We start from the raw sequence: 142,999 nt of genomic DNA, 5'->3' as shown, positions 1-142,999 counted from the left end.
TTTAGGAAGATCAATTCAGATATAATTTTATCCTAATTTGGTTTATGAGACTTATCACTGAAAATAAATGGAAGCAGGATTGTGGGGCTAGAAGGTATAATTTGGGTCTTAGGAGAAGATCTTACAGGCTTTTGTTCAGAGTGATAGGTGAGAGGGATGCCCAAAGATACCTCACCTGGCAGGGGGATGAGCTATTTGGCATCACAGGAATGTGACAGGAGTTTTGCACCATCATCAGCAGATGGAGGTGTCCAGACTGCCTGCATTAGCCTTGTTTTCTCGGAAAATCAGGCTGTGGATAGCATCAGCACAGGAGAGACATTTGTCCAGGAGTGCCCTGTCATGTGCCAAATGGCTCCGTGATCCCCCAAGGAGCAGTGCCAAAGCTCATCAAGGAGTTGTGGTGCCCTGGTACCCATGGGCTGCCTCCTTCCTCCCTACAGAGAATCAAGCCATAAAGAGAGGAAAGGCAGCTTTTTAATAGCTTCTTAAAAAATAATAAATAAATCACTCTATTTCAGGACCAAATTGTCTTAATATCAGTAATATTTGTCCCTTTTTTTAAAGAAAAAAAGAAAGTTTTGGAAAAGCTTGAGCAGAAGCCTTCTTCCCCCACATTTCCAATGGAAGAACAAAAATAACCTTTCTTACTCTTCTTTTTCTCTTATTTGTAGAGCAGATGAGGGAGGGGAATTATTGAAATGCCATTCCTATTGTTGATGCCTTTTCTCTTTGAATGAAGTAAACAGAAATATTCAGGGGGGTTGGGGATTTTTTAATTTTATTTTTTTTTTGAGAGGAGGGCAGGTCTGAAAAGCATTTTCCAGTCCCTCATGAGTGGGGTAGGACATGTGTCTGATTTATTTCACATTTCTTTTGTTAATCATTTCAATGGTTGCAAGCAGCCTGGCATTACACTCTGTGTAACCCATTTCTTTTTGACATCTGCCTGTTAAAACAGGCTGTGACTTGTCTTCATCTCCAAAGGCAGTGACGTGTCGTGCTGCACAAGATCAGAGAGTGGTCCAAACAGAAAGCCAACATTGTACAGCTGTAAACCTCCTATAAATAAATAAATTGTGTATATTTTATTCAGACTCCTTGCTTTTGAATTGCTGTGTTCTTCCAGAATGCTTTTGATGGGCACAAGGTGGCTCTGCAGGGCCTTTTGAATTTGCTCGACTCACCAAATTCCATTCAAATTCTTTTCTCTGTAGACTTTGAGACTGAGGCAAGGTGATCTGCATGAGTCTTTCACACAAGATTATACTCACATTCACTAGGAAAATCCACGGTGGGAATGAGTAACCTCCTCTGACCATAAACCTTTGTATCCTATGCCCCAGACTCACCACAGTGCAGGGAGCTTGTTTTTGTGAGCTTCACTTGACTTGGAAAAGAGCTCTGTAGATTGCTGAAAAAAGGAGTGAGAGTGGGGGGGAAGAGTTTATGGGCAAAGTAGAAGTAGGAATTGGATTTTGGGTGGCTTTCCCTCAGAAAACAAACCTGCACAATGGACATGGGGAGCTTTTGAAGAGCCTGGCTCTGCCCTTGGGAATCTCTAGTCTTGCTGCTGTAGCACACAGACCCAAAGCTTTGGCACTGGGATCTTGCTTTCATCTCAGCTTCCCTCCACCAGCTGCCTGTGCTCAAAGGCTTCGCAGCATGGAGAATCTGTGTGCTCCTGCAGGCCACCTTTAAGAGCCTGGAGCACACACCTGGAAAAAGCCCCTTTATTGTGGAGTGGAGGTGTCTTCCCAGACTCTTCAGCTTCTGGGATCATCCTCTGGGACAAGATGTGTTTCCAAATAATACCTAGAGAATGAGCATCCTACTCCTCTGCCTCCACCCCTGAAACAGCTTGCAGGGACCTTTCTTAGGGGAAAACCTCACAAACACCTCAGTCCCCCAAACATCCTGATCCTCTCCTGGAGGATATCCTGAGCAGTAGACCTGGCTGGGCACTTATGGGGCTGTGATGCTTGATGCTGGCCACAGCACAGGAGCTCTGGTGTAGATCAGGGGGCTTTACTGAGGCTGGCTTTGTGCACATTCTGAAAAAAAAGTCTATGCAAGCCTGGGTAAGCCGCAGACCATCATGTAGGCACGGAGGTTGTGCTTTCCCACCAACATCCACACCTCGATTTTGCTGGTACTGGGGCAGTGGGATTAAAAGTGTAGCATGCTTTGCAGCTCTGTCTGTGTCTGCTGGTGGTGCAGCACACCAGCATGGAGTTAGGCATGCTGGAATTGGTGTGGCACCTCAGCATGTCAGTGGGGACATGTGCATGTTTGGAAACCAGCAGCGAGTAATAAGAGTAGCGCACAGCTCCAGGCACAATCCAGCCCAGGTTCACCAAGGGTCCTGCAGTATCTCCTCATCCCTCCAGCATGGTCATTTGCCAGGCATTTCTGCTCAGAACATTAGTTTCATATTAGTTTCCATAGGGGACTTTTTTAAAGGGCTTTTTGTAAGGGCATGTTTTGATAGAACAAGCAGGGAATGGCTTTAAAGTGAATGAGGATGAGGTTAGATTATCTGGAAGAAATTCTTTACTGAGAGCCTGGTGAGGCACTGGCACAGGTTGCCCAGAGAAGCTGTGAATGATGTCGCAGCCCTGGCAGTGTTCAAGGCCAGGTTGGATGGAGCTCTGAACAACCTGGTCTAGTGGAAGGTGTCCCTGCCCATGGCAGGGGGCTGGAACTGGATGATCTTTAAGGTCCCTTCCAACCCAGATCAGTCTGTGATTCTATAGTTCTATGATTCTATGATAAATTGGCAGCTCAGGGTCTACCTTTGACCTGAAAGAGCATCTTCATGGAGGAACAGACATCCATCCTACTGAAAGTTAGTGCTGAAGTATTTCTTCTTGCACTTGTATCCCTTATAGCCATGATCTTCCCACCTTAACCCTGTATACATTCCCCACCATATGAGCCTCCTGCCATTCAAAAGAATGAGGGATTTCCAGCAGGAAGGGCTGCAGAGCTGGAAGGGCCTTCAGCAATGAGATGAGTTCATTGCTTGGCCCTCAGAACAGTTCAGGTGCTGCCACGCACTGATAGCCCGGGTTCATTCCCAGGGATTGGCCATGGGAGTCTGGAGTCTGCTCTGTCTGAAAGCTCCTTGCACTCTCCAAATCCCCCCTCCAAACCCAGTGGTGCACTCAGGAAATATGTCCAGCCCTGTGTTCCTGGCAGAGCCCCACTGCTGCCTTTCCACACATGTATATGGGTCCTTTTGGGCACAAGGCAAGGCTGCCCAAGCTTTTCCAAGCACATTGGATACAGCCCAGAGTAAAGCTCAGACACAGCCAGAATCTGCCCTCAAATCCACACCAACTACATTGACACAGTGAGGAAGGGTTCAGTGATGCTGGGCTGTGGACTGTGCTGTGACTTCTACATTTTGAGCAGAGTTCCTGGTTAGCTTTGAAGCAAGGAGGCTCCCTTTTGGTGCTCCTTACTTCTGCAGTATCACCAAAAAAACACATTCAGTCGGGTCCCCAGGAGGTTTTCCAGCACTGTCATTCCAAAGTGAAGCTTAGAAACAACTTTCATGATAACACTGCAAATATAAAGGTGTATTTTGCACCTTTCACTAGCTAAAATGACAAGCTTTATACCTAAGTTAGGAACTTCAGTGGTGCTTTGTAGCAAAATTAAAATCCAACCCCACCTTTCTCAGCAGGAAGGAAAAAAGACACTAGCCCAGATTTGGGCAGGGAGTCACCAGGTCAGAGTTAAGCTTCTAGGCAAAACCTCAGCTCTGAGTTTCCTGGTCCTCAAGTGTTTTCCTGTCCCAGTTTTCACATTTAAAAGTGCACAAGGCTGGTTCATTCAAACAAGGATGCCTGTCAGCTCCTGAGCTCACCCCACAGGACCTCAGTACTGTCCTTTGCACAGCCCAGAGACCTGTTTGCATGGGGCACCTTTCCAGCTACACTTTTTGCTAGGCATCCATCAGGGCTCTGCTCAATGAGGACCTGAAACTGCAGCAAAACTCATAGCATGGGTGCCATGAAAACATTTTACATGAGCAGATAGTGATAGGAAAAGGGGGAATGGTTTTAAACTTAAAGAAGGGAGATTAAGATATTAAGAATAACTTTTTTGCTGTGAGCATGGTGAAGCACTGGAACAGGTTGGTTGCCCAAAGAAGCTGTGGATGACCATCCCTGGAATTGTTAAAGGGCAGGTTGGATGGGGCTTTGAGCAACCTGGTCTAGTGTAAGGTGTCCCTGCCCACGTCAGGGGGGTTGAACCTAGGTGATATTTCAGGTCCCTGCCAACCCAGGCCATTCTATGATTTTATGATACCACACTGATTTAATGTGATTTAATTTAACCACATACGATTTAATGATATCCGTGGCGGACTCCAGGGCTGCCGGAGGACGTCTCTTTGGAGAGCGGGGATGCTGCGGGAGCGCGGCGCTTGCGGCTCCCGCGATGGAGGTACCCCCACACCCCCAGCCGCACTGACACCCCCACACCACACCCACACCCACAGCGGGGGCAGGCTGTAGCCCGGCTCCTCCCCCGCTAAGAGGCTCAGCCGGGGCAGGCGCTGCCCTCGCTCGGTGCTGGAGGCAGCGCGGCTCCGCTCCGGGCGCCGCTGCCCCGTCCCCGCCGCCGTCCCTGGCCATGCCCCGCTAAGGTAAGGCGGAGCGGGGGGCAGGCGGCACCCGGGGGAGCCAGGCGGGGGCTGGGGATGCTGCGGGTGGGGTGCAGCGGGGATGCGGTGGGATGCGGAGGGGCGCGGTGAGGTGCGATGGGTGGGATGGATAGATGGATGGATAGATGGATGAATGAATGGGGGTGCCCCCGCCGGGGCTGCGGGCAGCGAGTCGGATCAAATCTGGGCAAGAGGCTGGGCTCGATGGGAGGGGGGAGGCGACACGACCGCAGACCTGCCAGCAGTGCCCAGCAGCCCCGAGCCAGCTCGGCTCCTGCAGCATGGATTAGCCGTTCTGTAATTTCTAGCTGCTGCTTAATTTGGCTGGGGTCACCTAGCAGTGAGCTGGAGCGAAGGGTGGAGGGCATTGCCCACCTGTGCTGTGGTGTGCAGCCCTCCACGCCTTTTCTCCCAGCCCTTTCACATTCAAGGGATACCTCCGGACGTGCTTAAACGTGGGGAGAGGCTTTGGGGGATGTCCCTGCAACATGGATCCACTGGCAGTGCCACGAGACCCCAAGTGTCCTCCCACTCCACTTCACCCTCTCCCTGCTTTCACGCACTTCCAAACACATATTTAGGTGGATAAAGCACAACCTGTGCTCAGGCAGGTGCTGCTCTTCACAAGTTTTCCCCGGCTGCAGCACAGCACGGATTGTGCCCAGGCTGGTTTTGGGGGATGTCTCCTGGCTCACACTGATGCTGGTAAGCAGCACCCAGGATCTCCCAGGCTATTTAAATTATTAGGACCGTCCCTGGGAAGGGACTGAGGCTTGATATGGGATATTCCCACAAAGCAGTTTGCATTTTGCTGCCTGGTTTGGGAGTATGATGTTTTGTACATGGGCTGTGCTGGACCAGCTGAGCACAGCACCAAAATAAAATCCCAGGATTTCCTAGGATATTTACAATTATATTATCATAAGGAAAATGGGACAGTGGAACTGACATATCTTGGTCTCTCTGGAAAGACTGGGGTGTGTGGTGCAGGACCTGTCATGTAGACAAAATGGAGGGGGAGTTTGAAAGGCAACACACCGGTGGGTCTGAGATTGCCTGGTTGCCCCTTGCTGTTAAGTCTCCCCTGCAGAAGGAGGTGGCAGAAGCTAGAGATGATTTTCTCATGGCTGTGGTGTTGGTGTGAGTGCCTCTCTCCATACTCTGGGCAAAAGGATGTCCAAGAACCAACCCTGTGGGGGTAACCTATGCCTTACATAAAGATGGAAAACACATGATAGTTGCAAGCTGACTCCTCACCCATCCTCCACTATCGGATGTTATGAGTCTTACTCTTCCCATGAGGTGAGGGACTGCTAGGTCCCAAGACTGGTAGTGTGAAGGTATGGAATGAATTTGCAGCTTTGACTGAGCTTTGCCAAAGCTTTAGTCAAAACCTTCCTCCCTGTGAGACCCTGTGAAGTCCCCTCCCTACCCTGTGCCTAAACTGTCCCAGGAAAACCAGAGACGGACAAAAAAGAGCAAAAAAAATCCAGGACAGCACTTCTGTTCATTGATAGTGAAAATTTTTTCACCTGTGGCTTTGTAATCTCTGAGCCCTTACAATTCCCAAATATGTGTATCTAAATTGTGTTTAACTTTGTGGTGGTGGCCTGGTGACAAACTGTCCTTCTCTCCTGACCTGTTTGAAAGAGCTGATGTTCTGTAAAACTAAGAGGTAGGGCCAAAGTCTCCTTCTGGGCTTTTTGGGGTGAGACTGGAATAACTTCATGCAGCTACAGGATCTCCCTACAGACAGTGGCATTAATGAGATCTGAATCCTGGCCAGGGATGACCATCTTTTCAAGGCAATATTATTTCTAACTCATTTCCCCTCCTCAGAGCAGCCAATTCATCTCACTAGCTATGAAGTTTCCCCGGGCCAAGGGCTGCTGTACAGTGTTTCTGTCTTACGCTTGCTAACTTGTGACTTCGCAATCCTTGGGTTGCCATGGAAAGGATTATGCTGTGATTAATGAAGGCATTGTCAGCTAATAGTTTTTTTCAAAGCCTTTCCTGGAGCTGCAGAGAACAGCTTCCAAGCCGGCAGAAAGGGGCTGACAGGATAGGTGGCTGCAGGCACTCAGTCCTGGACACATTTTTGGTTGTCCACATCAAGACCTTGCTGGCTCCAATCATAGTCACATCAGCTCTGCTTTTGAAGGTGAGAGGAAAGCCAGGGGGGTTTATTGTGTTCTTGGAGCAGAGCCAGTGCTTTTTTCTCCCAAAGCAGAGTGGGACAAGTGTCACTGTACCAAGGGTTTGGCAGGATGTGGAGACCGCGTGTAAGACAGTTTTGCGCTGTGAAACCCTCCTCTCTGCTAGGCACTGTCCAAGGAGAACTGATATGGGATGAACCTATGTGTTTGTGACTTTCTGGTCCCCCAGTAAAGTGCTAGGTACAGCCAGAGAGCTTATCAGGACAGCACTGCCCCAGCAGTGTCCGTGTTTATTCTGTCTGTCCAACTCCAGGTAGACCCTCCCAATCCCTGCTGTGCCTGGAGCTGTGCACAGAGCCCCTGCTCTGAACTGTAGGAGCACAATGGTTGGAAAAGCACTCTAAGATCATAAAGTCCAGCCCTCAAGCCAGCACTGCCAAGCCCACCACTAAACTGTGTCTCCAAGTGCCACATCTACACATCTTTTAAATACCTCTGGGGATGATGACTCCACTACTTCCCTGGGCAGCCTGCTCCAGTGCTTGACCACCCTTTCTGCAAAGAAAGTTGTCCAATATGCAGCTCTCGTAGTCAGACACTAGTGGAGAGCAGTGTGTAGTTGTGCCCAGCTGTACAAAGGGAGTGCAAAATGTGAAAATCCATTGAAAAACAGGCATTTGAATGAAAATAGAAAAGTCAGGAATCCCTAGCCATAAATCTCTGGGGACCCCTCCATTTCTTGGCATTGTTAGACAAGTTCCTCCCCCAGACCTGTCCAGCCTGAGCAGCTAGGTAGCAGCTACTACCTCAGGCCAGCTGGCATTAAAAACCAGTGCTTGGTCCCATTGTCAGTCTCAGAGCAGTCACAGAAAATCATTGAGCTCTTCTTAGACTGCAGTCCCAGCAAATGCCTTTCCCAGGCTGTTGGTTCAGCTGCTGCCATCCCCTTTCCTGCATTTAACCTGGTGTAAGGACACAGCATTTACCCGGGGTGCAGATGACCTGAACACAGTTTCACACGCATGAAAGGAGTTAAAACTGACACTGTAAGGCTGGCTGTAGACTGACAGGTGCCTAGGGGGGAGGTTGGCACTGCTGTTGTTGCTGCACAACTAGTCTGATCTCCACCTTTATGAGTGTGGCGGAAGGAGGACTTGCAAGAGGATATGCCTGATGTTGCATGCAGTGTTGGGAGAACTGAGCCTCTGTGAATCCTGGTCTTGTCCTCTCTCCCCATCTGACACTGGCTTGTACAGTGGGAGCTGTGCTTGGAAGGGGCTTCGCCCCGTCAGACAAAGCCACTCTCTTAAGCTGTTCCTAATTTTGGAAATCGGAAGATAAATCGGGGATCATGGTAGCTGTTAACATCTCCATGTAAATGTAAAGACTTTTAGGAGTATTACAGAATCATGGAATGGTTTGGGCTGAAAGGGACTTTAAGGATTAACTCATTCATAGAGCCCACCTTGCTGTGGGAAGGGATACCTTCTACTAGGCCAGGTTGCTCAAAGTCCCATCCAACCTGGCCTTGATCATGAGATGTAATCTTGTAAGGCTTGCGGGTTGCAGCTGGGAAACTCCTTCCACCTGAGCAGGACTCACCTGCACAAAACATCAGGGTACAAGGAAAAGGTGCTGTGGGCTGTGCTAGATTGGTACCAGGACCCACATATTGGGACCAAGTCCTTCTGTTTCTTCTCATATCTGCCGTTGTCCAGAGAGCACATTCCCCTCCTCTGATGATTCGTCTCATTTCAAGTCATCTAAAACAAAAAGTGGCTGCACTGGGGAGAATTCTGAGAAAGAAATAATGGTCAGAGATCTGGATCACCTTCCTCAGGAAGAATGATTGTTTAGACCAAGGCTCCAGGCTGAGAAAAGATGGGAAGAAGGTATCTTATAGATCCTGGAAGATCATGTTTGCATGATGATTGCAAAAGAAAGATTTTCCTTAATTTTCCTTTGAAATACAAAAAATTAGGGAGCATCACATAAAGCTTATAGAGACCAGGCTCAAATATAAAAAGAGTTTTCACAATCTGGCATCTTGGGTGCTCCTTATGGCAGAACCCTGTGGATTCTCAAAGGATGGGGTTAAAAAAAACATTTGGATGAGTTTAATTTTAAAAAAGCCTCTAAGAACTATAAAGCATAAATATGAAAGGAAAAAGAAAACTACCCCTTTTGGTTCTAGGGGTTCTTGAGCTGCAAATGATAAGTTTCTGGACGAATATCACAGAGAATTACCACTACATCTGCTTTTATACTGCTTCTTAGGCATCCTTTGTCAGGGAAATATAGTATCTGGGGAGCCCACAGGCTGGATCCAGTGTGGGCTATTTTATGAGGAGCTCAACTCACTAAAAAGTTGTTCATGCCCAGAGATCCTCCTTCAAAGAGTTCTTCTGAGATACCAGCCTCACTGCACTTCTTAGTTGTCCTGGAGTAGATAAAGTGTCAGCACATCATTCTAGTGCAAATGCCATGTGTCATGTGGGTCGAGGGAAATCAACAAAACCTGTTCTTTTTTCATTGAAAATATTTTTATTGCAGCAGGTACAAGGAGGAGCTTCATGGGATTTCTTGCAGATTCTGTATCAGACTTCCTGAAAGCCATTAGGGAATTGCCACAAAGATATTGATCATCTGGATCTCTGCTAGAAGAGCTGGGGTTTGTGTGTGGATTCCTGTGATTTCCAGAGTTAACACATGCTTTTGTTGGGGTGAGGTTTGCTTCATAAGTCAGTTGTCCATGTGCCTGGTGTGTATTGGTGCACAGGAGTTTGAATTCATGCCAACAGGAGAGGCTGGGAGAAGAAAATGCTTTGCCTCTTGGTGGCATTAAGTTGCCAGCCAAGGCAAAGCTCCTGCTGAGCTCAGTGGTCTCAAACAGCTTCACAGTAGCAGTGGGGCTGGAAGGGAAATGGGAGCACCCACAAACCACACCACCTCTCATCACCAGAGGTAGGGTCCTCTTCCCTGGCTGAGGCTGGGGGGACAGGCAGACCCCCTGCACTGGGACAGAGGGGCCCAGCACGTGTGTGCTGTGGTGAGGAGGAAGGAGCCCTGCAAGCCCAGCTAGAGCACATCAGAGTGCTGCCTCCCACGTCTGAGCCTTTGGGTGTTTTCCAGCATCAGTGGAGGTTGCTGTTACGTTATGATACCCCAGCTATTTCTGTCCTGCTTCCTCTCATCCCTCAGATTTGCTGGATCACTGCCATCAAGGCCAGCAGATTTACTCTGGGCTGACATGAACTCCAGAAACCACACACACACACTGGGTTTGTCTCTACAGCCCACACAAGGTTTTGGTGTGGAGAAACAAAGGAGTGGCCATTTCATCTGTCATTTCTGTGTAAGAGCCTTCATCAAGTCAAGTCTACTGAAAGTCTGCATGAGCTCTCCATGGCTGGAAAAAGACTTCTAAGATCTTTGCTAAGTGATGAAGTAAATCAGGACTGCAGTTGATTCAGGTTAATTGTACCAATACAAATTAGGGCGGTGGGTAACAGAAAGGGAAAGCTGTTAGGGCAGCCTTACTGCCCTTAGAAAAAACCCTCCAGATGTCCCCCAATGCCCTGTTATGTCTGTTTTAGTCCCAGGGCAGACTACTCTCCAGAGCAGCAAACCAGGTCCTGTCCTCCCAGCCCTGAGCTCAGCAGTCAGGGAAGATATTAAGCAAGCAGGGCTGGAACTAAAGTCAAGCTTTACAGATGCAGCTGTGATATTGACCTCAGCCAGGGAAAATGAGAGTTGTCTCCAGAAACCACTGATTTCTTAAGTGTAGCTAAGAGCAAATGACAACCATCAACAGCCACCTCTTTCTTTGTGTGTGGGTATCTCAAAGTACTGCAGAGAAGGGCAGGAACAGAGCATCTTGTTAATGCTGGAATAATTTAAGGACCTGATTAAAGCTAGCTTTCTCATCTAGGCTGATTTCCATAGGAAACAAGGCTTGTGTGGCCACTCTGCCTGTCCCTTTAGGTGTGTCACCTAATCACGGTAGTTTGATGGTCAAGTTCACTTCAAATTTGAGCTGTAACAAGGAAACAAAGTTCCTAGACATTTCACGAAAAGACACAGTGAGCATGGGAGAAATCTGGTGCCTTGCAGCATGATGCCAGTGCCTGTTGGACACCTGAGGTGGGGTGAGAAAGCTATTATGGATGCCTCACCTGCAGGAAAGTCTTCTTAGGAGGGTCTATGCCCTACTGACCATCTAGAAATCTTATTATTTGTAATTTTGTCGTTGTAAATGAGGGTTTTGTTGGCACTGCTCCTCACAGATGAAATTCTATTTCTGGCTCTGCTGTTTGCCAGGTGGGAACTTGGCATGGAGCAAAGCCACTTTACTTCCTGGAGACTGCAGTCCTTTTGTCCATCCAGGCTGTTTCAGGATGCAATGACTTTTATGCCTATGCAACACCTAGCATATAAAATTATAGAATGGTTTGGGTTGAAAAAGACATTGTAGATTATCTCATTCCAACCCCCATACCATGGGGACAAGACACCTTCCACTAAACCAGGTTGCTCAGACCCCCATCCAACCTGGCCTTGAACACTCCCAGGGATGGGGCATCCACAGCTTCTCTGGGCAGCCTGTGCCAGTGTCTCACCACCCTCACAGTATAATGATTCCTCCTAATATCTAATCCAAACCTACCTATCTGTGTGCCCTTTAGTCTAACTCTGCTTTGACCTGTACAAGTGACTTTAGCTCAGCCAGATGATGCCCTTTAGAGCAGAGTATCCCATGCCCTGAATAACATCCAGCAAGGAGAGCAGCAGATCAGCAGCAAACAGCCCCTGTGACTCAGAATCCCCAGCTGAAAAATTAATACAACTTTTTGCATGTGCAGCCAATGAGTCAGGGAGTGTCTGTCCCCCCCTCTCATCCGGACTATTACAGGGCTGATGTCTCCCAGCACTGCCTGATTCTGCCCTGAGGGGTGTGATGGTGATTGCACAAAAGCCACCCTGAAAGGGCAGAGCAGAGTCTCCACTTAATTTTACAGTCCCTGTCCAAGCAAAACAACCTCATGAGTCAGCAGGAATCTCAGCAAAATAAACAGGGTTGGTATCTTATGATTTGAACCCACTTAATCCTAAGATTTGGAGGCTGACCCCAGCCTCTTGAAGGGCCACCCTGAATTTCCCTAGGACCGTGAAAAATAAGAGGATAGTGTTAGGGCAGGCAGAAGGAGGATTTCAGTAAAAATCCCAGCAAAGGGGTTACTGCTGAGACAAAAGCCCTCACAGGATTACAACAGCTTGCAGAAGTCCTGCTCCAGCCAGCATTAGTAGCACCAAAAGGAGAGTGCCAAGGCCAGATCATTAGGGACCAACAAGAGTAGAGGTGAGACAGCTGCTTATTATGCCAATTTAAGGATAGAGTAGAGGAGCTGCCTTTATTAAAGACATTCTGTTCTGAAGTCATAGGCACAGACCTGGGTGCCCTGGTTCTACTGCACAGCCTTGGGGAAAGTGACATCCTCCCTCCATGCCTCAGTTTCCCTCTGTGTGAAATGAGGATAGTGTTAGCCCCTTCTCCCTAAATAGGCTGGGATTCAAGAAGGAATAACACAGGATAATATCTTGTTAGAGTTGTAACTAAAACAGTGACTGCAGTGACTTTTAGAGAACATTTCTATAGGAAAAAAACAGAAGTGGGTTAGTAATTAATTTACTGAGCTGAGCTAAATTCAGTGAATTACCTCTGCCATACACTATCTGGGTGGTGGAGGGTCATCTAGAGACTGTTGTAAAATGGAGCACCTTTCCTTAGATTTCTGGTTCCCAAGCCTTTGCAACAGGCTGCCCTGTTATCTGCCCACAGATGAGCTGTGGATGCCCTATCCCTGTTGGATGGCTCTTTGAGCAACCTGATCTAGTGGAAATTCTCCCTGCCCATAGCAGAGGTGCTGGAACAAGATAATGTTTAAGATTCTTCACAATCCAAGTCTTTCTAGGATTCTATGACCTTTACAGAGTTGTTTTCAGATAACAGAGTTTTTGTAGGTGCCTGAGCAATAGAGCCAAAGGGTTGCTACACCTGTATCTAATCTCTGTGGTTCCACTGCAGGGCTGGCAGAGCATGGGTGCCTCAGAAGGTTGCAGCCTCCCAAACCTGGCCCAAAACAGGATGCACCACGGATCCTGTGGTACATTCCTCCCAAATCCAAGCATTCAGGGTAAAACACGTCAGGCTGAAGTCAACCACCACATGTGTGTGTATCGTTTGCTCTATAAACAGCAGGGATTTACCAGCCCATGAAGGGGCAGACCCATGGTGACCCCACTGGCACTTGCTGGCCCGCTCAGTCCAGGCTAGTTGGGCTTCTCTGAATCACAGATAGGCAGGTCCTGAGCTCTGGTCTTGGCACAGTGCTGTCCAGACATGCCAGTTTGCTCAGGACAAGCAAGAGGGCTTCCAGTACAGCCCAGCCCTACTGCAAGGAGAATCTTGAGAGCATGTTCAAGTCTCAGATCGCCCTCAGTTTTAAACAAAGGCTTTACTCCTAACTAGTTCCTGTCATGTGCTGGGCGCTGTGTGTAGGGGCAAGACTTGGGAGTTCATGTACAGGTAGAGAGGAGATGAAAACAGTTGCAAGCACCATTCAGCCAACCTGCAAGTGCAGCATTTTTCCTAGATCAGCTCAGCCTGCTGCGTCTGGATTATGCTGAAATTACACCTGACCTCCTTGCAAAATGATACTTTATTTGATTAATTACTGTGGTGGTTGAAAAACGCTCAATCGCCGGCAGAGGTTGGTGCACAAAAGGAAATTGCCCTCCTCGGGAGGCTGTGCTGAGTGCTCTGCGGAGAGTCGGGATCAGATGCCACCGTGGTCCATTGTTCTGCTTGGGCTATGTGAAAGCACAGTGAGGGAGAAAAGGTCAGGTCTTTTGTTCGGCTCCTCTGCCTGCTGGACTTTTCGAGGAGATTGAATGCAGGGCAAATCTATTGAACTTCCTGCTGAAGGCTTAAAAAATTGATGCCTGTTTCCTGACCACTCTCAGATGAACAGAGGCTACTACATATCGATTCTCTGACTTTCCAGAGGGGGGAGTTTTCTGTGATTTCTTGCTTTAATGAAACATTTTGGCTTGGACTCATGCAGTTGAGGTGTCTCTTTCCATGGCACTACTACCAAAACCCTCCAAATAGAGGTTTGGGGATCAAACCCTCAGAGTCAGCTAAGTGGTCTTTTTTTCATATTCACAGCTGCTCAGGGATGGGAGAAAGGAGGTGACATAAAGATGAAACCAGTCACCTCAGGTTTCTTCTGTAGTCTGTGAGATAAATAATCCTGATGGATGGAATGAATTTGACCTTGGAAGCACTGGCGTGTCCCCATAGTCATGGAGGTGATCTTAGAGAATCATAGAAATGTTCATGTTGGAAAAGATGTCTAAGATCATCAGTTCCAAAGATTAACCCAGCACTGCCAGGTTCACCACTAAGCCATGTCCCTAACTGCTCTATCCACATGCCTTCTGAACACTTCTAGGGATGGCAATTCCACACTACCCTGGGCAGCCTGTTCCAATGCTTGAAAACCCTTTCAATGAAAAAAAAATTTCCTAATATTCAATTTAAACCTCCCCTGGCACAACTCGAGGCCATTTCCTCTTGTCCCGTTGCTTGTTACTAGGAAGAAGTGACCGACCCCACACCTGGCTGCAACCTCCTTTCAGGGAGCTGTTGGGGGGAGAGAAGGTCACCCCTGAGCCTCCTTTTCTTCAGGCTAAATAGCCCCAGCTCCTTTGGCTGCTCCTTATCAGACTTGTGCTCCAGACCCTTCACCCTTCTAATCTTTGTTGGCTTGATCAAACCCAGTGTCTGCATATAAACAGCTCAATTCCATTCTGGGTGTCAGATGGGACTTGGAGCATGAAAAGGTTGAGAACCACAGAGACACCCAAACGACAGCGCTGTCACGGGAGAGGGAATGATGGATGCTGATGTGAGGCATAAAGCCACAACAGAGATACACTAATGGGCTCCCATTCTAGGATTTGCATGCTTCTGTCTTACTCCATGGTCCTCAGGCTTGTGTGGATAAACACAGTGACAGGTATTTGCTCCCAGCTCTCCTGTGATGTGTGGCATGGCCAGGAGGAGGCAAAGAAATGTTCAGGCATCGCTTTGCACCATCCCTAGGTGGTGAGTGCATCACAAAGCGGGCTCTTGGCTTTGTGGAAACCTGTGCTTCTGTCTTGAGCTCTGCTTAAAATCACATCCTGAGGTCCACAGTGTTTTGGGGTTAGTTTTTTGAGTTAGCTAGTATATCACCTTTTGAGACATGGTGTCAACTCAGACTGTTGCATTCTTGCACAGAGTAACAGAATCAGTTCAGTTGGAAAAACCTGTGAGATAATCGAGTTCAACCTGTGACCGAACACCACCATGGCAATAGACCATGGCACTGAGTGCCACATCCAGTCTTTTCTTAAACACCTTTGGGGATGGTGACTCCACCACCTCCCAGCCCATTCCAATGTCTAATCACCCTTTCTGTGAAGAAATTCTTCCTGATATCCAACTTGAACCTTCCCTGACACAGCTTAAGACTATGTCCCCTTGTCCTGTCGCTGGTTGCCTGAGAGAAGAAACCGACGCCCACCTGGCTACATCTGAGGTAGTCCTAGAGGATAGCTCAGAATGCACCCCCAACATAGCTAAACACACAGGGGGTGTCAGCCTCTTTGGGGAACTGTCTATATTGTCCTCACCTGAAATATGGAAGGGTTTGAGTAACTCTGTTAGAAGATTGGAAGTGGCAAAGCAGAGGATCAAATGGACTGCAGACGTCCATGAAGACACTCCAAGGACTGGAGCACCTCTCCTATGAAGACAGGCTGAGAGGAGAGATTTGTGTTTGTTCAGTCTGGAGAACAGAAGGTTCTTGGGAGATGTTAGAGCCCTTTCCAGTAATGAAAGGGGCTCCCAGAGAGCTGGAGAGGGACTTTGGACAAGGGAATGTAGTGCTAGGACAAGGGGGAATGGCTTTAAGCTGAAGGAGACTTGATTTAGAATAGATATAAGAGAGAAATTTCTTATGATGAGAATGGTAAGGCACTGGAACAGGCTGCCCAGAGAAGGGATCAGTGCCCCATTGCTGGAAGTATTAGAGGTCAAGTTGGATGGAGCTTTTAGCAACCTGATCTACTGGAAGGTGTCTCTGCCTGCGGCAAGGGTTTTGGACCAGATGACCTTTAGAGATCCCTTCCAACTCAAACTATTTAATGATTCTAAAAAAGCTCTGAGACCTTGCATCTGGAGAGCAGTCTCCATCTTCCTTTTACTGACCAGTGCAGTGCTTTGCAAAAGCAAACAGTATGGCACAGCCTGGAGCTGTCATCACAGGTTGTGATTAGTGCTGCAGCTCTGGGTGGAGGAAGGCACAGAGGACCACATTCCTTTCCTTTGCTGCCTTTTCAAACCCTTCACAGTCTCAGCAGAGATCACCACCTCAGCTTTTCATGGCGCCACATCTCACGGCTTGTGGAAATCAGCAGTTTCAAACAAAGTCATTTTATCTCAATCATCTGATACTGCTGGGGAGCTGGTTGTTGAGATTTTTTTAGCTCAATCAAAAGAAACAACATTGTTTGCATTTTAACTGGTTCACAGTCAGCCTGACCAATGAGGAGAGCTCAGCACATGGTTTATAAGTGCTTGGTTTTCAGATAGAAGCAATATTTTTCATATTGTTCATATCTACCCAAGGTCTGTTGAAAATCATACCCTATTTTTGGGTACTGAAATCTTTGGCTGGAAACTCTACCTTCTGCACAGCCCCTGACATTCATTTGTCGCTCGTGTTGTGTAGATGACACCCTGTTTATTGGTGGTTTCAGTTACGAGCATCATTTCCCCGGGTTTCAGTTGCACTTGCAGAATGACAGACCGCAGTCTGCATTAGCACTGCACTTTCTTCCTGGAGCTACTTTTATGGGAAAGAAAAAACAAACCCTAACGTACAGAAATGCAAAGTATCTGTGTATGTAATGCAGCAATGCTCCTCCTGTGCTGGGCTGCTTGATTACAGAAAGCCACCTTGGTACCTGTGTTCTTTTCATCCTGTAGTTATTTGCTACTTGATTAGCAGGTTCTCTGTGTTCTTTTGTGTGGGAAAAGGTTGTTTTTACTCCAGGTAGCTGGGATTTTATGGGTTTGGAGATTCCAGATCTTTAGGATGACCGTAGCATCACATTTTTGTGAAACACAAAAAAACCAACCAAACAAAACCCCACCACAATAACAAACTACCAGGTCTTCCCTGCAAACAGCATCCACCCACGAGAAGGAGAAGCCTGACAGGAGTACCCTCAAATCTAATTAGCACCTAATCCTGTGCCTTTCATCACTGTAAGGCTGACTGTTGCAGAAATAGCGAGAGAAAAGGCTGCACATTTCCTGAAAGAGCCCTGTCAGGCTGTTGTTTAGTTGCACAGTTTTGCACACCAAGGAGCCCTTCTGAGGATCCAGGGCTTCCCAATGGCTCTTTACCCACCCTGCTATCAGGTTTACCTTTACATGTCAGCTTGCAGCTCTGCTTGAAGTTGTCTTTTTACCTCACTTGTCTGGAAAGCTGGATCTGCAGCTGACAGGGAGGTAATTCTTTATGCCAAAATACACCTCTTGTTCAAGTAGATGTTCCTCTCCTGAGACCAGCATTCACTGGATATCTGGTAATCACTCAAGTTCTGATCCAAAAGCTGTAGGAAAGGCTTTTCTTGACCTTCAGTGAATTTGGGTCAGAGCTTTTCCAGGAAGACGGGCTCTGTGCTGATGATGGTGCAGGCAAAGCCCGCAGGCAGGCTGTGTCATGGATGCACCGCTCACATGAGCAATGGTAATTCCAATGTTTTCTGCAGCTTATTGCTATTGTGACCTGCCTTGCTGAGGTGAGAGCTTCCTCGCATTCCTCACGTCATTTGTCAGCATGACCTCAAGCTGATCCGTCTGTGCGGAGGCGGCAATTAAGGCATAAATAAGGGAACTTTCTCAGCACCGGTGGCAGGCAACATATGGCCAGGTGGTGCTTCCCGTGTCCCCACATCCCCGCCACGAGAGACTTGTACTGTTTGCTTACTTGCACAAGCTCAGGGTATGCTGTCCTGTGTGTAAAACAAACAGTGAACACTCTGGGTGAATTCCCATTGCTATTTATTGCACTCCAGGCAATACCATTTTTTCCTGTGGGAATGTGTCTTTTCTCCACATTAAAGGAGATATTGGGTAACAAAACCAGAAGGCTGGACTTTTCTTTTCTGGAAGAGGTAGAAATGACCATTTCTTCTTGCAAGGATGAAGATATTTGCACCACGGGAAGGGAAGGTGTAAGTGAATGGCTACTACTGTAACACTTCAACCCAAAGTTTAGATGGGAGAAATGTGGGAGATCATAGAGTCACGGAATGGGTTGGGTTGTAAAGGACCTTAAAGATCATATATATTCAACCCCTTTGCCATGGGAAGGGACACCTTCCACTGGACCAGGCAAAATCCTCCATGTGGGCCCACCTATGATCTATGTGCTCGGTTGTAGTTGGTCAGTTGTGACTGCCTCAAGTGAGAAGCTGAAGGCAAATACAGAGGATGAGAAGATACTTAAATATTTTTTAACATTAAGAATTGTTTGAGCTGGAGCACATTACCTAGAGAAGTAGTAGATTGTCTCTGTTGAGAGCTTGTTTGTTGATCAAGCTCGCAGGAAAGATTCCTGTTAAGAAGATGGATGGCTGCCATATTAAGACTGATACCTTCAGACCTGAAAGCCCTTCTTCCCATTCAGGGCTCTAGGAAGAGTGCAGAAATACAAACTGTTGTGCCAGCTTCCAAATGGACAGAGACTAGGAGGAACAGTGTGTAGTGACATTGCCTTCCTCCTTTCTGCTCGCTGTCACCCACAGCCAGTGGTCAGAGATTCCCAAAGACTGGCGGGGTTTGTCAGCTTAACTGCATTCAAGAGCCATTGTTTTCCTTCCTGATTGTAATCCTGGTTTTGCTAAGGACAAAGGTGCTTGTCTCTGAGTGTGTAGGTCTGACCTTTTTATTCACCATTTCTCAGATGAACAGTAAAATACACTGGAAAATCCTTAATCCTTCTCAGATCCCTTGCAGGAGGGCAGGAGGTGAAAGCGGTAGTGTGCAGAGAGCACTGCCGTGTTAAATCTCTTTGCTCAGACAAGGTGACACATGTTTCTGCCAGGCAAGTGAAGTGGACACAAGCTGAATGAAATTTTTTACCGTTTGGAGTGCACAAGGTATTCTCCAAAAGACGGGTTCTACACCAAGATGGGTATGGTTGGGGACAGACATTGAATTTGATGGCACACACCCCATAAATTACTTTTTTTTTTTTTTCACTTCATTTGCATTCAGGAAAATAATTTAGTGTGCAGGACTTGAGGAGAAAGGAATAGATTTTACATTTAGAGTGAAATACCTGAATTTCTTCTGACCAATGCTTAATGAGCATGTGCTCTGGAGGATTAGCACTGCAGAGTGATCCCCCAGGAAGTATGGCCAGTCATGTGGTTGGACTCCGGTCCTGAAGTGCCAACAAGGGGCACAGAAGTGCCAGTTAAAGAGATTAGAGTAGCAACCCCCTTCTTTGCAATTGCAGGATAATGGCTTTGTCCAGGTTCCTCAGACTTTCTTCCTCCAGAGTCGAGCTCCATCGGGTTCCTTTTGTATGAGGATCTCTTCAGAAACAGTAAATCCATGGTGGAGATCACGGTGGTGCAGACCTCATACTGAAGTACTCCTTGGCTTCTGTTGACCACAGCTTGCAAGCAAATGGCATGTATAGCTCTGTGTCACACATCACTCTGCATCCAGATGTAGTTTGAGCCCCTTTCTCCTCACCCCACTGCCTCCCCCAGGTGCTGAGTTCAGATGATGCTCAACCAGTGATGGCCAAAGAGCTGCAAAATGAACCGTATTTACCAAAAATACACTTTCCAGAGGGTTGTCTCTGTGCCCTTGTGTTACATATGAGTGATTTGGGAGAGGTGCTGGCTATGTTTTGCTTAGCCCAGCTCATTTCCCAGACCATCTGTAGAGCTCCTCACAGGATTGGGATTGAAGTGCCCTACACTCACCTGCCAGCAAGGGTCAGAGGGTCCAGATGGCTGTTTTGTTCCACCAGGGCCCTCATGAATTAGTAGGCAGCTGATCTCTCTGGTGCTCAGACAAGCCAAATCCTTCTTACTGATCCCTGTGGGAAGAGCAGGCATGGGGGTCTGCTGCCTCCCCTTTGGGGTGTTCCCTGCTGAGCAAGCCGTGGGGAAAGCTGTTGTTTGAGCTCTCTGTTGTGTACGACCTCTCTTGCCAAGACATCACGAAGGGACTGTCAGCGCACTGAACAAAATGAAGCGTGGTGGCTTGGACTGATGCTAAACCTTGAGAAAATAAAAATAAAAATAACCCACAAAAGATTCTGGGCACCAAAGTCCTGTTTAAAACCAGTCTGGATTGGGCACGTAAATATTCTTCCAAACCTGGCACAAGTTTTGGAAGAGTATTCAGCATCACCACAAGCCAGGCTGAGCAGGATGCCCACACACCAGGTAGTTCTATTGCTGGGAACCCAGATAACCAAGGAAAAGTGCTTTGCTTCGGCAGCCGCAGGACAAAAACTGAAGGAGCAGTTCTGAGACATGGACTTGTGCCTTTAGCCCAGCCTGTTGGAATAGATGTCCCATGCAGGGTTTTTGCAATGTGGACACCCAATGGGGCCAGCTCACCCAGGTCACTTGGCTAATTAGCATAAAATTTATGCCTGGGATACTTAGGAGCCCCCTTATTAGGGCGAGGTCTCTGTCAGAGTGGAAAAGGGAGGAAAGGAATTACTGGATGACTTGTCCACAGCAGATGTCCTTCAGCCAGGGAACTCCTATCCAGCTGTCCACCCTGGTGTCCAACACTGACCCCATGATCATCACATACAGACCTCTGAAGAACCTCCCCCAGAGACCTGCTCTGAGCCAGGCTAAGATTTCATTTGCTGTTCCCAGTGGAACACTCTTCAGCATCCCTAGGCTGTCTGCCTCAGGGCTTGCTACTTGGCAGGGTTTGAAAGTTATTTTCAATCTGTGTGAATTAAAGAGAAGAGTAATAATTCAATGTGCTACAGAGAAGGTTCAATCTTAGAATTAGGAAAAGTGCCTGACAGCCTTTCAGATCCTGAGTGTGCATGTGATTTTCCACCACTCATCTACCTTCTAGGAAAAGCAAAATTAATTCATTAAATATGGCCTGTGGCCAAAGTTTGCCTAGTGAGCATTTCCTAATGAACGGTGATGCCCTGGCTACTCTTGGGACACCAGTTCCTTTCCTAGGCAATGCAGGGGGTTTGTGAATCATGTAGATGGTTTTAGCAGATGGATGTTTTCATTAAGGTGGTTGAAGGCACTTGGATGGAAGAAGCCTACAAATTTCAGTGGGGTAGTTTCCTACTTCATATATGCGGTCTGTGAAAATGTCGAGGTGGTGCAGGCAGCCTGGTGAGGTAAAGGGATTCTGTTGAGCCTTTACAGTCTCTGGAGAGAGATAAATCCTTTCTAGCTAGGACAGGAGCACCTCTGTTTCCCACTGCACCTGAGAGGCTACCGAAATTTCAGCCAGCAGGATCAGCACCAAAGGCCAAATCCTACCTTGCTGAATGGGATGCAAGCAGTTGCTGCTGGTGGGGAAGAGACATCACTTTCCTGGCCATGAGGAAAGTGTGTGGGAACACTGGCATGGGATATTATTGTACCTTTTTTTGCGAGACTGAGTCTGTCTCTTTGGGACATCCCACCTGGAGAGGATTGTGGGGAGGGTAGAAAGACTTCTCTTGCCCATTCCTCTAAGAAATGTTTGCTTTTTAGTGGGGGGAGCATAAAAATGAAAATGATGGCTAAAACTTGAAACACAATATTTAGGTTTTTATGATGAGTCCAGATTATTTTGCCACTGTGAAAGGAAATATCTTGTGTCCTGCAAGATTATCCTTCATCAGTCTTCAATGTCCAGTGTCCTGTGGGAATCATGTCTCTGAGACTGAGTGTCTTTTCCCCTGCTTCTTAAGGCTTGAGTACTTTTACTATGCTGGAAAATGTTCCACACCATAAATACAACTACTATTGATTGCCATGTAGCAAGGATGACTCTGAGATTAAAAGCTGCAGAAATTCAATTCTTTGAAAGCACTTTTCATTCATAGAAACCCAGCATATTTAATTTTGGGAGCCATGAAATGGCAGCAGAGCAGCAAGAACATGGGACTTTCCCATGCAAATCCCACAAAGATACCATTTGCACAAAAGCTGGAGAAGAGAGTGGAACTATGCCATCCAGTCCGGGTCTTAGTTTCAGGATGTGCTAGGGGACTTGGTATTTTCTTTCCTCTCTTGAAAGCAGTTTGGGTAAAAAGATGAAAATCCATCCAGCCTTGTGATGCATTAAGGACCTCACTCCCCATCTCCTTCTGCTTTAGTTCATGCCACGGGATCCAAAGACACATGTAATAAATCAGTATCAGTGTGTTTGCTGGGCTAATCCTTGGATAACTTTCTAGGACTCAGTTTACAAAATATTACTTGCATAAGTGACCTCCAGTCCCAGTCTCATTCACCACGGTGCCAGCATTAATCTGGATGTATTTAGAGGATTGTCTCTCACTGTCTGGAATTAATATTATGAAAGCATTGGGAGTTTCAGTGATAATAGCTCTCTTCCACACCTGGGGCAGTGGAAATGCTGTAGGGTTGGGACAGTCCCCGAGCTGGGTCTCTTGAGTCAGAGGGAGAGTCATTAATTGCTGACTTATTTTGATTTAGGTCCATTCCTGGTGATTGCTGATGTGTTTATACAGGAACCATGGTCATTCTACGACAGGTAAGTGAATCATTCCTGTCCTCAGCTTCTCTAGTTTTACTCCACTACCACAGGCACTACTTAAAATATTTTTTTGGAGGGGAAGGGTCAAGTCAGGTTATTTTTGTCCTGTCTTATTTCTCTAAAAGGAGTGTTACAAGATGCAGAGATACTCATTAGCCTTAATCCTTGATTGGCTTAGAGGAAATCATTGCTCTATGTGTGTAGTCCAGATTAACCTCACACCATGTTCCACTTCTATTTTCTCATCTGGGATGGCCCAAAAGCTGCACATGAATCCTGGGCATGCAGAAGAGTAAAACAACTTACTGCCTGACTTAAAATAGGATCTGGTCAAAAATTGATTTTCAATTTCCAGCAACAATTCTGCTTAGGTTGTGTAAAAATGAAATCTTTTTGCACATTTAAAAGAAGTTGAGGGATGGAGCACCTCAGATATGAAGACAGCCTGAGAGAGTTGGGATTGAGAAGAAGGAGAAGGCTCCAGAGAGACCTTATATCACCTTGAAGTACCTAAAGGGAGCTTGTAAAAAATGAGAGCAACTTTTACATTGGCCTGTAGTGATTGGGACCAGGGAAGTGCTTTTAAACTAAAAGAGGACAGGTTTAGATGGGATATTAGGAAGAAATTCTTTCTTGTGAGAGTGGAGAGGTACTGGCACAGGTTTCCCAGAGAAGCTGCCCCATCCCTTGGAGTGTTCAAGTCCAGGTTGGATGGGGCTTTGAGCAATCTGGTGTAGTGGAAGGTGTCCCTGCCCACAGCAGGGGATTTGGAACAAGAAGATCCTTAAAGTCCCTTCAGATCCATTCTAAGATTCTATCAGTTGAAGAATTAAGTTGTGTAGCAGGTCTCATGTAGATTCTGCAATAATTTAAGGCTTCATATTTAGTGTTTACCCTCTGTCTAGGTATAACATGTCTCACTCTCAGCTTCTCATTGCCATGTCTCACCTGGGGAGGACTGCCAGTCCCACCAGGGGACTGCAGAGACTCAAGTGTATTTGTCAACACAGTCAAGCATTGATGCAATGGAGCACATCTACCCAACAATTCTGATTGAATTCTGTGTCTTGCTTGGTAAATCTGCTTTTGTCCAGCAGAAAGCACTGGAGCTTTGAAGACACTCACATAGTTTCAATTTACAGCAGTAACACAAACAGCTGAGGATAGCTTTGAGTGGAAGGAATGCCAGAGTTCTTGTGGAGCAACTGAGACGCTGTTTATAGCGTTTCCCCAACCTGCCGGAACCTAAGCCCAACAAAAAGAGGCTGCACTTTGGTAGGGGTGTGTGGAAGCTCAGTCCTCCTTCCAAAGGCTCCAAGATATCAACCCTGTGCACAAATTGCCTGATGCAGTTTGTGATGCTGAGGAAAATGGGCGTGGAAATTAAAATGAATTAGGCTATAAAAATAGCAGTTGAGAAATACCTAGTAAAAACTCTGTCTAGGATGGTATCACTCCAGGCTGCCTGTCATGTCTCTCTCTGGGTGTTACCCCTCTGTGGTTCAGCTACTGGATTATAGTCTTCTGTACCAGTCTGAATTCATCTTTGTAGAGCCTTAATCAAATTGAGCACCTTCCTAGTTATCTAAAAACAGAGTGTCCTGTCTAGGTAAGGCTGCAGCGTGCTCCTGAATAATTCTGGGCACTCTCCCTGTGGGTTCAGATGCCAAGCAGGTGCTCACAAATATCAGAGAAATGGGTTTGTGTTGAATTTGTTTCTTACTGCAAACATCTCTGCAGCATGGATAAGATGAGGAAATTATGAATAATACTGAATAATTCATTAACAATGAATTAAGGTTACCCAGATGTTAGCAGGGATCATCCCTTTCTGTAGTCACTTTATACCAGTTTGTCCCGTCTAAAGGCCCTTTCTGAGTCACATAAGAAACACTTTGCCCTCTGTTACCCTGAAGACTGCTGTTCACGTGATGCTTAATTGCATATAGCAGCAATATTCCTATTTTGCTTCCTTCAGTTTTGGTGTAAGATTTTGGAAATGCATCTGTGTTGTTCAGGACCTGTATTACTTTCCAAGGAGCTTTCTCTCTGTCTTTTTATTTTGGTTTTTTTTTTTTTTTTGCTCATTCTTGAATGTGCACAGCATGCTTACAGTCCTGCCATCCTACCCCTTTTTCCCTGAAAACTTTCTCCAACAAGGTCAAATAAAACCCCAAATCATGACCTGGGATAGATAAGCACAGAACATTTGGCCCTTACTGCTTGGTTTCCACCCAGCTATTAATCCAGGAATTTTGAAGATGAGTCTGTGACATTGCTTTCCTTCCATTCTCCCATCAGAGCAATTCATACCAGTGTCTCCCTTGGGGAGAACTGAGCACCGAGGCCAGCACACAGCTCCAACGAGGAGGAGAGAGCACACAGAGCTTTCTGCCTGCCCTGTGTCTTCCACCCAGCAGCCCAAAAGAAAAGCCAATATTGTTCCCCAGCAGGGGCCTGCAGGGAGCCAAACTTATCAGCTTTAGTTGCTAGCAAATTACTAGTGGCAAGTAATGCACAAAGAAAGGGAGGGAATGCACAAAGAAAGGGAAGATGGAAAACGAGGGCTTCCTGAATTCCTGCCTTGGCAGCCTGACAAGTTTGTTTGGCTCCACAGCACAGCAGCAGCTCGTTCATGCACGTTCTGTCTGCGGCTTAAAGTAGAGACATTTTTGGAGCTGGAGTGGAGACAGGGAGGGTGTGGTGGTTCTCCCCACAGCCTGGCCAGGCAGAGGGCTTTCCTGGTGGAAAATGGCTACAGATTGCTGCTTGCTGCATGGCTCTTTTTGTCAGATCCACCTTCTCGCTCTTGTAGTCAACCCTCAGATAACCCTGTCTTAAATCCAGAGTGCTACAAATTTTCTGTTGCTGAGCCAGCCCAATAGAAATCAAATCCACTTATCTTCTGGGGAATAAAACATGCTGCAAAATCTAAGTGTTTCGTGGAGGACCGAGTTCAGCATCAGGAGTTAGACTAGATGATCCTTATGCATCCCTTCCAACCCAGGATATTCTGTGATCCTGCAAATCTCATCCATTAAGCTAGACTTTTCAGATTATTGTATCTGTGTTACCATAGTCGCCTGACCATGTCCAGACCACATGAAGAGCATCGCTGCTGCTGCTGCAGGTTTTTCCCATTCTCAGTGTCCCCCTAATCTGTTCCTGCAGTTATAGAGAGAAAAGTGGAAATAAGAGCTAAAAAAAACAGTGGAGACCTAATCCAAGAAGATAAAGGAAAACAAAGTTCAGCCAGATATTAAGGTCCTGAGGGGTCAAGCACAGTGGATGCCTCACACTATAAAGTTCTTTTTAGTTCAACAGCAAAACAAGAAAGTTGTTCCAACAATTTTGAAATTTTGCAGGAGCCAAGGCTTGGTCAGAGACTTCAGCTCTGCTCTCCTGGCTTGGCAGACCTGCTGGGGAGGTGACTCTTGGGGGCAATGCCAAAATCTCAGTTTTCTTGCTCCTATCTATTCTGCAATTCCTGTGACACCTCTGGCATTTATTTGAATGTAAAGTCTGCAGCTTCAGCCTTAAACTCCACAAGGCCCACATTAACTAGACGATCCTTGATATCTTTGTGTTTCTGGTTTTTGAGGATATTTGTGGCTTCCTGCTCTCATGTCAGGAATGGCCTTTAGATAAAATTGTCCTTTCTCCTTCTTGTCATTTCTCAGTGTTTGTATACAGAGCTATAGTTTACCTCCATTCCCTTGGAATTGACCAAAATCCTACAGAACCTTCTTCCCCCCACCTTTTAAAACAAGCTCTGCAGTCCTCCTGTGATGGCAGCAGCCCTTTCTCCACTATTCCAGCTTAATTTCTTCTTGTTAAGACCAGAATTGCACATTGCAATGCAAGTGAAGGGGATTTGTGCAGTTTGTAAATGAGCAGAAATAAATGTTGTGACTGCCAGTGTTTACAGAGTCTCTGTTTGATGCTCCAGGAGATCTTTTTCTGTGCTGTGGGTAAGAATAGCAGACACCAGGTTTTGAAGTCTTTCACAGACATCTTTCACTTGGGCTCTGTGAGCACCAGCTTTACCTGGAGCTGACATAAACTGTTTTGAGCACACATTCAGCTTTGCCCAGTGATTCATTGTGCTGTATATTTTACTAGCAAGGAGGAAGAGGCAGGGGGGAAAAACAAGAGTATTGTAGGTCTGCTTGGGGCTCATCTGTAATCATGTTATTATAAAAAGCAAAGTGTAACTCTGCTGTTTGGATTCTCTTTCTCATAAACACTGAATAATTTAAGCCTTCTCCCATTTATGCCTTGTATCTGTCTGATCTATGACTCTGAGGCTTCCCTGGATAGCTGTAACGCAGCAGTGAAAAGTCCAGCACAAGCCAACCAAAGGGCACATTTGCATATAGATTGAAACATGAATCGTTGGGAGCCATTCATTAGTTGCAGTGCTCAAGACATTTGGCATTTTAACAGCTCTTTGCATCAAATCCTTTCCATCACGTTTATGGGACAATTAAAGTGCTGGTGTTGCTGCGTGCAGAAAATGAAGCTGCAGGCGAGGGAGATGTTCTTGCAGGGCTATGGCTGTGGAATATAAATTGTGTGATGTCAAATAAAGGTAGAGCAAGCAATCTCAGCCCTGGTGTGGAGATACCTTCTGAGAGAGCCTGTCTGAAATGTACTCATTCCTGCTTCTTGATACCTCAGGCTAACCCCCAGGATCCATCTTCCCTGAAATGTATGCACTGAAACCTTCACCTGTTTGAATTCAAGACACAGAAGGCTTGGAGTGAGGGTTGCTGTATGTGTAGCTGAGTTTAGTATTGCTTTTTTAAGAGGCAGTAACAAAATACCCAGCCAACAGGACATTCATTTGAGAGTATAGGAAACTTTAAAGGATTCAGTGACAAATTTTACCTCCATCTTGGGGCCACATGTTTCACCAGGGAGAGCTCTTGCAGAACAGCTTATATATCATCTTGTCTTGCTTGATGGTAGCTTCTCCATGAGTGTTAGAGCCCTTAAAGATGTGTTTAACTTGCTGAAACCTGTCATCTGGAGCAAGAAGAGAGGAATTCAGCTCCTCAAACTGCCTCTTAAACCTTCCAATTCAACATAGCCTCAAGTTGTGCCGGGGAGTTGAGATTGGATATTAGGAAAAATTTCCTCACCATAAGGATGGTCAGGTATTGGAACAGGCTACACACAGGGCAGTGCTGGAGTCATCATCCCTGGAGGGATTTAAAAGATGTGGCACCTGGGGACGTGGTTTAGAGTGTTAGGGTAATGGTTGGAGATGATGATCTTAAGGGTCCTGTCCAACATAAATGCAGCTTAGGATCATCCTATGATTCTGTAACGTGATCCTGAAGAAGTCTCACTTTATTTACATGATTTTCGTAAAAAAAACCATAAAATCCTGTCATCAATCTTGGACCTCACCTGGCCACTCTGCACCAGCTGGTGGAGCTGAGGGCTGCCAGCCCATCTATCAACCCCTTTTTCAGGAGTGAGGTTTGGGGAGGGAGATCAGAAATCTTTCACTCTCATCCACCCCACATCTTATCCTGCTGCTAGGGATCAACACAAGTGTTGATTTCCCTTAGTCAACCAGCTGTGGAGCCTCTGATTACTGTTTGTATTGGGAGGAAGCATCTTCATCCTAGCTGTGCAAGCAGCAGAGCAAAGGAGCTCCCATCCCCATCCCCATCCCCATCCCCATCCCCATCCCCATCCCCATCCCATCATACCTACCTGTCTGCCATCCAGTCTGTCCCAGATGTGTGAGACAGCTGTTATCTGGACCACCTTGTCCACATTTTCACCAAAATCATATGATTCACATGTACTTTTAAGAATCTTTTACATAAGTTATGATTTTTTTTTTCCTGTTATTTTTACTCAGGCCAGTTCTCAGGTCTGGGATAGATAGGGACTGAGTTTGCTGTCTTCTCCTTGTACAAAAGGCTGTGCAGCAGGCTGGTGCCTCTCCCTGTCAGAGGTGACCTTCCTCGTCATCAAATTCCTCTTGCAAGATTGGAAAACATTTGACAGCAAGGCATTAAAAAGGGAACCCTCAACATTTCATGGATTTGGGGTTACAGACACTTCTGTGGAATGACTCTGATGTACATCAGTGAAAGATTTGGCTTTTATGGTGTAAAATTCATTCCCTTTTCAAGACACAGCATCATTTGCTAGCACAGAGTAGACTTGACAGCAATTTTCCTAAAGAAACTCACTTAGCTCTGGCTTTTGCAATCAGGTTCAAGAGGCTGAGAACATCTCCTGGGATCCTGGGGAAGAAAAGTAATAACAGACCTTTTCAAAAAGCACAAATTGAAAAATGTCATTTATTTCTAGGGAGAAAGTTGTGGTGGGGGTATAGAGAATATCTGTCAGGATGAAATTTCCTGGTCAATAAATACAATAGTTCCATTGAAATTAAAAGCTGAATTTGGAGATAGAATTCCAGTAAGAACATCAAAATTATACTCTCCATGTCAGACTTCAGAAAAATGTGTTTTCCCCTAAAAGCTTTGTTTATATGTTTTTCCTGTTGCATTACAGGTTTTGGTGAAATGGAAATCTCTATGGAAAATTTATAATGAGAATTTTTGAAGAGCAAATATATTTTTAGTTGTTTCATAAATGTAGCCAACATAGTCAGATAATTTAAATGTTTGTTTGAGTATAAGGAGACTTCTGAAAAAGAATTCAAGATCTATTTAAGAACAAAGAAAATTCAGTAGTGGGAGTGAAATAACGTGAGAGGCCAGTGAGCCAGCTGCCACTTTAGATACTTGTACTGGAGATTTTGACAGTGGGAGAATGAGATGAGTAAGTGTGGACTGAGACTTGGGAATTTGTATTCTGATACTTTAGCATTTCCATTTCGCAACTCCTGGATATATTTACAGATACTGCTCCACTGGTCAGCTCGTGCAGGGGTTGTGCATCAGTGTTGCAGGGTAAGGGAATTGCCCTTTCCCTGTTGGCCACACCCATATAGATAAGTTTTACAAACATGGGAAGGTGATATGATGGTGGATCGGTCCTCTTCTTCTCTGCCTCACAAATCAGCCCTGTCTGGGAGGTGGCACAAGGGAGGTGGCATTGGCAAAGGAAACATCCTCCTTTCTTGCACTGGGCGAAAGTCAATCTTAAAAGTTGACAAGGATTTCATCCTCTGTAAGGCAATTTTTGTGAAAGGAGAAAACTTCACCAGTTTTTACATTTCAAACTTCACTTTACATTACAAACTTCACCAGTAATTTACATTTACCAGTGTAAGTTATAAGGACTTCTGTTCCTGAACAGAAACTGTTACAAAATTCTTAAGATAGTTACAGTGGGCTGAAGTTGGCAATGTATATCAAATGTTCAGATTTGTTCAGACTCAGGTCTGTCCCACTTGGCATTCTGTATCCAAAATGACTGTTGCTGAAAAGCGAGGGACTAGTAAGCATACACTGTTATTTCCCCAAAATATTTTCCTATCCTTCAGCTAATTTCCTGACTTTCACCTCTGACTTTTCAGCTTGGTTATTTCCCAAGCCAGATGCGACTTATTTAGTTAGCAGTCCCTAATGCATATCCCTTCCAAGCACTTGTACAATGCCCTTACTTCTCATCTACTTCCATGGCTATTTTCTGGATCTACCCACCACTGATTTTGATATCCCCTTAATTTTGGACCAGAGGAGTATTTTAAAGAAGTATCTCATCCATCCTGTCCTGCTCTGCCCTAGGCAAAGTCATGGGCCACTGGAGAAAGCAAGATGCTACCTGCCATAGATGGTCCTTTGGTGTGCCTTGCCCTTGCACACCCATTTGCATGTCCCGCCTGAGGCAGTGCCATGCACATCCTGATAGTATTGCTCCCTCCAATTCTTCTACCAAGAAGCAGATGTCCTCCATCCTTTCCTCAGAGACACTTTAGCAGAGCCCAGAAGAAGAAGTGGTTGGTTTGTCCTGAGTGCTGAAGAAAGAACCAAATTATGCTTGGTTTTAAGGTTAGGAAAAGCACCTGTCTGGGACAGTGATTTGCCCACCGTGACTCAGAGACCTTTTGTGCAGCCTGCACAATTTATGTGCATCCCCTACCGCCCAGCCAGGCGTTTTATTGCCAGCACCATTGCTGGCAAATGACTCTTAAGGTCACACACCACATTTTCATGATCTACAAATCACTTTGAGAGGGCATTTTACTGCCCCTTTACCCCATAAAATTGCTAGGTTCGGTGTGAGACAAACAGACAGTCTTTCCAATTACATAGACGCTGGAAGTTAAACAACATTTGCATCCAGCAAAATGCAGTGGGGGCATTAACTATATTTCCATGCTGATACTGTCAGCTAATTCCTGAAACATAGGCTTAATTAATATATCTATTTGATAATACTCTTGGCAGTCTCAAAATTAAAGCGGTATGACAATTACTGAGTTTCTCAAAGCAAGTATAAAATTGATGAGTATTACTCACATGAATTAATTTCCCTTCACATGATTTGGGTTTGGACATGAGTACCCATTAGCTGCCAGTTTCTGAACAATCTCCATGCCATGCTAGGCTCCCTGAAAACCCCCAACCAAACCAAAATTTTCGTACCAGGAATAACATTTAACGAAACTTATTTGTAATTCAGCCCTTCTCAAAATGGGTTTTGGTGGCCATATTCCCCTTTTGCAGCATATGCAGAATGGATTGTCCATGTAATGAAATATCCATGAGAAATATAAGAAGTACAAAAACTACAGGAATTATTTGCTGTGTCGAAATGCTGAGCTTATTTCTTTTATGGTTTTGTTCTTCTAGCTACTAGAGTTCAGGATGTCCATGTGAAAGTCTTAGCCCACTGGCAATCTAACCAGCCACCATTCCTTAAAAATTTCTTGTAAGAAATAGGTCCAACTTCCTTTTCCAAGCTGTGACTATTGCTTTGTTTGCAGTGGCTGGGGATTATTTGGTGGGATTTGGATTTTGAAACATGTTTCTGGATTCATGTGTGTAAAAAGGACTGATGACTGGTTCATGGTCACTTTCTGAAGGCTAGGTCTCTTCAGTGTGTGCCCAACAAGCTCTAAATCATTAGTGGTAAAGCTGTCCCAAGCTCACAGTTTGAAGGCATCCACAGTGCACATCTGTGCGTGTCCTGATCCAACAAATCAACTGTCTTAGCTGAGTCTTGCAACTGCAGGTGTGATTTGAACAGTGATGGTTGTTCCAATCTCTGTCATCTTGTTTGCAGCTTAAAAGCTCCATCTCTGTTTGGAGCCTCTAGGGTTTGTCTTCCTGAACTTGGCAACTGATCCCTTCAGACCCTTAACAACTAGGTTGTCCTCTGCGGTCTCTGCATTATTCCAGAGCCTTCTGGAATTTCATATACTATTAGCATCAAAGTTTAATTAAAACCCATGGAGAAATTATCAGAAACAAGTCTCCTGATGCATTTGGTAGTTCCAAAGAGTTACAGCAGATGGGGCTGGTATTGTGCTGCGCAGCTCTGCGGCTGGTCCACCTCCTCCCTCAGAGGGACCCACCACCAGCACCTGGGTAAGATTTTCCAACACTGTAGGCAGAGGGATTGAAGAATCCAGGCAAGTGGTTGCAATTAGCAGCCTGCTGTGAGTTTCCTTTCCAAGGTGATCTTGTATGGAGGCAACTCGAGTCTTCAAAACAAAGCAAGTAGTGAAATATGGATACTTATTCTGGGTTTTGATAAGTACTCACAGGGTTCTTTTGGTTTCTATTTCATTATGAAAAAAGAGCCATGTGCTTCACATTCTCAAGGCTTGTTTCATAGAATCACAGTATAGATTGGTTCAGCTTGGAAGGGACCCCAAAGATGATCTCATTACACTCCCCTGCCATGGACAGGGACACCTTCCACTGGATCAAGTTGCTCAAAGCCCCACCCAACCAGGCCTTCAACACTTCTGGGTTTGGGACTGCCACACCTTCACTGGGCAACCTCTTCCAGTGCCTCACCACCCTCATTGTCAAGAATGTTTTCCTGATACCTCATCTAAACCTAATCTAAACCCAGGTTTTTTACATGTTGGAGTGTCTTTTCTCCTTTTGGAGGGATGCTACTTGTATTGCAGCATTTCTGCACCTTTGTTGCTGGCACCAAAGGAGCAAAAACCAGTATTGAAATGTTTTGAATTGCTTCAAAAGCATTGCCAGCACGGTTTGGTTGTTTTCAGCTATGCTTTCTCCTGCCATCCTTTCCTCTCAGGGAATGGCTTTCAGGGGCTGGCTTTGCAAACACACCCCTGAAATAGTCAGCTTCTCCCTTCAGCAGTCATCTCATAAATTCCCTCGGGATGCTACTGTCTGAGGTGCAAACTAACCTCCCACCAGAACCCATCACAACCCCCAGTGGGTAAGCATAGATGGTGTGCAAAAAGGACAGACCTGCTCAGACCTGGTGTAGCAATGAAGGAAAAGTGGCATTACTCCCCTTTCATTCAATATTTCCAAAGATTAGATATTCTGTTTAAGTAGTAGAGTTTGTCTAGACAGATCAGTGTGACTTTGGCTAATGCAGAACCTTAGTGCAGACACGTTTCTGCTGGGAAAATTGCATTTACACAAGTATAGACTACTACTGTGTAGGAAAATAATATATTTGCAGTATGATTAAGCGCTTCTTTGTACTAAGTCTACATCTTTGTTTATGTAAGAATTGCTGTGCAGATTACAATAGTCCCACCTCTATTTGGTACACAGGAACTAATTGCAGACTGGGTCTCAGTGAGGTGGTGAAAAGGCAGGGAGGAGAAAAGGAGAGTGTGAACTAAAGAAATTCAGCAGAAAGCATCTTCCCACAGCATGGAAGATAAAGCTAAAACTCTGAAAGACAATTTGATAGGTTGCATGTGAAAAGTAAAATGTATTTTATCGCAGAAGATGGAAAAACATTATTTTTTTCCAATGAAATGAAATCAGCCAAAACAGTGAAATTCATGTGGTTGTTTTTAGGCTTCTTTGAACAGCCTGCATGAGCCAGGATTAGAAACATCCCTTCCAATTTACATTTCTCTGTATCATCATCTTTTTTTATTATTTTTCCCCTTAATCAGTACTGTACAATGTAATTCTAACTGTCCATTCTGTGAATCATTATGATCTTGAAAAGGCTGTATGCCTCAGAGGCAGAACAGCGTTTTGTAGACATACCTATTTACCTCCATCTGTTACATAGTTCTGTAGCTCTCGTGCTCATCCGCTGGGATTCTGTTTTTGTGAATCATATCAAACCTTTCTCCTCCTTCATCCAGGGAATAAAGCTCATCCATGAGTGTGGTGGAGCCCCCATCAGCTCTGCTCAGTGATGCCACAGAAGGTACCTCACAGGCAGCAGCTCCACTCCCCCGGCCATCCCACCAGCTCTGTGTTCTTGCTCTCCCTGCTCCTGCACTGGGGCTTTGCTTTTTGCCTGGGGAGTCAGTTCAGGGACTAAACCAGCAAAACACTTTGCAGAAACACATGAAAATCTTGCTGCTGGGTTAATGCCCTGAGCTGGTCCACTGGGGGTCAAATCAAATGAAAAAAAAAAATCACAGATTATTTAAAGACATCTAGTCCAGAGTCCCTGCAATGAGCACAGACATCTTAAACTGGATCAGGTTGCACAGAGCCCTCTCCAACCTGATCTTCTTCCAAATATCTAATCTAAATCTCTTTTCTTTTAGTTTAAAACCGTTACCCCCTTTTCCTGCTAAAAAGTTTGTCCCCAGCTTTCTTATAGCCTAAATCAACCCTACTTCAACTTGAAGCCATTCCCCCTTGTCATATCACTACGTACCCTTGTAAAAAGTCAGTTTCCAGCTTTCTCCTGGATATTCTTTAGGTACTGTAGAGGCTCTAAGGTCTTCCTGGAACCTTCTCTTCTCCAGACTAGACACCCCAGCTCTTTAAGTTTGTCTCCATAGCAGAAGTTCTCCAGCCTTCTGAGCATTGTCATGGCCCCCTTATGCTTAGAGAAGGAGATGGCATTCTCTTAGTACCATCTTCCTAAAACTTGATTAATTTATATAAAAATACCCTAAGTATTTAATTCTTGACGGGTAAGGACATAGAGTTTCCATCATGCCTACTATTGGAAAGTAAGAAAGATTTAGCTGCACCCTTGGTTCTCTGGGAGCTTGGGTTTGACTGTTCATGGCAGATTTAGAGTGGATCTGAAAGTTCCCAGAGTGGTACCCAGCAACCTCTTACTCCTAGGACATGAAGAAATATGTCTTGGTCAAACAGTACCGAATTATGTGCTCCCATCCTAAAGTGCTTCCCTTCTGATTCCTCCTGTTTTTGTTTTCCCTCAATTCAGTTTTCCAGATTTGTACTTATTATGATTGCTCTGTTGCTTTCATTTGGATTTCTTCCATTTGCATTTAGGACAGGACCCGGCCATGGGGCCAAAAGGCTCAGTCTTCATTTCCTGTTCCACTTCTGCATCTTAGCAGATTTTTCAATCACATCCCAAGCAGCATCCATCAGCTTTTTGTGTGAGACCTGATAGGCAGGGCTCTGTCACGGCTTTTGGGTGGGTGACACCCGAGGACAGCCTAATCTGCTTGTAGCATCAAGGGATTGCCGGATTCTCCACCCGTGACAGTAATGCCACAGGAGTCACGGATTAAATCTTCTATCTCTGTGTTTGTCTGCATACTTAAACTCCTCTCCTGAGCCAAGAGGTCCCAAACAGTCAACAACAAGCTCCTTGCCAAAAGCCAGGGAAGAGGTCAAGCATCACTGGGAGCTGAGCCTCATTACACCACCCTGCTAAATCCAACTAAATCCATCATTTTTGCTCCCAGAGCCTTTGACTGTCCCTCAGCACCAAATGGGAAAATGTTGGGATGAGTGCCACATTTGTGAGAGGTTTTTTTTCAGTCCTGTCAGTATCGGAGTTACAGGGTGAGTAAGCAGTGCATCAATTATTGAATTATTTAACAACTCCTCTAGTATCTCTCCCCTTGCTTCAGGAAGCCTTTGTGAGTAGCTCATTACCTGGGCTGACAGCTGGTGCCTGATGTGCTACAAGAAATTGTGAATGGAATCTTCTTTGAAACAGGAAAATTATTAGTGTTACCAGCTTCCAACATGCACACTTCTTCTCTACGTTATCTTTTGTTATCAAGCGGAAATGCAAGCTTTTTCTTCCTTTTCTACCTCTTCCTGATGATAGTGGCAAATGCACAACTAGAGATGAGTGCAAAGCATAGCAATGAGCAGTCCTGATTCTCCCTTGGGCTGCACAGCTGTGAATCCAGGAGGAGCTCCATTAAACTGAGCAGGGTACACCTGTGTAATTGAGAGCTGAACTGAAACAGACAGGTGAAATCTAGAGGTGATGATGTGTGTTTTTAGTAAAGTACAGACACGCTACTGCCTGAAGGATGCAGGTAGCTGCTGCAAGTCCTAACTGGCATAATCAGCTGCAGTGCACCAGTACATTTGGATTTCAGTCTGCTCTCTAAATCATACTGAAATTTGGAGCTGGGGGAATACCCTATGTTTGCACTGGTCTTATGTTCACTAGTGATTTTCTTTCTTCAAAGATGAGCAGGAAGGGAGTAAAGGATTCAGCTCTGGAAACCTGGATATATGATTGTGTCTGTTTCAATAAGAAAAAACAACAAACAACTGCACAAACACACAAACAGGTTGGTTTGACAACATCGCTTGTCAGAGGTATGACCCACAGATAACATCTGGCCCACACAGTCATTCTGCAGGGTGTCATCTTTCTTATTTTAGAAAAGCAAGTTTTGGAGCTGTGGGGAGTAACTGCTGGCCTGAGTCCTTAGAAAGCCTCTGCTAACCACTGATTTTTCCATATCCTTCAGCAATTTATCTGAGTATCAGCCCTTAGGGATTTTCAGTATCCATGCAATGGGTACCGGCTACCTTAGCTAGCCTTGCACACATGTACTGTAGTTTTGTAGCTCCCAACTGTCCTCTTCACACTCTCCTTTAGGTCAGCAGCATCTCACCTAATTTAACTACCAGCTTTGGTGACCATAGAAGTGCCTTTTTTTTTCCCCCCTTGAATGTAGAATAGGCTAAGCTAGGATATTTCGTTTGAAAGGGATGATATCTAGCAAAGGTCTGGATGTCTTGCTGAGAGGTGAACGCTGGGTTAGTTGAGCTGTACCTGACCTTTTGTCACTGAGTAACTTAGCTTTTCAGAGCTAGCTCCAAAATAATTGATTCAAGAACACTTCTTCAGCCCTGGTAGTGTCTGATGCATTTTCTTAGGGACTGAAAAGCAGTCTGGGACAAAGAAACCCAAGGTTTCATTAAATTAGGTGTTTTGCCTGCTCTGAGGGTGCTTCCTGCAGGTGGAATTTCCCTTCTTGATCCAGCAGTAAAGTCCATGCCACTGCAATAGCACTTAATGGGAGCTCAGGCCTCAGCAGCAGCATAAACATATTGCCCATGTCACGTCAGTTCTTTAGGATAAACATTTACCCCTTACTATGAATATACACAAAGCCTGTCACAGCAGGACCTTGATCTCAGCTGTGCCTGCTGCTGCAGAGGTGCAGTAAATCATCAGATGAGGGTCCAGCATGGCTCTTCTGGCTCATACTTCTGTCTCTGCAGGGAAGGATCTAATGTTACCCCAGGGAGCTGTAATCTAAACCGGATGGCATTGCTGACAGGCTGCCAGCCAGCTAAAGGTTTCTTTTCCTCAACTGTAGCCGTCCCCTTATTGTACTAAGTGTGTTTATTTGTTCCCCACATAAGGCATAGCACATTCCCTCAGAAGAAGCAGGCTGATAGGAGGCTTAGTGCTGTTGCTCTGCCTCTTGATGAATAGAGAAGGGAGGCTGGTTTCCAAGCTGGGTCATCCCTTCCAAGGAATGGGGTTTCCTGTTTCCAGGAGGCAGCACGCTCAGGTCATTTAGGCAGACCTCACTGCAAATGCCAGGTGTCTCTGGCTGACACGTGTGACTCTGCCTAAGTGTCTCCAGAAAATCTGCAGCTAGCAGAGGAGCAATGCAAAAAATAATGTGTGAAATTACAGATCTTCAGCAGCCCCAGTGCCAGGACAAAAATAAGCATACTCATATAATTGGACTGGAGAGGCAGGATTCAGCCCACTAGAGTCACATCTGTCCTTTGGATCCCATTCCAAGGACAGCCTAGGGCATATCATTGCAGTCCTCTGCTCCTTAGCTTACTCTTGGGCAGCACACCGGGACACACAGCCTCAGAAATTTGGTACAGGGTATGGCTGAGCAAGGATGGTATTGTCTGCTTCAGTGCAAGGTGAGATAAATGCTCCAGCTGCTCTCTTGGATCTGCTGCTCCTGCCCTGCTCTAGTTTCTGTGGCACAGCAGTGAAGAGAGGTGTGCTGGTGAATAAGGAGCCTCTGTAGGACTCCACTCAAACCCAAAGAGCCCCTTCTGTGGGTCCCTTTATATACATTTAATCAGTCTTCCCTTCCACGTGGATCCTCTCTGTTTTTTAGCTTTGATTTGACATCTATCTTCTGCTTTTTAGGGGAGAAAAACTTCAGTCATTTACAGTGCTGTGTGTTCAGGGCACGCTGGAGGTAGACATCTCCCTTGGGATTGCTACATTCACTCTGTCCCCTTCTCCCTGCATTACTATCACGCCTCATGTACATTTTTACTTGCTCCATTGGTGGACGTACATCTAATTAATCTTCACCTGGCTTCTTATCCATGAGACATGATCTCTTTCCTGCACAACTACAAGAGCTGTACACCTTATTGTTCCTGGGCTTTAAACTTTCAAGGTTCCAGCTTAAACCTTCAATGTTTGTTGCCTGCCCATTGGGCAAGGGTTGCCTCGCTGTTGTCACTGCTGCTCACAGATGAGAAGAACTAGCTCATTCTGAGTTTATTGTACCCATCATCTGCTATTGACCTTGGAGAATGTGCCCCATGAAGGGTGCCTTCGAAGCCTTCCTTTGTCTAGAAAGTTTACCTTCAAGCATATAAAATCACAGAATCATTAAGGTTGGAAAAGACCTCTAAGATCATCAAATCCAACCATTAACCTAATGCTGCCAGGCCTACCAATAAACCACGTCCCTGTGCCCTGTTCTTCATGGACAAATGGATTTGAAATCCCATGGAATCAAGGCATCAGTAGAGCTTTTCATTAAAAGTGATAAATGAGAATGTCTTAGCAGCTGCACTCTTATCTAGTTGTGCATTGCTCTGGTCTCTATAAACAGCACTGCTTTAGATTCAAAATTTTAATGGATGAAATTTGGGCTGAGCTATAGTGGTCTGAAATTCTCCAAAGGACCAGAAAAGCCTTTCTTAGATGAAAGTGAGAAATTTCAACTGTACCTAGCATAGGACAAGAAAAAACCAAATCTGAGGTGACAGTAAAATGCCTTGTGCTCTTCTGGTTTGGCCAGTGGTCCTGATTAGTCTCTACTGGAACAGACCTCCCTATAGAGAAGGAGTGATTGCAGAAATGTGTCCATGGAGCTGGCAGGTGTAGAGTCAGTGCGACCTCATTGTCTCGGTGGGCCTTGTATTGAGCCCATTTCCATCCACAGCACAGGTTCTCCTCTCACCTATAGGCAGGGAGGCCGTGCTGTGCTGAACACCTTCCACTCAATTATTTAAAATTCAGTTGCTATGGATCTACTCAAGGTGATCAGTTTAAAGAAAATGCAGATGGCCTCTGGTTTTGAGTTCCCACTGCGCTTTGGTTAATTTGGTATGTAAAGGTATTAGGTTAATTAAATGCCATGTGTTGCATGGGGACTGACTGCATTTGTGGATTAATAAGTATCCCAGAGTGTTCTGTGCTGAAAGTCCTCAAGCTGGCAGAATGGTTATTTCACAAAGAAAAGAAGGTAACAGAGAGAAGTCCTGGGGAAATGAAGAGGTTTCCTGTTAATCCTGCAGTTGTTTTTCCAGACTGGGTAGTTGCAGTGTCCTTCAAGTCCTTGACTGAGTAGAAGCCCTTGCTGGAGAGACTGGAAGAATTTAAGTGAAGAGAAGCAAATTGTACATTTTGCTTTGAGATTCTCACAGGGCTGGTCATATACAGTGAGCGTGTCAGCTGGCCAGGGGAGGACCATGGCTGGTGCGTGGAAATTTTCCTGCTAGGAGAAGATCTTTACCAAGAGCTATATTGTGAATCAGGTCAGAGGGTGTCCTGTGAGCAGCAGGCATGGTCACGCCGCAGGTCTAGAGCAAACCAGCCACCGTGTTCAGGCATTCATGGTGGAATACAGGTAGAAAGCAGGAGACAGGGGCAAATACCACCGCAAAGTTTCGGAGATGTTGAAGAAGAAGAAAGTCGTTTTCATGCAGCCATGCCCTGAGGTGGTGGAAGATCAGGAGAGAGACCAGGGCAGATGGACACTACTTCGCAATGTCAACCAGGTCCTGAAGCCCACGACCATGTTAGCGGTAAGATAGGGGGTCCCAAGCCCTGAGCATGGCTGGAAGCTTTCAGGCTGCTTTGAAATCTCTCTTGCTGTTGATGGGATCCTTGCACTGCTTACACCAGCTTTTCTCACCTTCCTCCTTTGTCCCCCCACCAAGCACTGTAGCTCCCCTGCGGAGCAACCTTCTTGCTCTTCGCATTTGGAAGCTCCTCCTAAAGATCCTCTTTGTGAATTGTGTGGATCTGTGTGTGGTGTGTCCTTCTCTTGCACCACTGTTTGGTTGTCACTGCCCCCAGGTTGTGAGGGTCTGCCCCAGAGCAGTTTGGAAGATTTTTCTCATTTGGGAGGGTACTAAAACCCACTGGCTGCATTGAAGAGGAAGAGGTGGACCGTGTTAAAACTGTAAAGGGTCTGGTGGTATTCTCACTTCTCCAGTACTCTGTCATGTATTTTGGGAAATAAACTGCACCAGTGTAGGCATGAGGCAGGTTATGCAACTCACAAGCCACAGCTGGTAAATGCATGAATCATCCCGATTTGCCCTGAAATCTCCAATATATCTGCTGGGTTTGGGGCTGATTTGAAGGTGATTGCTTCAGCAGAAGGAATGTAACAGACTTCCATGGGGTTTATATGGAATTGATTAAAGTCAGAAAAGGAAATAGGTCGGCACTCTTAATAAGTGATGTTATTTTATACCCCCACGACCTTCCTGAGCTTACCAGCTTAGCCCATCCCATAAGACTTTTTTCACCAGTATTAAGAACTGCACTTTAAGGAGTTTAAAAAGAGCAGTTTGAGGGGACAAGCATTCTGTGCATTAGGCAGACAAAGCACAGAAGCTGTCTTAGTGGTAGCAGAATATCAATTTACCTTGGGGAGGGCAGACTTCCTTTTATCTCAGCTGTGAGGTAACACACCATATGAAGCAGACTGCTTTTACCACTATTCAATATTAGAGTGTGTTTTTTTTTAAAAAAAGCAGCATTACAATTCTTGGATTTTTGATCAAAAGCAATTTTTACAGAGCTACTAAGGTGTTGGAAAGGTTTTCTGCTGAGCAGGAGCTGAGCAACTCGGCTCATCTCTTGCTGACACCTTGATCAGGTTACCCACCGTGTGCATGAATTTACCCAGTGATGCAGAGAGGATAGCAGTGCTGAACATTCTGAAATGCTTTGAGAGTCTTGGATCAAAGGAGCTAGAAAATAAATATTAATATAAATGGATTTATAACGTATCTGCTCCTGACACTGCCTTCATTAGCTGTGATTTTTTTTGCCTTTTCAGCTAATTTATGAGATGTGAGGATAAGACAGTTAATGAGAAAAATACATTATTATATTTTTATGAGCTGGATAAAGATACTTAGAGCTGTAGCTCAGTCCTCCGAGGAAATTAAAACCTAAACTAAGGACTGGATCCTGAGTTGCATGAAAGCAGAATGACTTTGTTGATATCCTAGTGTAAGCCTGGCAAGCAGCTGCCAAGGGTAGAGTCTGCCACAAAATGGTTGGGAATTCCTGGTGTGTAGTTTCTCCATGTGTGGATCCCTGAGTAACCTTACATTCTGCTGGTACTTATAGACTTGTGTCTCTTGGAAGTCTTAGTGAATGATGACTTGGATGGTGATGGCTCCAGCTTATACACCCCAGCATGGAGATGAATATTGTTTAGCAGCTTATTGGGCCAAAGCAAATCTACAAATATGCTCTGTCCACAGAAATGGTTGATAGTGGATACTCAGGAAAGGGGTGATATCAGAGCACATGCAAAGTGATACATCCTGGTTTTCCCTTCTCCCTCTCCCAGCAGTTTTTCAGGACTTCAAAAGGGAGATAACTGCATTTGCATCATGCTTAATAGGTACAAGTGGAGCTGGTCCCCGAGAATGTGGTGTTAGGTGGGGCTACAAGTCTACAGCATTAATCTCAGCTGCATGAATGAAAGCACAGCTGACAACTAGATTGCTCCCAATTTTATTATCTTTTCACCTTGAGAATTGGGGTGGGACACAAATCTGCTTTGTTCCAGTTTGGGTCCTGCTTGGGGCTTTAGTTTGTGGTTATTTTGGAGTTTGCTTTTGTATTGAGGAAAAAAGCTTCTTTAAAAGCTTCTTTGCATTTGAGTAATTTAATATCCACAGAGCTGATGAGAGCAGATAGTCCCTGCACAGCAGGACTGACAAAGGTGTATAGGATCAGTAGTGACATGAAGTGAGTGGATAGGGGTCAACTGCTTTCTGTGTCTTTCAAAATGAAAACACAGAGGTCTGAAATGAAACAGGTAAAACACTAGAAACATGTGAAAGGACACAGCCTTTTGGGATTATGGATGCTAAAACTTTGCACAGCTTCAGGTCTCAAATGAAAGTGCTCACAGCAGATAAAATCTACTGAAAAGTATTAAATACAAACAGGCCACCTACACATTGCTGTAGCTAGAAGAACTCCTGAAGAAGAACATATATCTGCCTCTCTGTTTATGTTCATAACCCATCTTTAGTTATTCCCTTTTCAGCAGTCCCCAATGAATATTTGATAGTGGTTATCTGCAAGTAAGAAAGGTACCACAAGCCCCCAGATAAGGCTTAGCAGAGCTCAAAACAATCTACTAAATGTCACTTCTTAGGTTTTTATATTACACAGGGAAAAACCTCCAACTGGGTGGGTTTTTCTGCCTCTGTCACTGTTCTGTGACCACTCTGTTGCCAACAACCACTCATGAGCTTGAGAAGAAGAGGGTTAGGGCAGTGGGACAGCAGAGAGTTAGGTCCATATGCTGTATGGACCATGCCTTGCTTCTGGCACCTTGCAGGGGATTTCATAGAGTCATGGAATCACAAAGGTTGGAAAAGACTTCTGAGATCTTCAAGTCTAGCCATTAACCCAGCACCAGCGTGTTCACCACTAAACCACATCCCCAAGCACCACATGCAAAGCATCTGCTTTCCTGAGCCTCTGTGAAAAGGTGTGGTTTGTGGTTTGCAAGGGAAGTCATTTGACTTGTGTTAATGACTTGGGTATAAAACATCAACAGCTCATATCCCAAGGGATGCTGAACTCCCTGCAGCACTGAGTGTAACTATGCTGTCTTTGCTTCCAGGGGGATTATGTGTGGATGGACCTCAAAACTGGGCGGGAATTCGACGTCCCCATTGGAGCGGTGGTTAAACTGTGTGATTCTGGACAGATCCAGGTCGTGGATGATGAAGGCAATGTATGTACAAAGGCTTGTGATGTCCCTTCTTCAACTCTATGGCTTTGCTAGGCCAGGGATCCCAGGGACATGAAAATCAACTTTGTTATGGACTTCCCATATGTCCTTGGGAATTAACTGTACCATAGTTTTCTGTTTGTAAAGGCAAGAGAATATTGTGTCCCTGTTTTTGTGGCTGTACTGGGAGTGCAAAATTGAAAACCTTCTTGAGAACAATGATAGCAGAAGTCCCCAAAAGACATTTAGGTAGCTATTTGAGCAAACCCTCCTCAACCTGAAGTTCCAGTTGTTATCCAGTCCTTCCTGACCTCCTACCAATACCTGATGTGCCCAAACACTGGTTCTCCTTCAATTTCCCTCCCATATATTCGTTCAGTGGTGGCTATTTTAGAGTAAGGTCTGTATCAAGGTGCTTCTCTATGTTGCTTTTTTTTTTCCTTGCTGAGGTAATTGTAAATGCTCTCACTCCCCTCAAGGGTAATAGAGATTTGGGTTGGCAGGGTTCTTGTGGGCAATTTGTAGTGGCTTTTGAAGCCCTTAGAAGTGGTGAGTCTAAATAACACTGCCAATAAAATTATGACTTTGCCACCCCTGTCCATACATTTCTCTTTTTCTAAATCTACTTCTCTCTGCTCAAGAGTATTTTGTGGCAGAGGGTTAAGCAGTGATGTGAAAATGCAGTTGTGAAGGGGGAGACAAATTTGCTATTTGTTATAAACTCCCCTGATGTGCTAGGTGACCATATTGCCCTGGAGAAGGTTCCTGCCAGGATGGCTTGTGTCTCCTGTCTCTTGTTGCTCCAATAAAACTCCAGTAAAAAGATGTTTTCCTTCTTCTGTTACAAATCTTTCAAATTCATCACTGCCTTGCCCCAGGAATAGAAGCTGTGGCAGATGTGCTGATGGTCTCTTGTGTATGTTCTTCTGTCTGGTCCTTATCTTTGGGGTGGGCTGTTTGTATCTTCCATCCTAGTGGTCTCTCATTTGACTTACTTTTCTGTGCCCTTGCTCTTTTCCCAGGAGCACTGGATTTCCCCACAGAATGCCAGCCACATCAAACCCATGCACCCCACCTCCATCCACGGAGTGGAGGACATGATCCGCCTAGGGGACCTGAACGAGGCGGGAATTCTCAGGAACCTGCTGATTCGCTATCGGGAGCACCTCATCTATGTGAGTGTCCACCTCACCTCCACCCCCTGCTCTCCTTAGCCCTGGGGATCCCCTGTGGGTGGGAACCCTTATTCAACTGAGCTGTCACTGTTGGACACAAATTGAGTCACACAGACGCAGTTCAAGGTGTGGCAAAGGAAAGAGTGAACTTTATTTTTCTTTTCAGTATTTATAAGTTTCTGACCACAACCAGGGATTGGATAGTCAGGTTAACACTTTCCCAACGACACTGGCCGTGAGAGACATCCATCAAAAGGCACATCTTTAATGGAATGTATAAACACCTGTGTTTATAGTTACTTTCCTGGGAAAGTGGCTAGAACATGTACAAAAACAGTATCGATGGCCTGATTCTCAGGGCGACACTGAGCATCTGGGTTTCTACCTTCACCTTGTCCCAGGTGGTGAAGGGCTTCTGACTTTGGAGGATATTGCAGAGCTTCTAGATACCCCAGTGAAAGACCCCATGAGTTAGGTGATGGGAAAAGTCCACACCACCTTGCTGCCCCACCCCTGTAGAAGTTTTGGGCATGTGCGTTAGCTTTCTGCACACAGAATAACCAGTTCAGCCCAGGCCGTGAGCATGATATCGTCATCCTAAAGCAAAAACTTCTGTAGAGGTGTAAGCTACATGCTGAATGTGACCCTTCTGCTCTCTCCCTCTGAACTATTAACTTGTTTAACCCAGAGGGGTGAAGACAACCACTGCTGGAGGAGGAGGGGGTGGAGAAAGGATAGAGAGGGGCATGCATGAAATAAGTGGGAACGAAGAAGTGAGTAACTCCCAGAACACCTCTAAAAAACCTTCCCAGTCTGTGTTCATGACTTATTAGTCCTGGGTTTCCTGGGATCCTGGCAGTTGATCTCTGAGGACAGCAGTGTCCTTCCTAAGGTCAGCTCAGTCATGTCCTGCTGTGGCTTTGAAGGCCTTGGCAAAGCCTCCTGGTCATCTAATTTTTAAAAGGCTCTAGAGACTACTAGATTTTCAGGCCAGAGGGAATTGCAAGACAGTCAGACTTCACAGATAAAATAAGCTAACAGAGTATGGATGGGATTTTATCTATCAAGTGTGTTCATTCATCACTGCTTGATGTGCAGTGCTTTTTGGTAGGATATTTTTGGATTAGGGCTGGGCAGTGATGGAGAAGACACTCTGCTTCACAGGCTGTTAATACGATAGTTCCTTGCCCCCTTTCTGGGACATATCTATCTCTTCTTTCAGAGATGAAGTCCAGTCCTGGAGGAAGGGGACATGGGTGCTGAAAAGGCACCCATAAATCCCCAAAGCTTGGAGGAGAATAGAGACTTCCAAATGCATCTGTCACTCAGACGCTTTATTTGTTGTGCATGATGCCGAAGTCCCCGGTATTGTCAGTTTAGACAAAAAGAGTACAACCAGAAAACTATTCCCATGTTAGATGAACTGGATTTCTCCCCTTATAATTAAAATTTCTCACCATTTATAATGATACACTAGCAGGTTAACAGCCCAGATTCATACTTGAGGTGGTGTCTCCACCATGGCACCCATGGCAGTCACCAGAGGAGTGAATAGAGCCAACAGAGACAAAATTGCTTTTCAGCTATGCAAACAGAAGTGCCTCTCAGATGCTTTAGAGTTGACTGGAGCTTGGATATCATAGAGGAGTTAATGTTGAAAGAAAATTTTAGGCTGGGTGTCTACAGTCCAACCTCCCCGAGCTCCGAGCACATCCGTCATCAAGGTTAGGTGCATTACTCATGTGGATAACTGAATTCAAGCAACCTGAATGCCACTCAAGAAGTACTGATGGCCAATAATTTGTAGCTGATTGGCTCATTCAAGGAACTTGTGTTTACCCATTGAGCATTGCCCTTTTTTCCCTTGTTTGTGGGCACCCTGTGATGGCACAAAGTGGATTCCTGCTGCTCTCTCTGGGAAAGTTTGGATCGTGTTGGTTATTTTGTCAGTGGTGTCCATGTGTCTTTTTTGGGGTGTCTGTACTACCCAGAAAATGCCTTTGCCTCTCCAAGTGACCAGAGGTCCTCAGATCCAATTCCCTGTGTGCAGTATCGGATTGCCTGTGAATACACCAAGCTCCTTCCTGAAAGCTCTATCTTTGAGCTCCCTTGTCAAGCTATTCACAGGCATACAGGAAGATTAGGAGCACAAACAAGCACTGGGCAAATTGTCATCCTAATAAGGGCTGATGCAAAGGGCATCTTCTGGCCTGGAGGTGAGTGTGGGTGGTGATTTGGCCTGAAGTGACACAATAACCACATCAGTTTCTCTGCAAGTTCTTCTGGTCTGATGGTGACAGTGCAGTGCATCCTACAGAGTTCCTGCCTAAGGGATGGCCACATCCCACAAAGACATTTGCATCACAGAGGTTCCACCTTACCGTGTCTTGATTGCTCCACACCACTAATGGCTTTAGAGTGCCAGCCCAAGAACTGGGCACAGCACAGCAATTAGTGCAATCTTGAAATCAGAATGACACTCTCAAAATGACAGAGAGTACATAGCTTGATAGAGAGGTATGCAAACCACTTCTGTCTACAGGTGTGTAGTTGGAGGCTCAGGAGCCCAACCTTAGATTAAGGTTGCACTTAAGTGGTTAAGAGTGATGGCACTAGGAGGAGTAGATTTGTGTCAGATGTGGTAAATATTGATGACAGTTTTGCAAAGCCAAGGTACCATATGGATGCCATGTGTGCAGGGGACACCCAGTCTGCTGAGGTGCTTTTCTCTGTGGTATAATTAGCCCTGTCTTAAAGATAATGAAGTTTTCACTGCTTGAAAGGAATTCTGAGCCTGCTGTGTAAGTGATTGCTTTTCCAATGGGACTTCTGTTCTTCTGTTCCTCTTGTTTCCTTGTGTCCTTAGCTTTGTGGAGGATGTGGTTCTGCTCTAATAAAATATAATTTCCCTTTTTCTTCTCCCTCACATTTTACTCATAAGACAAACTGCGGCGGGAGGGTAAGTATGACTCTTGGCAATGTCATTTGCAATTGCTGCCATGCCTTCCACTGGATCACTTTTTCTGTTCACCATTGTGGCCTTCTCATTTACTTCACACCACCATTGCTGCTGCTTTGTAAATGCACTGAGAGCAACCATCTTCTCTGTGCAGAGCTTGACCCACATGGTGAAGTTGTGACAACTTCCCAGAGCTGGAAAGTCCCCAACCTGTGAATGTGGCTAAAGCTTTAAGCTTCTCCGTAATGGCCTTAACTTGAAGGGAAGAAATGTCTGCAGCAAAATATGAAAAACTTCAACAAGGGCTTCTTGCCCTTAGTTTTGCTTGCATACAGCAAGAGAAAATATCTTGAGTACAAAGAGAGTCAGTCTGGTGGGGAGTTTGGACTTGTGAGTAAGGTTAAATCTCTTTATCTGGAGATGAAACCAGTGCCTGCTGCTGCTCTCTAAGGGCTGCCAAAATGCAGTAATGTTTGGTAGAGCTTTAACCCCATAACAATCCAGATGAAGTCAGCCATGGTGTTCTGGGTAGCAAGGGAAGCAGGCTCAGAAAGGATTTGTTTGGGGCTAATTAAAATGTAGGTCATGCAGGCAGTAATGAATTTGCTGTGAGATGTGGTTCCTGTGGTCAGCTACAGCAGAGTCCCTGCTCTCAGTGGAGCTTTATTTTTCCAACAGAAAAGGGCTTTGACATCATCCAGCAATAGAAACCAGTGAGCTACTATTTCTTTGGAAGTGCCCTTTGGCCCCTCATCAACAGAGTGAACAAAGTTTTGCCTTCTGTCAGCTGTGAGAATTGGGAAAATTGTGATTATTTATCAACTAGGAATGACCTACGAAAACAAGCAATAGTACAACAGTTCATGCTGACAAAGTGTTTTGTAGATCACAAGGGAAGGGTCAGTGAGAGCATCCAGAAAACATTCCTAATGGTTAACACCTTTAAAAGCCTCTCTGTTTACATTTCTGACAGGGCAGACCAGAGTGGCTGAAATGGAGGGATTTCAGAAGCCTCTGAAAGGAGTTAGGTTTTTGGTTTTTTTTTTAAAGAGGCTCAAAAAAAGTGAGAAATGTCCCTAAAATTAACCTGGAATAAATAAAGAGGGAAAGAATTTTTCAAATATCTTAGATAGGACTCAAAGGAGTCTTCATTAGGGATCTTGATGTCATAATCCCATTTAGAAATTGAGCTTCCTCCTTCTCTGAGCACTGAGGTTTCCTGTTCTGTTCCCTTTGAAGGCTTCTCAGGGATGTCTCTGCTCCCTTTTTCAATACCTTCTTTTTCTAAAATCAAGTCTACATGATTTCACAGCCAATTTCTACCCTTTGGACTTATGACAACATTGTTCTGGAGCTCAATGAGCTTTTTTCCCTTACTGACACATAATCCCCTGTAACAGAGAAGAGTAGGGTGTCCTTTCCCAATTACCACTGCAAAGTCAAACCTCGCATGAGATTGAAATGAAAGTTGCTCTCTTGTGTTGGCCATGAGACTAGAAGGTGAGGAACCCCTAATGGATTTCATCATCCCTACTATGGGACACAATTGCCACCTACTGGCTGCCTTCAGGAGGCCCAGACTGGTGGCAAGTTTTGTGTAGATGGTGGCAAATTATTTCTTCTCCCCAACGACCATCCTTGGCTGTGGCACTTTGCTGCTTTGTGCCAAAGCCTTACTGGCTTTAGGCCATGCAGATGAAAAACCATAAGGATTATATGAATGTTGAAATTACTTGTTTTGTTTCCTGAAAAAATATATGCAGTAGTGAGAGAACTTTCACAGCTGGTTCTACCCAGGAAAGAAAGGTGAGATTAATTTTGTAACTTCAGTTGCTAAAAATTAACCTAGAGGAAGTTAATTCCAAGAGGAAGACTTGAATTCTTTGAAGTCACAGAGTGAAAGTAGCCTTCATCTCATGCCTCTTGGCTAACCCAAGGTGGAGGCCCGTTGACTCACCTGCTCTGGACACTGACTTTTAGACAGATGAAACAGGGCAAGGAAATCCTTATTCTCTGCCTTGAGCTTGGGATGTGGCCAAACCTCCTCGTCACTACATCTGTGCAACATAACAAAGCTCATGAGTACTTTGATGAGAGGCTTGAGAGAAACAGCTTTTGGAAGGGCAAAAATGAAAGAGCAAGATGCTACAGAGGAATTTGCTACCCAAGGCCCAGGAGAGCTGGACCAAAGGCCATTTACAAAGTTTCAGAGATAGATGAGAAGGAATATGTCAGGACTTTGTGGGCAATATCCATCTGCACAGGACAAGGTTTAAACTGAAGTGTGGAGAGGTTTGGCTAGGCAGAGAGGGTAGCGAAGAATGCATTGCAGAGGGAAGCTTAGCAGCTGCTGTGGATTGATGAAATCAGGTTAGATAGTCATCTGAAAGAATGGTTTGGATCCAACTGGTCCTGCTGTGAGATATGGGAATGGTTGTCAGGTTTCTTTCATCTATGGTTTCCCATCATACTTGCAGTGCAGTAGATGTGTATGCATGTATGCTGGCTCTGGTGATAATTTTGCAAATATGAGCTTCTCTTAAGACTCTGAATCTTAAGTGAGAGCATGCAAAATATGAATTAAGGCTTGAAACCATGCTGTGCATAAGCAAGGCTGAATATGAACTGATTTAGGTATTTTGGGACTTCTGTTCCCATTTTACTCCAGGGTCCCCCTGCAAGCATCTCTGACTTGAGCATCATCTTTCATCCAGCTTTTAAAAAGCCTTGATTTTTCTGGCCTCCATCCACATCCCATGCAAGCTGCAAAGTCTCTCAGCTACACCTCACTGTCCCCATAACCTTCATGTGCTTCTCCTCCAGACATACACAGGTTCAATACTGGTGGCAGTAAACCCCTACCAGCTCCTACCCATCTACTCACCTGAGCAGATACGCCTCTACACCAACAAAAAGATTGGTGAGATGCCACCACACATCTTTGCCATTGCTGACAACTGCTACTTCAACATGCAGCGCAACAACAAGGACCAGTGTTGTATCATAAGGTGAGTTGCTGAGTTTCCAAGTGGGCCAAATCCTGAGGGCAGGTGCTGAGCAGATGCAACATGCTTGATTTGGAACAGCTTATCAGATAGAATCAGACACTGAACGACTGATTAGATCTTCCATCTGCATATTCCTGGTGCAGAGGTGGTCTCTGTTCGCAGTCACTGTTCCTAGCAAAGGTGCTTTATCAATACTTTAGTATTTACCCTTACAACACAATAGATTTCATGTTTATTTTTAACCTCCACTTTTAAATTAAAGCTCAATACTCCTACAGACATCAAAAATGCAACATTGATACTTTCTCACAAGGAAGGGCCAGGGACAGGCTTGGTCATTCAGACTCCTGAACTGTGTCTCCATGCATGCTCTGCTCTGGACCGATCAACCTTGGGTATCAAGAAGTGCCTGGTCACAATTACGGGTATAGTTCCCTCCAGTATCTGTCCCAAATGGTTCTATCAGCCCTCCAACATGATCCTATAAATTCTGAACCCACAGTCTTTTTCGTTTGAGGCACCCTTTTCCCCAAGGCATGCCTACCCTAAGTTTCATTGAATAAAAAACCGTAACTCTGGAACATCCCATGTGCAGTATTTCAGATACATGAGTCTGAAAAGGCCATTCAGGAAGGCTTATTTTCCTGGTCTAAAAAAGTATTATGTGGGGCCCATGGGAGAGTTAATGCAGTGTGGCAGTGGCCTGAAAAGTGAAACAATTTTCCCATGAGGCCAGGGCTGGATACTTAATGTCAGGAAGGTCTGTTTTGGTCACTTATTTTGGCTACCCCATGTATCAGATGCACCATAGACTCACCCAAATATTTCTGCTCAGCCCCTCACAAGATAACTGAGGTTATCTTTCAGTGAAAAATTTGAGGAATAACTTTAGTTTTCCTGCCCCATAAGCTTCTCCTCTCCCACCTGCTCCTTGTTAGAACAAGCCTAGGAGACCTGTGAAGTCCTTGCTGTTAAAAGGCTGTATTTCACAGTCTGCTCAAGACTGGTGATGAAGATGTCCCATGGGAACATGGGATAGCTAGATCCTGGACCACAGGGTCATGGTCTGGTGATCATACCTGGAAAAGCACTGACTGAAAGTACTTCATGACCCTCTTAGTGCTGATTGAATGACAACATTTGCTGGAGATACTGAAACTCAAGCAACAGCTTGGGCCAAATGGAACACAGAGCAAATCTGGATCTTGGCTGGAAGCTGTCTGGTACCATGCCCTACCATTTGTCCCAGAACCGGTCCTTGGGATGGTGGAAACCCATCCTTAATGGTCTCATCCTGCCTATGATAACAGCAGAGACACAGAGACAGAAGTTCCTTTGGAGACAGAGGGAGGGACATTGGCAGGGCGGCAGCATGGCCTTCACTAACCTCCACTCCTGTTGTCTTTGCAGTGGAGAATCCGGAGCAGGGAAGACAGAAAGTACAAAACTGATTCTGCAATTCCTGGCAGCAATCAGTGGTCAGCACTCCTGGATTGAACAGCAGGTCCTGGAGGCAAACCCCATCTTGGAAGGTGAGGCCTCAGATAATAAAGAATTTTTTTGCTGAAAAAAATAAAAAACAAATTCAGGAACCATAAAATATAACCAAATGTAAATTGCTTATGTCACACTTCGGGTTTCCAAAAAAGTGACAAAACTTTCTTAAGTACACCTGTACTAAACACAGATTCTTACCATCTGAATTGATTTTTCACAAGACTAATATTCTCTGATTTGAGCTGTTAGAACCTGTTTTCCTCTCATATTTTTGACAACTATTATTGAAAACAAAGCATTTCAGCTGACCTGAATTATTTTTTCAACTGTTTTGTTACTTAAAAATTGGGAAAAAAAAGTTGTTTTCTACTTAAAACAGTACTTTTGTTCCCCCCAAAAAATCTGTAAAAAACCCTGAATTTTACCTAATTCTGTGTGTAGGATGTAAAAGTGCTGATTAATACTTTTTTGTGCATCTGATGTTCAATCAAAGCTCTTTTGAAAAATCTCACCACCTCTTCCAGTGCTGGACTGCATGCAGAGCATCAATATCCCCTCAGTGCTGCATTCAGCTAACTAATTATTTGCTTTTTTTTTGGCCATAGGTGCAAAAATCCTATTCTTATTCTTTGATGGTTCCATAAAACATCAGTTCAATAGGACCTAAGCTTCCCAGCACCTTGTGCTGGCTGTATACAATAGCAAATCCCATCTTTTCCTTCCAAGATCAGTGAATGGCAGCAGAATGCAGAAGAAGAAATAGAGGAGTCCAGGAAAGAACCAGATAATGAGAATCAGCTTGTGGCCTTAATAGGTTCATTGGCAAGCTGTTACTGTGATCAACCCCACTATTTTAATTGGATATCTGTAAATTAAATAGGTTATCTGACCCTCTTGACCCAACATGATGCTAGATATGCCTTTTATGCTTGTGCAGAAAAATCACATTTTCCTTAAAGTATAACCTTGGGGTTGTTCTCTAATGATGGAGGTTTGATCAGCCTGGTCTAGTGGGAAGTATCCTTGCCCTTGGCAGAGGGGATGGAACTAGATGATCTTGAAGGTCCCTTCCAACCCAAACCATTCTATGATTTTTACATTCACTGCTTGGTAAATAACCCTCTAGGAATCAACAGAAATGTGACAAGCACACAGGACACTATTGAATATGCATTTAGTCCCTGCTGAGATTCAGGAAAGAGAGGCTCTGTAATTCAAGCACATGTCCATCACCTGCCAGAAATCCTGGAGCAGAATTGCAGGCTTAGGGCACTCATTCAGACCCAAAAGAGGATGGACATGGGTACCTTTCTCTGCACAGTCTGTTTGCAGGGAGAAGTCTCCTGCTGGAGGTTGGCTAAGTTGTCTGTATTTCCCTTTTGGATGTATTTTCCCTTTACTTTCCTTCTCAGTCATCAAATCACTCACCAGCATCTCTGTCATTTTCTGCACAGTGTCACCTTTCACACCGCTGCAACTCTTGCTCAACTCTCTTCTATTTCATCAGCTGCTGCCAAAGTCCTGCTGCCCTAGCCCTTCTTCCTGGATAAGGTGACCCCATTCCCAAGCTTTCTCCTCTGTTCTCTCTCTCTATTTCCAAGGACAGTCATCCAATATACATCTTGTTTCCTCACACTGAGAGGAAATTGACCCAGCCAAACTTAAGGGAAGGCTTTGGGGCTGCTTTTAACCCTCTCAGCTTCACTCTTTTGACTTTTTTCCTCCATGACACCAGATCCATCATCCTCCCTACATCAGATCCTCTCTAACTCACCGTAATTCTTGCAGCTTTCGGGAACGCGAAGACCATCCGTAATGACAATTCCAGCAGATTTGGGAAGTACATCGATATCCACTTCAACAAAAGGGGAGCCATAGAGGGGGCAAAGATTGAGCAGTACCTGCTGGAGAAGTCCCGGGTGTGCAGGCAGGTAAGGTGATACACCTGCAAGGCGCGGGAGCTGGCGCTCAGGCAGCCAGCCTTTGCTGGGCTGTTCTCCTCGCAGAGCTGACACCTTCTCTTCTCCTGCAGGCCCAGGATGAGAGGAATTACCACGTGTTCTACTGCATGCTGAGAGGAATGACCATGGAGCAGAAGAAGAAGCTGGGTCTCGGGAAAGCCACAGACTATAACTACCTTGCGATGGTGAGACAGCAGTGAAACAGAGGTTTGGTGGTGAAAGGTTCTTAGCAAGGGAGAAGGAAAAAAGAGGTGCTTCTGCAGCCAAGAGCTGCTTTGCTGGTTGTGACCTTCCTGAGCCTTAGCCACAAGGTTTGACGGATCTCTTTGTCTCACCACCACAAGGCTCGTAGTCTTAGTGGAAATCCTTAATCCCTGTGTCTAGACCAGGCTGTTTCCACACTTTCTGTGAAGTAGGACACAAGCTTGGATGGGATGGTGTATGGTGCCCATGCCACGTGTTTGGAAGTAACCAGGGTGTTAGATAAGACCTGCTGCTCTTGAGGCAGCGGTATAATAGAGTGCTTGTCTGGATGGCAGGCTGTCAGCAGAATATGGGGCTGAGCTGTGTGTGCTCCAGGTGTCTGACAGAGCCAGCAATCTCCACCCCACTCTCTATATACCAGTGTTGATATCCAGAGGAGCTGATAGAAGCAGGTGTAATTAAGGCTGGTGGGTCATCAGCAAGGCTGGGACCCAGCTTTCTAACTGGATCAGTGGGAGCCTCTAGCTCTCTATCCCCATCTCAGAGAGCTTCTTCTCTTCTGCTGATAGCAGTCAGACACAGGGTACTGGGGGACAACAGAGTAAGTGTAGGTGACAATGCTGAGCACTGAATCATAGATTATGACAAAGGACAGAGCCAGATCCACAAGTTCAGCATCCCTTAAACAAAACATTGCTGGTTCTGGGGGAAGACCTGATAGCTGAGGGTTACACCCCAGTGCTCCCTGGCTTTGCCCCATGCAGTGTGTGCCCTGTTTGCCTCCCCAGGGTAACTGCACGACCTGTGATGGCAGAGATGATAGCAAGGAGTACGCCAATATCCGCTCCGCTATGAAGGTCCTCATGTTCACCGACACCGAGAACTGGGAGATCTCCAAGCTGCTGGCTGCCATCCTGCACATGGGCAACCTGCAGTATGAAGGTAAAAGGACAAAATACAGGGACATGGTCCAGTGCACTGCTGTGCTTTGTTCTGCATGCTGACAGGGAGCTAAGCTTAGAGATGGAGGGCTGCATCCAGAACACCTGCCATGGTGCCATGCCAGGGACTCAGGTGTTTTTTGTGGCATTTGTAAGGACAAGGAGTAAGGAATAATTCCACCTGCCCACAGCAGGGCTGACAGGCTGCAGTGTGCTCAATGACATTCATATTTTCTGAGTGTTGTGAGGTTGAATATGGCCACAGGCCATTCAGTAGACTTGGGTTTTACAAAGAGAGACTAATGGAGTGTTTGATGGGTGCCTGCCAACCGTGATTGGATACACCTTTGTAAATGTACCAAACTCAGCTGTAAGAAATGACACAGTGATTTAAAAAGCCTCTTTGGAAGAGAGAAGCCCAAAGCACTTAGATGATAGAAACATTTCTACATTCTTTACTGTCTGATCTGGCAGAGCAGAGTACAGGTCCTTTGCAGCCAGCAGCAGGACTCCAGCAGATGCGTGAAGTTTTCTCTTCCTTCTGATGGCCAGATTTTGCCAGGACATCACACAGAGGCAGTGGAGAACAACCCTTTCCCTCACCCTATCCACTTTCTGCAGAGACATGTCCCTTGCTGATGGCTTTCCCTCTGTTTTTCTTTCACCAGCTCGGACCTATGACAACCTGGATGCCTGCGAGGTTGTTCAGTCAGCATCGCTCATCACCGCAGCAACGTTGCTAGAGGTGAGTGGCCCTGCAGTGCTGCTGTTCCCTTTCTGATTCGATCCCAGGTTTTTAGCATTGTGGCAAAGCTTAATCTGAGCCAGCCTCTCCTTGCACCACCAGCTCTAGGAGGCTGAAGAGGTGTGGGTGAGCCATATTGTGTCCTGCATTGGGAGCATGAAGGTGAAAGTCTCCATCTGGGCGGAGTAGCCAGAGGAGGTTACAAAGATCCTCAGAGGGCTGGAGCATCGCTTCTATAGAGACAGGATGAGAGATTTGGACTGTTTCAGTCTGGAGAAGAGAAGGCTCTGAGGACAGCTTAGAGCCTCTTTCAGTACCTAGAGGGGCTATAAGTGAGCTGGAGGAGGGACTTTTGACAAGGGCTTGGAATGATAGGACAAGGGGGAATAACTTCAAACTGAAAGAGGACAGGTTTAAATTAGATATTAAGAAATTCATCACTGAGGGTGGTGAGGCACTGGAGCAGGTGGCCCAGGGATTTTGCATCTGCTCCACTTGTGGGAATGTTCAAGGCCAGGTGTGATGGGACTTTGAGAAACCTGGTCTAGCAGAAACTCTTCCTGCTGGGGAGTTGAAACTATATGATCTTTAAAGATGCCTTCAACCCAAACTATCCTATGATTACATGATCAGAATATCTGAATTCCCCTTCATACCAGCAGATAGAAACAGACCCTCTGGTGACACATCAGAGGGCACTGGTGGCATGTCCTAGAAAGGGCATACAAAATACCTCAGTCCCTGAGGCAGGGTGTTTCCCTCACTGATATAAAGTCTGTAATGGTACTTGGGACCAATGTCATATACACCCTGTGTATCTGAAGTGAGGTGAGATGGCTCTCACTTAAACCATCCATGCAGTGACTGGAGCATTCTTCAGTGGCCTTCTCAAGAGCTAACAGGGATCCCTCAGGGCATCTCATCTCCATAGGCACTGCTGGTCCCAGAGTGTGATCCACAGCTCTCTGCCCACTTAGAGAGTGGACATTTCCCTGAAGAAGTGTAACAAGGGGTCAAGGTGATGCAAAGCTTTCACCCATGCTGGTAGCATACAGCTTTGCAGGTTTTGCTTTGCTTTCTCATCCTGTCTTCCCACACCTCATTAACATCTCATGCTAAGTCACAAGAACACCTTCCAGATTAAAATACAGTAGAAAAATGTTAGTTTTTCTCTCTGAAAATGCCTGTGTCTTCATTTGAGGTACCTCCCCTGTACAGCAGCTGTGTTTGGTGTTGTCTCTGTCAGGTTGAGCCCCAGGACGTGATGAACTGCCTTACCAGCCGAACTATAATCACAAGGGGCGAGACTGTCTCCACCCCTCTCAGCATGGAACAAGCGCTGGATGTGAGAGATGCTTTTGTAAAGGTAAGTCTTAGGTCATTTCCTTATGCCTTCTGTTGAAAAGCTGAAGAAATCTGCCCCTTCTGAGACTGGAGCATCCACTTCACAGGGAAAGGGTCTCGCTTGGTGCCCGTATGAGCTCAGATCAGCAAACGCCCTTGAAACCATGTTCTAATCGGGATGTACAAAGAGTTGAGATGGAAGGAGTCTAGGTAACCTGCTCTGCAAGGGATTTGCAGGCTGGGCTGGAGATTGTCTGTCTGTACTCAAGGGGACCTGCAGAAGGACCCAGCATTCTGAAATGACTGTACCTTAGCTGCAGGAAAGATCCTCTGCTGCTGTAAATCACTGCAACTCTACCAACACCTCTAGCACCCACACCTGAATTTCAGGATTTGGGAGCATAAGCAGCAGTAAATACAGCTGAGCAACACAAGGCCAGGGATAGAGCAGTCCAGAAAGCATCAAAGCACTTAGAGCATCTTGAGGCTTTGGAGTGATGAAGGTTGATGGGCTGGGTGTGCATCACTGCTGTGCTGTTTGCAGCCCCATGTAAAATTGCGAGACAAGCATTATTGGCATGCTTCGGCCGAGTTGAGTCCTCATTTTATCTGTGGGGAATTGGTAGATCAAGCTGGTTTGATAGCTAACTAGCCTGCAAATCCTGGCAGTGTCTTCTCTAGTGGTGAGGGGCCTTTGAATTGGGCTCCCCTCTTGGTCACACTGGTGTAGCTTATAAAAGATAGTAATAGTTTAGAACATGAAGTTCTGGAATTACTGAAGCAACAACATCTGTGTCATTAGGTCATCAGACTGTTCAGCCAGTGCTGCAATGTTTCAGTGAGCACCTTGTTCAAGTGAGCAAGATGTTCTTGCAGCATAACATGGCTCTGCTCTGCTGGTCTAGAGAGAAATGTGTGGAAATCAAGGAAGGGACTATCTGGCTTCACAGCAAGCCCATAGATCCAAAATTTATCACTATCCAAATTTGGGTTTTTTCTCTCAGTTGTCTTTTAGTTAGGCTTTCAGGTCTGTTTTTCTTGACCTACATAATGGTTCTTGAAGCTTTAAACCATGCCAAGAGTCTGGCACAAACATTGGTGAGCACGTCCTCAGGGACTGTCTGGTTGCTGGCCATGCTCTAGGAGATCCCATGCCATCAAGGCTGAAGTGGTGACACAGCCTAGCAGGACAAACTGCTGAACTGTCTCAGTGAGCTCCATCTTTGGGATGTTGCAGGGAATTTATGGGCGACTTTTTGTGTGGATCGTGGAGAAGATCAATGCTGCAATTTACAGACCTCCTTCCCAGGAACTCAAAAGTATCAGGAGATCCATTGGCCTTCTTGACATCTTTGGCTTTGAGAACTTCACTGTGAACAGGTATGGAGCCTGCAAAAGGAGAACCAGGTCTTAATCCTCCTTCACAAGCCCAAGCTCAAGGTCTTGCAGTCCTTTCACCTCTCCTGAAGTGAACTGGACTGGGTTGGACCAAGCTTTTTTCTATATGAGAAATTATCAGAGCTAATGAATTGCAGCAGACAGTGGAGTCCCTAAACTGATTTAGACCACACACATAACATTGTTTTGTGAGAAAAACTGATATTCTGAACCAATAAGGCAATTCTAATCCAACAGCAGCCTTACTGAGTGGTTGACAAAGTCTGAGAGTACTGCTCCAAGCATGAAGAGAAATGTAGAGAAATTAACCAGGGTGGATCTAAAGTGGCCTTTTCTTGACCTTCCCTCCACAGTTTTGAGCAGCTTTGCATTAACTTTGCGAATGAAAACCTGCAACAGTTCTTTGTGCGCCACGTCTTCAAGCTAGAGCAAGAGGAGTACAACCTGGAGAACATCAACTGGCAGCACATCGAGTTCACTGATAACCAGGATGCCTTGGACATGATTGCCATCAAGCCTATGAACATCATCTCCCTCATTGACGAGGAGAGCAAGTTCCCCAAGGTGTGTTTTGGACTCAGCCTTGCTGCCAGTGACTCTCCTGATTTTATCCCCTTTGCACTCACATGCTGGCACCCTGTGAGAGATCTGCTCAGCCCCAAGCACACATTCACCTGTGGCCTGCCTATTTATAGTTTTTATTGTTCTTTTAAATTTTCTTCCATCAGTGTCACAGCCATACTACAGCAAGAGCTTCTGATGGGAAAATATGCCTGCAAGAGGCTCAAAAACATCTACTGGCAAAGTTTAAGAGAAAATAATGTTAAATATACTCTTTTTGGACCATTATTTTGAATACAGCACTACATACCAGTAATATTTAATACATTTCCTAAATTTCTGCTCTTGACATATCTTCTCCAACATATCACTTCCCAACTTAAATGCACATCATTACCAAGACAGGAAAGAAAAGTGCTATTGACTGGAAAATTATTTCAATGGGAATAGCCTTGGTTAAATGTCAGATCTTTTCATACATGTACAGGGTACAGATGCCACCATGTTACACAAGCTGAACTCCCAGCACAAGCTTAACACCAACTATATTCCTCCGAAGAATAACTACGAAACCCAGTTTGGCATTAACCATTTTGCTGGAATTGTTTACTACGAAACAAAAGGTATGGGGCAGCTCCTAGGGCACTGCAGGGGGAGAGGGGATGTTTATGGGCAGAGAAGCTGCTGCTGTGAAGAGCAGGGCAGGGTGGTAGTCCACAGTAGTGTCAATGTATTCCTTTTCTGGTTGCAATGACTTGACCCTCCAGCTGTGCCCACGGGCTGCAGGGTTTGGTGCTGTTTCATTTGTGTGTGCCTGTGACAGCATGGCAGTGCTTTGCACCACTGCATCTTTAATCCAGTGTAGGATGTGCCTTCATCTTCCTTCTCATGGTCCCTCTCTGTCTCCCTGCTCATTACTCCCATTACCTCACCAAGAGCATCCATTAATCCAAAAACCCAGAAGCTGCTTGCAGCTCACGTGCTGACCATATTGCACTGTGTCATCTTTGTGTTGTCCCATTATTTCTCTAGGTTTCTTGGAGAAAAACAGGGACACGCTGCATGGAGACATCATTCAGCTGGTGCATTCCTCAAAAAACAAATTCATCAAGCAGATCTTCCAAGCAGATGTGGCAATGGTAATGCAGGCGGGAGAAGATCTTTATTCACAAGGAGGGGTGTTTCTGGAAGGGGTGGAAGATTTGCAGTCATATTGCTCTCATGATCTTTGGGGTGTTTCAAACCTGTTAGTGAGAGTCAGCCATCAGGAAGTGTTAATGCTGTGTCATGGGTGCATCCACACTCACACCCCCAGTTCACTGCATTTGGTTCATCAAATATTATTATTTTGCTTTGATTGCCCCTCTGAATTGCTTAGGGATTGGAACAATCAGGTTTGTGATTGTAGAAATCTGAGAGAAGAGTAACTGTGCCTTCCAGTTAGGTCATCCAGATGTGTGTATAATAGAATGAGAAGTAAACTAACAAGAGGGCAGTTTTAGATTAGGTGTTAGGAAGAAATTCTTACCCGTGAGAGTGGTGAGATACAGGCACAGGTTTCCCAGAGAAGCTGTGGATGCCCCATCCCTGGAAGTGTTCAAGTGTTCAAGCAATCTGGTCTACTGAGAGGTGTCCCTACCTGTGGCAGGATGGTCGGAACAACGTGACCTTAAAGGTGCCTTCAAACCCAAACCTTTCTATGAGTCCAGGAAAAAGCTAAATACTTTTTGACCTGAGTAGAACAAAATGACAATCTCTTTTGTCCTTAAGCACTGTAGCAGGACTTGAAGTGAACAGTTGTGTTTTACTGTTACAACAGCAGAGAGAGGAAACACCAGTTATGAAAGCTGAACTTCAAAATCCCACTCCTCCAGGACGTTTTGTGCTTACTCCATGCTCAGTGTGAGAGAAGACTGTGTACCTTGAAGTTTCAGAGAAAGGCAGAGTTATTGCTTTAACCCTTTCCACCTCATGTGAGCATTTATTACTGGAATACCAGCTTAAATGCTGAATTAGTGACCATTTCACCTTTAATAACACAAATGCATGATATATTCTTCAGGAAGTTGAACATCTAAATCTCTCTACTTAGCCCTGCTCCCAAAATTAAAGGAGAAAGTGTTTTAAAATATCAGTCTTGCAGAATCTGAAGGTCTATACAGATCACTCACTATGGCCAAATCCCCCAATCTTTCCCAAGGCAAAAACCATAGGACTGCAGAGGGTGTGGGGATAACATTTTTCAAAACAAACCATTTTTTTGGCAGAGGCCCATTTGCAAATGCCAGCCAATGCCACTGATGGACAAAGGGACTTAGGGACTTTCAGGAGTGCCAAGTTGTAAGTGCTGAATTCCTTTACTTTCCAAGGGAAAGAAATGTTTTCATTCCCAAGACGTTTCTTCGAATGTGCTATGTGCTGTTTTGCAAGCTCTGTTCATAACCTTTAGCCATTCAGTTTTGCTCCTGCTGAAATTAATGATCATTATCCTTTTGACTGCGTTAGGAATAAGAGAACATTTATCAATTACTAATTAAGCTACCAATTGGCATGACACTCTTGTTGGGTTCAGAGCTATCCTCAGAAATGGATACTCCTGTTGAAGTGGACACTAACTCCCTTAGCATCAGTGCTGCTGCTTACTTTGCTTTTTACTGCTTGTTCCTCGCTGCTTTTTATTTTTGGTGTAAGCTTTGCAGTTGACCTTGGAAGTGATTTCTTTCTTCTTTGGGCAGAGCAGAGATGCACTCTGGGGCATCAGTGGAAGGGTTTACACAGTCACACAAGCTTTCTCACAGGGATCCCTACCAAAGCATCTTTAAAAGATGCTGGAAGTACGTAATAGCAAAGTTGAGATGTCTGCCTGGATGTTGCCTAGGATCTGAGAACTGAAACCTTTGAAAGCATCAGAATCCTTTTTTTGTTTTGTAACATAAACCATTCGGGATTTTTTTATAGTTTCACTAGACATCTTCAAAGTCTGTCCCAAGTGGTAGTCTCTGCGCTTTGATACTTTAATGATATCTGGTTTCCTTTTTGGAATGAGAGATTTTTAGCTTGACATCATGGAACTGTAAGAAGAGCCAACACTGTGTAGCAGCTCCCCTAGTCATGCACAGTGTCACAGTGAACCTGCAGAACACTCATTCCCTGAACACCACCACAGAACGGTTCTCAGACAAGCAAGATCCAGCATGGGGCTGAGATGCTTTTGCCATTGCTTTCCACCAATGTTCAGTAATGTTTTCAGCCCCTTTCTTAGGACACGTGCCCCAAAACAAGGAGCAAGTGAGCCTGGGTCATGGAAACTGACTGCATATACCAAAGAACTGTGCTGAAGTGTCCTTGGAATGTCATGGAACTGTGCATGCCTTCCCCAAGCTTCAGTGAGGCAATCTGTGGAGGAACTTTCCAGAGACACTCGGGCTTGGTCAATCAAATACAACATCTTCTCTTAAAAAGAAACAAGTGACTGCTCTGCTAGGGGCTAAATCAAATCATGAGGCATTTTGCTCAGCACCTTCCAAACTTTGGTCCTCAGGAGATTATTGATGAGTTTGTAGGATTTTGTGAGTCAGTTAAAAGTCCACATCTGCTTTACATTCAGTCTTTCAAATGGGGTCCTTATATTCCAGAAACTTGAGAAAGCCACAGATCAGAAAGATTTGAAAACCGGTTGAGATTGTATATTTGAACATTGTAATAACTGTTTGGTCCCTGAAAGACCTAATATTTGTACACAGTGAAACCTGTGTGGTGAACTGGGTGTTTCTGGAACAAATGGGGCTGGAAAGTCTCATTTATTCACGGTCATCACAGAGAAGGTTTATCTGCATGTGTTTGCTGAACAGGAACATTGCTTTGAGTGGTGCCAGGTGAAATTATGGATTGAGTGGGAGGTGTACACTGTTCCTCTGAGAAATCAGCTGGTATGGTCTGGCAGCACTGCTTGCTCAAGGAACAGGTAGAAGGAGCAGTGGAGGATGGAACCCTGTAAAGTGAAAAACAAATGGGAAACTAGGGGGGAGAGGGGGGGGCTTTCCCCATGGGAAACATTTACATTCTATGAAAAATACCTGACTTTTGGGATTAAAATTAGGAAGGGAGGAATTTCTTTAGAATTTTTGTGTTTTGTCCCAACACCTTCCCAACCACTGTATATTGAAAGCAGAGACGTGTGAAGAACAGTGGGAATGGCTGAAATTGGATGGATAAAGAGTGAGGTTAAAAAAATGTACGAAGTTTGTTTCCAAGAAGCAAGAGCTAAACACTGGCAGCTCCCTCAGATTCAAAGAAGTGAACATCAAGACAAAGGAGAAAAGCCAGGAGAGGTTTAGACCAAAATCTAAGAATTAATGCATTTTGTTCATGAGATTAATGTATTTTGTTCATGAGATATATAACAGCTGGACTTCCAAGACTAAAAATGTCAGGCTCCCATTTCAGTTATTCCTTCTTTTCACTGTTTGCTCTTCTCTGTCTCTGTTTTGTGTTTTGTTTTGTTTTTTTACCTGTGCTTCATGTAGTTTCTCTGTGGCTATGCATCCAGCACATTTGGCCAGTCGCCCACACCCACACCAAAGGTAAATTGAATACATGAGTTCCTCTGTTGTATACTCACCTCTCCTTGGAAAGGATTGTGCTTTACTCCTGTTGATTTATTCCTCTTCCTGCACTATCTATAGAGGATCCATTTCAAGTGACCAGTGTGTTGGAGAGCATTTTTACAGCTTGTTGAATAGGTACAGGTGTATGACTGTGTCACTTAATTTTAGGGCTGAATTCAGACAAACTTTGTAATGATGCAAATTTGGTTTGGATGAAATCAGAACCAGGATCAGCTGAAGTTTTGCAGATTTTTTCCCTGATATTTGAATAATTTTAAATAACTTCAGGTGGATCAATTTCAGGTGGTAATTTTAAATAACTTCATGTTTACTGTGGTGCCACCATTGGCTTCAATGGGACATCCTTCCACCAAACAACTGCAAATCTGACCCTGTTTTGCAGTTTTTGAAGCAAGACAGCTCACATGCAAAGAGAGACCCCCTGAATTGCATTTCTGGGTTGTTTGGAAATGCTGTCATTTTTGGAGGTGGAGGGTTAGTTCTTGTTCAGGGGGACTCAGATCCAAGCCTTCAGAGACAAGATAATATGAAATTTTGCCATGTTCATCAAAACAGGCTTCTGGCACCTCCTTTATGTCTTTTCTGTTGCATCTCATCTGCTGACTGGTTCTGATAACTTCCCAAAACTTGCTTGCTAGTTATTTGGCCATAAGGTAGCATATTGTGTGTTAAAGGTTTTATGATATAAGCTTTGTGACTCTGCTCACATTTCCACAGCCCCTTGATAACCAGAGGATTAGCCTGCTTTTCAAAATTCAGCTCTCTGCATGGGGCTGAATTTCATCCCTTTTTACTTCTGCGGTATCTTGGATGTTTGGATTTGGAATTCCAATGAGGAGGATCTGACCCAAAATGACCAAAAGCCATTAATTTCAGAGGTGGACTCCTTCCCCTCTGTATCATGGTTAAAACTGTTTCAATTGGAACATATCCATATTGTGCCTTGCTCTAGAGTTGTAGCAAAAATAATAGTCTTTCCTGAGTAAGGATATGAGCGAGATGAAGAGGGATTTTGACAGGGCCTTGAGTGATAGGACAAGGGGAATGGCTTTAAACTGAAAGGGAAAATGTTTAGTTGAGGTATTAGGAAGAAATTCTTTCCTGTGAGGGTGGTGAGACACTGGCAGAGGTTGCCCAGAGAAGCTGTGGATGTCCCACCCCTGACAGTGTTCAAGTCCAGGTTGGATGGGGCTCTGAGCAACCTGGTCTAGTGGAAGGTGTCCCTGCCCATGGCAGTGGTGTTGGAACTAAACAAACTTTAAGACCCGTTCCAACCCAAACCATTAATAATTCTGTGATTCTATGAATTAAATCCAGGGGACAAATATGCAAAATCTATCAGAAATGTTTAGAGCAGCTTTTTCCTCTGAAGATGTCAACAGGTGATACAGGGAAATGGGAGTTTTGTTGTTCTCATAGTTGATCTTATAATTAAACTTCATGTTTTGTAGGTTTTCTAATGAATAATAATTGTTCATATATGTTAGACACTGAGGTAAAGGTGGAACAACCAAGATAAAAATGATTTTTTCACATTTCCATATATATGTACATGTCAGTAAGCTTGTAGCCCAAAATAGTGATACTTGGCACTGTATGTAGCCCATAGCAATTTTATATTGGAAGGCACTTTTCAGACTGCACAGCCTTTAATAGCAAGACTCTCTTCACTATATGACACTGCAGAATGAGGTGGCCTCAACTTTCAGTGGTCACCTGAAGGCCACCCCAGTGACATTTCATATAAAAATATAACAAAGAAAAAGCATCATTTTTCCCACAAACTGCAAGTCACATTGGCATGGCCCAATTTAGTGACTTTATAATCCTAAAGAGATGGGAGGATGGTCCTTTGTCCAGAACCTTTCCTCAAAGTATTGCTGTTGACACATGCTTTACCCTCCTTCCCTAGCTCTCCTCAAGTATTTCATCCTTCTGCATTTCCACTGAAGCAGGCTCTCTCCTGATGGTATTTCTGGTGCACCAGCAGCCTTGTTCTTCAAGGAGAAGGTGCAGAGGGACAGAAGGAACCTCTACCATTTCTGTCTCAGTGACATTTCTCCTTGTAGTTGCCATTCTCCTTGCCTTTTTTCTCATAGTTACTGCAAACAGCCATGTATGTGTTTGCACTTCCAAAGTTCAGACTGGCTTGAGATGGCACAAAGAAGCACAATTGAAGCATGTCTGGGTGTCATGCTGGTCTGCACGTAATTCTAAAATCTCTTCTTTTTCTTGTTTTTCTCTTCTGTTTTTTGAGTCTTTTCCTCCTTTGATGTTGAGTATGGGCTGCGTGCTCCAGTCTGGGGTACAGCACCTGTGAATCCTGCAAATCCTTCCCCATGCACATAGGTCTCATCCTCCCTTCTACTGGGCTTTGTATGGACACAAGTGAAGAGGTAGTCTGAGTCCCAGAGATGTCACAGTCTCAGAGTTTGAAGGCTAGGAAGTGTCTGGCCAGGGAAAATCAGAATGTATCAGCCCTTTCTCCATCAGGCTATGGGGACTGGGTCTGGTTTTAGCTTAAAAAATGCTTCTCCTCTGCAGTAAATCCTGTACTTTCAATGCCTTGCTAGGCTGTGTTGAGAGGCTGCTCCACTCTGGGTTTTTTTGGGTTGTTTTGTTTAAGTAAGGGAAGAGATGTGATTCTCTCCAAGTTGGGTGTTGAGGTGAGGCAGATGGAACCAGTTACTCAAGTGTTGTCACCCATCCCTGAAGGATGAAGCTGCTGTAAAGCACTTGTCAGAGTATTTACTGTGTATCTAAGAGCCCAAAAAGTGCCCGTAGGGATGGTGCCCACCATTGAGAGAGGTCTGTGCACAAATGTCAGTTCCTGAAATGTCATCCCTGAATGGGATGATGTGGTCTTGACAGGGGGAGCCCAGACCACTCTGACTATTTGGACAGGAAGACAAGCTGCTCTCTGGTCACTGTCCCTTCCTTACAACCCCTCCCAGCAAAAAGCTCTCAGATGTAAGGATGGAGATGGCAACCCTGCTTTTTGCCAGATCTGGATGCATGCAGGAAAGAAATGCAAGGCACCAGCAAGCTGGACAGGCATTTCTTGCTGTCTGGGAGCAAACCACTCCCTTGTAGACCATCATACAAAGTTTTACTCCCTTTCTAACACCATGGCTTAAAAATAATCTCTCCCAGCCAAGTCCAAACTGACTAAAATTTGGCTAACATGCAATTGTTTCCAACTGCTAGCCCTGCTCCTGCATGTGTTGCTGCTTCTAACCCCTGTGGCTATCCTTCCACATCTCACAGCAGTGACCTCGTGTGCATAATTAGCAATGTGATAAGAAAACATTCATCAAAGCCTTTCAAACCAGGATTCTTGCTGAAACAGCCTTCTCCTCAAAAAGTCTGTGACAAAATATGAGCATCAGACTCTACAGTGCTCTGCAGGTAGCAGATGTATCCATTAATTATTCTAGATTTGTTACCAGTTGGTCTTTCTGGGAAGGATTTTCCTGGGAGAGATTGCTAGTAGCCCCCCATGCTTCTCTTTTCAAGCAGGCCAGGATTTTGTGGTGTTTGCATGAGCTGGGTTTCCTCTTGTTGGAATTCCATGATGACTTTGTGTTTGTCTTGATTGGGTTTGTCTCAACATCACATCCAACCTGAGCTGTGTAAACTCCCTGTTGGTGACAAAGGGGTTGGACTAGAGGGAATTTTTAATCCCTTCCAATCCAAACTACTTGGTGATTCTGTGGAATTCCTCGGTTTTGGGAGGTGGGAATGTTGAAGATTATTAGTGCTATGTGATGAAGCATGTGTAAATATTTTAGCAAAAGTAGAAATAAACACAGGCAAAACATGGCAGCAAGGCCAGTGCAGATGAGGATTTTGTGACTCCACAGGTGGCTTGACCACCCACAAATAAGAGGATGTTTGGAGGAAAAATGCATTAAAATCCTGCTGGAACTCTCCCTTTGGGGAATTCTCTGGCCATCCGGTCATATCATAGGTCATTTTACATGTTCACCCTGTTTTTAATTAAGAGGGAGTTGCCTCCTGGTGCCCAACTCTTCCTCCAACCCTCCAGCATTACTTGCTGCCCCACAAAGGCTCCCTGAACACCAGACCCCACTGGACACACAGCACCACTGTGACTGATGTGTAATGAGCTCAGGTAATAGTGGCTGGCACATGAAATGAGCTAAGGACTTCATTTGGAGGTGGTTTAACAAGGTTTTCCCAGAGCAGGGAAAAGGGACTATTAAGGGAAACATACACATTCTCATTTAGAAACACTTGCCCCAACATAGAGATCAGGTTATTAATTTGACCAGGGGAGCTAAACCAAGAAAAATACTCTAAATCGTCCTGATTCCCCCTAAATACTCACCTCATTTAGTCTAGTTAGTATTCTTTTCCAAAAGCAACTTGAATCTGTGGTAGTACAGGCTGAGGAATCTCAGCAGAAGTGTTGTAGAGTCACCCTTCAGCAAGCATTCTCCTGGATTAGCTTTTACCCTAAATGGGTCTCTGGTTCTTGTTCCATGGAGCAGGAGGAGCCTTGCCTGACAACAGGAGCAGTGACAGAGGGTTTGGTGTGACCATGCTGCTGTGCATGGGAAGAGGGAAGCCCACACTGCTCCTGAGAGCATCCCTGGGCAGGTGCATTGCCCCAGCCTGTAATACAGAGAATTCTGATGGCCCAGAAGAGGCTGTTTGCTCTTATGGGCAGATCTTCCTCATGGTGCTGCACAGGGAAGATGTTTTCCAGTCACACATGGAGGTTCAAGCAGGAGGAATTAAATCATGGCACTTTTCCTGCCTACATAGAGCCATATGAAGTAGGCTGCTGGAGCCTGGCTGTTGCAAGTTCAGGGGCCCTGCCCTTCCCATCTTCTGCCACAACTTTCAGCCACCTCTGGCCCCACTCCCTGCTCCAGACCAGGCTGTTGCAGGAGGTTCCTGGGGATGCAGCCAGAGGGGAAAGGCAGTGTTATCCTTTCATTTCCTGAGTGCACTGTGCTGCGGTTTTTCAGGGAGCAGAGACGAGGAAGCGCTCGCCTACACTCAGCAGCCAGTTCAAGCGCTCCCTGGAGCTGTTGATGAGGACTCTCAGCGTGTGCCAGCCCTTCTTTGTCCGCTGCATCAAGCCCAATGAGTACAAGAAGCCCATGGTAAGTCCTGCTTTTCTCTCCTGGTTGCTTTTTGGACTGGACTGCCTGTGCAGTCGTTCTGCCCTGGAGCTACTGATAAAACTCCTTTGGGTATCACTGAAGTCAGGATTAACCCTGCACACTTAGAAAACCAATCCACAGCCTGCTGTACAAGCAACAGAGTCACAAAAGGGTTGGCAAAATCAGGCACTTGCTTTGCAGTCCTACAGCACCCCAAAACTTTTTGCAGGGGGTAGCTCCTGACCATGCCTTTCTTCCCAAGGACGATCTCAAGGAATTCCCCCTGCAGCCCTTTATCCTATAGGAAATGCCTCTCCGTTTCCACAGGGGGTAGGCTCCTTCCTGACAGAGACTTCAGCTGAGCCATGGGTTTAGTTCTGTGGCAGAGTTCAGTGCTTTCTAAAAATCATCTTCCCGTGGGTGTTTTCCTGAAAATCTTTGCTCCCAGTGGATCTCCCTCATTTTAAATCCTTTGATCCTTTGATCCTTTCTACTGCCTTTTTATTTTCTTCACCAATTACAAAAGCACAGTTCTAAAAGCAGAGGGGAAAGAAGAGGCCAAATAGCACAGAGGAGATGTGAGAGGAGTTATCTTGCTCCAGTTCAGAGGGATTTGCTTCAAAAGCAATGAACACTATGGGAGCAAACTTTTATGAGCAAATGAGAAAGAAGGACATGGCTCTCAATCCCCCTGTCCTGCTCATGGAAGAGACTGAGCTTTGCAGCAGAAGGCAGGTGATAAGGTGGGTGCTGCATGCCCTCATCCCTCTCCCCACACCTTGAAGGCACAGACACTGATGCTGTGAGCAATCACTGTTTCTTGCTCACCACAGTTAAAAGTGATACTGCTTGGAAAGGAAGAGCTTTATTTAGTAAATAATCTAGCCAGACCTGGAGCTTTATCTAAGGTCAGTGTCTGTTAGCATAGCTCAGCTGAGTGCAAAAAAGCATAAAATACTGAATTTCAGAGCTGTTGTGTACAAGCAGTGTTTGTTTGAAACTTATTTTTGCTGTTCAGTGTACCTAATACGATACAGAGCAAAAGGTTTGGTAGGTCTCTCAGATCATTTTACTGTGCTTTTATTCTGGTTTTGGTGAGAGTAAAAAGGCACCTATTAGCCTGTTAATGGAATATCTTGGGTAAATATTTAACAATGTGTCTGATCTGTGATTATCATGAGAGCAGAGATTAGAACAAGATCTTCCTTTTGAACATAGGTAATGTTGAGAAATAGATGTACATCCTGAACTAACGTTAGCAAATTATTCTAAATGCCCTGACTCTGAGCTGTTTTTACACCTGGATGTTTGGAATTAAGTTTGGTATTTTGTGTCCTGCATAGGAAGTCTGTATTTCATCAGGTCCTGCAAGCGCTAAGCCAGAAGTCTCTGTTCAACCTATCTGTCTACAAAACTTTCAGTGGGACAGGAAAACAGTTTCAAGTTTGAAAGAATTAGACAAAGAGAAATTAATCTCCCCGTTAAAGAACTGAGTGGGTGAGCTAACACTGAATCAGAGACTGCAGTGTGATATGAAATGTGATTTCTTTCCAAATTTAACTTTAGCCTTGGTTTAATAATCCAAAGGAAAAGAAATCCCAGATAAAGTCACACAGAGCTGTGCAGGGAGACTGCAAAAGAGAACATAGTCTGAGAGATCATTTTCTCTCCCTGCCTTTGAAGGAAAACCTACTGATAGTGATAGGAAATGGGATAGCGGAAGTGACAGGTCAGTGGAAAGTCCTGACTGTTTGTTACTTTATGTTATTCTAAAACTTTTACTTCCTTCTGAAATGTGCTTTAGGGAGGAAAAAAATTGTTTGTATCGGGATGCTGGCTGGAGCTCTCTGTGTCTGTACATCATCCCATGCTGCCGCTCCTGAGTATTGTTCTGGTTAGTCCAAGAGAAAGGCGTGGGATGAATTTAGATAATGAAACCATGCAGAGAAAATTAAAACCGTCTCCAGCAGTCTGTGCCTCATCAGGCCCAAGTGGAGGAGCGCATAGTTGTCCATAAGTACAATGAAGTAGCCCTAAAAGATTTGCAATCAAGCCCCTGTGTTCTGTAACCTCCCCAGCTGTTTGATCGGGAGCTGTGTGTCCGTCAGCTGAGGTACTCAGGGATGATGGAGACCATCCGCATCCGCCGGGCTGGATACCCCATCCGCTACACCTTCGTGGAGTTTGTGGACCGGTACCGGGTGCTCATGCCTGGCGTGAAGCCAGCGTACAAGCAGGTGAGAATCCTCTCTCACAGGTAACGAGTGCTCTCTGCTGGGCAATCTCCAGAGATATTTATGGGGTGTGCCTACACTCCAAAATCAATTATGCAACATTTGATCCCCCGGTGTCACAGCGGCGCTCTGGGCTTTCCAAGTGAAGGAAAAATAGTTACAAGGCTGGCAGGGATAGGTAGCCATATTCAGCCTGTCCATCTCACTCATCTTAAACAAAGTGACAATGAAGCTATAAGAACCTCATTAGCAGAAAACTGCAGGGTTTGGGACCAGAATAGGTTTACACTGGGCTTGGGAGAAGCAATGGGTGAGTCTGGTCCTGGTGAATCTCAACCCCTTTTCTGTCAGGGTGACCTGCGTGGGACATGCCAGCGCATTGCTGAAGCAGTGCTGGGGAAGGATGATGACTGGCAGATTGGCAAAACAAAGATATTTCTAAAGGTGGGTGGTTCTTCACATTCCCTCTGCCATCTTAGATCCTTGCCTCTGGAAGCGTGTCCTACCATTTCTTTTCCATCACAAGACATGACCCTTTTCTGTGGTCTCTGGACTGGCATGTCAGTGGGTAGAACCTGGCTTAAGGCAGAACATTTGTGGCCAGTTTAGGAGCAGCGGGCAGGAGGAAGTCCTGACACAGTTCCAGCACTGATGCATTCACAAATCCAAACCGACACAAAAGGGGTCACATCCAGTGCTCAGCCTTTTCCCTCCTGGGCCGGGTGGTTCGGCTTCCTCTCCTGGCTTCACCCAAAAGGCACAGCAGCAGGAGGGATGCCCATGCAGGGCCCTGCAGAGAGAGGGACATGAGCACAACAGGCTCATTTTGCTTCCTGCGCATCTTTGTGCAACCCAAGATGTGCCTACAGTCTCCTTTTCTGCATCAGTCCAGCTGACACAGATCACTTTAACACTGCAGGTTCCCTGCAGCCCCATACACACTCACCTTTCCTTACAAACACAATTCTGTGATGTTCTGGGAAGGTGAGACTTCTTTTGCGCAAAAACCACAAATGATAAACCCTGACTGCTTATACCTAAACTCAACCCCAAATCCCACTTCCAGCACAAACACCCTCATCTCTTCCCCAGAACTTGTTCTCACTAGTTGCTCTTTCCAGAGCCTGTTATCAAGATTTCACAGCTGTCAGGACAGGAAACAGAGAAACTGGGAGGCCCCAAGGGGCCACGGGAGGTCGAGCAAAGCAGGAAACATGTGGAACTGCCTCTGCTGCACCCAGTGCAGCATGGCTCAGTTTGCCATGACTGGGAAAGAAAGCTGAATCACACAAAACATTGGAGGAACCAGAATAAAGCTTGGATTGGTGCATCTGAAAGCCTCAGGGCAAAGGGATTTCAGTGTTTTGAGGAGCTTTTTTTTTTCCCCAGGTTAGGGAGTCATTGCAGTCTTGGTTGGAAGAAGTGATGGGCCCCAGGCAGCCTGGAGTTTGTTTGCAAACCTCTCCAGTGCTCATAGGAGCTGCTCCCATGGCCGAGAGCACTAGGAGGGAGCTCTGCAGGGAAGGGCAATGTAATTTAGTTGTTTTTAGACTGAGAAGTATTGCAGTTGCAGCTTCTGAATGCTCTGTTTCATTTGGGAATGAAGACTGTGGATAACTAGGTTTTATGTTAGGACTTCCCCAGTGAGCAGGGTAATACTTGGGATGTAAAATGACCCAAGAGTTTCTTTTGAACAACTGTCCTGAAGAAGGGTCTTGTACCACCCACTCTGACCACATAGCAGGCAGAGGGAGAGCTTGAGACATTGATGCTGTGTTTCTTCCTCCCACAGGACCACCACGACATGCTGCTGGAGATTGAGAGAGACAAGGCCATCACGGACAAAGTCATCCTCATCCAGAAGGTGGTTCGTGGGTATAAAGACAGGTAAGTATGAACCCCATGGCCAAATGGCCTACGTGGGATGCTTTATCCAGCAAGTGTCTCCTGAAGGCTGCCTGACTCCTTTGGTGACCAGATCACCAGAGGAGACCCTTGATGTGTTAGCACTCAGGTGCAGCAAGTACTGGAGGAAAACAGAGGAGGAAGCAGGAGGATAACTGTGTTATCTGCCTCAAACCTGGACAGAATAGGACCTTCAGTCCCTGTTCAGTGCCATCTTCAGAGGATGTGGTGTTTGCTATGACAGTGCAGCAGTGGACTCTGAGCCAGCTGAAGGCGGCACTGAGACTCCAATCTGTGGAGATGCCCACAAGACTGCAGAGGGAACACTGGGTCACCTACTGCTACTAAAATTGCTCTCCGCAAGGCCCAAGGGGTTCAGAACTCTTCCCTTTGCAGCCCTCTTTCCAGACATGGGAAGAGGCAGCTCATGGCACCATTGTGGATGAAGAGGGGGAGCGACAGCCAAGGACAAGCTTCACCTATGGAGGAGGGACAGTTCTTGGGGTTTTATGCTCTTTGATTGTTCAAGCCATGGCTGTGACACAGGTTGTGCTTTGCAGAAAAGGCACATGCTAAATAACTCATCAATCTTTCACTCACTGATCATAGCGACCCCCACAAGGCCTCCCAACACAATTGTCTCTATGTTGTCTGCAGGTAGAATCAGATCAGGCTGAGGACTGGAGGAGCAGGTAGGGATAGCAGCGTGGTGTTAGTGAGGTTTGCTCCCAAAATCATTAGGGTAGGATTCAATCCACTTTCAGGTGCTAGAACAAAATAGGAAGGACATATAGAGAAGAGATTTTAGGTGTGAGAAGAGGATGCAGGGCTGAGGGAAGGAGGGAACCATTCCTAGCATCTCCTGTTCTTCCCATTCCCATATCCCAGTGTGGCATAATTTCCCTGCAGAGACCCCTCAGAGAGAGTGCCTACAGATGTTTTTATGAATGCAAGGAGTGGTAGGGAAGGAGATATTTTCAAGCCAAAAATGAAGTGTTTATTCCACCTGGACACTCGGGTTCAAATGTCCAAGAGATGAGGCTCAAGAGATGGTGATAACTTGTGGCCAAACCACAAAGACAAATGATTGAAATGCTTTTCCAGGTCCAATTTCCTGAAAGTGAGAAATTCAGTCCTGATGATTCAGAGATACTGGCGTGGACATAACTGCAGGAAGAACTATGGTGCTGTAAGTACAGGGGTGCTTCCTCACACTTCTGCCTTCCTGCCTCTTTCACCTGGGACATACATAAGAGTTTCCTGGTTCAAAATGTCCCACTGAATGTCAGACGTGGTGAGGTTTGCTTTTATCATTTGGAGCGATGAATGGAAGTTTGCTCTTTTGCTTTGTTGTCTCATTGAAGAGACCACCCCCTAGCTGTTCTTTCCCCTGTGACTTATATGTTCATTGCACCAACTGGTCATTTGGGGTTTTGCAAGTCTTCCCCTAGTTTCCAGATGACTGAAAACTCAAGAACAGCTTCCTCCAAAAAATGGACTCCATCTCCATGTGCAGCCATATTTGGGTTTCTCACCATCCCAGTCCATAGTCCTCTTCTCTCCCTCTTCCAGCTGGTTTTGACCCAACAGGAGGGTCTTTTGGAAAGTATGTTAAGGTCTAAAGTATCTCAATATAATCTTTCAAGCCTGCAACTTGATAAAAACAGCCACTTCCAGGCTGGCTAGGATGCTCCCCCCTGCTGTCAAACAGCATCTTGACTGTCAACCAGGAGTTTTGCAGATGCTAGACCTCTGTAGGAGCAACCCTCATGGCTTGTGGCTACCTTGGGATGGCCAACCAGACATCCAGAGGCCTCTCAAAGGCTCAGTGGGGAAGAAACTGTTTGTCCTTCCTGGGCTTTGGATCAATGCAGCAGCCTGAGGGTTTAATTTCTCCGCCCTCTTGGAGAACCTCCCTCCAGAAGGTTTGCTGTCATGGGGTCTGATTTCAGTGTCTCTTATTTACAGCCGTGCAAGCAGGAAGTTAGCAGTGAAAATCTGCTTAGGGTAGGTGAGCCTCTGGCTGTCAGGGTGGCTTCATCCTGCTCCCTCTTGCAGATGCGGATTGGCTTCCTGAGGCTGCAGGCCCTGTACCGATCCCGCAAGCTTCACAAGCAGTACCACATGGCTCGGCGGCGGATCATCGAGTTCCAGGCGCGATGCCGGGGCTACCTGGTCCGCAGGGCTTTCCGCCACCGCCTCTGGGCTGTCCTCACCGTCCAGGCCTACGCCCGGGGCATGATCGCCCGAAGGCTCTACAAGCGCCTCCGGGGGGAAGTAAGTACCGTGGAGGAGAAATGGAGATGAGGAGAGGGGAGAAATACAGGCTTCTGCATTACGTGCTCTTGGGATCCATTTTTAAAGAAAAAAGAATCCGAAAATAATTAGATGCCTATTCAGAAAGACCCTTCTGTTTATTCCCATAGTATTATCGACGCCTGGAAGCAGAGAAGCTTCGGCTGGCAGAAGAGGAACGACTTCGAAAGGAGATGAGTGCCAAGAAAGCCAAAGAAGAAGCAGAAAAGAAGCACCAAGTACACGGGGACTGATCTCTTTCTGGGGTTCTGTCTGTTTTTCAGGAACTAGTTTTGCTCCTTTGAGGGGCAATGACAAAAATATCTAAGGGGTTTCTGCCCTGCTTGAGTGCTTTGCATTTAATTCTTTAAAGTACTCTGTGCTCTATTAGTTTGAATCTGCTCCAGAATTTCTGATTTGCTGCACAGGAATGCCAGAGATTATAGTTATTATTCACTTTTGTTATTGTATAAAGGGGGAACTGGGACACTCTGTGTGTGTGGACATGCAGGGCTGCTGTATAAAAGAAAAAAATGAGGTCAGTGAGAGTTTCTGTGCATGGACCGACACCCCTACAGGCACTAAGGAATTGAGAAAATGCATTGCTTTGTCCTTCTGCAGTTGGGAAACTGAGACATGACCATGTCACTGATTTGCTCCAAGTTATGATATGGGTGTAGTGCCCTAAGCACCAGGCAGTCTGCCTCCCTAAATCCAGGCCATGTGGAATTTACTGCCAGCTTTTTGGAAGGAGCAGTTCAGTCATTGCATTTCTTTTGCAGGTACGCCTGGCCCAGCTGGCACGGGAAGATGCAGAGAGAGAAGTAAAGGAGAAGGAGGAAGCACGTCGGAAGAAAGAGCTCTTAGAGAAAATGGAGAGAGCTCGCAATGAGCCAGTGAATGACTCAGAAATGGTGGACAAAATGTTTGGATTCCTGGGGACAACCTCCTCCCTTCCTGGCCAGGAGGGACAGGCACCCAATGGCTTCGAGGTACTGGAGATGTACAGGAGCCTGGCTATCACATGACTCATGTTAGCAAAACATTAATAGATGAAGAAAGAGTACAGTAATAAAAAAGTGTGTCTCTGAAGACTTCCTTCAAGGCCAGGCTGTCCTGTGTGGCCCCAGAGGGTTACTGTGGCTAGAGATGGGCAGGCAGCCTGGCAGCTTTCCCTGGGACTACCAAATGGTGGAGAGCAGTATCACTAAAAGGTCATCAAGGACTTGTGGCCTTTGAGATCTTTCCTTTTAGGTTCATCACAGCTCATGGCATTTAGCTCTTAGACATCCTTTCCCCATGCTATGAGTGGGGCCATGCTCATTGCTTCTTCTGCTGCTCTGGGGACATTCCTGGGCACAGGCATGTCCTTTGGAGCTTGGGCTTTGCATGGGCTCTGGAGCTATAGTCCATGTTTTTCTTCCAGCTGACTTTTCCTTTTGGGATGGGAGTCAGACTGGCAGAAGAGTAAGGCCCAAAGGGAAATGATAGTTTGATATCCAAAGCCACACTGGGTGTCTGACATGTCCTTCCACAACAGGACCTTGAGCAAGTCCAGAAGGAGCTGGAGGAAGAGGACCTGGATGCAGCATTGCCTCTCCCTGAGGAGGAGGAAGAAGACCTCTCAGAGTACAAATTTGCCAAGTTTGCAGCCACGTATTTCCAGGGCACAACAACACACACGTACATCCGCCGGCCCCTCAAGCAGCCTCTCTTGTACCATGAGGATGAAGGAGACCAGTTGGTGAGGCAGGGGATGAAAAACCTTGAGCAGGGCTGGGTGGGTTGGAGCAAGCCTGGGTAAGCCTCCAGCCAAAGGGCACCAGGAGTTTCCATTTTGGGGTACACTCATCTGCTGCATGTGTTCATGGCCACTGTGCCACCAGTATGCTTTGAGTAATTATTAGAGGAATATTAGAGGGATGGAACATTAGAGAGGAGAGTCCATCTCTGTACTTTGATATTTGTGTTAAGAAAGCGAGGTGTTCTGGGTTCATGGCATGGGCAATGGAAACTGTTGCTTCAGTACCACTTGTAAAGCTTCTAGGGAGCTGGAAAAGTTGCTTCTTACCTTGTTGTACACACCAGTGCAGAGCTAGAAGAACTGCTTGTCCCATAGCCAGCAGTACAAGGGCAGAAATGGATGGAACCTGCATGGCCATAATGCGTATTACATTATCCATGAACTTGCCTTCACTGTGGTTCTTCTTCCCCTCTGCAGTGGGTTAGGAGTTGCCAACCTGCCCCTTGGTAAGTTTGGCATCTCTCCTGTCAAGATGCAAACCCCTTGTAGGGTTCACAAACACATTCATGGTGGCACCAACACAGAGCCTGAATGTGTGGTCCCAGCCAGCAGCCTGCCCATCATTCAGAGAGGATGTGTACTGCAGGTGTTAACAAAACTGTTACTTGTGGCACAGGGAAGTATTTTACCTCCTGCAGGTGTACAGAGAGACCATGGTGAGGATCCTGATGGACTCAGCATGGCTTTACCACCCTCTCCACTACTCTGGTGTGAGCTAATGGGCTGTAATTTTCCTTTCAAATAGGCGGCACTTGCTGTATGGATCACTATCCTGCGTTTCATGGGAGACCTCCCTGAGCCGAAATATCACACAGCCATGAGTGATGGTGGTGAGAAGATACCAGTAATGACAAAAATATATGAGACTCTTGGTAAAAAGACCTATAAGAAAGAACTGCAGGCTCTGCAGGGAGAAGGAGAGGTAACTGCTGCATCTGTAAAACAGATATTATTATTGTTAGGTGTTGGATATTGAAATGTGTTGGAAAGAAACAACTTGCAAGGTTTGCTTCAGGCAATCAGTTTGTTGATTTTATTTGCGCTTATGCTACGAAGGGAGAATTGCCTGTAATTCTGTCCCTTCCTTACAGGGAGAACTGACTGTCCCATAGTTGAATGTTCCCCAGTGAAGGAAGTGCCCTGATATCTCTCACAGGACTTTGATCTCTCTCCTCTACCCTGCAGGGCTAAAGTACCGGGGGAGAATGCAATGTCCTAAGTTTCTTATTTGGGGATTTCCTTTTGATCTGCCCTGAGTCAGAAGAGACTAAATTAAAAATATGCCCTTAATCTTGAAGCAGGAAGTAATTAGTTACCATGAGATTAAGCTGTCAAAATAAAAATTAAAAAAAAAAAATCCCTATTGCATCCTTCTGGATGTCACTGGAGGACTTCATCTTAGTATCCTTCCCAGGCAAAACACTATTCTGGATAAATCAATGTCCAAGTGCTGCTACATTTCATCTTTGGCAATTGCTTTATTCAACAGGATAAGATATAATCCGCTGTTGGCATCTTCTGGATGCCACTATGTAATTTTCAGTAAGGTTTTTTGACAAATCTCTACAGTATTTGCAGAGGTAAATTAACAATACTCCTTGTTCTTAGAAATGACAATATCATACTTCTAGTGAATCACCTGACGAGATTAGCCACAGGATCATAATTCTGTAAAAATTTACACCAAGAATCACCTTGCATTCCTTCTACCCATAATTTCTTGCTTGTTTATTACAAAAAGGCATATTTTGAGTAACTGAGATATAGGTAGTACAGAAGGAAATTTAAACTGTCCTTTTTTCTCTGTGGTTACATCATCTCTTTACAGTACAAACAGATGCCTGAGTGAAATGATACACAAATGCAGGTTTACAGTACCAGCTCATATTTTTAATGGATATAAACCGTCACAGCCACAGGACTCAAAATGTCGACTGGGTGTGAAATCATGGTCTTTTCAAAGCTGTATATAATGGGTGGAGGTTAACTGGGTACAGAAGTTTGCTATAAAAGTAGAAAGAGAGCAAGTAAGTTGCTGATATTTTAGTCAGTGCCTGAAACTATCCACATCAAAGGTGTTTTTCTGGAAAACCTGATAGGGCACAGGGCTGGTTAAAAGTTAGGCTACCACAGTGGGTAATTACCTGTCCATGAATCCCTGGCTAGATGACTTCCAGCTAAAAACCACTGTGTAAGTGGCTTGTCTCAGAGAGTGGTCTTGCTCATCACATTTCCACTGTCATACAGCAGAACTGGGTGGACCTGGGCTAAGCACAAGTCAGCCATGTATTCAACATGAGTTTTTCATATGTTCCAAATATATAATTTTGATCTGAGGGACACTTAATGATTAGAGAGTATCTATGAAATTCAGAGCTAGCCCTGGGTTATGAAGGGGCACAGGAATATGGGTCCAGACTTCTGGTTCCCTCCAGCCTCTGAAACATCTCACTCTCTGCTCAGGATTAATGGTCTTTTGCAGGAGCCCAGGGGAGGCAGAGAGACCACTTGTTCAGCATTTGCATCTCACCACTTTGCACCCACCTCTCTTGCTTTGCAGAGTACTCACATTGATGGGCACAAGAAGAACAGTGTGCGGCACAAACTGGTCTCCTTAACACTCAAGAAGAAATCCAAACTGACGGAGGAGGTGAGGGGAGACGCTTGGCCGCCTGGCAGCACAAGTGCCGTTGGATTGTCTGCAGCCCTCTCTGACTCTCTTCTGCTTTTCCCTAGACAACATAGAACCAGCCCTCCTCTGGGTTTGGCGCTACCTGTCTCTCTGCCTGAAAGATTTAAGGAGTGTTTAAGGGGAAAGGTTGGCTTCCCGTGTCTCCTTGAGTCATTCTGCACCTCGCGCCGGCCTCCCCTCGGCTCCTGTTCTCCATCCATCCAGCACCTTCCCTCCCCTCTTTCACAGCCCTCCATCCAGCTGCTGATACCTCTCACCACTCTATGATGGTCTGATTCTTATCCCTGCTTCTAGTTTCCTGCCCTCTACCATAGGTAGCAGAGGTGGGGGTCTCCAATGGCACTCACCCATTCCTCTGCTCTGCTGCAGTGCCAGGGTCAAAACTCCCCATGGGAGCAGTTACCCCAAGCTGAGAGCTTTTGAGAAATGCCATCTCAAAAGAGTGAGGAATGATAAATCTTTCAGGTGGGGGTGATGGAAACAATTAATAGACTTCCCATTTCCAGAGCAGGCACCATCTTACCTGGCTATAGCTACTTGAGAGCATGAAGATTGCTCTGTGAGATACTCCCTTAGGGGTCAGCGGGGAGAAACAGGGCCAAATCCAGCTCACCCTGACTGGCTCTGAAGATGCTCTAGAAATGTCATCTCTCTAAATGGAGATGGGGTTAGTGAGCTGCTAGGCAGACAAATGCCATCCTTGTTTTCACAAACAGCACCATGCTTATGCATTTTCAGCTGCATCATTAGCATGCGGAATGGGTCCATTTTGCCAGCGAAGACACTGATGATTATTTTAATATGATTAAGTTAAAGGGACAGGTCCTCCTTGGAAATAAGATGGGTTTATTCCAAAGACCCTTGGTGGCCCTCTCCCAGCAGCAGGACCAGCTCAGAGCTGGAATCCAAGGGCAGTGCCATTGTAGAAACCCTGGGGAAGAATCAAGCAGGTAGAAGTGTGACTAGACAGGACCATTTTTAATTTCACCCATAAATGATTAAAGCAAACACAGTCAAACCCTCCCATTGCTGTTAAAATCCTAGATGGAAGAACTCCTGAGAGCTCTCCTGGCTGGTGGAGGAGTCCTTCTGGGGGAGCACCACACACCTGGGATGGGGGTGGGGGGGACAGAGTAACTAGCTGTCCTGAAAGAGACCAATATGTCTGGTTGGCAGGTGACAAAGAGACTTCACGATGGTGAGTCTACGCTGCAGGGTAATAGCATGCTCGAAGACCGACCCACTTCCAACCTGGAGAAGCTCCATTTCATTATTGGTAATGGCATCCTCAGGCCAGCCTTAAGGTTAGAAATCAAAACAAAGGCATGAACATGCCATTCTTGCCATTCCTTCTTCCTTGAGCTTTTCTTGAGCTATTCAAACAAGTTTGATATTATCTGCAGCTTTACAAAGCTCTCGTTACATAATTTTTATGGTTATGTTGTATAATGCAGGCTGGGCTGGGTCATGTTCCTTACTGTCCGTATCAGGCCCAGTAGAAAGACTGTGCAAAGGGATTCAAACATTTCTGAAAATCCTAATGACACTGGATTATTTTTTTAGATGCCTACTCTTGTTCCTCACTGCTTTGTTTTCCATTTGACCATTGTATCTCTTTTGTTTGTGTGAATATTTTTAATGGTCTACTAATGAAAAATTCAAAATCATTTCAGCTGCTAAATGAAACATTCAAAAATTGGAAAGGCCAGTTCCACATCTGATTTAGCCAATTTATGTGTTTTTGTTTATTAATGGGAATTAATGTTAAATAGTTCCTTTTTTTTATTGTTTAACTTCTAATTATTTTTTTTATTCCTGTTGTAGGGATGAAATCTACTGTCAAATCTGCAAGCAGCTGACTCAGAACCCATCCAAAAGCAGCCATGCTAGGGGTTGGATCCTGATGTCCCTTTGTGTGGGATGTTTTGCTCCTTCTGAGAAGTTTGTGAAGGTAAATTGTAGATTACATTTGTCTAACAAATTATCTACCGGTACATTTTATTTTCCACTCATGGGACCAGCTTTTCTCTTGGGTTTCACAGTAGAGGGAATCCCAGTCTTTGCCAGAAATGAAGATGACAGAGTTCCTAAGAAAATTGTTCATGTTCAATGTCTAATGCCAATGAGATGAGTCACCCCTGAGGAGTGACTGTCTCTTTCCTGTGACTCTAAAGGTAATGTAGACATCCAAATTAGATGATGTCTCCTGCATGTAGATATGTCAAGATGTGATTAAGTGACTTCCAGTAGGAAATTTGTTTGTGGGAGGCTGCAAATGGAATTTACACAACCAGAATAACCCACATTTCTCCTCTGTTTCATATATTCAAAAGTCTGTGCATTCAGCATCTACTGGCTTTGACAGAATGACCTCAGACCATCTACTCTACCAAAAGTGGCAAAGAATGGAACACAGCTAATTATAAATATGAATTTGTACTAAAAAAAATGCACACAGAAAGGGAAGGATTTAATTTACGTGGATGTACATTTGCAAAGGTGCTCTCTGAATGCTGCTATGTTCCCCATCATGTGTCATATTGAAAACATCCAATTCCAAACAGCTACATGAGATGACATCTCATGTAACCATCTTCAGCAGCACTGTGGATCAGCAGGATTGAAGTCAGTGGGAGATGGCAAGGGGCTGACACTTTTGAAATTCAGGTTGTTCTTAAGTATTTTCTTTTTCTCTTTTCTGGGCAAAGTTCTGTTCTAGATTTGAACAGTCTGCTTTCCAAATGAGTTGTAGAGTCATGGAATTGTTTGGGTTGGAAAAGATGTCTAAGATCAAGTCTAACCACTGCCAAGCCTACCAGTAAAGCATGTCCACAGATGCCATACCTCCATTTTTTTCAGCACGTCCAGGGATGGTGATTCTACTACTTCCCTGGACAATTTGTTCCAGTGCCTGACTGGAAATAAAGATGTTCCATTAATTTCCATAGATATCAGATTAGGTACTGGGTGTTCAGCACTGAAAGAGCTGAGGCCAGGAATAGAAATGCTTCCTTCATCCCCAGGCCTTGTCAGTGTGAAATATAATAAAGAAGATAAATCACAGGCAAAGTCACAGAAAATTAAATTATGTGTGGAAATGAGATCTGAGAAGTATGGTGCAGGAAGTTGTGTTGGTTTAAATCTTTAATAACAGAAGATTACTTTAGGGTAGTGAAGCACTTGTCAGAAATAATTTATAAGTAGTTCTGGAGACTCAGACATAGAATCAGACAATCCCAGGATCATAGAATCATAGAGGCATAGAATGGTTTGGGTTGGAAGGGATCTTTATAAGTCATCTAGTTCAACCCTGCTGCCAGGAGGGCATTCCTTCTGGTTCCTAGACCAGATTTCTCAGAGTCCCATTCAGCCTGGCCTTGAATGTTTCCAGGGATGAGGCAGACACAATTTTTCTGGGCAACCTGTTCCACTCTCTTACCCTACCCTTATAGGAAAGAATTTATTCCTTATGCCAAATCTAAACCTGCCCTCTTTTGGTTTAAAGCAACTTCCCTTTGTCCTGTCATTCCATGCCCTTATCATGAAGTCCCTCTCCAGCTCTCTTGTATCCCCTCTAAGGTCCAGAAGGTGCTCTAACATCTCCCTGGAGTCTTCCCTTCTCCAGGCTGAACATTCCCAGCTCTCTCAGCCTGTCCCCATAGCAGAGGTGCTCCAACCCTCAAGTGTCTTAGCAGCCTCCTCTGGGCTTGCTCCAACAGCTCAGCATCTTTCCTGTGCTGGGGCCCCAGAGCTGGATGCAGTGGGATCCCAGTGGGATCTGGTTAGGGCAGAGCAGGGAGGCAGAATCTCCTCCCTCGCCCTGCTCCCCACACTGCTGGTGATGCAGGCCAGGACATGTTGGGTCCACACTGTGAGTGCACACTGGTGGGTCATACTGAGCTTCTTGTCCATGGATACACTCAAGTCCTCCTTCCCAGGATTAGTCTCAATCCATTCTCTGTCCAGCCTGTATTTGGGATTGCCACAGCCCAGGTGCAGGAAATTGCTTTTGTCCTTGTTGAACTTCCTGTGGTTCATGCAGGCCCAACTCTTAACCATGTCCAAGTGCCTCTGGATGGTATCCATTTCCTTTTATGATTCTGTCATTCAAAAGTATCAATTAGAACTCAACATTATAAGAAGGATTTCACTGATAATGAGGCAGGTCTTCAATATGTATTCCTGCTCCCAAATATTCAAGTTGTGCTTTGGATCCCATTAGACACCTTTATCGCATCATGTGTTAAACATGGGCCAAGACACATTAGCACTCCTGTTCCTTGCACCTTTCTTTCAACCAGCAGCAGGCCTAGGTGGGAAGGTTCAGTCAGAGGGAGGTAGGAATGTGAAAAAATAAGTAATTGCATAGTTCATTATTAGCAATAGCATAATTAAAACTGCACTTTTACATTGCATCAACTGCTTACTATCGTTTGCAGAAGATCTCATCCCTATAACCTGCTTGTATCATGTAGGTACTTCATAATGTCTCTGTAAGTTACGATTGACAGAGTTATCTGTCTCTCTAGCCATGTTATTTATGGCTGACAGTGTTATAAAGCAGTCTGTGTTTCTGAAGGAATAACTGTGTGCTATCGTTCAGAGAACTCTTTATCTTAATATAAAGTCTCTCAGAAAAATTCAATTTACAGATTTTTTAGTCTTAGCTAACATTTTGGCCAAGATGGTGGTGTAATATTTTTAAGTGTGTTTACTTTCATATTGTGGAAATCACTGGATTTAATTTTCTCTACAATAATGTTGTATTTTTAACATGTACTGAAGTGCTTCAAATTCTGGTTTAGGCCAAAATGCAATTTAAAATCTGACTGAGGAGATATCTGTTTAATGTCACTCTGAAAGACGTTTTGTGCTGTCAGTTAAATGTTCTGAATGGCATTCAGTTACAATTCCCCTGAATCATTACTTACACATCTTTTTCATTCACTCCCATCTTTTTGACCAACACTCAATAATATTTTATAACACATCTTTAAAATATAAAGATAGAAATCACTGGGCACCAATAGCAGAAACAGAAAAGTTGTTTCACTGGCTTCAGTCAAAGGTCTGTCTAGTCTGGTATCTTACCTCCTCTGAGGCCAGAAATGCACAGTAGAAGAACTAGGGCAGGGGTGCAGACTGTCCTACTCCCTCTCAGCTCCCAGCAGTGTGATGTAGGAACATCTGAGCCTGAGTGGTATCACTGTCATTAGTCACAGAGGGCTTTTCTCCAGTAAAACATTACTTTTTGCAAATGATCGGCCTCTTAAGCCAAAAGTCTGAACAATGTGTTCCCTGCTGCCAACAGTATTTAAGGAACTTTATCAACGGAGGCCCCCCAGGTTATGCTCCCTATTGTGAAGAGAGGCTGAGGCGGACGTTTGCCAATGGGACAAGGACACAGCCACCCAGCTGGCTGGAGCTGCAGGTATGAGCCCCTCCATTGCCTCCCCAGGGAACTGGGGCTCAAAGTTTAAGCCTTTCACTGTCACAAGAACCACATCTCTGTCAGGACAGAACGTGGGACAACAAAGTGCCTATTTCTGTCAAGAATTTTCACGAAATTCCAACATATTGCATTCCCCGTACATCCTGGATTTGCTCCAGGGTATGTTGAAGATCAATCCTCTTGGCTGCATCAGTATTTGTAAATTAAATGTGTGCTGTTGGCATTGAGGCCAGCTGGCACAGAGCAAGCCCCTGTGTGTTCAAAGGAACTGTCTTCCAGATGAAGGTGGCTGCAGGCAAACTGTCTCCTGTGAGTGGTCCCTGGGACTTGTTTGGGGATAATTATAGCTGGAACAGGTAGTTTGTGCAAAAATTTCTCATTTTCTAAACTGATTTGCAGAATATACAGTTGTGCTCCAGTGTCCATGAGCATTTCCAAGCATGCTTGTGTTTTCTGGATTAGGCATCTTGATGACTGAATGTATTAAATAAAATATCTGTGGCTTCCACATGCTTCCAGTGGCTGACTGCACATTATCCTGTTGATAAATACGGTGGTGTCGCACTGAGAAGCAGCCAGTCAGTGGGATCAGGAATTAGTAAGTGGTTACCAGAGTAGGGTAAAGAGTATGCAGGTAAATAGTACTGAAATACACGTAACATTATAAAGTTTGACTTTAATCCTTTAGGCAACCAAGTCCAAGAAACCGATCATGCTGCCTGTCACATTTATGGATGGGACAACAAAGACACTGTTGACAGACTCTGCAACAACTGCTAAAGAGCTCTGTAATTCTTTGGCTGACAAAATCAGCCTGAAGGACCGATTTGGCTTTTCACTCTACATTGCACTTTTTGACAAGGTATATCTTAAGTCCTGTTCCTGAATAGTTCTGGGAAAGAAGTGGGAGGTTTCTCCTTGCTGTCAGATAACTTCCAGAAGGCAGAGGGATTATTTCTACAGTACAAGTGTCAGCATGGTTTTCACAAAAAGAGTAGTCAAATTCTGAAGCTGGGTTGTAGGAAAATGTCTCTCCTTGGAGATATTCAGAATTTAACAGGAAAATGCACAGAGAAACCCATTCAAAGATGCACCTGTTCTGACCAGTATGGTGGACCAGAAACCTTCAGAAATTCCTTTCCTTCTATACATGTGTGTGATGCTATTCTCTTACTCTTAGTTAAGCTTCTTAGAAATGAATTTCCAGTAAAACATCCTAGATGGATTCTTTATGCAAGGGAGCCAATTAAATTTAATTGGAAAGCTAACAGTTTAAATTAAGCTTCCAAAATGAGCTAAAATCCGGACTGCAATGCCTGCATTGGCATTTAACCTGGTTTATTTAACCTTAAAATATATATTTTTCAGAAATTCTGTTAAAATAAAGGTGAGCGTAAATGAGAGGGGTAAAGCTTCATCAGGTGAGACAACAGCTGCAAGTCAATGAAACTCAAGTATTCCAAGAGCTGCTGTGTAAGAAGATGAAGCATGTTCTCACCTACATTGTGGCCACCTCTGCCTCTAGGTGGAGAAGAAAATAGTTTATACTCTGATTTCTTTATCTTTTTTGATGAGGCATTCAGCAAGGGATGCTAGGTCTGAGGAGATACAGTGCTTTGGGGAGTTCACAGCAGACCCCAGTGAGAAGACAGGTACATTTTTGTAAAGGATAGACTATTTTATTCTGGGTTTTTTTGACGCTTAGCTAGGTTGGATCCAAGCCCATGACTTTGAAACAGTGTTTTTCAAAGCACAGTATGAATCAACAGTAGTTTAAAATGGGACCATTGACTTTGGTGATTCATGTTGATGCTCTCCTTTCAGTCTGGATGAGAAACTGGAGCTCAAAATGGAATGGCTCATCCAGCCATGCTGCAGAACTTGGCTGGCTAGATGACATAGAACCATTGATTATTCTGATTATTTTGACTATTTGGATTATAAAGGTAGTCTGAGTGACTCAAAAATAGATCTCTCTACCTAAAAAGGTCTACATTTGGTCAGATGAAAGCCACATTTCTCTCTGCCCTGCCTAGGTGTCCTCGTTGGGGAGTGGCAATGACCATGTGATGGATGCTGTGTCCCAGTGCGAGCAGTACGCCAAGGAGCAGGGAGCGCAGGAGCGCAACGCACCATGGCGGCTCTTCTTCAGGAAGGAGATCTTCACGCCCTGGCACAACCCCAGTGAGGACAACGTGGCCACCAATCTCATCTACCAACAGATTGTGCGAGGGGTGAAGTTTGGGGAGTATCGGTGTGACAAGGTATGTGACCTCAGCAGCTCCCAGTCTGGTCTGACAAGTGTCTTTGAGATAGTGAAATAGGTTACAACAAGGGAGATGATAAATATTCCTTCCTGGACTATGAACAATGACTATGTTAAGGCTTAATCATAGCTTTTAGTGGTCAAAGTCCTGAACTTTACATGTGCAAAAAACTGCAAAAGGTGAAGTTCTCCCAAAATGAAGCATCCCCACACAATTCTGTAGTACACCCAGCCTCCACAACAGGCTCGTTGAGTGGTGGAGGATGAATGTTGTGATGACTTGCTGACAGCATCAGTTTGGTTTGTTGGCTCCCACAGGAAGAAGATCTGGCAGAACTGGCTTCCCAGCAGTACTACGTGGACTATGGGTCAGAGATGGTACTGGAAAGGCTGCTAAATCTAATTCCATCCTACATTCCAGACAGAGAGATCACAGCTTCAAAAACAGTGGAAAAATGGGCTCAGCTCATTATAGCTGCACATAAAAAGGTGGGACAATAGATCACCTGTCGAGGACCACATCATGCTTCAATAGCTTCATGTGCCTTTTAAACATATGTCAGACATCATAGCTCAACTCTTAGCCTGGTCTGAAGCTAAAATAATGAGAAAGGGCAGGGCTTGTACTAACCATATTCAGCTTTACCACTGGTTGTTATGCAAGATCTGACAGAAGACATCCTGCAAAGATTTACTGTGAGATGCAGAACGCCATCTCTGGGGTGGCATTCCTGTTACACGAGATTGTGGTGTCACCAGTTGTATTTCAGAGGTGGTTTTGTGTCTCTGGGTAATGTCAGGAATTTATTATGCTGAGCTTTGTATAAAACCTTCCTGACTTCAATTAGAACATTTGTGATGCTCTCACACTGCAACACTTTCCATAAGTCATTACCCAGTACTCATGATGCCATGAGGGGTGATGTTCCTGGTATGAGGATGGGCATTCATGTAACATCAGGAGCCAGCTTCAGATTAGGACCCCTACTATATAAACATATCCAAGTGCATTAGGAGTCTCATCTCAGTGTAGTGTCAGTGGAGATAGAGGGATTCACTTGGATCTTGCACATCCCCTGTCAGTCTGTCAGCTTTGTACAGAAGTGTCAGGTGTCTAAGGATGCCCTAAATAAGGGGCTTAAGGGCTGATGAGTGTCAGCTTCCAACTAAAGGAATGTCAAGCTGAAAAGTAAACACTTACTTTAGGGAAACCCACAGTCAGCTGAGACAAGCCTTACAGAGACTGGTCACTCCAGATACCTGCCCAGCCTTCTCCAAGTCAAATTATTCCATAAAGTGGGAACTGAAGGCCAGGACTTTGCCCAAACTGTCTCTTGTTCCTGTAGTAGTTTGGCCCTTAGCCACGCTGAGACTTCCATTAATATTTGTTCCAAGATTTTCATTTCATGGAATGATTTTCCTTGCTCTTTTCCTGGATATAACTGTGTTTTGCTTCATGTTGGTTGTGGTTTGCTTTTCCTGCAGGGAATTTATACTCAGAAGAGGGCGGACCCAAAAAAGGTCAAGGAAGAAGTGGTGGATTTTGCACGTTTCAAGTGGCCTTTGCTGTTTTCTCGGTTTTATGAAGCCTTCAAATTCTCAGGTGAGTCAGGAGAGCACATCCTCAGAGCACAAGATGCTCTAAAAAGCAAAAGGAAGGAGAGATGGGGATTCCACAGACAAGAAGGGAACCATCTAGCTGGTCTTTTTGGATGCATTATTTTTTGTTGCGTCCTGATTAGCAATGGCTCAGGCTATAGGTCTGCCACTATTTCTTGCCCTTTAAAAAACACAGAGCTTTTTGATCATTGCATCCTCCTTTGGAATGTTTTCTGTATCCTAACACCTTTCATCAGCTGATTGAATGTCTTATCTTCAACCCAGGACCAAGTCTGCCTAAAAATGATGTGATTGTAGCTGTCAACTGGACAGGGGTGTACTTTGTGGATGAACAGGAGCAGGTTCTCTTAGAGCTCTCTTTCCCAGAGATCACAGCTGTGTCAAGCAGCAGGTAAGGAGAAATAGACTTGGCTGACAATCTTACCATAGATCAGTTCTTTTCCAGGCTTTGCCTCTGGATGTCATTATGTTTCATGTTTATGTCTCCTATAAAAATATATCCCAGAGGAGGAAAGCTGCAAGGGCAGAGCTTCACCCTGGCCACCATTAAAGGTGATGAATACACTTTCACCTCCAACAATGCAGAGGATATCCGGGACCTGGTGGTGACCTTCCTTGAAGGACTAAGGAAACGATCCAAGTATGTGGTCACTCTCCAAGACAACCCAAATCCAGGCAAGTAAATAGCCCAGCTCACTGGTAAACATATAGATAAATTTAATATTCCTGAGGAATTTGAAAAAAAAACAATTCAAACCAATTTTTTGCAGTGGGAGAGGAATCTGGGTTCCTCAGCTTCCTTAAAGGAGACCTGATAGTTCTGGACCAGGACACAGGAGAACAAGTGATGAACTCGGGTTGGGCTAATGGGTTCAATGAACGGACCAAGCAGAGAGGGGATTTCCCAACTGATTCAGTCTATGTCTTGCCTACAGTCACCATGCCTCCACTGGAGATCGTGGTAAGTAATCTTACAGAATTACACTACTTGGTACAACGTCCAGGGAGGTCGAAACCTTCATGAAGTGCTTAGATCTGGCCAGAGTCTCCCTGAACATAAGGGAGAAACCAAAGTGGATGAGACAGGTGACAAGTTGTCCAAGGCAAAAGTGATCTCAGCCTTTTTTCTGATCTTGGCACTCAGGACACCACAAACTTGTGACTTGGAATATCCATATATTTTGCTAAACTCTTCCTGCTGGCCTGATTGCTTAAAGGTGTATTTTTGGTTGGAGGGAACTGCTACACTCACATATGGATCTGTGGGTTCCAGAGCACATTATCTTCCTTAGGGAATGATCCACACTGTGGAAATACCTGTTATTCCTTGCTTTAGTGACTGAGAATGACACAGAGAAGTGAAAATTGTACAGTTCTAACCGACTGTTAATGGGAATTGATGGATTATTCTCATTGCCACTGTTCTTGTTTTATATCTCCTTCCTCTCTTTGAATACATCAGATATATTTTATTTCAAATATACCAGGTAACAGAGAGCTTTTCATCCCATAGGCCCTGGTCACAATGACCCCTGACCAACGACAAGATGTTATCAGAACCTCTCAGATGGCAATTTCAGACAGTGAAGAAAGAGTAAAGCCATACACCTTGGAGGAATTTTCCTATGATTACTTTAGGTGATTTTTTTTTTAAACCATTCTCAAAAATTATAGGAATCCCTCGGCAGGTAACGTGGAAATCAGGAACATTTTGCTACTGGAAAAGACTCTGAATACCCCATTTTTGTACAGCTGCAACCTCTGGTTTAGGTCATGGCATTTGAACTGCAGTTTTTCCACAGATAAGGTTTTATAAAGGATTTCTTCTCAGCAGTGGTGTAGCAATTTGAAATTTAATATTATATGGGAGGATGTGCTTAGGCTATATAGGCATTTTCATCTCAGCTCCAAAAATTTAAATGTGCACCACTGGTGAATGCAGCTGACCAACGCTCCCACTTTTGTTTGGATGGGCTGGCAATCCAAACAGGCTGATCAGTTCCTCTGAGATGTTTTCCCCTTGTCAGGCTTATACTGTTAGGTGATATTCTTTCATTGTGACTGCCCTGACCATTCATTGCCATCATCCTTCCCATGGTTAGAAGCGTTTTGGGATAGGATGGGTGTGGTGTCATTACTGGGGTAGGGTCTATAAGAGATTCTTCTGAGCCATAGGAAAGTGCAAGTGGTTCTCTTTCAGCAGAACTGGAGCTGGATACATGCTAAATTGTGATGTCCCATTTGTTGTAAGAGCTCTTTTTCCGGGTGCTGTGAGCAACTGTCCTAGGTGAAACATTGGCTGTAAGCTGTTCCTATTATCCCTGTAATCTCTCCACCTCTTGCTTTGCATTTGCCACCAGGCCACCTCCAAAACACACCCTCAGCCGGGTGATGATCACCAAGAGCCGTGGCAAGGACAAGCTGTGGTGTTACACCCGTGAGCCCATCAAACAGCCACTGCTGAAGAAGATCCTGGGCAGCGAGGAGCTGTCCCAAGAAGCCTGTATGGCCTTTATTGATATCCTTCCTCTGCTTGGGAGTGCCCTTCGGCAACAAGTCTGATAGGCAAAGGGCTGACCAGGCTTTTTAGGGCTCCGAGCAAAGCCCAAAGAAATATTTGTGGTCCCTCTTAAGGGCTGTGGGACCATGTCACAGGCTTGGAGATGGGTCTGCGCCAGAAATCTGTACTTTAACATCCTTGAAATCTGAGGTGTCTACTTAATCAGTGAGGATTCAGGGAGCAGTTATTGAGTCCTGCTGGTCCACATTCACTAGTGCTGTTCTGTCTTGGTTCAGCTGACTCTCTGCCAAGTGCACCTGCTATGGATGCCCTAAAGCCCTAATCAATGTGCAGACCAGTCCACATGGCCTTGGGGACAGAGTTTGATGCCTGAATATCCCTTTGCAGGCACTTCCATAGTCATGTGTAGCATGTCTTTAACAGCATCATCAACAGAGGGGCTTCACCAAATATCCCAGTTAGCTCATCCTTGACTCCTGCCTCCCACCTGTGCTGAAATATATGGGTGACTACCCATCCAAAAGGACCCGCTCAGTCAATGAGCTGACAGACCAAATATTTGAAGGTGCCTTGAAAGCTGAACCCCTAAAAGATGAAATCTACTGCCAGACCCTCAAGCAGCTCACGGACAACCACATCAAGTAAGAGCTGTTTGTTCCCCTTGGCCCAAATGCATTATACTGTGTTGGGCAAAGCAGATCTGAAGTGTTTGTGCCACAAATAATTTTTTTCCTCCTGGGTCTCTTCTTGTGCAGATACAGTGAAGAGAAAGGCTGGGAGTTGCTGTGGTTGTGTACAGGCCTTTTCCCTCCAAGTAACATCCTCCTGCCCCACGTCCAGAGGTTCCTGCAATCCCGGAAACATCACCCCTTGGCAGCAGACTGCATCCAGAGACTCCAGAAAGCCCTACGGTATGGCACTGAAAGACCTCCTAGCCCTAGCTGTGCCACAACATCCAAATATGTGTGAAAAAGTACAACTGGGAGATATTTTGGTGACTGGGGGCACAGTGAAAGCTCACAGCCTCTGTCTCTATTCCACCAAACTGAAATGGACAATGGGTTGCTGATAAGCAGTGCAGAAAAACAGAAATTAATCAATTTCATCCATGTCCATTTAAGTCACTTTCTTCTTTTTAGAAGGAAAATAAATCTTAAGAAAGTAGCTGAAGTTACTCAAAAAGAATATGCATTAAAAAAGGAAGATTTAAACAAAGGATTCTTGCTATGATGATGCTGTGATACTTGCCACCTCCTGTTTTTCAGGAATGGATCCAGAAAATACCCGCCCCATCTAGTAGAAGTGGAAGCCATTCAACACAAAACAACCCAAATTTTCCACAAGGTTTACTTCCCTGATGACACTGATGAGGTAAATGGGGGAGAAGGAAATGCTTTTCTGTTGGCATGGCTGTCAATCTGCTTATTAAAATCTCAGAGGAGGTTAATATTGGTTCTGATTTAGAAAAGCTCAGCCTTTCCAGAAGCCTCTGGGCCAAAGCATTACAAGAAGAATCCATCCTTTTCTATTCGGATTTGGTGCAAGTGGTGTTTTTCAAGATATGGGTGCTTTGCCAGTGTTCACTAGAGGCTTTAGAGTTTGACTGCAGAAAGAGGGAAACTGGATAGGTTCATCCATTCACTCAGAGTAGCTCACAGGCCTTGGCTTTCAGTTATTCAGAGCCTAAACCAACAGATATTGTCCACCCAACAATACCCAGAGGGGGGTACCATGAGGCCCCCCCCCCCCCAGGAACTGGGCAGACTATTGCAGCACTGGCAAGTGGGTGACTGAGATTACCCCTTCTGACCTGAGATGACACAGAGATCATACCTGCACTCAGAAAGCTCTCACTAAGCATCTGATATGCTGATAAGGGAGCTAGTCATATTGATGCCAGAGCAAATAGGCATGTTCTTGCAGATGCTGCTGTCTCACCTACTGATTAGTCTTCCTATGAGGCTCACATCTCTCTCTTCCCTCATACCCTTGGGTACAACTAAATTTCCCTGTTTCCAAGTGGGTTTACTTGTAAAACAGTCCACACCCATGGAAAGAAAAGGACTATTCCTCTGCAGCAGCTGTGAGTGCCCTGGTTTATCTGTAATGGAGTGTTGAGAGAATTCTTGGGGTTTCTCATCATTTTATTTTTTCTTGTGTGACCAGCAATGAGCATGACACTACTTCATACACATGCATCTCTGTGAGAGCCAGTAGAAGGAAGCAGTGGGGACTTCTACACTTGGATGCGTTTACTGTGATCCATTTGGCAATGGAAGTCACTAGGTGGACTGGCAGAGTAGCATCATTCCAGTACAACATGCATCTGGCACTGAAGTGCTGCTGAGCATTAGCAGTACTGAACCCCAGATCAGACTCTTGTGGGATGTGGAACATGGTGGTTCAGCTGTGCATGTGGTGGTCAGAAGCTTAAGTTCCTTAAACTGCTATGAGCTGAATCTGTTTCAGAGCAAAACTGAGGTGTAGTGGTTTCAGAAACTGGGCAGAAACACCAATTAAGTGTAGTGGTTTTGGTTTATTTCCCAGCCAATAGACCAATTATTGTAGTGGTTTTAGTGCTGGCCAAACACCAGTGCACCCACTAACATTATTTACTCATTTCCTGCTGTGAGATATGGATTAGGAGGAGGGCAAAGCAGGCTTTGCCCTCCTTTAAAGGGTATAAAGAAAAGCTTTATTAACAGAATTAAATGAAAAATAATAAGAAAATTAGAATAAACCTTCAGGACACTTCTCCTTCCCCCACACCCTCTTTTCTTTCCCACTGACAACATAAAGAGACAAAAACTGGGACTTTCAGTCAGTTTACCACCCCTAAAATAGTCTTTCTTCAGTTCACTTAGGGAGAGGAGTCTCTCTTGCCATGCCATGAAGACTTCTCCAGAAGAAACAGTTGTCTTGTGGCTTCAATATCACAGCAAACTGGCCACTTGGGAAAGGAAAATCTGCTCACAGTGTGAAAGTCCCTCCCATCTCTTGCAGCTTTCCCAAAGCTGCATTCATGGGCCATGTCAACTTATTGGGGTGCTATTTTAAGGATGAGCTATTCTAGCATAAAAACAAAAAATTATTTTCATCCATCTCTGGCAACAGCGGTTTTTTTCTTCTATTCCTGAGGCAAAGTTTTTCAACTCTCATCTCTCTCTGTCCAAGCTTCTCATTGGATTACTGCTACTGTAACATCTGCTTATTTCAACACTGGTGCTCCTACTCCCACCTGTGGTTAGAACGCTGCACCCCACAATGAATTCCATGAATAACAGGGAAAAAACAAAGTCTGGCTGCTGGCGCCATCCCTGCATACAGGGGGCTGGAAACAAAAAAACTGCTGCCACCCTTTTTGTCCTTCTGTCCACAGCATAGTTGGCTAAAAGTGGCTAATCGAAGTCCATTACCAGTCATACTGAGATAGCCGCAGCTGCACGGTGCCACCGCGGTCACACCAATTTTGGCTGTGCAGTCCTGGCCGCATGGCCGCTCCCAGATCGGGATGCTGGTGGCCACTCCTGGTCCCAGAGTAAACAAAGTTCATTTGCAAGCCATGCCAAAATAGCCACAGCCATGTGGCACTGCCCTGGCTGCACAGCGCTGGCCTGGCCAGTTTCCTTACAAAAGTCAGACCAAAAAGAGCTTCCCATGGGCTAGCCCATCCTTAAATATGTTTTAACAGGGACATATTCAGCCCTTGTAAGTGGTTTGATCTTCCAAACTAGGCAGCTGATTGGCTCTTCCAGGTCCCCACAGCTGAAAACTGGACTTTCTTAAACCATGATATGAGGCAATGTAAATGCTGAGCACAGCTCAAAAGGCAGAACCAGAATTGGGATGTGCATACAAATGGGACAGACCTTTAAACATCGTATCCTTTAGATATTCGTCCAACAGGAATTATTTTTCCTCTAGTCAGCTGTCTAGAAACCAGGTCTAAGCCAGGCATCTAACTTCCTCATCATCACTGGAGAGACAGTTGGGACAAATCAGCCTGGAGGTCTCTCACTCTCTCTTTCCCACCCCTCTTTCCTCAAATAAATAGTTCTGACACTTCACTGTTACATCAGAAAAATCTCTTGCATTGCCTGGGGAGCTCTGGATAAACCACAGGATATTAATACAGCATCACAAAGTACAATGGTACAGCAGTAGCATGACAGAGCTTCTGCAATATCCCTTCTGATGCACAGAGCCCCAGTCCTCAATGTCACTGATTTCACTGGTGGTGGGCATCTAAACCCCTGTGTGTGTGTGTGTGTACCTGGAGTTCCTCAAAGAGAGCAAAAAGGGAAATTAACCCTTAGACAGAAGTGGTGATCTTCCTCTCTTTGTAGGCATTTGAGGTGGAATCCAGCACAAAAGCCAAGGACTTCTGCCAGAACATTTCCAACAGGCTTCTCCTGAAGTCCTCTGAGGGCTTCAGCCTCTTCGTCAAAATCTCTGACAAGGTGAGTGACCCACCCAGAGGCTGAAGTACCTGGGACAACCCACTTGCCAGTGGGTACACATTGGTGGAGCCAGAGCTGTGTGGTGAGAAGCATTTCCCTACAAGCTGTGTGACATATCTAAGTCAGATCTAACCTGATACAGGTGAGGTTTGCAGTCCTATAGCCCTGCCTTATAGCAGTCACCCCAAAGGACTTAAAGCACAGACAGGCAAAGCCCTCCTAGCCTGTTGCTGAATTGTGTTTATAAGAAAATACCAAGTAAGAAAAATGCATAGCTTAGAGCTGCCTCTGGCAACTGGGAGAAATCTATGGAGATATCATCAGGAAAGGAAAGGAAGTGTTGTGGTGAAACAGGTTGCAATAAGGAGTAATGGATGAAATTAGAGACAGAGCCCAAAGCAAGGTGCTGTCATTGGCTTTCTCACATCAGCAGTTTATAACACATTAGTGTAAGAAGTACAGAGCAGAGAGCAACAACTGCAGGAGATGGGCTGGGCAGTGGCCAACCCTGCCTGTGGAGTCTTGCCACTAGTTTGGGGCACCAAAATATAAGAAGGAAATAAAGCTGTTAGAGAGGCTGTGGCAATGGTGGAGGTCCTTGAGGGGAAAGCTATGTGAGGAGCAGCTGAGGTCACTTGGTTTATTCAGCCTGAAGGACTGAGAGGAGACCTCATTGCAGTCTGCAACTTTCTCATGAGAGGAAGAGGAGGGGAAGACATTGCTCTCTCCTCTAGGTTGACCAGTGATGACGCTCAAGGGAATGGCATGAAGCTGTGTCAGGGGACATGTAGGCTGGATACTAGGAAAAGGATCTTCACATAAAGGGTTGTTTGGCACTGGACCAGACTCCCCAGGGAGGCGGTCGTGGCACCAAGCCTGACAGATTTCAAGGAGCTTTTGTACAATGCTGTTAAGCACATGCTGTGATTCTTAAAGATATCCTGTGCAGGGCCAGAAGATGAGCTTTGATGACCTTGCTGGGTCCCTTCCAGCTCAGGATATTCTGTGATCCTATTGTATGACTTGCTTATGACTATCTACTGTGTCCCTGCCAGGTCATCAGTGTGCCAGAGGGAGATTTCTTCTTTGACTTTGTGAGACACCTGACAGACTGGATAAAGAAAGCAAGACCAGCAAAAGATGGTAATGATAACTTTTTTCCAGTCTGGGACACACTCAACCTTCCTACAGCCCTCCAGCCGTTTGAAACAAGATTGACCGCATAGTCTGCCACAAGTATTGGAACAGGCTGTACACAAAAGTGGTGGAATCACTGTCCTCTAGTGTTCAAAAAAATGTAGATGTGGTGCTTAGGGACATGGTATGGTGCTCCTGGCAGTGTTAGGTTAATGGTTGGACTCAGAGATCTTTTCCAACCTCAGTGATTCTGTGATCTGTCAGGCCACACTTGTGGGGGTGGTGCTCTCTGCACCATCCCTGGGGACATCACCTAGGAGGTGGTCCATCCAGGAGCAGGAAAACCTCTGTTCCAAGGCTAGTCCTGGCCCCTGTGAGAAACACCTGCTGGAGGGCATCTCTCCAGGAAGTGCCTGCAGGAAGGTTTCAGTGGTGGGATTGATCTCACCTCACTGACCACATCCAAAGGGGAATTGGTTGCAGCTCTGCTGAATTTACCAGTGGCTGCAGGACACAGGTGCCTCCAGGGTAGAACTCTGTCCTGTGTTAGAAGTGGGTACTATCAATGAAGTACAGTTGTGCAAGTGAACCTAGACACTTTTTACAATTTATTAAAGGTTTGCGTGGCAGTGATGTTGTTTGTTCTGCACAGTCAGAACCCATTTGGCCTTGTGAATGCCCTGTCCCTGCAAACTGTGATGGCACATGGGCACTGCTGGATGCAGACACCGATTGCCAGCTGGCACTCACACCATCACTCTTATGTTTACATCATATACACAGGTATAGTGCCTTCCCTCACCTACCAAGTGTTCTTCATGAAAAAACTGTGGACCAACACAACGCCTGGAAAAGACTCGATGGCAGACTCAATCTTCCACTATTACCAGGTGTGCCGGGACTCTGCAGTAGCAGTGGAGACTTGGGAGGGATTAGAAATAGGTTGCAAAGACTTGTCCATCTGCAGATGTTCTCAGGGAATAGCCTCTTAGCCAGGGGCTGGATACCTACACAAACTCCATTTAACATCTGAGGGTGAAGGTCCATGCACATCCTCTCTATCTTTCTGTTGTTCCTTCCTCCATACAGGAGTTACCAAAGTACCTGCGTGGCTACCACAAGTGCTCACGGGAAGAGGTCCTGCAGCTGGCAGCTCTCATCTACCGGGTCAAGTTTGAGGATGACAAGTCCTATTTCCCCAGCATCCCCAAACTCCTGAAGGAGCTGGTGCCTCAGGACCTCATCCGGCAGCTCTCTCCAGATGACTGGAAAAGGGTAAACCAACAGCTTGATTCATATACTAGGCCTGGCTGGGAGAAGCCCAGACTCTCAGGTGACTTGTCTGACATTCAGTGTTGAAGCTGGACTGCCAGAATCAGTGACACCTGGTCCTTCTTGGGCCTTACCAGAGCTTCAGCTTCCCTGGTACCACTGAGAGGAGAAATTGTACATGCATGTTCACATACACATGCCTTGCCTTGGGTTTTCTTTATCCTGAGACTGTGGCTGTAGTGGTGGATGCAAAGCCAGATGGAAACATGCTAAGAGATGGTCTCGTGAAGAGGTGGTCTGTCATTTAATGCAGACTACTGAGTAAAGGGGTAATTCTTCCTGCTTTACACGGGGAGAGCTGTGGCACAGGTGAAAACAGGTCTAGCCTTAAAATATTAGAGGTGTCTCACTGTCAAGAAATAGTCTGATAAGTCCTTTCTGCTTCCTATCTGATATCAGCATCTCTGGGTTGAAGATCTCTCAGTCTCCTCTGCTGCATAAATTGGATAATCAAAATTTATAATCTCTTTAATGGAGCCACCAGCTCAGCTTATCTAGAAAGGATCTACCTTGGTTCCACGCCGTGCTCTGGTGATCAGCCAGCACTTTTTTGACCTGTTATTGGAATAGAGACTAGAACCAAACATCAAGGTCAGGTTGGACAGCACCCAGAGCAACCTGCTCTAGGGGAAGGCAGCCCTGTCCACTGCAGGAGGGTTGGACTAAATGATCTTTCAAAGGTCCCTTCCAACCCAAACTCTTCTATGAGTCTATGAGTCTATGAGTTCTATTGTTGTGGAACTGATGCTCCCTCCCTGCAAATATCCCTGGTGCCAGGTACTGCAAACCCTCCTTCTCTGTTGTGTTCTCTGTTGCAGTCCATCGTGGCATACTACAACAAACACGCGGGCAAAACAAGAGAAGAAGCCAAGCTTGCCTTTCTAAAGATTATCTTCAAGTGGCCTACATTTGGATCAGCATTCTTTGAAGTGAAGGTACCTGCCCTGGGGGTTCTCTGGCAGCTTTTAGCCAAGATCAGGAGCCCTGTACCACAGAGGGGTTCCACATCTAAACCAGGCTGGGACAATCCCAGCGAAACAGAGAAAATGTAATAGTCTTCATCAGTAAAGGGCAAATTCACTTGTTCGTTGCTGCCCTGCCTCTTTACACAGGCAGAATAATTGTAGAGCTTCAGCATATCTCAGTCTTTGGGGCTGCTCCCACAGCTGAGCTGCTGAACACACAAGAGCTTTTCTCTTTTTTGCCAAGGCAAAGGGGAACCTGTGGATTTCCAAGAGATGTGTCTCTATCCACCACAAACCAAATCCAGACCACCCACCATGGCACTGGAGTTCCATCAAGGACAGTAGAAGCCAGTGCTGTCAGAAGAAGACAGGGAATAGGGGTCTGATTTTGCTTGACACATCCCCTAACCAGTTTGTGTCATTTCCAACAGCAAACTACAGAGCCAAATTATCCAGAAATCCTTCTAATTGCCATCAATAAGCATGGAGTCAGCCTCATTGATCCCAAAACCAAGGTAAGCAAAACTAACTTGGCTATTCACGAGATGCGCCTGAGCCCAGTCCCCAAGTCCTCACAGAGGACATCCCAAAGAGCATGTTGTCCAGTACTTTGTGAGTTCCCTCTAAGCCAGGTTAGAAAGGCTGGATAGACAGAATATTTTCTGGAGACAGAAATTCACTGTTGCATAGAGCCAGCCCAGACTTTTTCAACAAAATATGGATTGGGAACATCAACTATTAGGGCCCTGTACCTGGAGGTTGCACACACTCCTTCCTTAATTCTTTAACAGGCAATAGGACAGGAGCTGGACTAGATGAGATCTTACTTCCACCACCTGCATGGTCATTCTAGTGTAGGAGTCCTTCACAAGCTCTGGAGGATCTGGAGTCTTGATCTAACTGCCATTCCCATGAGTCTCATCACAGTAGACATCCTTGGCCTGCTGTGATGGAAAGTGAACAGGGTCATGAGAAACGTCCACAGCCCCTCATGGAAGTTGAAGCTCTCTTGCATGTTGAGTGTCAGTTTTGTGTTCCCACCAGGATATTCTCATCACTCACCCCTTCACCAAGATCTCCAACTGGAGTAGTGGCAACACGTATTTCCACATAACCATTGGCAACTTGGTGAGAGGAAGCAAGCTGCTCTGTGAGACCTCCCTGGTAAGAAGCGTTAAAGATTAGACCAAATCCTGACTTTGCTAGTAAATTGTCTCAGGGATTCTCTGGGCTGAAAGTGGTCTCTCAGAAGAGCCGCTGATAACAGGTTTTTTCTTCTGATTTTCCCACGGCGCGGCTCAATGAAGCAGGGCTTTCACATGGTCCATCATCCAACAAACAAGCAAGCCTAAGATGCTTGGGATATTGCTGTGTCAGGAGCATGGGAGGCTGCTCCCTATCACTGGACTGAAAAACACATTAAAGCTGATATGGACCCAAGGGGTACTCTTGATCCCTTTAACCAATATCATTTATCCAGATTGTCCCTAGTAACAATCACAGCAATAAACCTCCTCCTAGATTCTCTTAAACCCAAAGCGCAAAGGATGAAAATTCCTTCTGGATTGATTGTTGCTCATCTGAGGCATTCAGTATTTTGTTGGCCATTTGAAAATTTATGTCCTATCCAAAGCTCCCTATGTCCTTAGCCTCAGCAACATCCTGGGACAGGGACTTCCTCTGTCTCAATGTTGCAATTTATCTTTGGACGCTGTTCCTCATGGTGGTGGCATTTCACCCAAGGAGAACAGTGGAATAGGTCAAAATGTACCTGAAAATTTAAAAGTCGAGAACTGGCAGCCAGTGTGTTCAGGAGGCACAAGCCAGAGACGGTAAGGTGTGCTCGAGAGGCTGGTAACATCTTCCCTCTCCTCCTCAGGGGTACAAGATGGATGATCTTTTGACCTCGTACATCAGCCAGATGCTAACAGCCATGAGCAAACAGAGGAGTGCAAAGGGCAGCAAGTGAACTGCAGGAAGCCACTGGCACATGGTCATGGGGCTAATTCACCAGCTGAGGGCTGTGGGATACCCGTGCAGCTGGGCAAGAACCTTTGCCTCCCAGATGTGGAAGATGAGCCGAACACCATCAGGGAGTTCACTGGACTCTGACCTTGAGGGCTCCAATCCCACCTCCCCTTCCAGTGAAGATGACTATCTCTGACCTCCTCACCCTGCATCCCAACTCAATCCTACACCTCAAAGATTTCCAGGGAACACCACTGCTCTCAGACAGTGACCAATGCAAAAACACTCCAGCAAGAGGTTTGCCTGAACCCATTGTTTGGCATCACAAAGGCTCTTGGAAGAGGATTTGTGTGTGTGTGTGTGTGTGCGCACGCGTGGCTTGCTTTGTTTTCACTTGTTGGCTTTTTTTTCCTTAAATATGAGAGCTGTTAGGATGCTAACAGGTTTTTGGTGAAGTTCTGGGAATTTCAGGTTTGAAGAGGAATAAGCGAGCCCTAATCCATGCTGGAAAGATGTCAAATGAACACTGCAGGGCTTGGTTTTTTTGTCATTACAAAAGAATACACTATGTTCTTAAGATGTACAGAAAGAAAAAACAGGCTGGGAGGAGCACATTTTAACTAGGAATCAGAATAAACAAACTACTGATCTAACAGGCTAGAGTACTAAAGTGCTATCCGTGCAATGCTGGAAATATTTAAAGAACAAATTTTAAAGTTTTGTTTCTTCTTCTATTTATTTTTTAAAATATTAAAAAGGAAAAAAAAAAAATCCTGTATTTCATGCCGGTATCTGGATGCTGACTTGGGGCTGAGGGCAACCTGCAGAACAATCCCTTGCCCAGAGATTCCCCGTGAGAATAGAGAAGAGCCATGACTGCCAGAGGCTGAGTAAGACACATCTTTCCCAACCTAAGGGCTCAGCTGGAAGCGAAGCTTGGAAAATGAATTATCTCCTTTTGCTTCCTGTGTCCAGAAAAATTAACCTTGGGAGGACTTTTACTGCAAACTTCAATATGGATATAGGGGTTTTGAACACCCCATGCTTGGAAGACTGAAGCCAAGCTTATACTGGGTTGCAATTCAAACATGAACTTGGCCATTGGGTTTGTACCAGCTGATTTTCTTGTGCTTTGTGTGTTTCTGTATAAAGCAGCTCTTCATGAGTCCTAGCTCAACCTGAACCACTCACAGCAAGGGCAGACCCTTGATTTTGGTGGGCTTTTCTCCGTCTTTGATTGGCTGTACTCATCTGCTGGCTGTTTGTCTCATCTGCCACCCAATGCCACACAGTGCAGACAAGCCTACTTTGGAGCAGAGATGGGACCTGCTGGCAGAGGAGGCTGAAACCATATTGTGTCTGGGAGGGAAGCCTGGGGGTGCCTTTCCAAAATCCAGGCTTCAAATAAACACATGGCTGGGTGTGGGGTATCAAGAGAGGGGACAGTTGTTCACCAAGCTCTGGTGTTTGTGTAACCAACACTGAGTGGATCTCAGTAGATGTGGAGGCCTCTCTTGGTCCTGTGCATTGGGCTGGGTTTGACTGCTTTTGTAGAAGTCCATATTGTGGGGTGTCACATGCTGCTCTGTTAAGCTCAGCTGGGCTCCAATCTCCAACACCATGGTGTGTCAGGCAGAACTGGCAGCGCTGCCTACCAGACCTCGAGGACTGCGACATTCAAGTGGGATGCAGCAGTGACTTACGATTTTGGTTGCTCCATCAAAGTGAATGAGATGCTGCACGGAGCCATCCACCAGCCAGACAGGGCTGCTAGGAGATCCCCTTCCTCCATCATCCCCTACCCAAAGCACTCTGGTGATGGGAGCATGGTTACAACAACCAAGGCTGTATTGGGGGCTGCCTTCTCACCATCCATCTCTGACATTTCTCTCCATTCCCATGATCCAGTGGTCCCAGGGATCCCACCTGTCCTTAGACACATGCCTATCATCACCACACCATTGCTGCTTTTTCTGAGTCTCCAGCCATCCCTGCCACCCATTGCATGCTCAGCAGATGATGCAGCACAGCAGTGTTTTCCAGAGCTGTCCTGGGTCATCTTTCCCCTTCCACCAACCTCATCCATCCACTTACAGCTCTGTTGGCATCCGATGCACACCATAATTTTGGGAAGGACTGGGACTCTGTGTGTGTACCTGTGTGTCTTATGTATTAGCATCTGCTGGCCTCTTTGTATTCACACCAAGCAATGTAACGTGAAAAAAACATATGTCCAAGTGAAATAATCCAATTAAAAAGCATCAAGTGGCTTGTGGGAGGCTGTTCTGCACTGTGCAGTTGTGGTGACATCTCCAGGGGAAAGGGTGGGATCATGGATCCCAGGTTCTTGTTGTGGACAAGATTTCTCCTTGCACTGTGCAATTCCTGAGGAGAGCATCCAGCAAGGGGGAACAAACCATCAGTATTTCCAAACTGAAAATCAATTTACATCTTTTCTTTTGGGATAAAAAACAGTAAAGTCTGGGAGTCTCCAATGCTTGTCCTCTATGACAAGGGCTGAATCTTCCAGTCAGTTTTGAGCTTAATCACTGCATGTAGGAAGTGTTGGGTGAAAAGCTTGTGTGTGGGAGTCAGATGACCAGCCATGTGCTTAACGAGGTTGCCAGACCTTGCTAGCTGTGAAGCAATGAAAATAGTAGTTGAGATGTGACAGAGTGTAAGGCATTCAAGGGGACCACAGGTCTAACTGGCCTGGCTCTCCCTAGGGAAGGCTTCTGAGGATGGGGGGGTGAGTAAAGGGAGTTACCAGTGCATACTGGCCAAGCAGCAGCTGGATACATGGATCAGAGAGCACTGAGGTGGCTTTCCCCAATGCATATTAAAGGCAGCAGTTGGGGAACCACAGCCAAACCCCTCACTTGAACACCAAGGCACAGGCTGAGGAGCCCATGGTGCATGCTTAACCCACACACTCCCGACCTAGTTTTGCTGCTCACATACCCTACGTGGTGTCCACGAAAAGTTATGAACCACCTATGTGTGTAACGCATGGGGAGGGGAATTTAACTCCATCCACTCCCCATATTTCATAGATCTGGAGGTGCTCTACAACAATTCATCAGTCCTTTAACTTTTTTCCAAAGGAGAATCTTCATTTTTTGCATTTCTAGCCTCCAAAATACTCCAAAATTGCAGCTTGGGAAGGTTTGGATGTTTCTCAGCACAGATAACTCTGAAACTTCATGCTGCTCTCTCACTTGTGATCACTTCATTTAACAAAAGGCTATATGTATGTCTATAGTCTGGATCAAGTAAAGACTACTGTATTCTTTCCCTTTCCCAGTTTGCTGAAATAAAAACAAAACAGGATAGGTGAGATAAAATGTATTTAAAACATCACTTGCAATTTACATAAAAACATATTCTTATTATCTCTTCAAGTAGAAAGATATGGCTTAAACCTGAGAGATGTTTACATCTCCCTTACAGAGAATAGGCCCCCTCCCCACTGTGTGCCAGCAGCCACTGGGAGAAATGAAAATTGGAATAAATCCCAGGCTGTAGGACAGGTGTACAGACTTTTCCAAGGAAAAAGCAAATACCTGGTAGGACCAATTCACACACAGCTCGATCCTTCTGAAGAAAAGTGGTTGTTACTGGTCAGAGTCCCAGTAGCTACATGGCCAAGACACTAAAAAGTCCTTCAGCCCCCATGGGAATGACATGCCCTCACTCACTGACAGGGGGAGGAGATTGGCCTGTTGGGCTACGGCAGGGCAAGAGTGGAGAAAGGGAAAAACCAAGGCTGCCCCTGCCTCTGTTATAGAAAGGTACGGATTGTAATGACCCAGCCAGCAGCACCTGACCATTGTGTGCTCTTGGGGATGGAGGACACCTGCAAGGGGGGAGGGCAGGAGGTAGTGTGTGGAGAAGAGGCTGGTCTGATAGGAGAAATCTGGGCACCTGAGAATGAGGAGGGCTGGAGGATGCTCAGATGTTCACAGCATGTGTGGAAACAGGGCTTACACACAGCAGGAATGATAACCCTGTGGGATGCCCATGGTCCCGAGTAAATGGGGGAATGGCTCCCATGTGCTTGCTGCATCTCACCACAAGACACAGATTCTTCATGGCTACACCTCCATCTGTGCTCTCCTACACCCCAAGGATCCCTGGCAGGCATGGGAATATGAGAAAAGCTGTAGGAGAAGAAGGTTGGTGCTCATCTCCAGCAGGGCCATGAAGGCAAATGGCTCCTCCTCACCAGGTAGATCTGAGCCCCCACCAGCTGGTCTCCCTGGCCTCATCGAGACAGCAGGTCCATGTCCCCTCTCTGCCCATGTCAGGCCAGGACAGCAGGCATGTCACTGAGCTCTGGAAAAGGAGACACACAGTGAGCTACCAAACATCTGCATCTGTTCTGACAGCCACTGTGAGCAAACAGAACCTGTTTGAAAATGCATGCAGCCCAGGTTGGGCCATTTTGTCTGGATGATAGCTCCACGGGTGCAGAAATGTGGTGCATGGGAGGGTCCTCAGCCAATCCCACCCTGCCTGGCAGAACCAAGAGTGCTCAGTGCCTCCAGAGTCTCTTTTCACAGTACTGCAGAGTAATGAGTATTGGAGGGGACACCTGGAGGTGTCTGCCCCAGCCTTTGCTAGAAGCAGGGCCAATTGGATTGAGCTGCTATGGGGTCTGGGGCTGAGGTAACCCAGACTGCATCCTTCCTCATAACCTTCCTTATAAGTACGGACACGCATCACCAACCCACCCATCAGGATCTCAGTACTCCCACAGAGACCACCCTGAGCAGGATGCAGCTGCTCTCCTTGCCCTGCTCACCTGTCTTGAATTTGTTGTAGGTGCCACCACTCTCTATCATTGGGTTACTGTCCTGGGCACAGCAGGAGAAGTTCTTCTCTCGCCACCTGCATGGGCCAGAGAAAGTGGGTCAGAGGCCACTGCCTGCTGTGGTGTTCCTCATGGCCCTCTGCTGCCTTGGACAGCTTTTACCTACTTTGTGAGGGCAGGTATTTTGGGATTTTCTCAGGTCCTTACTGAGAGAGGTGCATGACGGATGTCTAAGCATCCACTCTTCATGTGTGCAGCAGCATTTTGAAGGCAACTTCCTGACTAAGCCCTGTTTTCTAAGCAAGATTTAAGAGCTCTAAAGCCTCCAAAATGTTTACAGACACTGGTTCTAAAGCAGACAGGAAAATTTAGAAATTGTCATTTTGGTGAGCTCATAAACCTGACAAGACCACACAGGGCACCGAGACACAGCTAATGGCCCTTTGGTCCCAGGAGGGCTGGGGATGCCCTTGCTTCAAGGTCACTCCAGATGAGTCCATTGTTTGGTTGGACCAGAAGCATCCACAGGACCCTGGGAAATGCACACAACATGAACATGATCCCGGAGGAGTTGGGCATGGCAAGGTCTGATAGTGGTGGTGATGTTTTACAGGGGTGATTCTGTACCACCCTGAAACCTGCAGTCTTGAAGACAAGGGGAAAGCGGGACCTGAGGAGAGCAGAGAACGGTAAGAGGGAAAGGAAAAGAAGGAACCGCCTTGCCTTGGGAAAAGCCTGGAAGCCCAGCAAAAATGCCTGTACAGCTGCTAGTTCATCACTGTCAAAGTGCTACTAAATAATTTTTTCACCATCCCAGAGAAATATTAGCACTCCAGCCTTTTCCTTTACCAAAACAAGTCACAGTTAGCAGCAGTCCAGAGTGCTCACCCAGGGGCTTCCCAAACTTTCTGCACTGGCACGTTCCTCATATAACTGTGGCAGAGAAGAACATCCAGCAGCCAAACACAAGCAGCTGCAGTGTGCCCGTTCTGTGAACCCCAGATTTCCCAATAATCTTTGACAGAGCGAAAGGAAACAAAATGTGGTGTCTGTGACACGGTCAGACACTTTTGTGTCAGAGGATGGATTTCCTGTGGGGCTCTGGTATGTGCAGAGAGACATGGGGTGCTCTAATATTAACATTGAGAACTTTCCTATCAGTCCAGTGAAACACTCTCAAATAGTAATAATAAAAATAGTAATAATAAAAATAGTAATAATAAAAATAGTAATAATAAAAACTCTGTTCCTTTCTCAGCCCACCAGCTTTGATAATTGGTATATGTTGCTACTATAAATCCGCCTGTTCTCCACTGAATCCTGAGAGTAGACAATGCCTGAGCTGCCAAAATGGAAAGGGAAAATGAGAGCAAGCAGGAGAAACAGGGAGGTTTTGGGGGACTTTCAGGGCCTTCTTCCCTTTACAGAAGAGAAAGCTTATGTTCTCAAGAGTAGTTTTAACCCTTCAAGTCACCTGAAAGCATCCCTCTTTCCCTCCACCTGGAGCAAAAGGTCAGGTTAGGATGGCCCTTAACAACTTGGTAGTTACCAGTGCAGAGCAAAGATGAGTGAGATGAGGAATGCAGAGGTCAGATCTGTCAGGATCCACATGATGTTGTACTGCTGTGGAGTCTGTAAGAAAACAACACAGGTTGTGTCTACCACCAAGGACCACAAGATTTGCAAAAAAAGTTACTCAAACACTTTCTCCCTGATTGAACATGGCTGTTCAGCTGCCTGGTTTGCATCTGCAGTAACATCCCTTGGGTGTTTAAAGCATTTGGTGGCATCTCAAATTGGCCACTCACCACTGGGTCCTGGTGCAAAATCATTCTCGTTCATAAAAGCAAGTCTGTTGTGTAGCCAAGAAGATTTTACCATATCACAGTGAATGCCACAGAGACCTCTTGTTAGTAAGGCAGGTCTTGCACTTCTCAGCTTTACCCCAAATATAATATCAACTGGTGGTATCTCATTTCCTCTGGCAAAACTGCCCTTTACTGAACACCACAGAGAGCCTGGGGTGGCTTCCACTTCAAGTCTGAGAGCATCTGAAGATTCATCCTTCTACTGGACCTCCACTCAAACTTAGAATGGACTAAAACACTGCAGTTCTCTGGAGGGGAGCATTGTAAAATCTAACTCAAGACTGTGAAGACAACTGGTTAAAGTGCTTGAAGAGATTTTGGTGTGACCAATGCCTCAGGTGCTTCTTGGTTCTACAGGTTGTCCAAGGCAGAATAATAAATAGAGAAATTATGTGAAAATTCCTTCCAGAAAGAAGGTTTATTTCTGTGGTTGTTTCCCTTGGACTTGCAGAACAAGACCAAGTTTGACAAGGGCAGTGGGACTCCCTGGAAGAAGAGAAACTTCTGACATCAGTAAGGTGCTTGAAAAGCTTAGAACTGGAAATCCTCATGCATCAGCTTGTGTCCCCAAAGGCCCTTCCTTTCTTCCTGCACAAGTGTCAAAAAGACTTATTTCCCTTATCTCAGAGCCCAAGGTGATAATCCAAACAAGTAGGGTGCTTCATCCTGAGCCAGGAGAAGAGAGAAGGGTACGGTAATACTTGTAGTGGTTTTAAGGTTCCCAGTAAGCCAGGTTTGAACTCAGGTCCTTCTTATGCAGAGGATCCTTAAAGGATGCTTTATCCATGTGTGAACTGGACCATCATCTCCAAAGGTAATCATGAACATCCCAACCCTATTTCCCACCCCTGAGACAGAGAAGACTTCCACTTACCATGAGGAAGAGTGGCTGGCTGAGATCCTTCAACAAGTGGACGGCATTGGTGGTCACAGAGTGTGCCCCAGAGCACCATGCCAGGGAATAGAGCCATGGCTCGTTGACCACATAGAAGTTGGTGGTGATGTTTGCCTCAGCATATTTCCTTTAAAAGACCAAAAGGCAACAACCTTCATTGAGCAAGGAGATTAGTACTTCCTTCGGGTTTACTCAAGGAGATTCAGGAAGATCATGGGAAATGGTTGTAATCTTCTGTAGGAAGTGCTTACTTTAGGACCTAGATAAGGAACATAAAGGAAAGCCAACCAGCCAATAATTAATCATTAACAATTTGTCAATACAGAATAGCTGAACAGCTGGAAACAAATGCAGATAAAATGCCCAAAGGGTCAAAACCTTTCTAATCCTTCTGCCTACATTGATTCATGAATCAATGTAACAACGAGTTTATAAAGGAGGCTGTAGTCAGGCAACTGAAATATTCTGCTCTACCATTCTTTCAGCATGGAAGATCTTCAAGCAATAGAGCAAGAAGAACTGGATCCAAACTTCACCAGGGAAGGTTTACCTTGGAAATTAGGAAAAAATTCTTAATGGAAAGGGTTATCAAGCTTTGGAATTGGCTCCCCAGGGAAGTGCTGAATTCATCATCTCTGGAGGTATTTAAAACATTTAGAGGTGGGGACATGGTTTAGTGGTGGGTTTGGCAGTGCTGGGATTGATGGCCTTAATGACCTTAGAGATCATTTAAATCTAAACCATTCATGTTATTCTATAATCTCCCCACACTGGGTTCCAAACCACCACAGAATCAAAGAATAGCCTGAGTTTGAAGGGACACAGAAGGCCACAGGGTCCAACTTTTCAGTTAATGGCTCATGTAGGGATTGAACCCCTAATGCTGGTGTTGGTTAGAGCACCTGAGTTGGTTAGACCAGCTGAGCTAATCCTTGAAGCTGGCCACCCAAGTTTGTTATAGTCACTCCATTAACACATCATTTCTCAAGTTATTATAAGCTTTATATTGAAACTTAATATGAAGTACGTTCATTCTTTATATAAAGGTAAAGTAATGTATCATCAATATCAACATTTAGAAATCTACCTAGGACCTGTGCAAGTGGATCTGCCTATGATTTTTTATAGCCTTTCAGGCTGGAGAAAAGAAGGCTCTGAGGAGACCTTAGAAAACCTTCCTGTGCTGAGATGGGCTACAAGAGAGATGGACAGAGACTTTTAAAAAGGGCATTGAGTGGCAGGACAAGAGGAAATGGCCTTAAACTGAAGGAGGGAAGGTTTAGATCAGACATTAGGAAAAAATTCTTAACTTTGAGGGTAGTTGAGACACTGGCACAGATTGCTCAGAGAGTTTTTGGACTCCCTATCCCTAGAAGTCTTCAAGGCCAGGCTATGGGGCTGTGAGAAATCATGTCCAGTGGGAGCTTCCCTGCCCCTGGCAGGGAGGTTGTAACTAGATGGTGCTGAATGTCCCTTACATCTCAAACTATTCTGTGATTTTATGATTCTATTATTTCACATCCTGTGACAATTATAATTGAGAAAATATGAACATTAATATTGTCCAAAGGATTAAAGTTTTTCCTTTCATTTTAATTTCAACTAGACTTCAATGGTTTTGTGCATTGGAAAGAGAAAAAAATCCTATTTACAGAAGGAGAGTTGGACAGGTAATGCTGGGGGTTTTTTGGTTGTTTGTTGGGTTATTTTGCCATGTCAGAGTAGCATTTTGGGAACTCCTGCAATGAGTGTGGAGCCTTTCATCATAGAAATGACATTTTCAGTGTGTCACATGCAATAGAGTACTGATAGTAACAGACAGGAAATGATGTCTCCAAAACACAGGCTACAAGAGGGTGACAGTCCCTCAAAACAGCACTGGTGTTTGTTGGAAGAGCCATGGGAGGTTAAATAGTTGTTCATTCTCCTTCATTCAGTGGTGGTTGGACGGGGGATGGCACAAATAAAAAGACAAGAAATCGGGATACAGCTGTGTTGTTCTTACCAGGATATCCTCAGATCCTTGTCAATATGGAATTGAGGACAACCAGATTTAATTACATGTGCCACCTCTTAATGAACAGGAGGAGTGATCTGCAGTCTGTCACTCCTAAAATACATCAGGGATGGCTACTTGATCTGAACGACCTATTCTCAAAATGTTATAGTCTCTGGAACTGGTCACTGGAGGGAGACATTGCCCCATGCATGAGGCAAATGTAGTCCAGATGCACCCCAAAGATTGTACCTGGGGCTGAAACCTACCGGATATCTTCACTGGACATGTCAGTGTAGACCAGATTGAGTTTGACAATATTGTGCTTTATTAGGTCTTCTATTGGTGCCTTTCTGCCCATCGTGTGCTGAAACCCAGGAGCAACAGATTGAACAAAGGACCTCACTCCGTTATGCAGCCACAGGACCTGCAGGTGACAAGAGGAACCAGTGAATTCTCAGCAGAAAAATTCACGATCCTAATATGCCCCACTGTTCACACAAGCCCAGTAAAGATAACGTCTTGAGGGGCTTAACCCAGCCTGTCAGATGGTGTTTCTCCCAATGATCAAATAATATTCAGATGCTTAGAACTTCAGAATATTCAGATGGTTAGGACTTGTAAGTCACTTTTATCAAGAAATAAGTATCCATTGTTCCTTGCTTATCCTCTGGAAATCAGTGAGTACGTTTCACACAGCCCAACAAAAGATGCAGTGTTGAAAATGAATGAAAAGCTTTAGTTTATGGAAAAGGCAATCAAAAATATTCTGTTCTACCATTCTTCCAGCATGGAAGAAAAGATCTTCAGCAGATACAGATCAGCATAACTCCCCAGGCATCAATGAGTACATAACATGATTCCCATGAGTTTAGCATTCATCCACTGCCAGGGTGAGGAAGGCAATAAAGATTCACAATTTATTTTAATTTAAGCCAGGAATTTTTATGCAATGTATAAAACAAGCATGGGTAGCAGGAAATAGACTGACAATTATATTTATAAAGGGGTGCTGTTTAAGGGCTAAGGCATCAGCTGTATATAGACTGCCTTTTTTCCTTTGCTGCTGAAAGATTACACCATTGTGAACCTTCTGAGGAACTAATATTAGGAATATACGCCAAATGATGCCTTTTAAATCAAGTGAAATGCTGTGGACCAATTTTATGCAGGTGAAATCATGCAGAGTATGTCCCAAAGTCCCAATGAGGAGAGCAAGAAAAAGGGATATGGAGTGAGACCACCCTACCAGATGGCGTTTAATCTTTGACTCCTTGAGGATGACGTCCAGGATTTTGCGGACCCACAAGTTTCTGTAAGGATGTTTCTCTGGAGGGCGGTAGAGATCAAATATCACAAGTTTATTGTGACTGTCTGCGAGGCGCAAAAAACCACTTAGCGTGTAAATGGACTGATTCATTGCCTCTTTTTGATCTGCCTTTGACAGCGAGCCCATCCCTAAAAATGGTTTGTTCTAGAAATAAACAGGTATAAAGAAAAAAAGGAAATAAATCAGGCAGTTTGCTCTGGGAGCCAGCTGCATCTCTAAGAGGGAAATAGTTTGATGTCAGTCTTCAACAGGTGGGGATATTTTCTTTTTCTTATTTCTTCTACATAAGAAATGGGGGAAGTTAATCCAGGTTGTGAGGACATTGCTTCTGGGATCTTAATTGCATAGTTCAAAGCTATCTCTGCTGTGCTTCTCTGTCCCACCTTGTTAGTTCTGAATGTGATAAATAGCACATTGCACAAGTAGTTATTTTGTCCTTCCCGCAGCCCATGAACTCTGCTGCTGCCATGATAAGGTGACACAAGAACACCCACCAGCCAATTGTTACAGGTCTTCTTAACCTGAAGGCAGACTGAACAAAGTAAAGAGACACAAACTGAAGGATTTACACTGACTTATTTGAGTTTCGACTCAACTAGCAGTTCCTTTGCTAACACTGATGATGTTAATTAATATAGACAGTTTGTGTCTCTTTTACATCTAGTTGGTGACAGTCATGAAATCACAGAAAATCTTGGATTGGAAGAGACCTTTAAAGCTCATTTAGTCCATGACCCCAGCAATAAACAGGGATGTGTCCTACTGGATCAGGTTGCCTAGAGTCCAGTCCAACTGACCTTGAATGCTTCCAGCCCTTTATGATGCTTACCTTAAGGAACCACGTTCCAGCATTCAATTTCTGCAGGGCATCCCAAGAGAATGATGAAGCAGCTTTATCAGTGTCATTAGGGTAGACTTCTTGGATATTAGTTGTCCTTCTCAAGGTGTCATCATGCATGAGGAAAGGAACCCCATCATAGCTGCCAGAGAGCAAGAGTTCAGGTCACCTGGGGAGCAGGTTCATTCACAGGATGAACAGAACCAAGCCAGGTCAGAACATGTGGGCCACAGAGAATGCAAAAGTACAGCCTTCCTTAGTGCAGAGAGTGCAATATGGACAAACGCTGAGGCTCAAGACACCAGGTTATTTCCAGCTTAAATACTTCTAGAGGATCTCACATAAGTCATGCTTCTCTGTGCCCCAGTTTCCCTAAGGGCAATGTGAAGGAGATGACCTTTTTGCCGCCAACTCCCTCAAAAATTATTAGTAACTTATTGTTGGAATCTCTTTTTGCTGACATCAAAGTCTTTCTGTGGTTTTCAGAGAACTGAATTCTGAATGGATAGTGATGGAAACACAAAATTTTCTTTTATAGAAATGTCTAGTTTAGTAGAAAATCTAAATGTTAGTGTTTTTCTCATTCAATGCCTGGAAACAGCTCATCCTGCACAGAATGTTAGAATATTAGCATTTCACGGCAATGGGTTCACCAAATGCAATTAAAAATTTAATAATTAGGGAAATGTCACAAATCTGAACACAATTTTCTGTTGGTTTGTAGACTGATATAACCCTCACTGTGACCTGGAAGTCAGACTAGAGTAGGGACTTGTTTTTATACTCTGCCAAGCATTTAAAACACACTGCAGAAATAACGATTGTTAAATCAATAGCTGCAGCTTATTGACTTGCCTGACAGCAACCATGCCCTACAGCCCCTGACATCACATGACAGGGGAGGGACCCTGTCCCAGCCATCAGTAAAACCCAGTGTCCTGGAGCTGCATGTCTCCAAAGACAGCTCTTAGAAGAAGCAGCACATATTCTGTGAGATGTGATGTTTTGCCCTCACCTTATTGTGACATCTGTTTCAAGACCATCCCCACCATGCTCAATCGTCTTCAGAAATGACATCTCAGTGTTTTCTGGCGCCAGCTGAACAAAAAGGCACATGAGCAGATAATTTTCAAACACATTCTGGAGGACTCTGCAAACACTTTCTGCCTCTTTGTAGCATCTGTTTTTTGTTAAGGGAGCATCGTTATATTGTTAAAGTCTATTGTTTTTTCCTTCCACTTTAGCCAAACCCATCATGTAGAAGAATAACAGAATCATAGAATGGTTTGGGTTGGAAGGGACCTTTAAGATCACCCTGTTCCAATCACCCTGTCAGGGCAGAGACATCCTTCACTAGCCCAGGTTGCTCAGGGCCCCTTTCAGCCTGGTCTTGTCCCTCAGGAACAGTGTTTTCCTTGTAAGCAAACCCATGTAGCAATGCCTTTGGCAAGCAGTCCCAATGACTAGAAATGTCTCCCACCCCAAACTGATTTCATGGGGGAAAAACAAAGAAACAACAGAAGACAACGATGAAGCAGCAACACACAGGATGAAGAAATGACATAAAATAACCTCTTCAGACCTACCATTGGTGCTCCACGGTGTCCAATGAGGGCTGGCTTTGGTCCAAGTGTTCCCATCTCTCTGATGCAAGGAGAATACATCCCCAGAGGTATCAAGAAAAGAAAGAGAAGGATAGCCAGGTATGGACCAACAATTATCACCTGAGTAACTGAAAGAATTTGAAGGAGGAAGGCTAGAGTTAATCCACATCGTAACATATGAGTCTGCCTTGCCACTTTTAATATAGTCCTCCAGCTAAGTAGCTTTTTGGTTTTGTTCCATCCCTTTTTCCTTTCCTTCTCCTAATTTTCACTTTCTCTCCGAACAATGCAACCCAGGAAAACATATTGGTCAAAGCAAGGATGCAAGCTGTCTAAGTCAGGACTGCAGGTTTTATGCTTTAATTACATCCCACTATGCATGACAGCAAGATATGGCTTTATTTCTTTTTTTTGTTTAGACATGGTGCAATGAAATCACCCCCATATGTAGAAAAACAATCCTCAACAGCAGGATATTAACTTTCTCTTACTCAGATGAGAACAAGCACTATTTTGAAGTTTCAGTCACAATGAAGAAGAGGATGTACCTCTCCTTCAACTATGTTGCATCTCTTTACTTGGAATACTTCCCTGGTTCATTCGGATAGTTGCTAGTGACCTTCAGTGTGACCTAGATAATCCTACAGACCCTAAGAGCATGACTATTGTACCTAGAAACTTGCCAAATCATTATCTATGGTCTTCTCTGGAGTCTGTTGACACATTGCCCAAGAGCCCCCAGAGTCGTTCTCCTCAGGGACCAAAACAGTTCTTCTGAGAAATGAGCACCTGTGCACCACCACCTCTTTCCTGAGTGGGTACCACCATCCCTCTGTGCCAGTGGCTTGGAAGGAATTTGGACTTACGCTAAAATGATGATGTACTAAGCTAGGAGTACCTCAAGCATGGTGGTATATAGCCTAGGGTCCCTGTGTATTCTCCCTCAACCTCACCAGCTGCAGTTCAACAAGAAAAGCCTTGGACAGGGAAACAAAATGCTTTCACCAGTCCATTTTGTCTGTGATTTTTATTGCAAACCAGTATCTGAAGATGGCTGTCAGGAAGGTAATTTTGGCTCTATGGAGAGACAATGAGAGAAAAACAGACACTCCCAGACAGGTTTTTCTGCAGTTGTTCCTGGCATCTGGCTTTATCCTTATGACATTTGGTCATTCTTGCTAGTAGTAGGCAGGAACTTCCCATGAGATAACACTAGGAACTGATCAAAAAGATCTTTTCCCTATCTCAGCTGATCTCTCCTGAGGTGTGGTTTGTCTGACTGGACTGGAGATCCCTTCTGTACACAGAAAGCAAAAATCACCCAAGGAGCTGCCACTGGCTGCTTTCTCCTGCAGAGGGCTAAACAAATTTTCACTCATGACTCAGAACATGGGTGCTTCTGCTCTGTCTCCTCTGTCTCAATGCCCACCACTGCCTCAGTATAGGGCAAAAAGAGTGCAAGGTAACATGCAAACCAGTGACACACTGGGACAGCAACAGGGCAGTGCACAGCCCAAGCCCCAGGCCTATTAATTTCCCTGGGAGATGCAGAATTTGAAAGTCTTCTCCAGCTGGAGTGCAGGTGTGGGTGGAAAGGGGTCTGCATGCTTCTTTTCCCATGCTCGTGTATATCTTTTATCATACAGGAAGCAGGAACCAGAGCTGCCATACCTTTCTTATCTGCTCTGATGGCATGAAGAGCCACAGGCCAGGCAAGAAGGACCATGATGGCAATTGCCCCTATGTGGAGATAAGGAGCTGTGACCTGGCAAAGAGAAGAAAAGGATTTTAGTCAAAGGATGAACTGTGGAGATAGATGGAAACAATCCCCATCAGAGCTACAGCCTTTACACCTGGATGGGCTCCTGGACTAGAAACCAGTCCATCATCTTCTCATGCTCATCAGAGCCCCATGGTAAATATTCCAGCTAGAACTGACAGTTACTAAAGTATGTGCTAGGGAAAAAACCCAACTCTCAAGATGCAAGCCTTTCCTATTTCTTAGTCCTGATGCTCAATTCTCTAAGCTGGAAGGGTTGAAGAATGCAGCAGTCACAGAAGTTACTGCATGTGACACTGTCTGCCCCAGACACTTGATACCAACATCTCCTGAGCAGAACCAGGATTCAGCTGTGCAAGCAGAGGTGCCACCTGAGATGTCCAGAATATCTGAGATGGATTTGCAGGGCTAATGGACATGACACAGTACCTACAAGAGATTCATGTCCTTTGGGAACAGCAACAGGAGGCCATCTCAAAGGGCATGGTCACCTGAAATAAACAGCACATATAGGGAACCCAAAGGCTCTTGTCTCTCCTTCTCCTCGTCCACATCCCCTGGTGTCTGTCACAGGGAGGAGAAGCCAATGGTTTCTCATGCCAGTGCACAACCCAGTGGTTAGCGAATTGTAGAACAGGAATGTGCAATTAACCACACCCTACAACACCATGTTTTCAATTCCTCTGCCAGTCCACTTGCATTGCTCTCCCAGCCTTCACAAGCACTAAGACACGTGGGGGAGAGGAAATAGGCCCAAATAGCACAGAATCATTGAACTGTAGAGTGGTTTGGATCCTGCAAAGCAGCTGTGTAGTGAAAGGCTACATGCCTCTTCCTTCCCAATACAAGTGTGGACCTGAATGCTCAGACAATGAACAGCACAGGACAGCTCTTGCCTCCACCTTCAGAGCTGGTGAGAGTTGAGGAGATCAGCAATCATGAACTCTGACCTCCTGCATCCAGCATTTTGTCTCACCTGACACCAGCATTCTCCACCTGCTCCCCAAAAACTCAGTGTACTCATGCCCTCAGGAGATTAAACTCTTCTGAGTCACAAAAGACTGAAACTTTGATGTACCATCAGATTTGAATGAGGGATGAGGGAGAAAGTTCTTGCCGTGGAAAACCTACCAACCTAAGGGGTGATTTACCTGTCCTGGACAGCTGAAACTTAACAGAACACCTACATTTTTGGGAAGAATAAAAAAAAAGGGTTGCAACTTTCTGTATCTTTCCAAACTGAGACATGTTACATCACATAGCTTGAAACTCAACCTCAGGCCTTGGCTTCCTTTCCCCCAACAGGAAATGTTAAATAATAATAAAAGTTTACTCAGAGCATGGCCTGCTAACAAAAAAACATGTGGAAAACATTCACCATACGGAGTATCTTCTGCTGATTGTCACAAAATACTTCTATAAACAAGCTGCTCTTTCAAATAGACCCCCAACCCCTCTTACCTGGAATGACAGGCGGACAGTTTTCCGGTGATCTCTCCAGAGTATAGATAATGCAAAGAGTGCTGAGATAGAGAAGCCAAGGACGAGAAAAGTACCAATCTGGGGACACAAAGAAGACATAAATCAGCTTCAGCATTTCTGCATAGGGTATGCCATCCATCTAAGTCACAGCTAATTTAAGCAGCTTGAAAAGTTTTTTCAGATGCATGAGATGGACTGTGCCAGGTCAGAGACATAGAGATACAATCAGACTAAAACCAAATCCACAGTGCTATCAGTATGGCAGGACTGATTTCAGGAGCTGGGTACTCAACAAAGTTCTCAGGATTCTGTCTGTAATCAGTGGAGAAAAGAGGAATTTCAGAGGTGATCCATTCCTGTTTGCATTATGATGGAATCTCTCTCTATTGATATAGACAGAGCTTAGGTGATCAGCTTATATTGAATCCCTAACTTGCAGAAGGAATTCATCACTTCTAAACTCAGAAGTGACAAATCCCACCCTAAAGTGATAACAATACAGCTTCCTTGTTCTGTGAGCTGCCTTGTAACCGTCTTCAGCAAAAATAATGCCTCCCATAATAAAGAGATGAGCATTCACTTTTTAACCAAAAAGGTGAGGCAGTGTCTCAGTCATTTTTTCACCTTCTTGTTTGATTTGGTACCAGCACTGTGGTAATGGCAGACACTTCTTGGTATATAATCTTTCTGCTGACAACTAAAGGAAATTGTGCCAAGGCCCTAACCACTCTTCAGGGGATCTTCTACAGATCAATACTTTAATAATCTATTCTTAATCTCTTGCACCCAATGATGCCTCTTTTTTTCTTTTTTTTTTTTTTTTTTTTTTCTTTTTTTTTTTTTTTTCTTCTTTTTAATTTTTTTGTTTGGCTGTTTTTTTTACAAATTGTTCTACAACTTTCTGGTTCTTCTGGAACCCATTTTTCAATAGTAAAGATCATTCAGTTTCCATTACTTAAATGAAGAAACACAGGATCAAGCAGCTGAATGTTCAGCTCTTTCCTCCTAATGCAGCCTTTCTAATCACATTGCATCGTGTCCTAAACTGCATTGGATAGAGAAGCATTTTCAAATGTTTCACATAGACTCAAAAACTACTTAAGAGTATTCTAATACAATTTTACAACAACTCCCTGATAATTTGTTTCTGCATCTTCAAAACTCCAAAACACATTTCCCAAACCATAGAATAGAATTAAGAACTATAGAACAGTTTGGGTTGAAAGGGACTTTAAAGGTCATCCCTGACATGGACAGGGGTGCCACACACTGGATGAAGTTGCTCAGGGCCCCATCCAGCCTGGCCTTGGCCAATCCCAAGGAACCATCCAAAGACCAAACGGCATAAAGCACCAGGATGCCTTGGGAAAGCCATATTTCTCTCCTGCAGAGAGAGCAGACACTTTTTACACTGTTGCTGGGGTCTGCTCCAGAAAATCATGCAGTGCTTCTCATGAAAACTTTGCTTTTGACTTCATCTTACCATATGTAGATGTGTCAAATACAGACATCTTCACCTGAATGAGTCACTGCAGGCACCTTTTAGAGTCATTGGAGAAAAAAGGTTCTTTGAGTGTGATTCATCTCATCTTAATTTAGAGGCCCATGACCAGCTGGATGAATTGCAGTGAAGAGGATTCATTTCCCTCCACTGAGTGCAAAAAGAGTTTGAGTGATCAGCTCAGGTGGAGATATCATTTTCATGGGTATCTCAATCTTGTAAGATTAATCTCTTCCCTCTCTTCCTTTCTCCCATAGTCTAAGAGGTTTCCTGTGCAAAGAAACAGCACAGACTCCATTAGAAGCATAGAGTTACCAGAAAGCCCTGGCTCTCCCTACCTTGTGACTCCAGTGCAGGTACAGCTGCTGGCCTTCTGCAAGCAAACACATCGCAAGGACCTGCAAAATCAAGAAGAGATTGTATGCATTCTGGTGGAACGAGGTGATGCGTGCCAGTGAGGCACTTTTAGAATTATTTTTGCATTGACAAGTTACTTTACACTAGGTCTTGAACTCCAAGACGCCAAGAATGAAGTAAGTCAGTCCACAGCTCTCATGCAGAGCTTCTTCACATAATTCTATACCTAAGTAACCAGCGAGTCTGGAGATGAATTTCACCCGAAAAAGAACTTTGCTGCTGTGAAAATGCACAGATCTATCCTCAGGAGTCTAAATGCCAGGGGAAACTTCCTAACCACGGTAAAGGATCATTTTGGGATCAGTATCGTCAGGTATCAGGGCTTAGAGAAAAGTATGTTAGTAGACTTCAGTGCTCCAATGAGGAGTATCATTTATGATGCAAATCCCTCCAGACTGTAGGATAATGGGATTGTATGAAAACAAGACATATAGATTTGGGGGAAAAAGATCTTCTTTTCTGCAACTCAAAAGCAAGTGAAAGTAAGTTTCCTATCCATCTACAAACACACTCTCTTTCTAGGATCATGATAATTTGAAGCAAGATATAAGGCCAAGTTGGGTAGGGCTTTGAGCAACATGGTCTAGTGGTAGACATTCCTGTCCATGACAGAGGGGTGGGAATTAGATAACCTTGAAGGTCCCCTCCAACACAAACCATTTTACGGTTCTATGATAAACTCAGCAGTGAATACAAGTGCTTCCTGACATGTTGAATTCCTTTAATGGAGTAAATGCACCCAGTATGACATGATGAGTAACATGGGAGCCAGTTGAGAGAGAACTGAAATACTTCTAAAGATCTTAAATCAGCTCCATCTAAATAAGCTATTTCAGGGTGAAAAAATGAGAGCAAAAAGCCACTCTAGTCTTTTGCTGCAAGTGATGTTATGCAAAGACTTGGTCCTTGTGTACAGTAAAGCCAAGCATTTAGAACATTCTGAGCCAGAAGAATTGACAAGGAACATCAAAGTCCATCTTCTGACCCTGTGCAAAATCACACCAAGAATCATACCATGTTCCTGAAAGCATAGTCCAAATACTTCTTGAACTCATGGCACTCAGACAGAGTTGGTCCTGTGACTACTTCCCTGGGGAGCCTGTTTCAGTGCCCAACTATCCTCTGGGTGAAAAATCTTCTCCCAGTTTCTAACCTAAATCTTCACTAATACAGTTTTATTCCCTTGTGTCTTCTCACTGGTCTGTCTACTCCAAATTGCTTCCACACACTTTCTGGAATTGTCTAACATAAGTACAGAGGCATGAGGGCTTAGGTGACCAGTATGTTTCTGACTAATACAGCCAAAGTTAGAGTAAAGTTCCCTCTTGCCAATCCCATCATCTCCCAGAATCTTACAACCTCCAACTCTTGCATTCTTCTCTTCTTTTAAATGAGGTGTGGAAGTGTCTCCCCTCCACCATTTGCCTGCAAAGTGGTGATTAAGGTAAGTGGCAAGAGAAATGGATTCACTGCAATGAGAATTTAATTTCTGTCTCGCTCTTTCTGAATGGCTGCATTGACTATGAGGTTATGCTGCAACGGGTGGACAGCAGACGCATAACTCCACTCTACTTCAGCATGGAAACAACCTTGTAATCATCTCAATACTACCTGGTGAGCTGTGGGCAGGCTCTGAACCTACACTACGAGGACATGCAGGTAGGCACTTAGACATTTGGTTCACCTGAAACATCTGCTCACTTAGATGTTCACAGCAGCTGGATTCAGATCCTTATGTTCATTCATTTTATGGCAAAAACTCGCAACTTGTCTGGTACCCCAGTCTCTTAGGGGTGGAGTTTTGAGGTCACATTTTGGATTTCAGTGTCAATGTACTATTTTGAGTCCTCTCTATGAGTCATCTATGAATGAAGAGGCCACATAGCATCTGAACCTCTTTACTTTGTACAGTCACAACCCTTAGAAAAAACATGGTTGAACTGCAGAGAGGCAAATGTTGGGGTTTGAAAGACTAAACAAGAAAATATTTTTCTTCTCCACTGAGCATAAACAGTTCTGTAATTAGACCCCTCAGTGTAACCTTTTAGCCCTAATAGGGGTGAGAAAATTGTCTTGGGGAGTAATTGAACAACTAAATTAATTGAAATTGATTGTGTGAAAAAATGACAATGATGCATGTGGATGGAGAGCATGGTTGTCAGACAGCTAGTGCTTTCTTGTGCAGCATTTTCTTCAGCTACTTGTGGCTGGTGGGCAGAAGTCTGTATACTTCACTGGGTCACAATAAGGTCATGGAAGCAGGCTTGCAGGTTCCAGCTGGGTGCCATCATTAAGAAAGAGGGTATGGTGTTCACAAGCGAAACCAGACCAGCCACCGGCTGATATAAAATCTTTCTGGTCCAACAAGGGCATCAGAGTGTTCAGTTTTCTGAAGTGACGGGCTGCTCATGCAAAACACCACCAGAAAACATCAGCTAGGTGAAGGTACTCTCCATCCAACACTGTTCAACCAGAACTTGGGATGTAATTCATCATGGCAGAAACCTATTTGGCCATCAGTTGTCTGAAATGTATCAGAGCAACCCACCTATTGTATAATGCCCACACTGAATGTCTTATTTAGATGTGGAAGGGCTGAGTTACTCTTACCAGCCCATGAGGTTCCCAGTGTTTTGCTGGGTGGTCCATCAAAGCCTTCCGTGAATGGGCAGCTCTGTAAACAGTGGTGGAGGGGCGGGTTCAGAGTCCTCCTCTGAAAGAGCCCTGCTAGGCTGAGCTTTGCCCAGCCATGTTTGCTACTACACCCTTCATGTTTTGAGATTGCAGGAGCGTAAGTGGTGGCAGTGATAACTTTTCTTGCTCCCCTTTCCCTCAAGATCTAGTAACACTTAAGTAGCAGTCTCATGCCCCCAGCACCCATTGTTCAGCATGGATGCATGCAGCAGTCTTGCTGCAAAGGACATGGTGACATGGTGATGCAATCAAGCAGGACAAGTGTCCTCAGAGACACCCAACAGCTTTGGTTGGGTCACTTAACAGCTTCATAAAAGCAAGAAGCAAATGGACCTTCACTGCAGGGACTGTTCCCAGAGCAGAGGAACCTCTGGAGTGTTTCTCCTGTTGTCTGACACCATGCAGACTACTTGCATTCTTTCAGGTTTATCCATGCTCACCCTTTTGAGAAAGGTAAATGTTAGCCTCATAAGACAGAACTGAGAGGCTTGAGAGGAAGATGTAGCTACAAAACAACAAGTGAGACCAGGGCTGAACTAAACCAGGTAGGACACCAATTCCACCTCATATTTTCCATCTTCCTTTCTGGCTTTACTTTGCCCATCACCTGCCCTGATAGCTTGCAGTCACCATGTTCATGGTGACAAAAACCTGAAAATGCTCTAAGAAAGTCCACTGCTTAGGCACTGACTGACACCTGGATCCAGATAGAGCATGACCGAGCTGACACATCAACCCCAGGGGTCTTCAGGCTCCTTTAGCCCAGGAAATCCTGGCTTCTATCATGGGCAATGGTGAGTTAGTCTGATCCTGAGGCTGACTCCAGATCCACAGCCTGGAGTCCACAGCTGAGGCACCTTCTCAGATGTATCCATGTCATATGGACAAAGCTCTGAGTTGCCCAAAGTAGTACTGTAACCACCAAACTAGAGTCCCTGGGAAAGCCAGGTAGGCTTTGCTGAATAATAGTCCATGAGCCCTAGAGCCACTATGGTGTCACAAAATCCTTGTAATTAATTATTTTTGTTTGTTCCTTTCAGAGCTCAGTCAGTCCACATCTCTTATGATGCTCTTGATTGCTGTGGGCATGAACAAGCACCTGTCCTATTTATCACCTTGGGGTTTTTACCGCTAGTACTGGAATAAAAGTACTGTTTATTTGTACTACATCAGGAAAAAGGGACCCCAGAAACCAATTGTGTTAGGTACTGCACGGACAGAGCCAAAAGAGGTTCCCTGTCGTGAGCAATTTACAGACTGACTGTATGATGACACATCAGGGAATGGGTAAGAACAGCAGGAATGGATGATAAAAGCTGGTTGTCTTGGTCACAGAGGTGAGACAAAGCCATAACCTCACCTTCAGCACCTGATATGTCCAAATGAAAGTCAGAGCAGGCATGGGACTGATGTGGACTCCAGTGCCTGGAGTCAAAGTGAATTCTTGGCCTACAGCTCTGGATGGAGAAAGTGGAAAAATAGTTGCAAATCTGTCTTTATTTGAGAGCTTTCTTATGAGGGAAAGATCAAAGAAGTAGAATGAGTAAGTAAAAATTTTAGGAAAATTTTGGGGTTGGTATGTTTCCCTAGCTACAGCAGACACCATATTAAAAAATTTCACAGGATTTAGAAAAGGTAAGATTTCAGGAACCTCTTTCAGCATAAACTTCAGCAGCATTTTGTGACCACACCTATAGCTTCTACCTGGGGAAAATCCTCCTGCAAAGCAGAGTGAGTCAAGTGATAAAGTTCTGTTCTCCTTCCTCTAGTAAACCTTTTTATCCAGGATTAGAAGAATAACTCAGCTGTGGTGATGTATCACCACTGCTACATGGCTCAGAGCCCCATATTTCCCTGCTGCCAAAGCAACAGTTTTCAGTTCCCCCTAAATCTAAATCCTGGCACTGCTGGGTCAGCTTTCCATGGGTTCAAGGAGGAATTGTACACATTTATCAAAGGGAAGTCATTGAAAGAAATCACAGAAACGACATCTGGCTCAGAGACCCCTGAGCTGAAACTGGTCATTTGCAGGTGGATAGGGGGGGAAAGTACTGTAAACACTCATTGTGCTCCAGATCATCTCCTGACTTTCACTGTCTAGGGATCATATGGAGGACTAGACTGAGCTTTGGCCTGACACATGAAGCCACCCCTATGTTTACCTTTCAGGGCTACAAACCAAGGTCAGCTTACAAGGAGCATTGCTTACCAGTAACAGTGAGATGTATGCGAACAAGACTGCAGCCACAATCAGGATAACAAGAGACCAGAGAAACCAGAAGCCCAGGTTCCCATAGTTATACCTAAAAATAAACCAATAAAATACTGTAAGAATGCTTTTGGTTAGCACATGGACTAGAGAGGACCAACAGCCCTGTTCCTTGAAATTCTGAAATTTTCTAAGCAATAAAACAAAGAAAGGGGGAGGAATAGTCTATGCTGTAACATGCAAAAGTGATTAAGAGCCTCCTTCCCAAAATCCCTGATTGCATTAACCATCAGACTAAAACACATTATTATACTTTTCCTTCCCATAATATTTCAGCAGCTTTAATTTAATTTTAGAGGCTAGATTTGCATAACTGTTGCCTACGTTCTACAGAAGGAAAAGATGTGCATAAATGCCTGACAATTTTTTCTTACTTTTGAATCTGAGAAAAATGGAATTCTCTTTTAGTGAGATAGCTGGTGCAATGCCTCTGATTCCAGCCACTACATTTCTTCACGTGGAATGGGGGAGAAAGGGAAGGGGGAAAAGAAGGACTCAGAAAAGGAAAGAGTTATTTAGTCCCTTCCATTAACATTTTTTTGACAATGATTCTCTCCTTCTCCTAAATTCACACTTACACCTAAAAATTGTACCCAAGCAAAGGCAGAGTCTCAGCACCTCCAGACTCACTGGACATTCAATTTGGATGCTGTAACCAAGAGTTTAAAGTGCCAAACCTTTGCTTCATGACTAAAGTGCCCTGCTCTACCACAGCTGCTCTGGAGGGTGCTCATCCCTTTCCAGTCATCCTAGAGACCTACCAAAAGGGTAGGAGAGGAGGAAAAGATGCTACTTACCAGTCAAAGCTGTTGTAGTCATTTTTACCTTCACCCCATGTGTACAGAAAGACCAGAGAAAAGCAGAAAGCTGCAACGAGCAATGGGAAGAACATGCATTCCCGCTGGAGAGGAAGGACAAGCAGTCAGAGCTATGGCCAGCCCAGAGCAATCAAAGCAAATGGCAGCTACTTTTAGGCTGTCCCTAAAAATATGTACCTTGGTGTTGAAATTCTAACTGAAGTAAATATGGAGAGGGATTCCCATCCTGCCCTTGTAACCAGGAAAATGGCCTCAAAAGAATACTTTCCACTACTTGTTCTCAGGGAAAACTCATGACTTCCCAAATTAGTAGGAATGAGATTTTAACCGCCTCACATGAGAGGAAATTGCAATGTAGAGCAGCCTTCTTTGCAATTCTTACTGTCCACTCAACCTTAATGTTGCTTCTTTAATTTGATTCTATGTCTTTGAGACGTTTCACTGGCCAGCAGAGGTTGGTGCAAAGTCCACATTTATTAGCTGTGTGATGGCACAGACAAATTTAGCCTGCCACAGAAGCAGCAATTCATCAAGCATTTACAGCAAAATCTATCAGCCTAACAGATCCCACTGGGCTCCAAATGATATCGGGCTGGGATTCCATGACATCAACCCCTTGTCTACTTAGACTGCCCTGCCCCAGTATAAAAATCCAAGTCCTCTTGGATTTCTTCTTCTCCAAGCTGATTTTGAGCTCATTTACCATGTTGCAGCAGCATTTCCCAGGCTCGGTCCTTTCGCGCTGGTACCGCTTCCACCGGCAGCTGTAGAAACCAGCCAGACACGAGATGAAGGGCTGGTGCTCGTACCTCTGCAGCAAGCGCCGACGGACCACCTTCAGCTTCCCAAACCTGAGCCTCTTGAGGCTGGTGGGACTGGCCTCCATCTGAGTGGCTTTATCTCATCTTCCCCCTAAAACAAGAATGCAAGTTTTGTGGGGAGACTGTTGGGTAAGCTTTCCGTATTTGAAAAAGGAGAGAAAGTTTTCCCAAGCAGATGATGAGACCAGCACAAAGTGATGCTGAGGACATCCCATCTAATTTTATATACTAAAGTGAGATGGCCAGCTGAGAAAGATGGTCACTGCAAGTCCTCTTAGCAGTCAGTGGTGCTCCTGGTTGCAACTTAGGCAGTCTGAATCACCTTTGACGCTACCTCTGCCTCCTTTTGGCTATACAGGGAGTTCTGGGAAATGAATTCATTAAGCACATTTCAAATTATGTCATATGAACCTGAATCTAGGATTAGCTATGGGAATTATTTAGCAACACTGTGACCTATTTGAAACATGCTATCAGTTTAACTAGCTCATGTAGAAAAGGCACTAAGCCCCACCAGGTACACAGCTCTCTTATCCTAGCAAAACTGCGGCACTGCAGAGACTGATCCCTTAAGAAATAATTATTACCTGGCTGAAACAACCTTACTTGAAGCAGATTTTCAGGTGCAGAAAGACCAGCCGCAAAGATGTATATGTGGGAGATCTATTCATAATTATAATTAAAAACAAAGTACTTGGTGGTAAATTTCAACCAGTGTGGTTACAATAAAGCAAATAGCACAGGGACTAGTGCTAGTTGAAGGGTGGTTCACCCAGCAGGGCACTACCAAGACTTCAAGGAAAGATTTAGGAAAACAGTTTTGTGTGGGCATGTAAAGAAACCCCATTATACAGCTCTTCTTTGGAGTCGAGTAAGTCAGAGATATTTTTCTGTTGTGTTAAAAGTGCCATCACACCCTTGAGTCCACATCAACCATATTCAGATCCTGGAATATCTGCTGCAAAATCCCTTAGGACTCAAGATTTCCCTGATTTTCTTAGATGCAATAACAATAATTTAAGAGGCAGAATAAACAGTTTGCTGCACTATACACATGGATGAAATGCACATACAAAGGGTTTGTGTTTGGAAAGAACTCAGATCCCAGTGTGACTGTGGATAAAATCTGTGCATAAATCCCTGCAGACTGACACATCCAAATAACTAACCAGTTTGCAGAAAGCACAAATAAACCACAGACATCAGATGCAAGTTGAAACAGAAAAGACACTCCCCTCATCATCTTTCCAAATGCCACAGCCTATTGGCAGATGGAGTGCAAGAGGATGGAAAGGAAACAACAGAGGGGTTCAGTTTGGACCAATACTAATTAAGCAGTGCTAAGAATGTCATGGCCTGAATGCCTTCCCGAGACAGATGTGCCTATCCATCCAGGACAGTCATAGGGAACCACACACACTTGGATGTGTGGGGTCACACACACTTATGGTGAGGTCAAGCCATCCCCAGCAGCTCAGCAGTACCAGATCCTGGCACCAGAGAGTCACCCCTAGTAAAAAATTGATGCCAATCTCATGTAGCAAGATGGTGATTGTGCTCTAGAATTCCCAGAGCACAGCTGGGGGGATGTGGCACAGATGACAGCTGATCCAGCTGGTTTCATCAGCTGGCCTAAAGTACACCTGGCATAAACCCAGAAATTACCAAGTTACAACAGCTTCTGAATATATTTGAACCTTCAGAGTTCTTACCAGAAGGTTGCCACATGCTATGGGACTGCAATATTTGTTACCTTTTACAAGGATCCCCAAGATATGAGTCCTTGTATCACCAAAGCAGTGTTCATTCTTGCTCAGCCCTTCTCCTTCAGCAACAGGAATTCAGGACACTTGACCAAAGCCATTAGTTTTGTTGTCAAAGGGCTGTGAGGTTTGTTCTCACATTCCCAGGTGTGGGTACAAGGCTCACACATCAATATTTGTCTTTGAGCACACAGGATTTGACAGGAAAACAGATAATGGAGGTCCTGAAACACTGTCACATCATCTGTATGGCTACAGCAGTATGCCAGGTGTTAAACTAGGTGTTAGTTTACCCATCATGAAATTGCCAGTGATGGAGATTCCACCATCTCTCAGGGCAGACTGAACAAGCCTTAACTCGCTTTATAATTAAAACTTGGGTTGGGTTTTTTTTTCCCAGTGTCTTGTCCCCTGTATTACAGTTAAGGACATTACTTTGTGTCTTGTTTATTGGATATAGTGAACAGCTTAAACTTTTCCTCTGTTAAGTACTACAAGTATTTGCATATAGAGGTCTCCTCTAAAACATTCTCTGGCCTCGACCATCCCAGCTTTCTAGTCATTCCTTGTAGTTCATGTTTCCTTCTCCTCAGAGTATCCTTGTTTGGAGTGCACAGTCACCTGCTATTTGGGATTTCTGTAGCATTTCCCATGGGTTTTGGCACACAATAGCCACAGTCTGTCCAGGTTCCACCTGTTCACCCACAGCACAGGCTACTTGATACCTGCAGCATCCAGTTTCTCTCATGTATCAAACATCATCTGGCCTTGAGCTTCTGAATGCTTAAATAATTCACCCTGAACTCACCCCCATCAGAAAGGGAAAGGTGTTTTCAGCTTCATCACACAATGACAGAATTGTTTGGATTGGAAGGAATCTTAAAGATCATTCCACTATCCCAGGTTGCTCAGAGTCCCATCCAATCTGGCCCTGAACACTTCCAGGGATGTGGCATCCAAAACTTCCCTGGGAAATATCAGGGCTTCATCTATGCACCAGAGTACCTATGACACCACTATAATTAAAAATTTCATGACCTCCTGCCTTAGTCTTTCCAATCAAGTCACCTCTCCAAGCCCATGGGTTATTGGGAAAGGGACACTTCATTGCAGAGGAGGAATGAGGGAGAGACAAACACAACCTGATGTCCACAACCCCCTCCACCAGCCTCTGTGTCTCCCAAGAACATCAGGCTGGCCAAAAAAGAGCAAAATGCCTTTCTTTCTGGCATCCCCTGAATCCCCATTGACCCAGCTGTCCAAGCAGTATCACTATGGCAATAGCACCTTTCAGTATCAAGAGACTCAAAATTCATAATTTGTCCCCTGCTTTGGGCTCTAGCTTCTGCTGGCATCCATCTGTCCCTCTTTTCCTATCCTCTCCCCTTTTTACTTTCCAGAGACCTTTTCCCTCCTCTCCCAGCCCCCAACAGACAAAGCTGTCTGATTCAGCTGCTCCTTTGAAGCCAGCAAAAGGCCAAAGAATCCTAAATGGCAATAAACTCGGACTGAAATTTTATTTTGTCAAGTACAGAGGACAGATGTTCTCTAGTCTATCTCCACTCAAGTAGATGGGAGACCCTATTTTACTTTCCAATACTTAAAGAGGTTACTATTGAGCTGGAGTGGAGCTTTTGACAAGGGCATGGAGTAACACATCAAGAGGAAACGGCTTCAGACTGAGAGGTAGGTTGAGATTAGATCATTAGGAAGAAATAGCAGTGAGCTCTTGTGCAAAAGCAGAAACCATCCTGACAATTTCCAGACCACGATTTGATCCAAGGTTTCTGCTCCCTCTGGGCATACAGGGCTCACCCAGCAAATGGGAGCCTTTGAGCAGCTCTGCCCCACAGCTTCAGGGACCGCTGAGTCTCTGCTGAGCAATGAAGCACAAGGCACTAGACAAAAGGTGATGCTTGCGTGGAGATGCAAAGGAAATAATTGACAGGGAGAGGGAAGCCCAAGGACAACTAACCAAATCTGAGGCTGCTTTACTCTTAAGGCAGCAACTCCTAAGAAGAGCCCACCTCCCTCTACAGCTCCCCAGGATTCGTGTATTGCTATGCATTTACACCGTGCTGCTGCTGGTGTCAGCAAACCGTCCAGTGGCAACTCCAAGTCCAGGAAAAATCCTGGACTTTGATGTGTCAGGTCCCACGTGAGAATGAAGAAAACAAAGGCAGACACGAGGACAATCAGAAGGGTGCTTCTCAGCTAAAATGTACTCATATCTCCGGGCACTCCACTGTTCTCTTTATATGTGTCCTTCCAAACAGGCATCACTCTTCCCCTTTTACCTCTGCATATTTCCATTTCTGCCCTCAGGTTCATCTCCATGTTCTCAAGTAATTGTGTTCCATTTAACACAAGCTCCCTCCTTACCACTCAGCCACCCTTCAGGTTCTCCATGGCCCTCCATCCCTTGGCTTCATCCTTCATAGTTTCATCCATGGTAACCAATTACCAGTCTGCTGCCACAGCTGGGACAAGGCAATTTGAAGCCATAAAAACATTATAACTCCCAAGGTCTGGCAGAATCTGCAGCGCCTCATACCTCATCAAACACTGATATAATTGAATTCACAAGCATCTGATCCTAAGAAAGATAATATTCCAGTAACTGGGCCCAACAACCACCTAAGGGGCAAACAACACGAAAACAAATGGCAGATGCAGAAGCCAAAAAAACAGTTCAATCCTTGGCAGGACTTAGCAAAAGGCTTCACAGTCCTTGCATCTAGATTTGAAGCACAGTTCTCTTAAAATTCAGAGATCGTCTGCAATTCCTGCCCATCTTTACCAAGCAAAGTTAAATGGATAGAGAAGGGAAACAGCAAACTTGCATCCATTCACTGGGAAAGCCATGGGAGCAAAGAGCAAGCAGGTAAACACGCATCAGTAGGATGGCAAAGTTTAGGACTTGTTAACAAGCGAGGCATGAAAGCAGTAACATATGTTTTTCTGCTCCATACACCCCCAGGGACTTCAGGTTTTTCCTTGGCAAACAGAGACTTTGCTCGCAGATAAGAGTCCCCATAATCGCAGGCAGTCAGACAGGGCTGCTGCTTTCCCACTGCTTGGCAGAGAGTGAGGAAAAGCATGGGAAATAGCCTGGGGGGATGAGAGAGAAAAGAGAAGGAGAGAAAAGTCAGGAAACATATTCAGCCACACAGCCTGAACGCTGAAAGCACTGAAAAGAGGAAGCTGCTTGAGAGGCCAGCGCACAAGCAAGGATTAAAAACGTGTGTGTGTTTGGGTGCTGGGGCTGGAGCATTCACCTTCCAAGGGGCAAAGGTACGGCAGCTAAATCTGCCATTGCCCTATAGCCTTTTCCTTTGGGGCCTCTTGAGCATTTCTTTCCTTTCCCCTGCATGGAGGTTATCTCCCACACCGTACCTAACAGCGCAGGGGTGTGCAAGGCAGGGTCGGCGAGGCACGGCCTGGGGATGAGGGTCAGGCCAGGCTGTTTCCCTTCCAAGGGGAAACAGGCGAGCGACAAGTAGCGAGCAGCCCGGAGCCCCCGCAGCAGCTGGAGCTGACGGCGGCGGAGCGGGAGAGGAGCGAGAGAGGAGCGGGAGAAGAGGAGCGAGAGGAGAGGAGCGGGAGAGGAGCGGGCGGAGCCGGGAGCACCGCGGCGGTTTCAAACCGGCCCGGGCAGCGCGAGCGGCGAACGGGGAGCGGCGCGGGGCTGGCGCGGGGATTGCGCGGGGATTGCGCGGGGATTGAGCGGGGGTTCTCTCGCAGGCAGCGATTGTCCCAGTGGTTGTCCCAGTGGTTGTCCCAGTGGTTGTCCCAGTGGCTGTCCCAGTGGCTGTCCCAGTGGCTGTCCCAGCGATTGTCCCAATGGCTGTCCCAGTGGCTGTCCCAATGGCTGTCCCAGTGACTGTCCCAGCAGTTGTCCCAGTGACTGTCCCAGCAGTTGTCCCAGTGGCTGTCCCAATGGCTGTCCCAGTGGCTGTCCCAGTGGCTGTCCCAGTGGTTGTTCCAGTGGCTGTCCCAGTGGCTGTCCCAGCGGTTGTCCCAGTGGCTGTCCCAGCAGTTGTCCCAGTGGCTGTCCCAATGGCTGTCCCAGTGGCTGTCCCAGCAGTTGTCCCAGTGGCTGTCCCAATGGCTGTCCCAATGGCTGTCCCAGTGGCTGTCCCAGTGGCTGTCCCAGTGGCTGTCCCAGTGGCTGTCCCAATGGCTGTCCCAATGGCTGTCCCAGTGGCTGTCCCAGTGGCTGTCCCAGTGGCTGTCCCAGCGGTTGTTCCAGTGGCTGTCCCAGCAGTTGTCCCAGTGGTTGGCGCAGGGAGGGCGCTGAGGCGCTCCAGCACAGGCAGCAGAGTCAGCTGCCACAGAAGCTTCGAGATGAGACGACCAAGAGGGGAGCTCACCTCTAAGTGTCTGCCAGGAGGGTGACAAGAGGATGGAGCCAGACACAAGGACAAGAAATTGGTGCACAGGAAGCTCCACCCTAAACACGAGGAAGAACTTATTTACTGTACAGGTGACCAAGCACCGGAACAGGCTGCCCAGAAAGGTTGTGGTGTCTCCCATTGGAGATACTCAAGAACCACCCAATCCTGTGTGATGTGCTCTAGGGTGACCCTGTTTGAGCCATGAGGTTGGACCAAATGGCCCACTGGGGTCCCTTACAGCCTGACCCATTTTGATTCCATGATTTTTTGATTCTGATTCTGAGGCTGCAGGCTCTTTCCGGATCTAACAAATACATTTTCCAGTTCACTGCAAGAAGAGAATTGGGGGGAAAAAATTACATAGGCAACAGAGGAGTCATGTGAGGGTGTGGTGATTTGGAGGTGGACATTTCCCAGCCCCTGAGTATGGCCAGCTTCTCCTAAGAATCTTGATGGTGTAGAAAGGCAGCAGGAAGGAGTGATGCCCACTCTTCCCATCCCACTGTTTCCAAGGGGTTTGCAGAGAAAGTGAATCCCATGCCAGGACTAAGAGATTCCTTGAACCTGAGCTGAGTCTCTCTAGCATCTGCAGCTCTTTAGCCTGGAGATTCCTGCCACCACTCTTTAGGGCATCACTTCCTGGCCTTTCCCCTGGGATTTTTCCACAGCATCACACCAACAGAAGCAAAGGAATAAAACCTCCTGGCAAGCTGCTGGTTGATCACCATCACCATGAGATGCACACTAGCCAGAAAAAGCCAGCAAAGATCATCCCTTAAACCTGCATTTCTACCCTACAGTCTGCCCAAGGCTCTTGACCACAGTCTAGGATCCCTTTTATTTGACTATCATCTGCCTTCAGTTTCTTCTCAGGAAATGAATGAGGCGTAACCCAGGAAATCAAAAAAAGATCAAATAAAATAAGGATAGTTGCAACCTCCCTGTGATGAAAAATACAATCTCTATCCTCTCCCTGGCAGATGCTAATTATAATTTATCACTACAACCTTCAGCAGTTTCTTGATAAGCTCTGGTCTGGGATCTCAGGGAGTGGTACAGCCTGGACAAACACGTGCCAGGCATGTCTTGTGCATTGCTTATCTGTTGGCTTCTGAGGTGGAAGAACACAGCCATTAGCAAAAAGAAACAACAGGACTTCACATAGGAAACAACCAACAGATGTGGATGTAGAAGGGGTTAACAAGGAATTACAGCTCCTGTGACAGCAGGGACAACACTTCTCCATTCCATTTTTTGTAGTACACCTCTAACAGGCAGTGGCTGTGGCTTCCAAAGGCATGGAGGGATTTCTACCAAGGTTCATGCCTTACCTTTTGGAACATCCCACCATATTTTGAACAGACAAATAGAAACAAGCTCACTTCAAACAAATACTGCCAAAATCCTGCTTCTATTACACAGGGACTCACCCCATCACAGAGGACATCCAGCAGGAGCTGTGCTGGGAATGGGTGGTGTGCCCTGCTCAGCCATAGTTGCCTCGGTGAATACACACTTTAAGGCAAGATCTACTCAGACAACCAATCAATTTTGTGGGGTCAATTTGAGAAGCCCTTGAGCAGCCCCCATGGCTAAGAATGAGTGATATGGGTTTGGAAACACTGCTGCAGCCCCAAATTTCTAAACATACCCCTACATGGTAAAGCAAGCCTCACTCCAAGGTGAGATCTATTCACCTTGAAACAAAACCTGGCATCAGCCATGAGAATTTATCATACAAAAGGCATCTTAATCCCTGGTTTTATCCCACAGTGATCACCACAGGAAATAAAGCTGTAAAGTTGAAACGCATTTTGGCACAAGTCACATTTTTCCTCTCCCAAAATCCTTCCCCAGGACTGTTTAGAGTCTCTATTTCTTCAAGGTACCTCTCTCAAGCGTCTTACATGATCAGAGGACTGCAGCACCTCTCCTGTGAAGACAAACTGAGAGAGTTACTGACTTTAAACTCAAAGAGGATAGCTTTAGATTAGATATAAAAAAGAAATTCCTCACTGTTAGGGTGGTGAGGCACCGGTACATGTTTCTCAGAGAACCTGTGGCTGCTCCATCCCTGGAAGTGTCCAAGGCCAAGTTGGATGGAGCCCTAAGCAACCTGGGTAGAGGAAGGTGTCCCTGCCCATGGCAGGGGGTTTGGAAGGGAATGACCTTAAGTTTCCTTTCAACCAAAAGCATTTTATGATTCTATGTTGGGAGCATGTTTGTCCTCAGTGTCCAGTCCCCATGGATGGCTCATTATGCACAACCACTTGCAGAAACCTTGTTTAGTCATACTTATCATCATTAGAAATCACAGCTGCTTTTCTTCATTTTCAAAGCACTTTTCAGGCTACATTAACAAATGTATGCCCAGGAAATTATTGGCCAAGTCTCAGAGCATTTACAATGGGTTTTATACAAATGCTTTCAGCTTCACGTGGAAAAAAGAAAAGGGAAATCATGATGTTTGTAAAAGGGTCTCAAAGTGCTACAATAGATTTTCCCTCTCTCCTCCTAGGAGCAAAATGAGTGTTTTGAATAAAGCTGAATAGCTGCTTTAAAAAAAAAAAAAAGAAAAAAGAAAAATAAAAAGAAAAATAAAAAGAAAAAGAGGTGGAGAAAGATTTTTTACAAATGCCATGTCTTTGGCTGGACTCAGGCATAATCTGGTCCAAGTGTTCTTGGGTACATGGGCACTTTTCCAGCATTGCAGAAATGAGCATGACTGACAGGTATCTTTGGCTCTGTTGGTGCCAGACCCTTCAGCAGAGTCTTTCCTCTGTTTCTGACCCTGATTAGCCTTCATATACCCCATATATAACCCATTCTCTTGGGTTATGCAGCACCTCTGATCTCTTGGTTCCCACCCCAAAAAGACAGAGCCCTTTGGGGAAGCTGACACCCCTGCCCCTTGGCAATACAGGTAATCAGAGGCAGAAACTAGCCCCAAAAGGGATAAGGAACAGCTGCCTTCCTTCTGTGATCACACAGAGACCTTCCATCCTCCAGCCAGATGCTGGTCCCAGGTGGCAGCAGCAAGGTGGTGACACCACATCTGGGTGTCACTTTGTTCACCCAAAAAGGGAATCAGGAGCATATCTGAGGTTATACATCCCCAGGTCAAGCCTGAAAATGAAGACTCAACCAGTTTGGGGTGAGATGCTGCTCCCCACACTTCAGTGTGGTCAACAGGAGAAGGGAAGAGTTTTGTTCTCACTGTGCTTGTGGTCATGCAGTGTCACCGGCAGCAATGTGTGCAGTTGTTCTCAGCTAAGCCCCGTGCAGCATGGGGGCACAGCCCCGGGCTCTGCCCCTGGGTGGCCCACACCTTTCTAAGAAGTCACTCTCCCACCATTGAAAAGCCACTGTGGGGAGGCAAAAAGTGCTTCCACGCCTCAAAGCCTGCCTGGGCGGGAGGAGGAGGAATAAATCCCTTGGGAAAAAAAAAATAAAAAAAGAGCTCAGAAAGGAGGGAAATATTTCTTTGAAGATATAAATCCTACTTTGTGCATTTCAGCATGCCCTGGCTTGGGTCCCTCTCTGCTCCTGGGAATGCCTAAGCGGCTCTTTGTGCCCTGCTGTTAAGGGGAGACGAGGAGATTGGGACGCAGTGTGGGGGACCCTCTCTGGCCCCACAGCCCCACCAAGGGCTGCGCATCGCCCCAAGCATCATCTCCGGGGGAAGACTTTGTCCCTGAGCCAAGAGAGGAGAAGAAAAGAGGTTTCCAGACCGCATATCTCTCTGCTCAGCAGCTCTGCAGAGTGCTATTCAGCCTGGACAAAGGACAGGGGCCCTGGAGAGCCCCTGTGCTGAAGACCCCAGCACTGGCCCTCTCCCGGGCTGTGGTGTTAAAGTTCAGGCCTTGGAGCAAAACACCCTGCAAGGAGGGGAGGAAAAGGATGTTTTCCATGTCACCAGACAGACCTTTATCCATTTAGTTATTGACAGTATCGAAATGCATGAGGGCTAGCCAGCTTTTGCACCATAAGAATGTGCTGCTGCTGTTCTCAGAGAAAAATCCTTTTCAGCTAATTAAACACTACCACAGTTCTGCATAAGCCAACTCAGAAAATTCTGAACGCATTTCAGAGCAACAGGATATTCTGACACACAAATCCCCATACCTAACCTCCACCTACAGAGGCAGCAGAGCCATCACCCAGAGCCTCAGTTTCCCAGTTCAGGGTTGTGCCAACAGTGCCACAAGATCAGCAGGTGAGGATTGTATGGCTCATTTGATTTTCATCCATCTGCTGGTGTGAGACATGGAGTTTACTTAGCAAAACAAGAAGATTAGCACAGATAACCCATGGGCAGAGCCTTGATGCACCTCCTCAGGGCCAAGGACACATTGAACATTCAGATCTACTGGATCAGCACTCAGCAGCACTCACATCCCAGCATCCTGGAGGAAATGAGTGATTTCTTTAACTGAGAGCTTGGGGTGGGTGTTTTCGTTTTTCCCTTGGTCTTCCTGAAGGGCTGGTTAGAATTGTAGAATCATTAGGATTGAAAAGACCTCTAACATCAAGTCCAACCATTAACCCAACACTGTCAAGCCTACCAATTAAATCATGACCCCAAATGCCACATATACACATTTTTTCCAGGTGAGTCCACCACTTTCCTGACCAATCTGTTCCAATACTTGAGCACCCTTTCAGTGAAGAAATGTTTCCTTATATCTAATCTAAACCTCCCATGGCTGAGGCCATTTTCTCTCACCTTGTTACCTAGGAGAAGAGAAAGATGCCCACCTGGCTACAGCCTCCTTTCAGGTGGTTGTAGAGAGTGTTAAGGTGCTCCCTCAGTCTGATTTTCTTGAGGCTAAACATTCCCAGCTCCCTCAGCTGCTCCTCATCAGACTTGTGCTCCACTCCTCCGTGTTTGAGTGGTCACCCTGAGCACCCAGAACAGCCAGCAAAGAAAAATGGGCACAACTCAGCTCCTGCAAGGGCAGATGTCTAAATAGGCCAGATGAATGGCTTCACACACATCCAGAGTGCCAGGGCACGAGCCCAGCCCAAAACAAAAGTACATTAATCACTTAAACCCAGCAAACCGTGCCAGTTCACCTTCAAGGAACTTCTGCGTCCTGGCACAGTGAGGACAAGGCCACAACTGCCAGGGGATTGTCATCCTGTAGCCATTCAAAGGGGGACAACCAGAGAAATTCTGCATGTGGGGTGACATGAAGCAGTCACAGGGACCACAGGGGGGCCTGTGGGTAGGACCACATGTAAGGCACCAACAGGCTGATTGAGGGCAGGGGTGCTTAACCCTACAGAGCCTCATTCTCACAGAAGGGTCAAAACCTCATGCCCATCTCCCCAGACAGCGTTTACCATGAATTGCAAAGGAATATAGAACAGACCCAGCCCAGTAGCAAGCTGCCAACTGGCAGCAGGGAGGGAGGAAAGGAAGAGGTCACAGCAGCAAAGCACTAAGATGAAGGCTGGAAAATCTGGGGAATGGAGAAGATAAAAGAGTTGGCGTCATTCACCTGCATTTCTTGCAAGGATTGGGTTGTGCTCAACGAAAAACTTCTTAAAAGCTTTGCAGGGAAAGAGAGCACTTAGGACAGAGGCACCATGACCCCACAGAACCTTTCTGACAGCTTTGAGGCATGAATCAATTAAAACAATCACAGAGCAAAGGTTAATCAGTAGCAAGTACATCTTAAGAAATAAGTAGTCTTTTAAAAAGCAACTGCTTTTGCCAATTCCCCCCTCCCCGTTTTCTAAAGTGTCTTTCATTTCTCCAGCTCTGGAGACCTTCCAAAGTAAGGTCAGTGATTAAGAGCTGCTGCCGAAAGGACCAGACTGAGTCGGTGGCGGCAGCCGGGGCTGCCGGAGCAGAGAGGACCAGACCCATAATTGTCACTGAGGCTCAGTGCTGCAAAAGTGTCTCAGGGATTGAAAACCTTCCAGGGCCTTCCAGCCTAATTGGAGCAGATGGAAGCTGGAGAAGCAAGGAATTGCTCACAGTTGCATTGGAGAACAGAGGAAGAGAAGCAGGAGAGCAAGGCAGGGACTGACTCTAAAGGATTTGTGCACAAGCAGTGAGACTCCAGCAGGCCTACAGCGATGCTTCGAGCTGCTCCTGGCCTGTGCCCTGATTGCAGATATGTGCTTCTTTCCTCTTGCACCCAACACTGGAGCTGACATCCAAACAGTCCCCCCTGGCAGCAGCCACAGCCTCATTCACACACGTACTCATTCCCCCAGCCCTGCCCTCTTTCCCTGCCTGCTGCTATTCTCGTGCTCCCTGCTGCTATTATAGCACACCACCATCACAGCCAATCTCTTACCCTGTCACCTTTCCTTGCAAGTGCTGATGAAAGAAAAGAGCTGGCACACTGTGGTGGCCCCAAGAGCTTCTCTTGGCACTAGACCTTCCAAGGATGAGTCCCAGGACAGGGCTTCTCATCTCTGTCCTGCTACAGCATCTTGTGCACTCACATAGGCTACAACTGCTCAGCCACCCACCAGAGAGGATCCAGGCCACGAGCATGGAGAGCCCATCCTGACCCTGACAACAGGTTTTCATCATGCTTAACACAACATCTTCCCTGGAGACACCACAAAGACAAGCAAGGCAAACAATGACAGGAAAAAAGGATCAATATGAGACCAGGACACAGGCATGTTCATAAAATCAATGTATCACAGAATGGCTTGCGTTGAAAGTGACCTTCAGGATCAGCTGGTTCCAACCCTCTGCCATGGGCAGGGACATCTTACTGTTCAAGCCTCTGAAGTATCACTGTTTCTACTTCCCTCCTCTTTTCCCAGAGAGAGCAAGAAGTACACCAAATGCCAGTGTCCTGCTGGTGGGGAGAATAACAGGGAACATGACCAAAGATACCCTCTGTTTACTGGGATTTTATAAAATTTCAAGCCCTCAGCAACCAAAAAGCAGCCAGCTTTGAATGCTGCTGGGAGAGCAGCACATGTCCAGCACACGCAGAAGAGGATGATGACAAGGTGCTGAAGAGAGGAGCACCTGCAGGCTGGTTGCTCAGCTCCCTCACACCATGTGTCTGTAGCTGGAGCAGAGGGTGCAATGTGGAGCCAAGCCTGAGCACCCTCAGGACTCATCCTGCCATGAAGGTGCAGCCCAGGGTGCATCCCCAGGGTGCACCACAGGTTGTGTCTCTACCCACACCAGCTCTTTTCCTTCCTTTCAGTAAGATCCATAACATAAAGGATCTTCTCCCAATTTTTTTTGCTATCTGCTCACCTTTGTTTGCTGCACAGCACAGAAGTCTCTGGGGCAGTTCTATAGGCCAACAAATAGCAGGTCACTCCAGGAGGAGGTACAGACCTCTTCCTGCAAGATATCCTGAGACAAGGAGTCAGGTTTGGACCAAAGCCAGGCTGTTGCTGCACATGTTCATGCTGTTGCAGTCTACAAGGAATGACAACTGCAGAGCTCCCTGCAGCCTGTCCCCCTGCAAAGCCACTGAGCTGGGGCTTTGCCAATGGGCAGGATCAGCTCCACGCTGGAGCACATGTGTCTCAGCTGGTAAGTGGTATCTTCTGAAGGTGTCTACACACAACCAGAATGGGTTGCCTGAAGGAGAGCCTCTGCGTTTGTAAAGAAAAGAAGGTCACACTGTCAAAGGGCCACAAACTTCTAGAGAAAAAGAACAAACAAATAAACAAACTTTCTCTTTTATTTTAGCTGATACTTTATCACACTAAGCAGAACTGCATGGTAACAACTTGCACGGAGGTACATTGTGAGCTGCAGGCATTCTCACAACAAAGCTGACACAACCAAATGTGAAGAACTGTGTTCCCATCACCAGAAATGGTACATAGAGATACCTTTTGCACACCTCCTTGGTCCAATGTCATGGCATAAGGAAGTCCCAGGACTGGTTGTGAGAACAAGCTTTGTGTTTGTATCCTCTGCAAGGATTTCAAATTGTCCTGAAAATCTTGCGCATCTTTTAGATACTTCAATAACAAAGTTATAAAGGAAGCAACAGCTTTGTCTCCTTTTACATTCAGAACAATTTTTAATTAAAATCCAGCTGGTCTCATGGTACATTATGCCTTTTCTTGTTGTTAAATACAGCTTAAAATCCTTAAGCACCTGTAGGAAATTATTTCTGTTCTCTCTTGTCCTTCCACCTGGTATCGTCTCCCAGAACTTGTCAGAGGAGATGCTACACTGTGAGGCTGGGATTCCCAGAGGAAGTGTAGAAGTGAAGAGAAGGTGATGTACACCATGGGCTGGACCTCCAGCTGATCAAAGTTTGCACTTTGCAACTTAAAGTTGTCCCAGTGCCGATCCCCAGGTTCACATCTGCTGAGTGCCTGATACTGAATTAAAATGCACTCTTTCCTAGAAGCAAAAATTCCCATTTCATTGTTAATTGTGGTTATGCCTACAAAGAATGTGGAAGCATTCGAACAACAACAGCAGGGTCAACTAAAGCCAGGGTCAAATCCTGCTTCAGCTGCAAACCGAGCTGCTCTCCAAACAGTTGCCCATCACAGCTCCCAGGGTGACCACAGCATCAGGGCAGATGGTGGATTGTAGTGCTGCTTCCAGCCTTTCTAACCAAGTTGTGATTATTTACAGCTGTTCCCAGATGTTACCCTTTCACGGGTTATTTGTTCCTGAGTCAACCACCCCGTTCACACACTAGGCAAGCTCAGGGGAAGAAAGAGAGAGGCTCCTTTCTCCCTTTTACTATGGAAACAGCCCTTTATCCCAAGGATTGCAAATGCTCAGCCGCCGTTTCCCTCCCACCACTGCCCCAGCTACAGCGACCCCAGGAGCCGCCCGCCGCTCCCGTCTCATCCCGGCTCCCGCTTATCCGCTCAACAGGTCACATCCAACTCACCCGGCACGGACCCCGGCTGAAGCAGGACTGCTGAGCACCTTCTCCTCGCCAGAAAACTACTAGAAAGCCCCCTGCTCACAAATCACCCCCCTCCCTCCCCTTTCCAGATCGTTTCTCCCTGTTCTCCGGCTCTCTGGGCTTCGTTTCTCTCGTCAGCCCAGGCGGGAGCCGGGTCAATCGCCCGCTGTCGCATCCCAACCAACACACTCAAAAATCCACAGATAACAATGGAAAAGTGAAAAAAAACCCTCGCCACCCCGGTGCTAACTTTCAAGGCAAGCAGGGAGGAGCAGGCAGGGGTGAAGTTCAGCAGGCAGGAGCATCTTGGAGAGTGAGGAAGGAGGAGGTAACTCACCGCGCCGTGACGCACATGGAAGGGTTTATTTTTGCTTTCCGCTGCACTTGGGTGGCTGTGTCCTCTGCTTGTGACACTCCGGGAATTAGAGAGGAGAATGGTGGCACCGCTCTGTGACACCCGGTATTAGAGAGGCTGCTGGAGCCGTCCCTCCCACGGGAGGAGGGGCCATGAGAGGCTGAATAAATTCAGTCCCCAGGGCTAGAAAAATTAAAATCTCATCATGGGACGCAGACAGCTGCTCATGGCATGGCTCTGGGGGACACCCGGGACTTGGGGACGAACCTAGGATTGATTCATTTATCCCTTGCCCACCCAGAACAGGAAAGGTTGGTGTTCACATCCCGCCTTGGCAGAATTAAGTGTCCAAAGGATGGGGTTTGAGGTAATGTCCCAAAGGAGATTTGGGAAACATGTGTCATCGTTGACCCTTGGAATCAAAACTCCTGAACCTCCTCCATGAAAATATTTTCCACGGCTGTAAGCCCCAGGCAGGAATCCACTGCACCAGATTTCTCAGCAACCCTGGATGCAAAACTGCTTATTCTACTTGGGGTTTTGCATGGTTTTGGACTCTAATATCTAAATCCTATTAGAGTTATAACTTCCTTCGAAGGGGGAGAGGGGACAGGTCTGTACAACAAAAGCAGGTTGGATTTTGTAACCTCAAATGCACCCTTGGGCTTTCAGGGAGACAAAATCCCATAATAAAGTTTCTCAGGATAGGAAGCTGCACAACCTCATGCAGCTCCTCCTTCTCCATACAAGCTCCTCACTGCATTAGAAGCTAAATAAACATCCCATCCAGCCCTGGAGGGCTCTCTGAAACACCATTGGTGCAGTTTTCCCATCCCTGTAGTTTCTCACATTGGAATTTTAATTGTTAGAAGACAGATCTGGGGGTCCCTCAAAAGCAAAATCAGCAAAGTGCCCTTGAAAACAAAGAGAGCAAGAACAGGCAGAAA

At 45.4% G+C, this 142,999-nt stretch overlaps 3 protein-coding genes across 4 annotated transcripts in view; 2 read left to right on the top strand and 1 right to left on the bottom strand.

Moving 5' to 3' along the window:
• Positions 1 to 1,097, top strand: part of CAPN5 (calpain 5) — a 51,756-nt gene extending 50,659 nt beyond the window's left edge. Inside the window, exon 13 of the mRNA XM_015645810.2 lies at positions 1 to 1,097. This exon is cut by the window's left edge and continues 2,198 nt beyond it. The gene's annotated coding sequence lies outside the window, so the exon portion shown is untranslated.
• A 38,456-nt stretch (positions 1,098 to 39,553) lies between these two features.
• MYO7A (myosin VIIA) lies at positions 39,554 to 101,533 on the top strand. Of its 2 annotated transcripts, XM_015645297.1 has the most exons (50): positions 40,000 to 40,131; positions 43,215 to 43,328; positions 44,348 to 44,500; positions 47,442 to 47,459; positions 50,283 to 50,467; positions 51,878 to 51,999; positions 53,753 to 53,895; positions 53,997 to 54,110; positions 54,918 to 55,071; positions 55,739 to 55,815; positions 57,062 to 57,181; positions 58,397 to 58,539; positions 58,911 to 59,121; positions 59,606 to 59,741; positions 60,151 to 60,257; positions 63,645 to 63,701; positions 68,744 to 68,881; positions 70,960 to 71,118; positions 71,467 to 71,559; positions 72,908 to 73,002; positions 74,125 to 74,209; positions 75,079 to 75,297; positions 75,447 to 75,554; positions 76,098 to 76,307; positions 76,856 to 77,059; positions 77,865 to 78,041; positions 79,680 to 79,769; positions 80,988 to 81,115; positions 81,636 to 81,762; positions 85,123 to 85,242; positions 85,952 to 86,125; positions 87,300 to 87,527; positions 87,848 to 88,018; positions 89,015 to 89,132; positions 89,414 to 89,540; positions 89,655 to 89,824; positions 89,920 to 90,110; positions 90,663 to 90,787; positions 91,510 to 91,667; positions 92,158 to 92,311; positions 92,426 to 92,581; positions 92,936 to 93,041; positions 96,017 to 96,130; positions 97,186 to 97,273; positions 98,051 to 98,157; positions 98,357 to 98,542; positions 99,418 to 99,534; positions 99,996 to 100,079; positions 100,609 to 100,728; positions 101,444 to 101,533. In XM_015645297.1, exons 1-50 carry the CDS (start codon positions 40,000 to 40,002, stop codon positions 101,531 to 101,533), a joined length of 6,723 nt encoding a protein of 2,240 aa, XP_015500783.1. The 2 variants fall into 2 exon arrangements, with proteins under 2 accessions (XP_015500805.1, XP_015500783.1); XM_015645319.2 differs by lacking the exons at positions 47,442 to 47,459; positions 63,645 to 63,701 and having other exon boundaries at positions 39,554 to 40,131.
• A 2,842-nt stretch (positions 101,534 to 104,375) lies between these two features.
• On the bottom strand, positions 104,376 to 142,115 carry GDPD4 (glycerophosphodiester phosphodiesterase domain containing 4). The gene is made up of 17 exons (XM_015617673.3): positions 142,035 to 142,115; positions 126,541 to 126,749; positions 125,817 to 125,920; positions 124,960 to 125,053; positions 119,978 to 120,037; positions 118,118 to 118,216; positions 116,548 to 116,641; positions 114,859 to 115,004; positions 114,288 to 114,370; positions 113,264 to 113,414; positions 112,354 to 112,578; positions 111,374 to 111,531; positions 109,088 to 109,235; positions 107,895 to 107,977; positions 106,337 to 106,422; positions 105,096 to 105,867; positions 104,376 to 104,840 (listed from the first exon to the last, which is right to left on the bottom strand). The coding sequence occupies exons 2-16, from the start codon at positions 126,721 to 126,723 to the stop codon at positions 105,836 to 105,838; spliced, it is 1,746 nt and encodes a 581-aa protein (XP_015473159.1). The 5' UTR covers positions 126,724 to 126,749; positions 142,035 to 142,115; the 3' UTR covers positions 104,376 to 104,840; positions 105,096 to 105,835.
• Positions 142,116 to 142,999: the final 884 nt, after the last annotated feature.

Source organism: Parus major, chromosome 1 (genome assembly GCF_001522545.3).
Source record: "Parus major isolate Abel chromosome 1, Parus_major1.1, whole genome shotgun sequence".
NCBI lineage: Eukaryota > Metazoa > Chordata > Aves > Passeriformes > Paridae > Parus > Parus major.
The sequence above is the reverse complement of the archived record's forward strand: the minus strand, read 5'-3'. Positions and strand labels throughout refer to the sequence as shown.

Excerpts from the sequence above, each read along its gene's own strand:
- MYO7A (XM_015645297.1), top strand. The coding sequence starts at position 40,000 with ATGTTGAAGAAGAAGAAAGTCGTTTTCATGCAGCCATGCCCTGAGGTG. Across the intron at positions 63,702-68,743 it reads CGCCCACACCCACACCAAAG|GGAGCAGAGACGAGGAAGCG; the intron begins GTAAATTGAATA and ends GCGGTTTTTCAG. Across the intron at positions 89,541-89,654 it reads ACAGCTGTGTCAAGCAGCAG|AGGAGGAAAGCTGCAAGGGC; the intron begins GTAAGGAGAAAT and ends AATATATCCCAG.
- GDPD4 (XM_015617673.3), bottom strand. The coding sequence starts at position 126,723 with ATGGAGGCCAGTCCCACCAGCCTCAAGAGGCTCAGGTTTGGGAAGCTG. Across the intron at positions 120,038-124,959 it reads CATACATCTCACTGTTACTG|GTCCTTGCGATGTGTTTGCT; the intron begins GTAAGCAATGCT and ends TTGATTTTGCAG. Across the intron at positions 113,415-114,287 it reads GAAACAGATGTCACAATAAG|CTATGATGGGGTTCCTTTCC; the intron begins GTGAGGGCAAAA and ends GCTCTCTGGCAG.